Source organism: Chenopodium album, chromosome 1, assembly GCF_948465745.1.
Source record: "Chenopodium album chromosome 1, dcCheAlbu1.1, whole genome shotgun sequence".
Taxonomy (NCBI): Eukaryota; Viridiplantae; Streptophyta; class Magnoliopsida; order Caryophyllales; family Amaranthaceae; genus Chenopodium; species Chenopodium album.
The window spans coordinates 26,721,661-26,865,839 of NC_137834.1; the positions used below are offsets into that span (position 1 = coordinate 26,721,661).

The window sequence follows — 144,179 nt, forward strand, 5'->3', positions numbered from 1 at the left end:
TGGAAATCGCCAATTTGCCCGCCCGATCGGGCGAGCTTTGCCTGATATTTCTTTTTGTGGCACTCGATTTCTCTAAAATTCCGCCCGATCGGGTAAAAATTCCCTTGATTTTCTTCCTCACTTGCGCGCCCGATCGGGCGAAATAATGCTCCGATAAAATCAATATTTTGCGCCCGATCGGGCGAAAGAAACTTCAATTCTGACCCTTAGGTGCGCGCCCGATCGGGCCCGTACCCAATCTTGGAGCTTCTCTTCTTCGCTTTTTATTTCTCTTTAAACCTCCGTACTTTGTGATCTAAAACCTGTAAAAAACACTCATGAGAGGTAAAATTTCACTCTCCTCACCTCTCTAAGAAAAAGTAAAAATAAAAATGAAGAAAAATATTAGTCTAGAAAGCAAGAAATACGTGTTGCCTCCCGCAAAGCGCTGGTTTATCTAGGTCCCGCACAACCCTCTTACCACATTGAAACTCAAAGTGAATCGGTTTCTCTTAGGTGAAGTAATTCAACTGCACCAATCGTAGCCCCCTCATGATGTAGCTTGAGTCTTTGGCCATTAACCTTGAACTCGTTACCATGATCATCAAAAACCTCCACAGAACCGAATTTATTGGCCCTTTTTACAATAAAAGGACCCAACCACCTTGACCTTAACTTTCCTGGGAATAGTTTAAGTTGAGAGTTGAACATTAACACTTTATCACCCTCCTTGAATTCTCTCGGAAGGATCATCTTGTCGTGCCACCTCTTTGTCTTCTCCTTGTAGACTCGAGCACTATCATAGGCCGTCAACCTAAACTCATCGAGTTGGTTAAGTTGAAGTAACCTTTTTTCTCCCGCTAGTTTTGCATCTAAATTGAGCTCCTTAATAACCCAATATGCCTTATATTCCAATTTTACCGGGAGATGACATGCTTTACCGTACACGAGTCTATACGGAGTAGTACCTATACGGGTCTTGACTGCAGTTCTGTACGCCTAAAGGGTGTCATCCAACTTGTCGCTCCAATCTTTCCTTGACTTTGCAATTTTTTACAGATGTGGCTAATGGAAATGTTGGAATTAATTAGCCCTCCAGACAACATTGAGAAGTACACTCCGAATTGTTTCGTGAGGAGGAAGAAACGCTTCTCTAAGATGGGGCGCCACGAATGGAAGAAAGTTTTTGACTCCTGCAATTTTTCCATCAAGTGGGTCATCGCTTGGTGGAAAATAGAAAGGATGGTTGGCGTCAACAAGCAACCATTATACCGTCTTCCAAGCTTGTCCCGTATGACTTATTATTATCCCTGCAGTGTAAAAAGACAATACGACCTACTTCAGACTATTCCTTCCGGAGATCTTCGTCCTCCCTACGAGTTCCCAGTCTCCCAGGAAGTAGACAAATTTGATACATATTGGAGTGTTAGACCTCTATGAGAAGTGACAAGGGAAATAAACGCGTCGTCAATTGTCTATCCCTAGATAAAATACAATTTATACAACCCAAACAAACCTAATACGAGTATAAGGCAAGCATAGGGGTCGAACCACAGAGAACGGTAAACACCACCAAATGTTATTGAAAATTAAGCTAGTCCGGAATAGGAGATAAATAAATTAAAGTCTAAAGATGCTAAAACAAGAAATAAAACATTAAGGAACCAAGGGAAATGGGTAGGTGAAGTTGACGCTTGACCATACAATAACAAAGTAGCATATCAATGGTAAACTAAACATGCATGAATATCGAAGTAAAGGGTCCAATCTAGCCGCCTTCCGGGGTCAATTGGCTTCTCCTAACATAGCCTCTATGTTTCCACATTAGAACCATATACTAGGAGGTACTATTAAATAACAATCGATAGTAATGAATCTCAACTAAGTCAACTTCCGTTACTTGTTAGTAAAGACTCATCTTTGATCAACTAACAATGTGCACTTGCAAGAAAGACCAAAGAATATCAAGCATGCAAAGACTTTAATCACCATTAACATAACCCCAACATTAAAAGCATGAACAATTAGCAACTACACCATCCCCACACCCTTGGCTAGATGACTACTCACAAATCATATTGAAAACAATATCAATCATCAAATCAATAAGCATCAACATGATTAATAAGCAAAGAAGAAAAATGAAGGCAAATAAGCAAAATAAAAAACAAAGGTAAAGAGAAAGAGTAAAAGATTGCTCATTAATTGAAGATGAAGGTCTACAAAGGATTGAACAAGCTCCTTCTTCAAGATCCAAGTTCATCAATGAAGAAAACCACACTTTCTCTCTCTACCAATGAAGACTAATCCTAACCTAACCTAAAACTAATTAGAGAGAAGAATAGATAGTTTTTCAATGTCCCAAATTACCCCAAAAATGGGTATTTATACTAACTTAATAAAACTAGGAAAAAAATAGAAAAAGAAAATAAAATAAAATAAATTAAAAGGAAAACTAAAAAAACAGAAACTAAAATAAAAATAAAATAAAAGAAAGAAAATAAGAAAAGGGAAAAGAAAAAGAAATAAAAATAAAAATGAAAAACAAAATAAACCCACAAATCCCACAAAACACAACCAGCCTCCTCTTCGAAAATGGCTGCTTCAACTATCATCTTCACCATTCATCAAAATCCATCATCACCGCACATCATCATCGCAAATCAAAGATCAACAGCCATCACCAAGCTTCAATCGTTCGATCCTCATTAAAAATCATGTGCGAGGCTCGTGAAGCGGTTCGGTGGAACCATGGGTTGGTGCGGCCGAACTACGGGGTTGGTTCGGTCGAACCATGCGTATGTTCGACCACTCCTATTCGAATAACAAAACCCCCAAAGTCTCTGACTCGACGTTCGACCGAACACTCATAGGTTTGCTCGAACTTGATTAATTTGCAATTTGTTCTGATTTTTGGGTCGATTGGTTGCTTAATTGGTGGTTTGAGTAGTTGCGGGTCAGGTGTGGTGAAGGGCTGCCGCTGGTTGTGTTTTGTGTTTTGTTGTGGTCGTGTGAAGTGGAAAGAGCAGGGGGTAGTGGTGGCTGTGATTGGAGGAGCTGGGAAGTGCGTGGCTGGGTTGTGGTAGCTGGTGGTTGAAGGTGAGGGTGAGCAGTGGATAATTGGGTTGTTGTTGCGGATTGGTGGTGGTGCGGCTGTGGTTGCTATTGTTGGTGGTTGTGGGGTTGATTGTTGCGTGAGGGAGGCAGCAGGTGCTGTTGCGAGGTGAACTGGAGCAGGGGATAGTGGTAGTTGTTGTTGCGGCTGCGCGTGAAGGTGGTTGCTGGTGCTGGTGTGTGTGGTGTTTGCGGGATGGTTAGGCTGGAGATGTGCGTGTGATTGTCACGGTTGCTGTGTGGTGGTGTTGGTGGCAGGAGCTGGTGGTTGAAATTGATGGTGGGTTGCTTAGGCTGGTGCGTGGATGGTGTGAGGGTGGCAACAGGTTAGTGAATTGGCTGGTTTGGGCTGTGGTGGTGTAGTGTTTGCGGGGTTGCAGGCTGGTTTGGGCTGTGGTGGTGTTTGATTGGTGGCAGCAGGGGAGAAGCAGAGGAGGTTGGCTGATTTGTGTGAGGTTGATGTGGTGGAGGATAAGGGAGGTGGGGTGATGGATAAGCGGTGGGCAGCAGCCATCAAAGAAGAATTGCACACTTTCACTCGTCCCCGAACTTCGAACTCACTTGACATGAAACCCGGGACCCTAAACACAAAACCGAGGAGAAATCAAGACAAATAAAAAAAGAAATAAATAAATTAGGAATAAAATAAAGTAAAATAGAAAAAGAGAAATAACACTAAACTAATAAAAATTAAATAAAACTATACAAGTAAATAAAATCAAATAAATAACAAAATAAACTTAAAACTAATAAAAACTAAACAAAAACTATACAAGCAAAGAAAGTGAAATAAAATAGACTTAAAACCAATTAAAATAAATAAAAGTAAATTAGAATACTTTCAAGGGAAAAATAAAGAACGAAATATAACAAATCAAAAGCAAATAAAATACGAAAATAAACTAATTCTAATAAAAACTACGAAAAGAACTAAAACACGACAAAATTACCAAAATAAACAAGAAGTGTTATTAAGAGAAAACAAGAGAAAGAAAGGGAAAATAAGATAAAATAAACGCGAAAATGACTCTAAAAATACTTCCTAAGAGTGACATAAATGTCACTCATCAAGAAGTGATTACCTAAAAGGTTCCTCCTTCCTTGCCCAATGATGTGAAAAAGTGGCTGCTGAAGAAACCTTCAAAGGAATTGAAGAAAAATCAGGGTAAAATTGATGTGAAGAGTCGTCTAGGTGACAGGGTGATTCCTGCGAAGGAACGCTTAGGTGAAAGAGTTGAATTCAAAACACCTGCAATGCCTAGGAAGAAAAGTACTACGAAAGATAAGGGAAAAAGGAAAGTTGACACCATAGAGAAAAAAACTTGGGTAGAAAAGAAGCACGGAGTCCTAGCTGAAGGGGAAACTATCTACTTCAAGATTGAATGTAGGTCCTCTAAAGGATGCCTACTAGCTAAGGTTATGGATGAGGAGGAAGAAGCAGACAAAAATTGGAAAAGGTCTAGGAAAGAAAAGGAAGATTAGGAGCATTGCTTAATTTCCAATTATTAGACTTAGTTTATATTTTTTATTTGAAGTTAATTTATTTCAGATTTATTAAAATTCCATCAATAATGTAATTTTATTTTATTAATGAAATTTCAGCTTTTAATTAAACTATTTACTTTAAATTTATTTTATTAAAGCAATGAAAACCGAAAGAAATTAATTTTCCAGAAATTTTTCGAGTACGGAAGTCGAAAATTTCCGAAAAACACCGAAATATTCCAAGAATTTAAACTGTGAATTGGCGCCACATATCTGCGACTGGCGTCGGTCACGGCAGTTTGGCGTCAGGCGACGGTACCGTCGGCTGGCGCTGATGGTCCTCGTCTGGCGCCAGAATTTTTTCTGCGACGCCGATATTTCGCCAATCTTCTGTTGAATTTTTAATTAATTCTGGGATGCGAGATTTTTGAAAAATAAAGTGGCCGCACCCATAAAGGGTTGCCTACGTATCCTTTCTTAAGGAATCAGGCCAAACGTAGCTCTCTTGATTATCCTACTCAAGTAGTTACGGGTGGTATTTCTTAAGTTGGTCAAGATTTGTCATATTCGAGAACTCATTGCCATCCACATCAGTTAATTTTGCTGCACCTCCTGACAGGATTGTTTTGACAATGTAGGGTCCAGACCAATTAGGTCTAAATTTTCCTCTTGGATCTAGAACATTTTTCTTTAATGTTTTTAACACCAAGTCTCCTACTTTGATGTTTCTTGTCTTGACCTTCTTATTAAAATGCCTATCCATACGAGTTTGATAACACTGAGTGTGATGTAGAGCTTCTAGTCGTTTTTCATCGAGTAGAATTAATTCTTCATATCTTCCCCGAGTCCATTAAACTTCATCGAGTTTACTTTCTAACGCGATGCGTAGAGATGGAATGTCTAGTTCAACAGGTTGTATCGCATCCATTCCATATACCAAGGAAAATGGCGTATTTCCTGTTGATGTACGAATTGACGTGCGGTAACCCCACAATGCGAAGTGAAGTTTGTCAGGCTAATCCTTATAATTTTTCGTCATTTTCTCGATGATAGTCTTTAGATTTTTATTGGCTTCCTCGACTGCTCCATTTGCTTGAGGCCTACACGGGGTAGAATGATAATGTTGAATGCTATATTTTTGTAACAATTTTTCACATTCGGCTTGAAAGTGAGTTCCATTGTCACTTATCATTTCATGTGGGACTCTATATCGACAAATAATATTTCTCTCGATAAAGAGTGCTACATGTTTTGCAGTGAGTTTAGCGTATGATTGCGCTTCGACCCACTTTGTAAAGTAATCAATTGCTACTAAGATATATTCATGGCCTCCTGTTCCTGGGGGAGTGATCTTGTCGATGATGTCAATTCCCCATGTAGAGTATGGCCATGGCGACGTGTAGGTGTAGAGCAAGGATGGAGGAACATGTTGTAAATTGGCATAGATTTGGCACTTAGGGCATCTTTTTACGTATTGATGGCAATCCCTATTCATTGTAGTCCAATAATATCCTTCTCGCATTATCTTTTGGACTAACATTTTGCCATTTATATGAGTGCCACAGATTCCTTCGTGGACTATCCTCATTGCTCTTTGTGCATCCTTTTTTCCTACACATAAGAAAGCTTGACCTTTAGGTACCCTTTTATGTAGCTCGTTGTCTATGAGTACATATTGGGAAGCCAAGAGTCTTAATGCTCGTTTTGCTCTTTTGTCATCATGGGGAGGGTATTCTCCTTTGGTGACATAATTGAGTATATCTGTGTACCACGGTTCTTCTTCTTCTTCTTCTTCTTCTTCTTCTTCGTCTTGGACTACTTCGTCATCTTCTATAGCCTGGATGTATGCTGGTTTGTGCCTTTTCTCTATAGTTAGAGGCATTTGCTCGATTTCCGTGGGAATCCTAACCATTGAGGCTAGTCTTTCCAAGGCATCAACAAATTGATTTTCTTCCCTAGGTAGGTATGTGTACTCTACCATCTCTAACTGATCAGTAAGAGTTTCCAGATAGGTTTGGTAAGGAGCTAGACTTTCACTCCTTACTTTCCACCTTTTGGATATTTGATTGATGATTAATGAAGAGTCTTCGAATATCCTTAACTTTTTTACTCACAATGCCAAAGCTGTTTCGAGGCCTACCACGCACGCTTCATATTCAGCAGCATTGTTGGTATCGTCGAAATCAAGCTTTATGGAGATTGGAACATGCTCTTCTTTAGGTGATACTAGTAATACTCCAACGCCACATCCCTTTTGGTTTGAGGCTCCGTCGAAGTACAAGGTCCAAGTATCATCTTCAGTAACCATTAAGTCTTCATCTGGAAATTCATTGTCTTGTATTGGCGTCGAGTCTTCTATTGGAAAGTCTGCTAGAAAGTCTGACACCACATATCCTTTGATAGCTTTTTGCAGCATAAACCGTACATCAAACTAGGCTAAATTGACTATCCATCTCGATATGCGTCCATTGAGTGTAGATTTCTCAAAGAGATACTTGATTGGATCTAATCGGGAGACTACGAAGACAGTATGCACTAACATGTAATGTCTTAACTTGGTTGTGGCCCACACCAAGGCGAGGCACAACTTTTCGAGTGGTGTGTAACGTGCTTCATATTCGAGCATTTTCTTGCTTAGATAGTAGATTGCGTTTTCTTTGCCTTCTACTTCTTGTGCTAGCATAGCTCCCATTGTTTCTTTAGTAACCGTCAAATACAACCTAAGAGGTATTCTGGGAAGTACTGGTGCTAATACAGGAGGATTTGCGAGATAGGATTTGATCTTTTCAAAGGCTTTTTGACACTCGTCATCCCATATTACTGGTACATTTTTCTTAAGCTTTTTGAAGATCGGCTCACATATCGTCGTCAATTTCGATATGAACCTACTTATGTATTGCAACCGGCCAATAAATCCTCGAATCTGTTTCTCAGTTTTGGGCGGTGGCATTGACATGATTGCTTAAATCTTAGTTGGGTCTATCTCTATTCCTCTAGAGCTTATGACATAACCTAAAAGCTTGCCTGAGGTGACTCCAAAAGCACACTTGGATGGGTTCAACCTCATATTATATTTTCTTAGCCTTTCGAAAAATTTCTTTAAGGCTACTTGATGGCCTTGACGGTCTTTTGATTTCACAATCATGTCGTCGACGTATACTTCAACTTCTTTATGCATCATGTCATGGAGCAAGGCAGTTGCTGCACGTTCGTAAGTAGCACCTGCGTTTTTAAACCCGAATGGCATTACCGTGTAGCAGTAAGTGCCCCATGGTGTTATGAAGGTTGTTTTCTCCATGTCTTCTTCTGCCATAAGAATCTTATTGTAACCTGCGTATCCGTCCATGAACGAGAGAAGTGCGTGATTCGCCGTGTTATCTACCAGAATATCGATGTGTGGTAAAGGAAGTCGTCCTTTGGACTTGCCTTATTTAGATCTCGATAGTCGACACACATTCTTAATCTTCCATTCAGGGTATTTAGATACCTTGATGAAAGCTGTAGTTATTTGTTTTTGGACTTCTTCTTTTATTTTAAGAGCTACGTCGGGTTTTATTCGACGTAACTTTTGTTTTACAGGTTTCATTCCTGGAATTAGTGGTATAGTGTGTTGAGCTATTTCTCTATTAATGCCTGGCATATCTTTGTACGACCAAGCAAATACATTGATAAATTCTCTAAGTAAGTTAATTAAATCGGTTCTTTCTTGTTCGTTAAGTGTTAATCCGATTTTAACTTCTCTTTTATTGGTTGAATAATTTGAGATATCAACCGTCTCAGTTTCTTCAATTATTGGTGTTTTCTTTTCGAGTGTTTCCATTGCTTTAATAATTTCTTTGTCTTTTTCATTGTTAGTTAAGCAATGCTCGTCATCTTGGGTTAGAGAAGAACACAAGAAATAAGGAGAAGAAGAAATATTATTATACTCTGAGATCATTACATCGAAGATTGATATGTCCTCAGGGACTTGATCACTAACTATCCTAGGAAAAGAAATAGAGGGGGAAGGTGCTACTACTAAAGACCTAGATGACTTTATAGGGAGAGACTCCGACTCAGACTCTGACGACTCTTCAAACATTGGTCCTTGCCTTGTCGTGGTGGATATTTTTCTTTCACTTGGAGTAGTCACCTTGACGGTCTTGCGCCACCCTTGTAGTGTTCCTTCAGCTGGAGTAATTAGCTTCGAGGGATCGAAGCTTTCGCTTTGTAGGACTGTTTGAATGAGCGAGGAGTTATCCTCTTTGTAAGTTGGCTCATTCTTTCTCGCCCAAACAATAATCCCATGACGTTAAAGTCAAAGCATGGGGGTGCTTTCTCCTTATGGACAGGAGTTGGGATTTCATCTATGAAATAACAATCCAAGAAAATTTCAAATCCCGGTTGCCTTATGTCGTTTACGACAAATGGCTCGGGAAATTCATGGCATGGATAGTCCTCTCCTTCTTATATGAATTGACCATTAAGCGTGAGAGGGTACTGATCCATTGGGATTGCTTTCTTTTGAGTGCGAGCGTCTCTACGTGCCTTTGATTTTTCCTGGGCTTTCTTGAGATCTTTCCGAGTCGGTTCGAAACCAAGTCCGAAAGTGTCTAACTTAGGGAGGCCATGTGACTCTAGCGGTTTTGCTATTCCTTTCTTCTTTCCTAGGGTCATCCTAGGAAAATGTCCTTGTTTCTTCAGAATATCATTTACGATCATGTTAGAATGGGGGTCATGGAAAAGAGGGGTCCTTTCATCCTCCTGGATTAAGGAGACCTCTTCATTAAAGCACCATAAGTCTTCATCATCCTCGTCGTGATCCACGTTAATTATGGGATTTTCTATAGACTAGATTCTCATGGGTGAAGCATCGATGGTGATAGGAATTCCTCCAATTATAGCTTTTACTTGTTGGTGGAGAGATGAGGGGACGGCCTTTAGGCCATGAAGCCAAGGGCGCCCCAACAGCAAATTGAACGAAGCTTTAATGTCAACTACTTGGAAAGTAGTAGCATGTTCTATCGCTCCCGCCGTTACATTCATGGTAATTTTACCAAGAGCTTGACGACGAGTGTTGTCGTAGGCCCTTATTCCTTGTGTAGACGGAGTTAAATCTTCATCCCTTATGCCTAGCATCATTGCAGTTCTAAGTGGACAGACGTTGATGGCCGATCCATTGTCTACAAGAGTCAAAGGGACGTTCATTCTCTTACAGACCACCGTGAGGTTTAATGCCTTGTAATGTTTGTCACCTTCTGGAGGTAAATCCTTGTCAGAAAAAGTGATCAAATTGATTGGACTAGGAAGATCACTCGTGAGGAAGTTGGCCAACCTCTCAGGAGTGGTGTCAGAATCTATCCCTATTTTGTCCAAGGCATTCATTACAGCCAACCTATGTTCTCGAGATGTCGCCAAAAGTTTCCATACGTTCATCTCAACTTTTGTTTTCTTAAACTGCTTGACAATATCGTTGTCTTCAATGATAGGTATGGGAACTTGTGGTATGGTTGGCATGGGTTGTGTTGAAACGGGAGGTTGCATTCTCCCGGATCTTGTGAGGATGTCTATCGATGAGTCTTCTTCAGCCCAAAAGTCATCTACGGCGTATGACACATAAGGTGGAGATCATACTATGTCTTTTAAGTAGACGTCTTCTTCATCACTATCCCAAACTCCATTAATGGTTGCATCGTCTTCTTGTGGAACTTGGAATAGTTTCTTTTCTTCAATCATTTTTTGAATTAAATCCTTGAATTTAAAACAGTTTTCGATAGTATGACCCCCTGATTGATGATACTGACATTAATATCTATCTGTCCTTTTCAATGATTCGAATGGTCTCAGTTCGAGAGGTTTGATCTCTCCACTCTCGGAGAGCATTTCGAACATTTGTGCATATGGGATCCCAATTGGAGTGTTAATTCTATTACTCTTCTTGGGTTTTTCAGTGACTTGTAAAGGAAAATACTTTGCCTCATAAGTCGTTCTCATGGGTGTGAATTCTCCCCTGGATTCACCTTTCGGGAGTGGAACCTCGTCATATTTCTTTTGAAGTTCCTTTATAGCTATGAGAGTTTCACGTAGCAAATGCGATCCTTCCATCATAGGCAGTGTGAGTGATTGTATGTCTTCTTTACTTGCTTGTTCTGGAAGGTTATCCATGGCGTCGAAAAAGATCTCCTCCTCTTCTTCGATGGCATGAATTTCTTTGACAGGTTTAATGAGAGACGAGGGGTCAACCTCGTTTTCCTCATCAGAGATAGCCAAGGCATGAGCGAGAGGTGCATTATCGATACTTGGCTTCTTACTGGCAGGGGGCAATGGTAGCTTGTCGTTATCGATTAAGTCTTGGATAGCTTCCTTAAGTTTCCAACAGTTTTCGGTGAGATGGCCCCTACCTTGATGATACTTGCAATGTGCATTGGGGTTCCAATTAGCCGACCTCTTTTCGACTGGTGGGTCCCCAAATGGTCCAATAGGAGTTATAAGACCTTTTTCATTTAATCGATCGAATGCGGTGTCATAACTCATGCCAATAGGAGTAAAGTTTCTCCTAAATGGTTTCTTTTGTCCTTGGTTATTCATAGCAAGGACTTCACCTAGGTTAAAAGTGCTAACGTTGTTTGAGTGGGTGGTTTTGGAAGAAGAAGGATTGTCGTTATTCTTTCCTTTCCAGCCATTGTTGGAGTTATTGTTAGTAGCTTTTAACTTAGCCAAGTCGTCTTCAATATTGATCTCAATGTCGTAGACAGCCTTGAAGGTATGGAGATTGTTTTGATATTTGAGATGCTTGGAATATTTTTCTTGTGAAGATTTTTGATGAACAACCTTACAGATTCTTTTTGACTTGGCACCTCGATCATCTTAGCTGAGGTTTCTCTCCATTTATTAAAGAAAGAGGTGAAGCCTTCGTTCTCTTTCTGCTTGAGGATTTCAAGCTCCCTATGGTCGGTCTCAACTTGAATGTTGCATTTGTACCTATCAACGAAAGCGTTTGCTATGGATTCCCAGGTGGAGGTCTTTTCTTTTCGAGAGAAAAGAACCATTGTTGGCAAACGGTCTCGAGAGATAGTGAGAACAGAGAGGGGAACACCTTCTTATCGATACCCTTAATACTCATTATTGTTTCGAAGGCTCTTAAATGAAAATAAGGGTTATCAATTTCTTTGAATTTCGGGATGTCGTTGGCATTGAACTTCTTCGGAAGAATATCTTTGTCCACCGAGATTCCTTGTGAAGTAAGCCCTTGAAACTTGTAGTCGCTAGATAGCTTGCTTAGACTCTCTTGCATGAGGTCCATCTGTTGTTGTTTCACGGGATCATCGATCTTAAGTGTGAGGAGCTTCAGTGCCTCAGTCACGGTAACCAGTTGGTTCCTAAGCTCATTGACTTCTTCTTGTGTTGCCATTATTGTCCTAGCTTTCCTCTTACGAGCTATGGGTTTGTCGAAAAGTTGGACTTGTACGAAAAGGTTTTCTTTGATTAGCCGCCCTTCCTTTCTTGACCACGCATTGTAATTTAAACCAATTTGCGTTTTAATTACTTGACTCGAATCGACTTGAATTTATGGTTTTTAAAAGAGGAAAAAATTAAAAATGGGTGCATATTTTTTAGGCAAAAATAATGTGTATGTTTTTAGGGAACTAGGTATAGTTTTTAAATTGGAGGATTAATATCCGACTTAGTCCCCTAAAAAATGACGGAAAAAACGCGCATACAAGACTCTCTTAGACATGGTCAAAGTGTGTGTGTTGGTGTGTGCGTTGAGTGTAAGTGACATATTTGGACTTTTGTGTAAGACCATGGGACTTAGTGCCTAAACTCAATTAATGACTCAACCAAGTACTATTCACATCGAAAATTAACCAAATTAATTAGCAAACTGGTTAATTAGACACAAAGTGATGACTCGATCAATAATCCGAACTGTCGTCAAAACGACAGGACTGGCGCCTCTCTTTGCAGTGTAGCGCCAGATGACAGAGCTGTCGCCAGGCGCCACACTCCACAGAGTGGCGCTACAGTTCAGACTTTGGCGTCAATGCTGGAGCTTCAATCTGAGACTGTTTTCGGTGTTATTAATCAACAGGGGCATGCCTAAAGTCGTACTAGGTCAATTCTGATTAAAATATTAGACTTTATTTATTCAAATTAATTAATTAATTAATTAGGCAAAGTTCTTTAAGTCATTAATTTATCTAATCTCAACACAAGTCAAACAAACGGTTAAGAAAACATAGTATATGCACAACAAATAATGCACAATTAGTCAAGTAGGCACAATATGATGCAATGAGTTTGCAACCTAACCATGGCTCTAGTTCTCTAAAGTTCGGGATATGGTTTAGTCAATAGAGGGTTCATGGTTAATTGTCCGGATGCACCGCGCGGAAGCCTTACCGTGAAGGGTTGGCGCGAGTGGATGGGACACCGCGAGTTTAGAAAAACTCGCTTCCATGGTTTGGTGAATTCAACATTCTCGCATGTACCCTTTGTTGCTCAGAGCGTTCAATCAGGTAGATGGAGCATGAATTCCCAAAGGGTTATGTCCATATGTAGAATACATTTGGGTTTCAGAAAAGTGAGAAAAAACTCAATCAGGAAGTAGGATCGAGCAAACAATACGAAAAACTGGTCGAAATTAGAACGCATATTTCTGGCTCGGTATTGGAAGAATTTGGCGCCAGCAAACACAGATTGGCGCCAAGTTTTAGCTGTAGCGCCTGGCGACAGAATTTTCGTCTAGCGCTACAGTTAAAATTCTGGCGCTAATGCTCTGGTCCCTGACGCTAATTCCTACATGCCTCAATAGCTTTCTGTGCTCGATAAAATTTTCCAGTTTCGCGCAGTGTTATTTCGGTCCTAGTTGTGAAAGATATTTCTCAAATTTCCTGTGTAAAATCCTATGTTTTAACTCATTACGGATGGTCTTTCCAATGAGATATTTTTTAAGCATATGACAATAATGTTAATCAAAATTACGCACATGAAATACTTAGAATGTTTCGAGTCTCATCCACTCATTCTAAATCATTGCCGAATTAAATTCTGGAATTAAAATCGAAATCATCCCCAGCGGAGTCGCCAAAAACTGTAGGGAATATTTCAAGCGTTAATCCCCTAGCTTGAACCCCACTGTGATCATACACTAAAGTATGGTGGCGTCCAAAGGGAAAGAAGATAGAGCAAAAGAGTCGCCAACAAGTTTTAGGAACTTGTAAACCATTCACAGGGTGAAGGTTACACCCCTTAACGATCCAAGAGATCGTCAACTCCATAAGGTCTTGAACCAAATAGGGTTCAGGGATGAAGGTACAAATCCAACCTAAAAGAGATTGAACCTTCCCTAATAATAAGCCTTTACTTTATTCTTATCGTATTCATGTGCGCTTTCTGACTAACATGCAATCAATAGGATTACCCTAAACCTTTTTATCTATGCTGGTTGAATATTAATGCACAAATAAATCTATTATTGGCGATCACTTGAATTATAATCAAATTAACCCTAAACAAGATTATTAATTATCTTATTAAGCGTGATTACAAGTACCAATTCCCTTTAAACATGCATAAAAGGTGTGATCAAGCAATAAATAATATCAAGCAACATAATAAATCATCATAATTATCACAATAATTATAAAAATCATAAAATTATAATCATAACAATCATAATTAAAAAAATAATCATAATAATGTTAAAGCATAATAATAATAATAATAATAATAATAATAATAATAATAATAATAATAATAATAATAATAATAATAATAATAATAATAATAATAATAATAATAATAATAATAATAATAATAATAATAATAATAATAATAATAATAATAATAATAATAGCAAGGTCCTAAGCATGATACTAACAAGATTAATAACAAACCCTAACATGTCACTAAGCAATAAAAATCAAAGCTTTAACCCTAACATTATACTAACAATCATAAATATTAGGAAAGAAAATAGAAGGCATCATAACAATCATACTTGATATTAAATTTACCCTAGACATGATACTAGTAATCATAATAACAACCTAAACATATTTTCTACATCATAAAAACCATTAAAATACTTACTTTGATGCCTCGTACCTTTTTCAAATAACTAAATACAAACGTTAGTAACTTCAAGAAAAATAATAAACAAACAATTAAATTAAATAATTGAAATAGAGATTTGGGACCAAACCCTCATAAATTAAACCTTTCACGTCTAGGGCGAAGGCAACTTCGAATATGGCTAGGTGTATCTAGTGCTAATGAATGCGGAATTTTGTATTTGAGAGAAGGCTAGTTTAGAAAAGAGAGAGAGAGAGAAAGAGTAATCAAGAAAATCTTGATGAGAGTTGGTAGATTGTAGATGATTGTAGATTTCTAGGTGATTGTGGATGATCGTAGACTATAGATGATTGTGGATGATTCAAAACGGAGTTTTTATGACGTTATTTATAAAGAAAATCAGCCAAAAAGATAAAATATTAAAAACAGAGTTCTGACGCGTAAAATAGTAATTAGCGCCAAACACTGACCTTGGCGCCAGACGCCAAGGCTAGCGCCAGGCGCCAAGCGTAGCGTCAGGCGCTACAACATGCGTTTGGCGCTGACTTAGAAATTCACGCGTTTTCTTAAAATCAGATAGAAATTGCCGTACAGGAGGATAAAATCGTATTTTTCCTCAAAAATGTTCTTTGATTCTAATTAAAACTCTAAAAAGTCAACAAAAGTCAATTTATCAGTGCTAATTGAATTAGGAATGAAAAAAACCTTCTAGAAGAATCTAGAAGACTAAAACCATTCCTAATTGCATTAGGAATGATAAATCCATATTAGGCCCTCCCCTAGATCATTGGGCCGCATATGAGGCTCAAACCGGGCCCAGTTCAGTAATTTTGCCATACCTTTCTCAATATTCATCGGAATTGGGCTTATAATATATTATTGGAAAGCTCTTGTCAAGCCTTATCCAACTACACTATATTGGACCCATATCATGGACCAACCAAACTGGATTGATTGTTTTCTTAAAATAAGTTTTCAAAAACAGAGAGAAGAGAAAAGAAATTAAAACTATCCGCAACACTAAACTTTCAACACTTTCACTTCATTCGATTATGATTCAACGTGAAAGGTACTCATCACTGGGTTTGGTTTTGGGGAGACACGAAAGGGTGTATACAATTACTAATTGGTGTTTTCTTGTGTTTTCGTATTTTTGGTTGAGTTTTGTAGGAAATTGCACTTTTGGAGCCTTTTCCCGATATATTATGGAGCAACTACAAGCATTGGAGGAGCACGACCAGTTTCTATAGCCCAGGGCCGGTTAGAGCCATCGAACCGGTGATTAAGGGCTCAGTATATGTGATACCGAGACATTTGGACCAAGTATTCAAGACCCAAAGACGAAATCCAGATTGGCCCAAAGAGTTGGCGCCCAATCGTAGTCCAAATAGTGGCCCAAGAGAGCCACCCGGCCAAAGAAGCTGATGCCCGAAGGCGCGCCCGGCCGGGCGAGGGAAGCAAGGCTGGCGCCCGAACTCGCGCCCGGTCGCCCGTGAGATTCATACTTGAAGGGAAAAAGGCGGGCCCGATCGGGCGGCCCTTTGCCCGATCGGGCGCGTGTTTTTTTAGGGGATCTGGTTAGTTTTCAATTTGGATTTGTTTTAGGGAGGTTTAAGTACGATTTTTTGTACGTAATTTTATTTACTTTTTTTTTTTTACTCTTTCTTAATTATTTTCTTAGATTTTCTCTCTCTACTTAGCTTTTAGATTAGTTTTCTCTCTCATATACTTTGTTTTTAACTCTATTCTTAATTCCATATTTCTTTGGTAACAATTTCTCTTCTCTTAATCTTAGTTGTTTATTTTATTCCTTTGATCATGTCTTGTTTTATTGCCTTTATAAGTTTAGATTTAATTATGTGTGAGTAGTTTCATTTCTAGGGTTTGTGGGGATCCATAAATAATATGAAGGGGTAATTTATTGTTGTAGATTATCAATGCTAGATTAATTTTCTATTGATTGATTTAATGCTCTGTGACTAGATTTGCGCAGATCTTTTATGCATGAGTTTGACAATATTGATTCGAGATTCGACATATGAGAATTGATGTTTAGGTCTAGTTTCAATAGGCAGGTTGATTTATAAATGGTTAAGTCGAGATTCGAGAGATGAGATTTAATATCGGTAAATTAATTGTGTGATTGTAATACGTAGCGAAAGCCCTTTATGATCTGATTAATGTATGCATTGATGATTGATTATTATGTTTACCCTGGATTATTATTTATTGGTGAACCTATGCCCTAGATCCTTTTATTCATTGTTTCTCCTCCTACTTTTATTCTTTCCCACTTTTACTCTAAGTAGTTTAGTTTCCTTCGATTATTATATTTTGGTCACTTTATAATTTAGATTGCTTTAATTAATTAGGAATAGAAAGACTCGTTTCTCTGTGAATTCAACCCTACTTCCCTATCTACATTAGTTAGAGGATTTAATTAATTAGGACTGGGCGAATGCCGCCTGACCAGGCGCGAGATTTGACGTGTACGGACATATTTTTTTCGCACGACCGGGCGCAAGAGATAAATAATTTTTGGGCGTAAGATTGCCCGACCAGGCGCGAGAGTAGAAGAAAATCGGGCATTTAGATCGCCCGATCAGGCGAGTTCCGCCCAGCCGGGCGCGACTGCCCCGCGTTCTTTTTCCTCTTCTTTCTTACTTTTTTTCTCATTCTAATTCTCTTTCCTCCATACCTTTCTCTCTCTAAAACCTTAAAACCTCTACCTTCTCTCTAAGTTTTCTTCTCCATTTCTCACACAAATCCAAATATTTTTACATATTATTAATCCTCTCTTCATCATCTACAATTCTATTTATAAATTTTCGAATTCCATTCAAATTAATTTCCATTTTTACCATGGCTTGAAAGAGGGCTCGATCTATTTTCGGTAGGAGTTCTAGCTCAAGGGAGGAGTACAACCCGGATTTACAACTCCCCTACTGGCCAACGATCCGTATTGCTAGCCAGGAGCAAAAGGAGCGGCTAGAACACCTAGCCGGGCGTGAGGTAATTCCTTCACGGTGGTTACACCGCCCTACTTTAGAAACTTATGGTTTGTATGATTTTATTAAACGATTTTTTAATGACATAGGAATGAGAAAATTCGTTGATATGCATTATCATACATACCGTGAATTAACTTGTGAATTCTTGTCTTCTTTGAAAGTTGTAAATAGTAGAAATGGGCCGAATTTATATTTTAGGTTGAACAATAGAAATATTAGTTTAACATATGTGGAATTTTGTAAATTGTTTGAATTAAATTCTGAATTACCATACCAATGGCATGCTGAATATAAAATGGGTGACATTTATTATCCTGTTACTGGTTTGCCTACCCCCGACCCCCAACATGCTAGTACCAAACCTATTCATCACCCTATCCCAAAAATCTGGCAAAGATTTGCGAGTTTGTGTTTTCTAGGTAGGAACGCGCCCTATAACGCCCAAACCAACGAACTAGCTGTTATAGGACACTATGTGTATGGGTTTGGAAAACTGAACATGGGTAGGTACATCATCCACCATCTGAGCATACATGCCACAGCTAGTACCCAGTCTCGCACCCCCATTCGTATAGGAGGCCTAATCACTAGAATACCAGTGAAAAGGCCGGTTTTGTTGAGAGTGGACCCCACCAACTGACCAACTGTGGACCGGATACCTATATGACTGCTAGGTATTTTGAGGAGTTGGGGTAGGTACGACTGGACAGTGAGCAGACACCCCACTGGTGTATTAGGACTGGGACCGAGCAGCCTTTGCCTATCTTTTCCCTACCTAGTCCTGACTTGACCGTCTTTCCCCCCGGGCAAGCATCCTACACTTATGACCTTGTAGTTGCCAACGTTAGGGGACAAGCACCACCAGTACCACCACCAGTTCCACCACCCCAGCCTCAGCCCGAGGTAGCGTTTTCTCCACCTCGCATGTCTCACTCCGTCCCCCATGTTGACTCTGACCAGTTTGGGACCTTCAGAGTATAGGTCAGACTTAGGGCCGTATCGAGCACTCTCACACTGACCTTAGGAGGATGGTAGGCTCCATAGACCAGAGGTTAGGGTACCTGGAGAGGAACCAGGGTAAAGCTCTCTACCCTATGTACGATGATTATGCTCGTCGGGGCAACATTCTCGACGATGCTATTTACCCTGACTGGTTTCAGCCTCCACCCCAGGGATACGATAGGGATCCCACTGCCCATGGCATTTATACTGACTATTCTGCCTTCCATGGATATGGCCAGGACATTCCTTTCGGGGGACCGGCGGGGGGAGTTTTCAGCCTGAATGTTTTAGTGGTAGCTCTTCTGGTGTAGGTGGTGCAGGTGGCAGTGGAGGTGCAAGGTTCGGCTCCATGGATGAGGATGATCAGGACTAGCTATGTTGGGCTAGTTCCCGAGCCAATGAGGACATTGTCTGATTTTGGCTTGGGGGAGATTTTGGATTTGGTATCTTTCTTTTTCTCTTTTCTTTTATCTTGGTGTGTTTTCTTAGGTTAGATTTATTGCTTTCTAGGTTAGTTTTATTGCTTTCTTTTATATGAAAAAATACAAAAAAATTAAAAGATCCAAAAATACGTTCCAATGAATTATAAATCATGCTTCCCTGTGCCCCTTTCTTGAGAAAATTTGTTTTGATTCTTGGTATATGATGATAAATATTGTGGATTAGTTGATCATGGTTTAATATTTGATTTCCTTGAAACCTTAACATGAGTCAATTTTGCCAACTATTTGTGAATATAGTGCTTGACTAGTTGATTTGGTTAGGAATGTGTGATAGTTCCTGGTATGTCAATGAATTTGAGTATTGATTTGCAACTATAAGTAATGTTTGTATGACTCATATTATGCACATTGTGGAGGACGAAGGCATTTGTTCTTTTAGGTGGCCTTCAGATGATTGTAGATACATTTGTTCCCTTCTTGCTTCCCATGTTGTTGCCATGACTTTTTGTTGTATATTAGCCACATTATAAGCCTACTTTGCCCCATTGGTTACTAGTCCCAAGCTTGGCTTGGGGGAGCTATTAGTGAGTGAGGCGAGGGAGTTTGTAGTGTGCTTATTATTTGCACAATTTGGGTGGGTTTTGAGAAGGTGTTTTGTTTTAATCATGTTTATTTTTTTGATGAGTTTGAATGTTTAGTCTTCTTGAAAAAAATAAAGTATGATGTTATGAAAAAAAAGAGAGAAGTTCAAGAAAAAAAAAAGTGAAAAAATAAGTGAACTTCAATAGAAAAAAAATCAAAAGAAAAAAAGAAAGTGTTCAATGTTCAAATGTTCTAGTTGGAGGTTGATCAAAAGGAAGAAAAAGAAAAAAAAATTGAGCTTCTATGAAAAATAATTCAAATTTGGAAAATAAAGTTGTTTATTCACTCCATTTCATTATTATTATATCTTATGAGTAAAATTGTAAATGTTGGGATTGTTTATTATGATTGGAGTATACTTGGTGGATGTTAGAGTTGGTTATGTAGGAGATATTGATCATTATTTATTTTGATCATGGGTTTTGCGAGGATTTGCTCCCTTAAGGATAGCTTTTCTCTCACTTGTTCCCAAATGATTCCTACCCATTACCCTAGCCTTACATTACAAGCTTTAAAGACCTTCCAACCTTTGTGCATAGAGTTGTATGAATGTGAAAGTGTTGTTTATCAATGCAAGTTATGATTTGACATATTTCGAGTCGACTAGTAGGTTGAGTGTTCATTGCTTTAAACACACGAGGGTGTGAGTTGGGAGGGAATTATTTACACAAAAGGGGTTGGTTGGAGAGCGATCGAGTACATCTTTTACTAGCCACATAAATGAGAGTTGAGTGTGTGAGCACTAGTCTTGAATTCTATATGCTCTTGTGGTTTGCTCTATTTGACAATTGTTAGGGAGGAAAGGTAATTAGATGGATTTGATTGTTCGACTTTGAAGCATGTTTATTGGATTTACCTTGAATTGTTTGTGCTTGATTTTACTTTTTAGGGTGAAGCATATTTATTTATTCATTGATGAGATCTTTGCTTACGGATAAGCAAAGGTTTGGCTTGGGGGAGTTTGATGTCTCTATTTTATATAGTATTTTACCCCCGTCCCTTGGTCATAATGAGTAGTGTTTATGGCTCTCTAGAGCCACTTTTATTACTAATTAGTGTTTTCTAGTGTTTTTTTAGTTTTGGTTGAGTTTTGTAGGAAATTGCACTTTTGGAGCATTTTCTCGATATATTATGGAGCAACTACAAGCATTGGAGGAGCACGACCAGTTTCTATAGCCCAGGGCCGGTTAGAGCCATCGAACCGGTGATTAAGGGCTCAGTATATGTGATACCGGGGCATTTGGACCAAGTATTCAAGACCCGAAGAGGAAATCCAGAATGGCCCGAAGAATTGGAGCCCAATCGTAGTCCAAATAGTGGCCCAAGAGAGCCGCCCGGCCAAAGAAGCTGGTGCCCGGAGGCGCGCCCGGCCGGGCGAGGGAAGCAAGGCTGGCGCCCGAACTCGCGCCCGGCCGGGCGCGAGATTCATACTTGAAGGGAAAAAGGCGGGCCCGATCGGGCGGCCCTTTGCCCGATCGGGCGCGTGTTTTTTTAGGGGATCTGATTAGTTTTCAATTTGGATTTTTTTTAGGGAGGTTTAAGTACGATTTTTTGTACGTAATTTTATTTACTTTTTTTTTACTCTTTCTTAATTATTTTCTTAGATTTTCTCTCTCTACTTAGCTTTGTTTTCTCTCTCATATACTTTGTTCTTAACTCTATTCTTAATTCCATATTTTTTTGGTAACAATTTCTCTTCTCTTAATCTTAGTTGCTTATTTTATTCCTTTGATCATGTCTTGTTTTATTGCCTTGATTAGTTTAGATTTAATTATGTGTGAGTAGTTTTATTTCTAGGGTTTGTGGGGATCCATAAATAATATGAAGGGGTAATTTATTGTTGTAGATTATCAATGCTAGATTAATTTCCTATTGATTGATTTAATGCTTTATGACTAGATTTGCGCAGATCTTTTATGCATGAGTTTGACAATATTGATTCGAGATTCGACATATGAGAATTGATGTTTAGGTCTAGTTTCAATAGGCAGGTTAATTTATAAATGGTTAAGTCGAGATTCGAGAGATGAGATTTAATAATATAGGGAATAATTTCAAGCCTTAATCCCACTAGCTTGAACCCCACTGTGATCATACACTAAAGTACGGTGGCGTCCAAAAGGGAAGAAGATAGAGCAAAAGAGTCGCCAACAAGTTTTTTAGGAACTTGTAAACCGTTTAAGAGGTGAAGGTTACACCCCTTAACGATCCAAGAGATCGTCAACTCCATAAGGTCATGAACCAAATAAGGGTTCGGGGATGATGGTACAAATCCAACCTAAAAGAGATTGAACCTGCTCTAATAATAGGCCTCTACTTTATTCTACTCGTATTCATGTGCGCTTTCTGATTAACATGCAATCAATAGGATTAACCCTAAACCTGTTTAATCTATGTTGGTTGAATTTAATGCACAAATAAACTATTATTGGCGATCACTTGAATTATAATCATAATTAACCCTAAACAAGATTATTAATATCTTATTAAGCGTGATTACAAATACGAAATTCCCTTTAAACATGCATAAAAGGTGTGATCAAGCAATAAATAATAAATATCAAGCAACATAATAATAAATAATCAATATCATGAATAATAATCAATAATCATAATTAAAATAATCATATCAACATTAAAGCATAATAATAGCAAGATCCTAGGTATGATACTAACAAGATTAATAACAAACCCTAGCATGTCACTAAGCAATAAAAATCAAATCTTTAACCCTAACATGATACTAACAATCATAAATATTAGGAAGAACATAAAAGGCATCATAGCAATCATATTTAATATTAAAATTACCCTAGACATGATACTAGGAATATCATAATAACAATATAAACATGATTTCTACATCATAACATCAATAAATCAATTAAAGTACTTACTTTGATGCCTCGTACCTCTTTCTAATAACAAAATACACACGTTAGTAACTTCAAGGAAAATAATAATTAAACAATCAAATCAAATAATGGAAAGAGAGATTCGGGACCAAACCCTCAGAAATTAAAACCTTTCACGTCTAGGGCGAAGGCAACTTCGAATATGGCTAGGTGTTTCTAGATCTTGTGAATGCAGAATTTTGTATGTAAAAGCAAAGTTTAGAAAGAATTGAATGTTTTAAGAGAGATGAATGAATGTTAAAGAATTAATGATTGTTGATGATAACTTGCGAATGAGGACAATTCGTGAGAATTGGTGAATATTGATAAATGATTGATGTATGAATACGGAGTTTTTAATACGGTATTTATAGAGAAAATCAGCCAAAAAAGATAAATTAACAAAACAGAGTCTGACGCTCAGAAAACAGGGCTGGCGCTAACCCTGGCTAGCTGGCGCCAGGCACCAGCACTAGCGCCAGGCGCCAATGGCTAGCGCCAGGCCTGGTTCCAGGCGCCAAGGCCTGGGGTCAGACGCCAAGCTTAAATCTAACGCGTTTTTGAAAATCTGATAAGTTTACCGTACTAGAGGATAAAATAATATAATTTCTTCGAAAATGCTATTTGATTTTGATTAAAACTCTGAAAAGTCAACAAAAGTCAATTTATCAATGCTAATTGGATTAGGAATGAAAAGAACCTTCTAGAAGAATCCAGAAGACTAAAACCATTCCTAATTGCATTAGGAATGATACATCATATTAGGCCCTCCCCTAGATCATTGGGCCGCATATAAAGCTCAAACTGGGCCCAGTTTAGTAAATTAGCCATAACTTCCTCAATATTCATCGGAATTGGGCTTATAATATATCATTGGAAAGGTCTTTGCAAGCCCCATCCAACTACACTACTATTGGACCCATATCATGGACCAACCAAACTGGATTGGATGTTTTCTTAAAATAAAGTTTTCAAAAACAAAAAGAAGAGAAAAGAAATAAAAACTTTCCGCAACACTAGACCATTCCACACTTTCGCTTCATTCGATTATGATTTGACGCGAAAGGTACTCATCACTGGGTTTAGTTTTGGGGAGACACAAATGGGTGTCTAAAGAAGCCCCCACTTTGACTGAGTTTGGAGAAACGCAAGTTTCGAAAAACGAAAGTCAAAGTATCGATAGGGACGGAGAATGATTCAGAACGTTCTGCGATCCTAAATCAATCTTGTAACGCCGATACCTGCAAAACTAGCATTAGTTAAACAGATAAAGGAGTTAAGAAACGCGTATCTTGCACCGTCGAGCACACGTCTCTGAAAGTAACCGATTGTTGGCGCTTTATTGTATCCTTGTTGTTTTGATGACCTTCTGCAAGCTAGAGAATGCCATCCCGCTTGAAAACCGCTACGCCTGTAACTGTTTCCAAATTTGGAAGATTGCTTCGCCTGAAACGATCCTCCTCCGTAATGATAATATTCCACATCCTAGGGAATACCATCGAAGATTATTTCTCTTGAAACAATCCTCATCCGCATTGATAATACTCCACATCCTAGGGAATACCATCGAAGACAACTTCGCCCGAAATTACCTTCAGTTGTTTGTGACAACTCTCTACAATCTAGGGAATGCCACCTTGCTGCTTTGACGTTCTGAATAAAGAGCTTGTTTTTCCTGCTGTGATAGTCTTCGAAAAGATCACTGCTTTTTAATATTTGTTATGCCAGTACGTCGGCGCTTCTGCTGCTTGTGAACCAGTATGTCGGTGCTTTTGCTGTGATGACAATTCTCTTTTCTTTGGGAATATTTGCCAACATAACTCTTGTATGATGTATGACAATCCGATTTAGGGAAAGTTGTCAATGCTTCGTAACAATCCATTCTTGGAAATGTTTCCACGATGAAGCGACAATCCGTATCTCGGAAAATTTGCCAAAATCCAATTTTTGGGAAAAGTTGCCAATGCTTCGTAACAATCCTTCATAAGAACTTTGCTACGATCGACAATCCACATCTTGGAATATAACTCTTGAAAGCAATCCACCTTGGAAATTTGCCAACGCTATGCGACAATCCTTTTAGGATATTATTGCCACAATTGACAATCCGCGTCTTGGAACATTTGCAAAAAAGAGTAGACCGACAATCCACGTCGGGAAAATTTGCCACTTATTGAAATGAATGACAATCCACGTTGAGGAACCTTTGCCGAAATTTATGATGAATAGAGACCAACAACAATCCTTTGGGAAATTTTGCCATAGGGAACTGGGTGTATGACAATCCAATCTCAGAAAACTTGCCAACGAGCCGACGAATGTATGACAATCCGAACTTGGAAAAACTTGCCAAACAAAGGAGGAGCACGACAATCCACGCTTGGAAACTTTGCCAGAGATGACAATCCAATCTTGGAAATATCGTCGTTGAAGAAGATGCATGACAATCCAGTTTTGGAAATATTGTCAGTTGGGGATGACAATCCACGTTGAGGAAAACTTTGTCGTTTAATAAGAATGCGCGACAATCCATATTTGGAAATATTGTCGTTTGAGTGCTTGCTTTTGAACCGATGCTTTGGTGCTTGTAATGAGCCAATACTTAGGCGCTTAAGCTAAGTGAGACGATCTTTCATCAGGTCAATCACTTATTGCGATTGTAATCAAACTGACTACTTAATCATGTCAAATTGCTTATAGGGGCTAACTGGCGTACCAAGGAACCCGAAATCGCTGTATGAGGTCGAAATCACCTTTCTGAGAGGCCTCGAGCTCTATCGCTGCTGAGATATCTCTGGCGCCAAGAATTGACTCTGTCGCCGAATATTGTAATAGGGTCTTCCCTGTTCTGCTGCACCTTTGTTTATTCTTTACTATAGAACTTTGCCAATCTCTTTAGCCATCTTAGGGTTGACCTAAGGTTTTGCATTGCTTGACTCATCGACTTGAAACGACTCAAGTTATAAACTTAACTCGATATGATTGACTGACTCGAGGTTGACTCGACTCAATGTGAAATGACACATGTGTTAGACTCATGACCCGTGTGTGCATAGTGTTGACTGAATGTGACTCAAAAATTTTCCGTCATTTTTGTGGAGGGTACCGACTTTCTCCCGAAAAAGAAAGACGCGAAAAAAGAATCGAAGTTTTCGAATGCATGTTGAATGAGCTTAGTCAAATGTTGTTTGATACTATCTCTCAAGGTGCAAGGATTAATCCATCCTAGGCTATCTCAATGGTTGAATCAATGATGAAAGTATTTGGGAAGCTTAGGCACGGAGGCTAAGCACTTCGTACTTTGTGATGCAATGATGAGTGATGTTGATATGACAAGGCATGCTTCGATGTTGTGTTAAAATTTCATGACAAAGGGTTCCTAAGTGAAGTATTTGGTCATGTATCTGTGTAGTGTGTGATAGTGACACTAAAGCTAGGCCACATGAGCTAAGTGTGTGGAAAAATATTATTTTTAGAAGAGTCAAATGATGGTGACTCTTAGGCTAGGTAAGCTAATGATGTAGGGATTAAGCCCCCAAGTCTAGATCTAAGTGAATAGGGATGAGCATAGGAGATCCCTTGATATGATCATGGTGCAAGTGTGTGAATGTGAATATGAATGCATGTTTATTACGGCCGCACCTCGATGTGAGGTTGCCTACGTATCCGTTAGGAATCAGGCCGAACGTATCTCTAGCCGAACCTCGCACAAGTGTGTGTATACCTCAAAAAGGTCTTTTTAAGGGTTATAATGTGGTTAGGCTAAAGGTTATAGAAGAAGGGGATAAAGGCTCAAGACCCTAGATAAGCCCCCAAGGTGTGCAACCTTGCTTTTGAATGCTTGAGTTTCTACTCTTTTTTAGCTCTCTTTTATCTTTTTCTTTAGCATATATTTTATTTTTATAAGTGTGGGCAATCCCGATCATGCGGTCTATCACTCACTTGGCATTCATGTTTCTCAGGCACGGTACCGAGCACTCGATAAGAGACGTAATCTGAGACGTGTTCTTATCGAAGATATTTTCATATCAAAGACATTGGAACACTTGCCCTTTTGTACACTTTTATATATTTTTTTTGCTTTTTTTGCTATTTTAATCTTTTGAATCACTCAAGCTTTCTTTAGAATTGCAAAAGTTTCACACCATCCCATCCCAAGGATAGATAGATGTAGGTTGAAAAAAGAAAGGTCTATCGTTAGACGAGGCTCAAAGTGGTTTATGAGGAAAGGATTGCATATTTGAAAGGTGAAAGGGGATATGATGTGGCTACAAGGGTTACCTTAAATCATTGGTATACCTTGTGTTTAATTCGACATGAATTTTTTTTTTTTTTTTTTTTTTGAATGCAATGTGATGAAATGATCATATATAAGGAAATAAATGCTCACTTTATTAAAGGAAAAGAAATAATGATCCTACAAAATAAATCTAAGGAGAATAAAAAGGTGCCTATGCTAGACTTATTGGGGAAAGGAAAGAATGAAAAAGAAATAGAAAAAAGAAGTCACGAAATCTTGTCATTGAAGCTCGCCTCTTGTCTTGTGTCATTCGCTTCATCATCACCCAGTCTTCTCGCTAGCTAGAGGCAATGGGATCTTATTTGCCTCTATGAGATCTTGAATGAGGTTTTGAAACCTGTAGCATTCATCAGTAGTATGACCGTTTCCTCGATGGTACTTGCAATAGGTGTTTGGATTCCATCTCGAAGATCGATTTTCTGGTGTTGGATCCTCGGTAGGGCCAATAGGTTTGATTAATCCTCGATAGTAAAGACGGTCGAAAGCAGCATCGTAGGTCATTCCAATGGGTGTGAACTCTCGCCTGGGTTTCCTTTTAGATCCTTGATTGTCCATGGCTAAGACACCATAATGGTCGAAGGTACTAACATTATTACTAGAGTGGGCGTTTTCGGAAGAAGAAGGATTGTCGTTCTTCTTTCCTTTCCAGCCACCGTGGTTACTATTGTTAGTAGCTTTTTGCTTTGCGAGGTCGTCTTCGATCTCGATACCTATGTCATAGACGGCCTTGAAAGTATTCAAGTTGTGTTGATATTTTAAGTGCTTTAAATACTTTTCTTGGAGATTCTTGATAAACATCCTCACAGACTCCTTTTCGGTGGGTACCTCAATCATCTTGGCGGAAGTTTCTCTCCACTTATTAAAGAAAGAAGTAAAGCCTTCATTCTCTTTTTGTCTTAGCATCTCAAGTTGTCTATGGTCGGTTTCAACTTGGATATTGCACTTGTACCTATCAATGAAAGCGTTTACTATCGAATTCTAGGTAGAGGTTTTCTCTTTGTCAAGGGAGAAGAACCATTGTTGGCAAACGGTTTCGAGAGATAGTGGGAACAGAGAGGGGAAAACCTTCTTATCGATACCCTTAATACTCATTATGGTTTCGAATGCTCTTAAACTAAAATAAGGGTTATCAGTTGCTCTGAATTTTGGGATGTAGGGAATAATTTCAATGCTAGATTAATTTCCTATTGATTGATTTAATGCTCTGTGACTAGATTTGCGCAGATCTTTTATGCATGAGTTTGACAATATTGATTCGAGATTCGACATATGAGAATTGATGTTTAGGTCTAGTTTCAATAGGCAGGTTAATTTATAAATGGTTAAGTCGAGATTCGAGAGATGAGATTTAATACTGTAGGGAATAATTTCAAGCCTTAATCCCACTAGCTTGAACCCCACTGTGATCATACACTAAAGTACGGTGGCGTCCAAAAGGGAAGAAGATAGAGAAAAAGAGTCGCCAACAAGTTTTTTAGGAACTTGTAAACCGTTCACGAGGTGAAGGTTACACCCCTTAACTATCCAAGAGATCGTCAACTCCATAAGGTCATGAACCAAATAAGGGTTCGGGGATGATGGTACAAATCCAACCTAAAAGAGATTAAACTTGCCCTAATAATAGGCCTCTAATTTATTCTTCTCGTATTCATGTGCGCTTTCTGATTAACATGCAATCAATAGGATTAACCCTAAACCTGTTTAATCTATGTTAGTTGAATTTAATGCACAAATAAACTATTATTGGAGATCACTTGAATTATAATCATAATTAACCCTAAACAAGTTTATTAATATCTTATTAAGCGTGATTACAAATACAAAATTCCCTTTAAACATGCATAAAAGGTGTGATCAAGCAATAAATAATAAATATCAAGCAACATAATAATAAATAATCAATATCATGAATAATAATCAATAATCATAATTAAAATAATCATATCAACATTAAAGCATAATAATAGCAAGATCCTAGGCATGATACTAACAAGATTAATAACAAACTCTAGCATGTCACTAAGCAATAAAAATCAAATCTTTAACCCTAACATGATACTAACAATCATAAATATTAGGAAGAACATAAAAGGCATCATAGCAATCATATTTAATATTAAAATTACCCTAGACATGATACTAGGAATATCATAATAACAATATAAACATGATTTCTACATCATAACATCAATAAATCAATTAAAGTACTTACTTTGATGCCTCGTACCTCTTTCTAATAACAAAATACACACGTTAGTAACTTCAAGGAAAATAATAATTAAACAATCAAATCAAATAATGGAAAGAGAGCTTCGGGACCAAACCCTCAGAAATTAAAACCTTTCACGTCTAGGGCGAAGGCAACTTCGAATATAGCTAGGTGTTTCTAGATCTTGTGAATGCAGAATTTTGTATGTAAAAGCAAAGTTTAGAAAGAATTGAATGTTTTAAGAGAGATGAATAAATGCTAAAGAATTAATGATTGTTGATGATAACTTGCGAATGAGGAGAATTCGTGAGAATTGGTGAATATTGATAAATGATTGATGAATGAAAACGGAGTTTTTATTACGATATTTATAAAGAAAATCAGCCAAAAAAGATAAATTAACAAAACAGAGTCTGACGCTGAGAAAACAGGGCTGGCGCCAACCTTGGCTAGCTGGCGCCAATGGCTAGCGCCAGGCGCCAGGCCTGGTTCCAGGCGCCAAGGCCTGGGGTCAGACGCCAAGCTTAAATCTAACGCGTTTTTGAAAATCTGATAAGTTTACCGTACTGGAGGATAAAATAATATAATTTCTTCAAAAATGCTATTTGATTTTGATTAAAACTCTGAAAAGTCAATAAAATTTTACCGTACTGGAGGATAAAATAATATAATTTCTTCAAAAATGCTATTTGATTTTGATTAAAACTCTGAAAAGTCAACAAAAGTCAACTTATCAATGCTAATTGGATTAGGAATGAAAAGAACCTTCTAGAAGAATCCAGAAGACTAAAACCATTTCTAATTGCATTAGGAATGATACATCATATTAGGCCCTCCCCTAGATCATTGGGCCGCATATAAAGCTCAAACTGGGCCCAGTTTAGTAAATTAGCCATAACTTCCTCAATATTCATCGGAATTGGGCTTATAATATATCATTGGAAAGGTCTTTGCAAGCTCCATCCAACTACACTACTATTGGACCCATATCATGGACCAACCAAACTGGATTGGCTGTTTTCTTAAAATAAAGTTTTCAAAAACAGAAAGAAGAGAAAAGAAATAAAAATTTTCCGCAACACTAGACCTTTCCACACTTTCGCTTCATTCGATTATGATTCGACGCGAAAGGTACTCATCACTGGGTTTGGTTTTGGGGAGACACAAATGGGTCTCTACAAATACCGGTAAATTAATTGTGTGATTGTAATACGTAGCGAGAGCCCTTTATGATCTGATTAATGTATGCATTGATGATTGATTATTATGTTTACCTTGGAATATTATTTATTGGTGAACCTATGCCCTAGATCCTTTTATTCATTGTTTCTCCTCCTACTTTTATTCTTTCCCACTTTTACTCTTAGTAGTTTAGTTTCCTTCGATTATTATATTTTGGTTACTTTATAATTTAGATTGCTTTAATTAATTAGGAATAGAAAGACTCGTTTCTCTATGGATTCGACCCTACTTCCCTATCTACATTAGTTAGAGGATTTAGGAATTACTTTTGATTAGGGGATACGACTTTACCCTGTCAGACGGCTAGGTCCTCTTAGTAAGAGGAGCTACATTACAAGACTGGGAATGTCCCCCTACTTATAAAATAGGGAAGATGTCTTTGTTGTATACAAGGCCTCTCGTAGAGCGAGATTGTAAAAATGCATGGCCGTGCTCAGATGGATTTTAGAAATCATCTATTTATTGACTGTCGGACTCGGAATCGAGAAACACTTCTGGACATAATAAGGATGACGAAATAATCTTACCTTATAGTTCATGAAGAGACATTAAGCGACATAGGAAAAACGATGTACACTAAATGCGCACTTGTCCGGAAGGTCCGGACAAGTGCGAGATTAAAAGGAATGGTGTCCTTCGAACAAGTGTACTATTCCGTTAGTGGGTTCAGAATTATTAGAAAGCTAATAAATTAAGTAAGGTCAAGTGATCGGAATGCCTGGGTAGAGGCCGCTTCCGATCAGTAATATTAATACATAATTAATATTACAGCTTAATCTTGACTGAACCCTTTGGGTCACACCCAAGCAACTAACGAATCGAAGCGACTAATTAATTATGAATTAATTAATAAGTCAACCGAGTAATTAATATTTAGACGTCGGGGATATGAGCTTAGATCGTCGAAACCAAACAACGAAAGTCGAGTCGAAAAATAATAAAAGACGAGACATGAAAATAATAATAAATCAACAAAGACCAAAATACCCCTAGCATCGGAATGCCCCGAGCAAACCGAGTGCTAGAGGAATATAACCTAGCATGGTGGCTAGCATGCGCACCAAGCCGAGCCTAGGCTGGCTGGTGCGTGCTAGCACACCAAGGCTAGCATCGCAAGACTAGGCACAAGCCTAGTGCGTGCTAGCGCTGCTAAGGGGCTGCCTTGTGCGCGCATTGGCTAGCATCCATGCCGCAACAAGCAGCAGAAGCTAGCACGCAATGCGCGCCAGCCACAGTAGCTAGCAGCAGCATGGCTGGGCCATTGCGCGCATGTTAGCGCTGCTGGGCCTGCTGGGCAGCCACGGTAAGGCTGCCCGCCTTGGGTGCCTTAGTACCCAAGGGTGGGTGCCACGTGGCGCGAGGTGAGAGGAGTTTGAGGGGGTGTGTTGGCCGGTTTTGGGAGAAGAAGTTGGGAGCAAGTTTGGTCCCCCCCTTCTCCAAATGGTCCTCACCCAGCCTCTCTCATGAGCTTTCCACTTGTTGATTTATTATTAGTTTGATTATTAATTTTATTTTAGCTTTAAAATAAAATGGAAAAATCAAATTCTCCCTTATTGATGGGAGAGCTTTTCACTCTCTTTTTTCCTATAAATACCAAAGTTGGGGTATTGGGAAAATCACTTGAGTGAGAGTTGAAAAAGGCATCACCATTATGAAAACCTTTGAACTCATTAATCACTCAGGTTTTGGTCGGGCCTTGCTAACCCCAAGGCATTGGACCGTTTTCGGTGGTCGAGTTGTGGGTGGACTATCGTTGGAGGCCATCGTATTATCGAGGCTAGCTTTCGAAGTAAGAGCCCCTTCCATTTGGGCGAAGCACGCTCCAAAGGTAATTATCTTGTCTTGATGTTGTGATTAATTTATTTATGTTTATGGTTTTATTTATTGCGAGTGCGGTCTTGGTTTTGGGTTTGTTTCCGCGATGAGTCGGACTCACCAAACCCCAACATTTATACTTCGATGGAGCCTCACACCAAAAGGGATGTGGCGTTGGAGTATTATTAATATCACCTAAAGAAGAGCACGTTCCAATCTCTATAAAGCTAGATTTCGACATTACCAACAATGCTGCTGAATACGAAGCATGCGTGGTAGGCCTTGAAACAGCTTTGGCATTGGGAGTAAAGAAATTACGAATATTCGAAGACTCTTCATTAATCATCAATCAGATTTCTAAAAGATGGAAAGTAAGGAGTGAAAGTCTATCCCCTTACCAAACTTATCTGGAAACTCTCACCAATCAGTTGGAAAAGGTATAATACACTTATCTACCTAGAGAGGAAAACCAATTTGCTGATGCTTTGGCAAGACTAGCCTCAATGGTTAGGATTCCTATGGAAATCGAGCAAATGCCTCTAACTATAGAGAAAAGGCACAAACCGGCTTATATTCAAGCCATAGAAGATGTTGAAGTGCTCCAACATGAAGAAGAAGAACCGTGGTATACGGATATACTTAATTACGTTACCAAAGGAGAATAACCTCCTCATGCTGACAAAAGAGCAAAACGAGCATTAAGACTCTTGGCTTCCCAAAACGTACTCATAGACAACGAGTTACGTAAAAGGGTAACTAAGGGTCGATCTCTCTTATGTGTAGGGAAAAAGGATGCCCAAAGAGCTATGAGGATAGTCCACGAAGGTATTTGTGGAACTCATGTTAACGGCAAAATGCTAGTCCAAAAGATAATGCGAGAAGGGTACTATTGGACTACCATGAATAGGGATTGTCATCAATATGTAAAAAGATGCCCTAAATGCCAAATATATGATAATTTACAACATGTTCCTCCATCTCTACTTTATACCTACACTTCACCATGGCCATTCTCTACATGGGGAATTACCTACACTTCACCATGGCCATTCTCTACATGGGGAATTGATATCATTGGCAAAATTACCCCTCCTAGAACAGGAGGTCATGAATACATCCTAGTAGCAATTGATTACTTCACAAAGTGGATTGAAGCACAATCATATGCTAAACTCACTTCAAAACATGTAGCACTCTTTATCGAAAGAAATATCATTTTCGATACGGAGTCCCACATGAGATGATAAGTGACAATGGAAATCACTTTCAAGCTGAGTGTGAAGAGTTGTTACAAAAATATGGCATTCAACACCATCTTCTTCCCCCTATAGACCTCAAGAAAATGGATCAATTGAGAAAGCTAATAAAAAATCTAAAGACTATCATCGAAAAAATGATAGAAAATTACAAGGATTGGCCTGACAAACTCCATTTCTCACTTTAGGGTTATCGCACGTCAATTCGCACATCGACAGGAAATACACCATTCTCCTTAGTTTATGGAATGGATGTCGTACAACCTGTGGAGCTAGAGATACCATCTCTACACATTGCACTAGAAAGTAAACTCGATGAAGTCGAATGGACTAGAGCAAGATATGAAGAGCTAATTCTACTTGATGAAAAGCGACTAGAAGCTCTACATCATACCCAATGCTATCAAACCCGTATGGCTAGGAATTTTAATAAGAAAGTCAAGACGGGAAACATCAAAGTAGGAGACTTGGTGTCAAAGGCATTGAGGAAAAATGTTTTTGATCCAAGAGGAAAATTTAGGCCTAATTGGTCCGGACCCTATATTGTCAAAACAATCCTATCAGGAGGTGCGGCAAAACTAACTAGCATGGATGGCAATGAGTTCTCGAACATGAAAAACCTTGACCAACTTAAAAAGTACTACCCATAATTACTTGAGTAGGATACTCAAGAGAGCCACGTTTGGCCTGATTCCTTAGGAAAAGGATACGTAGGCAACCCTTTACAGGGTGCGACCACTTTGATTTTCGCAAACCTCGCATCCCAGAAATAAAAAAAAAATCAACAGAATATCAGCGTCACAAAAAGAAGTCTGTCGCCAGCCGACAGTCTGGCGACAGCCGCAAAACGCTGGTGTCGCTCTTCTGGGGTACCTGGGCAAATTTCGGTGTTTTTCGGAAAATTTTCGACTTCCGTACTCAAAAGAATTTCTGGAAAATAAATTTTTTTGTTTTCATTAAATTAATAAATTAAATTTAAAGAAGATGATTTAATTAAAAAGCTGAAATTTCATTAATAATATAAAATAAAATATTACATTATTGATGGAATTTAAATGAAAGCTTAATAAAACAAATTAACTTTGAATTTAAAACTAAGTCTAATAAATTGGAAGTCAAGCAATGCTTCAATCTTTCTTCTCTTTCTTTGCTCTTTTCCAATTTTTATCTGAATCCTCTTAATCGTCCATGACTTTAGCTAGTAGGCATTCTTTAAAGGACCTACATTCAATTGTAGAGTAAATGGTTTTTCCCTTAGCTAGGACTCCATGTTTCTTTTCTACCCAAACTTTCTTCTCTGAAGTGTCAGCTTTTCTTTTCCCTTTATCCTTTGTAGAGTCTTTCTTCTTAGGCATCACAGTTGTTTTGAATTCAATCTTTTCACCCAAGCGTTCCTTAACAGGAATCACTTTGTCACCTAGACGATTCTTCACATTGGTTTTACTTGGATTTTTCTTCATGTCCTTTGAAGGCTTCTTAAGAAGCCTTCTCTTCACATCATTGGGCAAAGAAGGAGGAACCTTTTGGGTAATCACTTCCCATAAAGGTCTAGCGCTCCAATATGTGTCAAATTTCTCTACTTCTTGCAAAACAGGGAATTTATAGGGACGACGAAGATCCCTAGAAGGAATTGTTTGAAGTAGGTCGTACTGTCTTTTTACCCTGCAGGGATAATAAAAAGTCATCTTGGTTAAGCTTGGAAAACGGCAGAAAGGTTGCTTGTTGACACCAACCATCTTCTCTATTTTCTACCAATGGATGACCCACTTGATAGCAAAGTTGCAAGAGGCAAAGACTTTATTCCACTCATGGCGCCCCATCTTAGAGAAGCGTTTCTTTCGCCTCACAAAGCAATTTAAAGTATATTTTTCAATATTGTCAGGAGGACTAATTAATTCTAGTCTCTCCATTAGCCATATCTGCAAAAATTTCAATGCAAATAAATTAATATTACAATACAAAAATATGTTTTTGATTTCTGTAATTAAAAATATTATTTTTCTACCTGTAATAAAACTGGAGAGCCCCCGAAAAGGTTCTTTTGGATTTCTCTTCAATTCATCAAGACTAAGCATGGTCTCTCCAACAATTAATGGCATTGGATTTCTTCCATATTCAATCTGCTCCAAAACAGTTAATATAATTGCTTGACCTTCATTAGTTTTACCACTAGTGAGAAGACATTGGTTAAGCATGCATAAGAGAAAAGCCCTTATTCTATAAACATGAAAAGATTCAGGATAAGGTCTATCAAAGTAATGGCGTGCAAATTCTTTTAAATTAACTACACTACCATCTACAATATTTGTTAGATCTTCGTCTCTTAAATTAAAGAAGCGCTCAAAATCTTTATGATAATATTAATTTATTTTAGGGATTACCGCATGATCTAATGAAGGGAAGCCTAAAATGGGACCAAATTCTTCCGGTAAAGGGCTAGTTTCATCACACCCTAGCCTAAAACAATGAGTATCTGTGTCCCAATATTCTAAGGCGATATGAATAAAATCTATATCAAGATCTACCCCCTTAACATTATAAATACCTCCCCTGTGAAAAAAGTCAAGTTCTTTTCTCTCTTTAGCAGTTAAAGACCGACACCATTCATGAGTGAAATTGCTAAAACTCTTAGTAACTAAAGACATGATTATTTGTTGAGAAACTAAGATTATGATTAATCTGTTGAAATTATACAGAAATTCGGCAGATTAGGGGGCTATTTATGCACAAAATAGATGTAGTTTTACTCCGGAAAGGACTCGGAATCAGCGCACTACAGCGCCAATCGACAACCCTGTCGCCTGACGACAGCAGCAGCGCTCGGCGACAGCACAAAACGCGTGGCGACACATGACGCTGCAGCGTTTTATCAACGTGCTATACAAACCGCGTTTTTCTGGCTATGATTTAAATTCTTACAATGACTTTACGAATACCCCTTTTCTACAAAAACCCATACATATTAATTTCATATATTTTCCTTACAATTTTTCTTTTTTGGATTTATTTAGACTTAATTTAATTTTAGGTTTGTTTCAAATCCAATTTATTTTTCATTTTTTCCTTTAAGGGGCGAAAGTCGGATACCCTCCATCAATAATAAAAATGACTGAATTTTTTGCGCAAAAGTAATCACAATTTTATCACAATTCTTTGCACACACACATATGCACATAAAAATAAAAAGTAATACAGTCATAATTAATAATAGTCTGTATATACAAATATGTCTAATAAATGAGTCAATCAGGAAAAGTCCTATACAAGTCAAAATAAATAAAACACATGTACAACTACGGCGCTGGAGGACGCAGATGATGAGGAATGTTCATCATATCAAAGAACTGCACAAAACGAGGATTATGCTCCCCACCAGCTCTAGTCTCTCCAAGAGGAGGGAAACTCAACTCAGGACCTGTCCACCCAAGGTCGCCCTGATGATGAATCAGCTGAGGCTGAGGTTGCGGAGGCTGCTGCGACAATGAGCCGACCTCGTATGTCCCACCATCTCTAGAGCCGAAGTCGCCTCTCCTTGGCATGTTGGCCCAGCATGCACACTCTCATATGAAGAGCCCGAGCCCTCCACCGCCTCGGTCCGGGCAGCATCAGATCGGCCACCTCGATCACCAGAAGTAGTGCGGCAACGCCTCGAGCTAGACCTCGTCGGCTCTCTGCGAACTTCAGGTCTCGTCCGGGTACGGGAAGGAATGGGCTGTCCCTGCAAGGAGACACCAAGTCAGAAGCAATGAAAATAGCAATATAAACAATGCAGAAATAAAGAGAAAACGCTACCCTCTTGAACAACGTCGTCACGACGACAGGAAGCCACGTTCCTCATCCGCACGAGCTGGCTTCGAAAGGCGTCTATGCACCTCGCTATCGCTGTAACCACCTCGCGCGAGAACTATTAAAGAAATAAAATCAGTAATACAAGACAGATATGAACAAATAGCGAGTAAATAACTCACCCGAGTCTGGTGGGAAGGAACAGATCGCTCCACAAAGCGCTGATCCTCGGGAGCCGGAGGAATCAACTCCTCGATAGGCCCGTATGTCCCTTGATAATGGATGGACATACGAGGAGGCACGAACTCAGTAGGCTCGGTCTGGCAAAAAGTAAACCAAAGTGAATAAAATATCGCTTGGGGGCTACTTAGCGAAAAAGATAAAAGATAAAAATCATACCGCCGCCTCCGCTGACAGAATAGGGGTCGGAGCTAACAACGGCAGCAACTCCTCCTTGTAGCACCGCCCTGGGATAGCATGAGATCGCCAAGGGGTACCAGTAGGCGACCTCTCCGACATGCTGAGCAGCCTCAAGTCATTGAACATGTGATGTGGCGGAGGAGTAGGGACGACAAAAATCTCCGAGGAGTGATGAATAACAACTCTCTCTCCTAGGTACGCCGCCGCCTCATATGTCCCTACGAAGTAGCGACGCTCAGCAGTGTATTGCGCAGCCAGCCCAGGGATAACCAAACCGCCCCATAGCTGGTATAGCACCTCAGGCTCCTGCAAAAAATTCCTATGAGATAAAGATCTACCAAAAATCAATACAAAGATGTTAACTATGTAAAATATCATACCGAAAGGATCAGCTCTCGAACATGGACGGTAGTCGCCCGGCTATAGCGGCCTCCCCAGCAGGCACCAACAGGAAACTCGCGTAGAGACAGCCTCGCCAGCGCGAGTGAAGGAAAGTACTCGTAGAACAAGATCTACAAAAGATAAAAGATATCAGCAAGTCCTAACAAGAACTTAGAGCTAACTTTGTAAGAGACGAAGTAGACCTCTACTACTCTCCAAAAGCCGGAAAGAGCGATGTCTCCCGTGTAAGACCGGTGTCAACAGGAGTCTCGCAATGTGCGCAGAAAGTCAGCATAGGCCAAGTTGGCCTAGTCATAAGTACCGATCAGGTGAAGATCGCGGACAGAAGGCAGGTAGTAAAGCAGCACTCTACTACCCTTGTTAGGGAAAACGTCCCTGACAACAAAATAAGCGCAAAGATGGGCACCCGCTGCTCTCGGGTGGTCGCATAATCCTCAAAAGCTACCGCCAAAGTAGGCCGGCGAATGCACGTGGAGCTGAATCGTGATGCCTCCACCTCAGCACGGGCCCGAAAAGAAATCGGACCCAGCAGCTCATCAACCTCAAGAGAGTAGACGCTGATGCTGCTGTCAAACGGTAGTGCAGTCGAACTAAACTCCAGTCCCGAGATGAGACTGAAGTCGGGTGGGGTGACCATCATCTCACCCCAAGGGAAGTGAAAAGTGTTGGTGGTGTCCCAGAAGAACTCCACCAGAGCATGAACTATGCGGTGACCCTCGTCAAAAGAGCTCATGGCCTGCGTGACCCGAAACAGGGCAGTCAGCCCACAAGACTCCCAAAGAAGTCGCAACCCCTCATCGACACTGAAGTACGTCCTGTACAGCTTACCCAGGGTGTCGTTGCCCGAGTCGTGGCAACGTGTCCTACCAACAGTAATCCCGCGACGCACCCTCTCAGAAATGTGGTGGTCAGGGGCAAAGTACAATGTCCGCTCATCCCACTCGGGGAAAGGACCAAGAGAAGTGGACGAGTTAGCGTCCTCCTCAACGGGCTCATGCTCCCGTCGCGTGTCTCGGGACCGTGAACCCGAACCTCGCTGTCTATCCATACTGCATTGTGTAAAATTGATAAAATTAAGTTTCTATAGTATCTAAAGTTCGCCTAGCCGCATGATACTATGTTCCCAAAAATAAAGAGTACGTAGTACTAAAACATAGCACAATTTCAATTCAGGCATATATTACATTTTCAAGCATCCAAACAATTTCTTGAAATACTATGATAATTATTGTGACAAATTGGACAAGAATTACTAGCAAAAACATCAAGAACAAGCCACATTGTTTTCCCGACCTTAAGAGGTTCAACAATGGTGAATTGTTCGTTTCTTCACCAAATTAAGTCAAACAAATCTCAAAATACTCCCAAGGAAATATACAAACATAATCAAGCAATTTCATGGCATAAAATTTGACAAACAAAGCAAATTAAGCAATACAAATTTCGAATTTTTAAGAAATTCGTGAGCAAACATATGCAAAATTCATCAAAATTCGAGTGAGTTTGGAAAAAACTTACATAGATCAGGAAACTAGATGAATAAAGCTTTTATTTGCAACAAATTTGAGCGAATTTGGTTGAGAAACGAGCAAGAACAAGCCATTCGAACTCTCGCGGCAAATTTTGAAGAAAGAAAAGCAGTAGCAGCAAAATGAGGAAGAAAAGGGATTTATACGGAAATCCCGATTTTGGCGCCGAACGACAGCGATTCTGGCGCCAAACGACAGCCAATCGTGGCGTCAGAGGCGACAGAGCTCAAAGCCTCTTAGAACGGTTATTTCGACCTCATGCAGCAATCTTAGGGCTCCTTGGTGCGCCAGTTAGCCCCTATAAGAAATTTGACATGATTTAGTAATCGGTTCGGTTACAATCACATTAAGTGATCGACCTGATAAATGATCGTCTCACTTAGCTTAAAGAGCCTAAGCATTGGCTCATCGCAAAGACACCGACATAATGGTTATAAACAGCAAAGGCACCGACATACTGGTTCACAATTCAGAAGCACCGACATACTGGTTCAAAATCAGCAAAGCGCCGACGCACTAGCATAGAAAAAGCAAAGGATCGACAGGTGTTGGTCTTCGGTGATACTCTTTAGGGTATTGTCGCAACAAATGAGGATAGTTTCAGGCGAAGCAATCTTCGATCGTGTTCCCTGGCTTGCGGAAGAAGGTCACAAAGCGCTAGAAGGTCGTTTCAGGCAAAGCAATCTTTGATGGGGTTCTCTAGCTTGTGGAAGTCTATCACAACAGAAATTGGAGGCAGTTACAGACGTAGCAGTCTTCAGGCGGTATTCTCTAGCTTGCGGAAGATCGTCAAAACAAACTGCAGGATGGCGTTACCCAGCTTGTGGAAGGTTGTCACAACAACAGCAAATGCAACATAAATCAGTTATCTCTAGAGACGTGTGCTCGACGTTGCAATATACGCGTTTCTTAACTCTTTTATCTGTTTAACAAACGCTAGTTTGCAGGTATCGACGTTACAAGAGTGATTAAGGATCGCAGAACATTCTGAATCATTCTCCGTCCCTATCGCTACTTTGACTTTTGTTTCCGAAACTTGCGTTTCTCCAAACCCATTTGTGTCTCCCCAAAACCAAACCCAGTGATGAGTACCTTTCACGTCGAATGAAGTGAAAGTGTGGAAAGTCTAGTGTTGCGGTTAGTTTTTATTTCTTCTCTTTCTCTCTATATTTGAAAACCTATTTTATGAAAACAGCCAATCCATTTTGGTTTGGTCCTTAGCAAGGGTCCAAAAATAGTGTAGTTGGGTTCGGTTCGAAAAGAGCTTTCCAAAGATATATTATAAGCCCAATTCCAATGAATAATGAGGAAGTTATAGCCAAATTACTAAACTGGGCCCGGTTTGATCTTTATATGCGGCCCAATGATCAAGAGGAGGGCCTATTATTAATTTATCATTCCTAATGCGATTAGGATTGATTATAGTTTTCTAGAATCTTCTAGAAGGTTCTTTTGAATCCTAATTTGATTAGCATTGATAAACTTACTTTTAAGAGTTTTAATTAGAATAAAAGAAGTGTTTTTAAGGAAATTACAGTTTTACCCTCTCGTCTGCTTAAATTTTATCAAAATAAGAAAACGCGTGGAAAACTGTTTGCAGCGCCGTACGACAAGTCTGTCGCCTGGCAACAGACCTGGCGTCAGGCGACACGCGCAGCGTCTAGCGATAGGCGCGTGTTTGGCGACAGCGTCGTGTTTTATTCTTTTCGAAACTCTGATTCGTTTTTTATCATATCTGGCTGATTTTCTCTATAAATAGCCTCCTAAAACCTTTGTTTTCAATCACCAACTCTCATCAATAAATTCTTCATTACTCTCTTTCTCTTTTCTAACCTAGCTTTCCTCATACAAAATTCCGCATTCACAAGATCTAGACACACCTAGCCAAGTTCGAAGTTGCCTTCGCCCTAGACGTGAAAGGTTTAATTTCTGAGGGTTTGGTCCAAAATCTCTCTTTCAATTATTTAATTTAATTGTTTGTTTTATTATTTTCCTTGAAGTTACTAACGTGTGTATTTTGTTATTAGAAAGAAGTACGAGGCATCCAAGTAAGTGCTTTAATTATTTGCATTAATATTATGATATAGAAATCATGCTTAGGATGTTTAAGTGATTCCTAGTATCATGTTTAGGGAAAAGGTTATAATATCAAATATGCTTATTATGATTTTTATGATGCTTCCTATTTTCTTTCCTAACATTCATGTTAGTATCATGTTAGGGCTAGAGCTTTGATTTTTATTGTTTAGTGACATGCTAGGGTTTGTTATTAATCTTGTTAGTATCATGCCTAGGATCTTGCTATTATTATGCTCTAACATGGACATGATTATGATAATTATGATTATTATTATTATCATTATCATTATGTTGCTTGATTATATTTATTGTTATTTCTTGATCACAACTTTTATTGCATGTTTAAAGAGAATTGGTACTTGTAATCACGCTTAATAAGATAATTAATAATCTTGTTTAGGGTTAATATGATTATAATTCAAGTGATCACCAATAATAGTTTTATTTGTGCATTAAATTCAACCAACATAGATAAACAGGTTTAGGGTAAACCTAATGATTGCATGTTAGTCAGAAAGCGCACATGAATGCGATCAGAATAAAGTAGAGGCCTATTATTAGGGCAGGTTTGATCTCTTTTAGATTGGATTTGTACCTTCATCCCCGAACTTCCAGTCATGGTTCCAGACCTATTGGAGTTAACGATCTCCTAGATCGTTAAGGGGTGTAACCTTCATCCTGTGAACGGTTTAAAAGTTCCTAAAACTTGTTAGCGACTCTTTTGCTCTAGCTTCCTTCCCTTTGGACTCCACCATGCTTAAGTGTATGATCACAGTGGGGTTCAAGTTTGGGGTAATGCTTGAAATATTCCCTACAATGTGTCATGTACAGCCGTAACATTGTCATCATAGCTCAGATTATGATCATCAAAATCCTCATGAACCCCATCCTCCGTATTTCCCAAATTGACATCAATATTTACATTATCCAGACTACTAAAAGGGAACATATCTTCGACAAATTTCACACCGTACCACGAGAGACAAAAAATTCCTTTGTTTCAAGATCAAATAGCTTCCATCCCTTTTTCCCGAATGGACACCCCACAAAAACACATTTACAACTCCTACTAGCAAACTTATCCCCCCTCGTCTTTTGATTGTGTGCAAAACACAAACAACCAAAAATACGAATAGCACCAAAAGAAGGAGGTTTATTGAAAAGAATTTCGAAAGGGGATTTGTTTTGTAGAATAGGGGTAGGAGTACGATTAATCAAATGAGCCGCGGCTAAAACACACTTACCCCAAAAATAAATAGAAAGATTTATTTGCTTGGAATCTCAAGGACCTACTAACATTAAGAATGTGTTTGTGTTTTCTCTCTACCCTCTCGTTTTGTTGAGGAGTCCCAACACAAGAGGTTTGAAAGAGAATACCAGTTGCAACAAAATAATCGTTCAAACAATTAAATTCAGTCCCATTATCACTCTGCACAATTTTAATTGTTTGATTAAATTGTCTATCAACCATACTAACAAAAGTCGTAAACATCCGAAAAACCTCAGTTTTATCAAGCGGCAAATAGATCCAAACCGCATGGGAATAATCATCAACAATAGTCAAGAAATAACGAGCCCCACACGAGGAAACATGACGATATGGACCCCATAAATCACATTGTATTTTTTTCAAAAATTCTAGAAGCTTTATTGTCACTCAAAGGAAATTTGTCTCTAGAATGTTGAGCACGAAAAAATACTTCACAATCTTTGCTAAACTAGTGTTTTTTTTGCTAATATGAGGAAGCAACTTAACTACCTTCTCAGAAGGATGACCCATTCTTCTATGCCAAAGATCCATATCCGAAGTTGCTCCAACCACCGACACACGGTGCACCCCATCCAGTGTGCTAAGATAATAGAGTCTTTCTCGCCTAAGACCCGTGCCAATCAGCTCCTTCATTGGATCCTGTATAGTACACATATGCGAGTTAAATTGTACAACAACTTTCAATTGATCACTGAGTTGAGAGACGGAAATTAGATTGCAATTCCAATTCGGGACAAAAAGAACTCCAGATATAGTAAATTTATCAGACAAACAAATAGAGCCAGCCAAAGTTGTGAGTACACTGTCACCATTGGGCAAACCAGCAGGGCATTCAATGTTGTAAGAGTCAAATAGCCAAGATTTGTTTCCGGTGACATGATGAGTTGCACCGGTATCAAAAATCCAACAAGTGTTGTCAAATTTACCATTGAGACGGATTTCCGAAATTATTGTATTACCCAAAAAACCGGTCATGGCTGTGTAGAAAAAAAAAATTAATCTGCTCTTGATACCATGCTAAATTAGAGAGAAAATAGAAGAGAATGACTTGATTATTATTGATGGCCTCAACCCTAATATATAAAATACAAGCTAACCCTAATTTGATAGGATTAGGAAACTACCAAAAATATATCTTAAAGATATTCTTGGCATAAAATATGAAACCAAATATATCCTAAAATATTCCCAAAATATATCCCGCAATATGTTTTCATTTTTAATTGAAATCCCAATTCCCAACTATACGTTATTTTAAAAAAAATAATAAATAAAATAAAATTATAGATTTTATATTTTAGGAAAGATTTGTGGAATTCTTATCATATTATTTTAGCAAAAAAAAAAAGATTTGTGCGATTATTATCTTATTATTTTGGAAAAGATATTTTTGAAATCTTGGGCATATAAATTAGTACCTACAATTTTTGTATATTGGTGATTAGCTTTTATTCACCTTGTTGTTTTATGGTTATTAGCTATAGTTCTTCCTTATCATCAAATCCTGCCATGTTCATCTTTAGAATTATTTAAGAGCAAATATAATACGAGTACATATAATTTATAAAAAAATTGGCAAAAACGGATCCCATAACTATAATTAAAGCAAATTCATTTGTTAAGTGGATTGCTAAACACCGCCAACAAAATGATCACCAGCGCCTACATTTGGTGTGAATGGACAATCGTACCATTACTACTTCACCATCCCTTCATCCTCCCGGCAACCCACAACCCCTTACAACCGGTGATCACAACCCCTTTTGACTGACAACCCACCACACCCTCCTCTATGACAACCCACTACCTTCCCTGGACGACGTGAAGGTGGTGGTTTTTTTTTTATTTTAGGCAACCGTGGTAACCGGAGCCTAAAACCGGTTACCATGGATGGTAACCTGAGCCCAAAATCGGTTTAATAAATTCCTGTTATGAAAACTTGAAGTTTCATTTGATATGAAAGAAATAATGTGCTAACACTCTCTCATGTTAAATATATGAAATAAATTGAATGGCAAGACATAACATTAAGATTGAGCTATATTTGGATTGTGATTTTTAATATTTTGTATTAAAAGAAAAGTTCAAGAGATAATACATTAGTTTTTCTGAATAACTGGTGGCCAGAAGTTCACTAGAATAATTTATATGTTGACAAATATTAGGTGACCAAAAGCTCACACGTACAAGTTATATGTGGAAATTTTAAGTAACTAGTATCATATTATCAATGTTTCTAGTGATCCCGGAGATCACCACCTAGTGAAATTACAAGAAAGTTTATATTTGTATAACAATTATCTTGATTGGGGCTATATATTGTATGTCAGCACATAAGGAATAGAATAAGAAATTAGTAACTGCACAATTTATTGCCCCCTATTAATATTGATCTCTGGAAGAGAACAAAGTTTCATTATTCTCCAGAAGAGATAGTACTTTGTTGAATATATATGATTATCGAAACTTGATGCACTTGAAATTATATTCTAAGTTGGTGAAGAATTGCCCCAATATTTGAGATATTTTACCAACTTAGGGGGGAGAATCGAAGAAAGTTGGCAAAATTATAAAACTATAATTAGTTGATCCCTCTAATGATACTTTGTAAAGTTATATGCCAACTTTTGTATCAACATATGTCGCACATTTATGATCTGATTGTATATCGTTATGACCCATCGAGAGGATAAAGAGATATATTTTGATTATAGTGATAATGATATTATGTGCATACATTAAGATAGATTTTGCCAATTTTCCTTTAAATCACTACGAGTATAGTATGTATGATCGGTTCCAATACAAATATGCGATATATGGCAAGATAGTGCAGTTGATACTTTTAAAGTATGATAATAGTATATTAATATCATAGTGTGAGAAATACCCTTGATAGGTGGTATAGATATCTGAATTAATATAATAGATGGCCTATTATGTAAGAAATGTTATAATGGTACCAACAATGAGAAATGTATTCAGATATCATTATAAAATAGCATGCAAAATGTACATTAAAGTAATTTTATGATACCGGTACACAATGAAACCGATGAATAATATGCATATGCATGATAGAATGGACTATTGAATAAGGGATCTAAAACATATGTCCATTATGATGTAATAATCATCAAAAGTTTATCATGGACCAGAAGTCCAATGAAATATGGATTTTTAAATCCACACTATACAGTGTCCTGCATTAATTTGAGTCTTATACCCATGTACATGCATGAGTCATAGGTTAATGGTTTGCTTATTGCATGTTTAGGAAGTTTTTAGATGCACTACTCGTATATTTTGTTCAATATCTTACCATGATTCTTATATCCATATTTCATGCACTAGCTAGTTTCAATATAATAATTGTGGTATGTGTGAATGTCTGTTCAATGTATAGTAAGGCATATATACAACATTGATGGGAACTTACAAAGAAATATTTATATTACAATGGGCTTACACTAGTGATGAAATTATTGATGACGTCGTTTTAATAATAGCTTGTTATGATTCATGTAAGAAGAGTTCCTGAAGAAATCATTTATGACGTATTTAAATACTCAGCCCTACATATTTTATATCTTAGCTTGAATGTTGCAATTATTATCAAACTCATGAAAAGTCAATATGACTACATACATCATCGATATCTCAATGTGAGGTTCAACCAGTCTATGTATTCATTGGTGAACTCTCATATAAAACATGAAATGTCTATTAAAGAATAAAGTTGAGATCCCATTGAGTGAGAATAATAATATTCTTATGGTCTAGAAGAGACATGAGCAAAATATGTAATTTTTTTTAATTTCTTAATTCATATGATACAGGAAAATGAAATATATATGATATCAAGTGTTGCCATGAAATTATGTTTGGATAATGTAATCAATTATTGATAATCATTTTGTAGTATATATGACCTCCTGAAGAAGGCATACATCTAATATAATTGTTATGATAATTCGAAACAAAACTATCGAATGAAATAGTGGTAAACACTTGTATTATTTCCACAAGTATGAAGAAATGAAGACGGCTCAATAAGTCTATTTGAAGATTTAAAGATTCAACACTACCACAAAAACAAGAATAAGTAACACACAATACACAACGGTCAAGTCGCATAGGCGATCTCTAAAATTATATAGAGCGCCTATCTAAGATAAGCGCCTTGTATGTTTAACCTATAGAGCGCCTGTCAAAGGTAACCGCTCTTTTTTATACATACAAAATTTTACAGTAGACAATATAGAGCGCATCTCTTAGTTAGGCGTTCTATAAGTATTATAAAATATATAAAAGGATCTAGGGCATAGGTTCACCAATAAATAATATTCCAGAGTAGAATATAATAATCATTCATCAATGCATATATTAATCAGATTATAAAGGGCTTTCGCTGCGTATTATAATCACACAATCAATTTACCGGTATTAAATCTCATCTTTCGAATCTCGACTTAACCATTTATAAATTAAGCTGCCTATTGAAACTAGACCTAAACATCAATTCTCATCTGTCGAATCTCGAATCAATATTGTCAAACTCATGCATAAAAGATCAGGCCTAATCTAGTTACAGAGCATTAAATCAACCAATAGGAAATTAATCTAGCATTGACAATCAACAACAATAAATTACCCCTTCATATTATTTATGGATCCCCATAAACCCTAGAAATAGAACTACTCACACATAATAAAAACTAAACTAATCAAAGCAATAAAACAAGACATGATCGAAAGAATAAAGTAAAAAACTAAGATTAAGAGAAGAGAAATCGTTAACAAATAAATCTGGAATTAAGAATAAAGTTGAGAGCAAAATTATAAGAGAAAGAGTTAATCTAAAAGCTAAGTTGAGAGAGAAATTCTAAGAAATAATTAAGAGAGAGTAAAAGAAGGTAAAGAAGAGTAAGAAGATCCTCAAATCGTTTTACGGATAAGTATTTATACTCCGTACGAATCCTAAACTAAAACAAACTTAAACGTCGAATAATTAGCTCCTAACAATAACACGCACCCGATCGGGCGAGGCACCGCCCGATCGGGCGCGCCTTTTTGCTCCTCAGATACGTTTCTCACGTCGGGCCGGGCGCGTCACCGGGCGCCGACCTTTGCTTCTCTCGCCTGGCCGGGCGCCAGCCTTTTTGGCCGGGCGGCTCTCTTGGGCCACTATCTGGACTATGATTGGGCTCCAATTCTTCGGGCCAATCTGGGTTTCCTCTTCAGGTCTTGAATACTCGGTCCAAATGCCCCGGTATCACATATATCGAGCCCTTAATCACCGGTTCGATGGCTCTAACCGGCCCTGGGCTATAAAAACTGGTCGTGCTTCTCCAGTACTCGTAATTGGTCCATAATATCTTGGGAAAATACTCCAAAAGTGCAAATCCCTGCAAAAGTCAACCAAATCTATGAAAACACTAGAAAACACCAATTAGTAATAAAAGTGGCTCTAAAGAACCAAAAACACTACTAATTATGACCAAGGGACGGGGGTAAAATACTATATAAAATAGACACATCACCAACATTAACAAAAACATTATTCAATTTCGGCGTTGGACGCCCAAGGTTTTGAATTTCGAGTAAAAGTCAATGAATGTTCGTTTTATCTCGATAATGTTTTATATGGTATTGCACATTCTGAAAATGGTCTTTATGCGCTTTCTTTAGAAAAACAAGTTTATAATGTGAATAATACTACCAAAAGAGCTAAGACCATGGAGTCAAATCAGACTTACTTGTGGCATTGTCGTCTTGACCACATTAACATCAAACACATCAAGAAGCTTCTATAAGAAGGCATTCTTGACTCTTTCGATTTAGAATCTTTTTCAGAATTTCAAAGGCTGTTTATTAGGCAAGATGATAAAGAAGCCATTCTCCAAGTTGGGAGAAAGAGCAGGTGACTTATTGGGTCTAATACATACCGATGTATATGGACCAATGAGCTCTGCCACGAGAAATGGACATCGATATTTCATCACCTTCACAGACGACTATAGTAGATATGGCTATGTCTACCTCATGTCGCATAAATCTGAATTGTTTGAAAAGTTCAGAGAATTTCAGAGTGAACTTGAAAATCAGCTTGGCAAGAAAATCAAAGCCCTTCGATCGGATCGAGGTGGTGAATACTTGAGCCAAGAATTCAATGACCATATGAAAGATCATGGCATACTTTCAGAACTGACACCTCCCGGAACTCCATAATGGAACCGAGTATCCGAACGGAGAAATCAAACCTTGTTAGACATGGTACGATCAATTATGGGTCTTAGTGATCTTCCTTTCTCTTTCCGGGGACACACACTTTTAGTTGCGGCACTAACACTGAACCGTGCTCCATTAAAAGTTGTAGAAAAGACTCCATACGAGTTATGGACGAAGAAACCTCCTAGGTTGTCTTCTAAAGATATGGGGATGCGAAGCATATGTCAAGAAATTGATTTTTTACAAACTTCATCCCAAATCTGATAAGGTTTACTTTGTGGGCTACCCAAAAGAAACCAAAGAGTATTATTTCTATAAAAACTTGGAGAACAAAGTGTTTGTTGCTCGCGATGGTGTCTTTTTGGAGAAGGAACACCTTTCCAAAATGACAAGTGGGAGGAAAATCGAACTCGAAAAAGTTCGTGAGGATGAGCAACAAAATCAGAATGACAGTTAAAGTGATCAAACAACATCTTTTGACGAATTAATTCAAGGAATCTAAATTATAAAGTAACAAAAATTTTATAATCAAAGGTAACTAAACTACGAAGATTAAGAGTAAGGAGAAAACAATGAATAAAAGGCTTAGGGCATAGGTTCACCAATAAATAACATTCCAGGGTAAAACATAATAATCAATCATCAATGCATAATTAATCAGATCATAAAGGGCTTTCGCTACGTATTACAATCACAGAACTAATCTACCGGTATTAAATCTCATCTCTCGAATCTCGACTTAACCATTTATAAATTAACCTGCCTATTGAAACTAGACCTAAACATCAATTCTCATCTCTCGAATCTCGAATCAATATTGTCAAACTCATGCATAAAAGATCAGGCCTAATCTAGTCACATAGCATTAAATCAATCAATAGGAAATTAATCTAGCATTGATAATTAACAACAATAAATTACCCCTTCATATAATTTATGGATCCCCACAAACCCTAGAAAAGAAACTACTCACACATAATTAAATCTAAACTAATCAAAGCAATAAAATAAGACATGATGAAAGAATTAAAGTAAATAACTGAGATTAAAGTAGAAGAAATCGTTACCAACGTAATTTGGAATTAAGAGTAGAGTTAAGAACAAAGTATTAGAGAGAGAAACTAATCTAAAAGCTAAGTAGAGAGAGAAAATCTAAGAAAGAATTAAGAAAGAGTAAAAGAGAATACTAAACTCGCTTAACGGAGAAGTATTTATATTAAGCAATAATCCTAAACTAAAACGAACTTAAACGACGATTAAACCGCCTAATAATAACACGCGCCCGATCAGGCGAGGCACTCTTGGGCCACTCTTTGGACTTCGATTGGGCTCCAATTCTTCGAGCCTGTAGGCGTCGTTTGAAGTGCGCCTACGTTAAATCATGTTGTGAATATGATTTGCACTCATAGGAAGTGGGAATTGACATATACGATTAGGGACAAGGAAAGTAGGGAGCCGCCAACAAGTTTTTAAGGTACTTGTAAACTGTTCACGGATCATAAAAGGCAACCACGAATAAAGGGACAACGATAGGCAATAACGATTGACCCGTGAAGGTTACACCCCATTCATAATCCATGAGATTACTAACTCCATATGGTTCGGAACCACGAAAGGAGGATCGGGGATGATGGTACTGTAGACACCTAAAAATGTCTCCCCAAAACCAAACCCGATGATGAACAACCTTTCGCCGCCATTATTGGTTGGGTTGAGTATTTAATCTCTTGGAGTGCTTAAATCCATATTTCCATTTCATAAACCAACCCAACTTCTATCCCATTTCCCGAAATCATAATTTATTTTCCTCTTTTTGCGCCTTTAAATCCAAAATAATTCATTTCGTGTCCTTTAAAATCATTCATTTCGTATCCTTTTTATAAAAACGTTTAATCCCGTTTATTTTGGCCCATAATCTGGGTCCAATGATTGAATAATTGGATGGGGCTTGAAAAGTGTTTTCCAACGATATATTATAAGCCCAAATCCGAGTTATAACGAATAAGTTATGGCCAAAATATTAATTAAACTGAGCCCAAACCGAACCTAAGTCCACCTTACCTACGACCCAATGATCATGAGGAGGGTCCAAATTATTTAATCCCATTCCTAAACCAATTAGTATTAATTGGAAGCTTCTATAAGTTTCTAAAATATCTTAATTATCTTTTTTGAATACTTGGTCCAAATGCCCCGGTATCACATATATCGAGCCCTTAATCACCGGTTCGATGGCTCTAACCGACCCTGGGCTATAGAAATTGGTCGTGCTTCTCCAATTCTTGTAGTTGCTCTATAATATCTCGGGAAAATGCTCCAAAAGTGCAAATCCCTACAAAAGTCAACCAAATCTATGAAAACACTAGAAAACACCAATTAGTAATAAAAGTGGCTCTAAAGAGCCAAAAACACTACTAATTATGACCAAGGGACAAGGGTAAAATACTATATAAAATAGACATATCACATACCGGCCCTGTCAATGATGGAAGAGACATACTGTTTCTGAGACAAGAAGAGACCATCACACTAGTAGAAAAAATTAAAAAGGCATCCCCTAATTGCCACCGGTTCAGTCCAAACCGGTGGCTCAAACGGGCTAAAAAATGCACGGCTTAATGAACCAGGACATATGGCACCGGTTCACTTCAAACCGGTGCCATTAAATAAAAAAAAAAAAAAAAAAAAAAAAAAAAAAAAAAAAAAACTCGTCCCATTTAAACCCCTCCAACCCTAACGTCTTCTCTCAGCGTCTTTCTCTCTCCTCTCATCCTCTTTCTCTCTCCTCTCCTCCTCTCTCTTCTTTCTCCCTTCTCAATCTCCTTCTCCTCCTTCTATTTCTATTTCTCTTTCTCGATCTCCTTCTTCTCCTTCTATTTCTCTTTTTCTATCTCTTTCTCCCTCACCACCACGAAGACCACATGCAACACCAATTTTAATCGATTTTCTGGGTTTTTGAAGACCATATGCAACATCGATTTTAATCGATTTTCTGGGTTTCTGTTTTTAATCGATTTGTTAATCGATTTTCTGGGTTTTTGTTTTAATCGATTTTCTGGGTTTTTGTTTTAATTGATTTTTTAATCGATATTTTTATTTTAATCGATTTTAATTCTTTTTTTTAATTTATTTTCTGGGTTATTGTTTTGATCGAATTTTTAATCGTTTTTTTTATTTTAATCGATTTTAATTTTAATCAAATTTTTAGTCGGTTTTTTTTTATTTTAATCAAATTTTTAATCAATTTCGATTTTGATTTTTTTTTTTCAGATTTCAATTTTTTTTTCGATTTCAATTTTTTTCGTTTTCTGGGTTTTTCGAATACTGGGTTTTTTTCGATTTTAATTTTTTTCGATTTTTAATTTTTGTTCTGGGTTTTTTCGATTTCAAATTTTTTCGTTTTCTGGGTTTATTCGAATACTGGGTTTTTTTCGATTTCAGATTTTTTTTTCTGGGTTTTTCGATTTCAATTTTTTTTCGTTTTCTTGGTTTATTCGAATACTGGGTTTTTTTCGATTTCAAGTTTTTTTTCTGGGTTTTTACGATTTCAATTTTTTTTCTGGGTTTGAATTGTTGGGATTAAATTTCTTGGTTTTTTTTTCAAAGCTTAATTAGATTAATCGATTTTTTTTGTTTTAATTGGTGAAGCTATGTTATTTAGATTTGAAATCGAAGAAGCAAGATACAAGAATATTGATTTAGATGTGAATGGGTTTTTTTTTTTCTTTTTTGATTTATATTGTAATTTTTTTTTAATTTATATTGTAATTTTTTTTTTTGTATTTATATGTTGTAATCGAACTATTTTATTGATCTATATTGTAATGTTTTTTTTACTATATATTGTAAATTTTCGATGATATTGATTGATATTCGCTTTATGTTTTGATGTTGTTATTTATTTTAGTCTATTTAAATTTTAAGTAGAAAAAACAATATATATATATATATATATATATATATATATATATATATATATATATATATATATATATATATATATATATATTTGTTGGGCACTTTTAAGTGAGTCTAAAGACGTCAAAAGATGCTGTAAGAATGATATCATCAACATATAACAGAATATAAGCAGTATTAGATCCCTGTCTGTAGATAAAAAGAGAATTATAAGCAGTATTAGATCCCTGTCTGTAGATAAAAAGAGAATTATCAGATTTACTGTTAATAAATCCAATAGAGGTAACAAAATCTGCAAACCGCTGATACCAGGCACGAGGAGCCTGTTTGAGACCATATAGGGATTTCCGAAGAAGACACACATGATCAGGGTGACTTTTGTCACGAAAACCCATAGGCTGATGCATATAGACTGTCTCGTTGAGATGACCATGGAGAAAAGCATTCTTGACATCCAACTGATGAATTGGCCAAGAGTGAGAAATAGCAATGCTAAGGACAGTACGAATAGTAGCCGGTTTGACAACCGGACTAAAAGTCTCATCACAATCAATACCCTGTTGCTGAGTCTTTCCATCACCTACAAAACGAGCCTTATACCGTTCAAAAGAACCATCAGAATTTCGTTTATGACGAAATATCCACATAGATCGAATAACATTCACATTAGGAGGCCGAGGTATCAAATCCCATTAGTAATGCTGGCTTTTGCACGGGTGGTCATTTGGTTTTTGTTTTGGATCCAAAGAAATTATGGTTATGGGAGTAACTTAGACACTTTCATTTGGGAGAAGGTAGAAGAGCACACACGACTACACGAGGGGAGAGCCTCGAGATTTGTATAGGCGTATGTCTTCCTGCTTTTGATAGGAAGCTCCCATTGTTGGATTCTTTGTTCTCTAACACCACTTTGAAGTCTTTTTAGAGGATAATAAAAGCTAAAATAAACTCCTAATGGGAGAAAGGTAGGAGAGCACGTACATGTGGGAGAGCCTCGTATATCTTCCTGCTTTATAAAGCTCCCATCGTTGAATTCTTTGTTCTCTAACACCACTTTGAAGTCTTTTTTTTTATAAGAGAAAAAACAAACTCCTAATGGGACATGGTAATTGGCTTACCCTGTTACCCACCCTCCCCTTGGTAAATCATAATTCTCGTGTCAATTTTTAGCAATAATGTAAATGTTTGCGCCAACGAAACAAGGTAAATCATTTCCATGGAATTTCACAAGGAAAGTAACCCATAAGAAAAGGAAAAAAAAAAAGTTTCAATAGGAATTTAATTCCTATGTGAATCAAACCAGTAAAGGCATGAAGATTAACTATTATGGCCTGCAAGAGGAGGCATAAAAGCTGTCTATAAAGCAGTGAAAATTTAAGGGGTTGGAATACACTTGCTGTTCTTATGAACGCAGACTTCCTCAAGTGACTACAAAATTGGTAATCAGCTGTTTCAATTATATTGCTGATCATACAACGATCATGATGACACATTGAGCATGGAGATATTCAAATCACTAATACGCAATTCTACCACGAAATCTAGAAGGAACTTTGGGGTATGTATTTAATTGAAACAATCATATATCAAAACTCAATAAGAACCATTATTCTTGGTCATCCATGTATTGAAGCATCAGTATTGCCAATATCATACCGATCTGTTAGCCATGTCAAGGGAAAACATCATGCAAAGCTATATCTTATTCCAGCTCCAGCCGCTTCTTCATGGCCTCATAAACCAGATAAGTAATACTTGCAGACGGAATCACTTTTAAAAGGTTGGGAAACAATCCTTTGTAAAATCCTCTTAATCTTTCCTTCTGAAAAGTGGTCCAAAAAACCTCAGACATCCCAGCTTTTGACTGGCTAGCTTGCATTCTGTAAACAGGAATCATATTAGGATTTATTAGAACTTCTATTTGGATCCGAAAGACTGGTAACTAGGCATCAAATGGGATCAAATAAAGGGCAACATGTCATTGTTACAAAATTTAGAAGTAAAACAAAATGAACATCCATAAATTAAGATGATAATCATCCTAGGGAAAAAAAAAAGGGTCAAGGGGGTGAGGTGTGGCAGCTAAATCCTCCTCGCCTTCACTTCCTTTTTATGCCCCCAACCATTCTAATAGCATTAGAAGATTTATAACATTATAATGTATATCCAAACCAGGAGATAATACATTCTAATAACATTATAACATGTGTTTCCAAACTAACAAATAATAACCATTTCATATATTGAAAAGGTTTGGGCGTTCGGCAATAGAAATCAGTTACTTACCTTGTCCTGACAACTTGCAATGGATAGACACAAGTTGCTCCCACAGCACCTGATATAGTTCCACAACCCAATTGCACAAGAGGTCCAGGTTCTACAGAGATTATAAAAGGTTCAATTTGAAGTATGAACTAACAAAATAAGTAAATACTTTAAGCAACTAACTATTCTACGAGCTAAAACACCGCAGATTTAGATTTAACAGCTTACCACTATCTTTGAGAATGTGTATTTTAGCCAAATCCTTCAGTGTTTCATAAGCAGCAAGATCAATGCCAGCATAAGGAACAATTCCCAGGAGAGAAGGGACAAGGCCCTTGTAGAAAGCTCGTAACCCTTCTTTCACCCATATATCTTTTGCTAATGTACCTATTCTAGGAACTTTTCCATCCAGACATTCAAATGTCTGCAACCGCGTCTTTACAAGATCAATTGGATAAATTGTGGTCTGTGCAACAGCGCCGGCTAGACCACCAGCAACAAGGCGGCCCATACCACCAATATCGGCCTTTTCTCCTCCTCTAGCATCCATTATGACTCCTTTAAGCAATTCATATGTGTAAAATCTGATAGCGCTTTCAGGTGCCACTTTCACAACATTTAATCCATTACCTCGAAAAAATGCAGGAATTTTCCCTTCTTTCCATATTTTCCTTACTTCTGGCATAATACGAGCATCCTTTGTCTGAACTTGTAAAACTACTTTCAAACGATCCAGAGGAGCAGTAGCGGTACGGGACGCAGCACCTGCAATACCTCCTGCAATTAAATATCTGCCAGCATGAACATGCTTGCTGACTCCTTCTGGTATAACAGTTTGTTCGCCAATATCAACAAGGCAGACTCTTTCCCAGTAATGATAGATATTTGCTATTGTTACTTCATGAGGATAAAGTAGAAGGAAGTCTCGCCATTCTTCAAAGGTTATAACACCATCATTATCCTTATCCACACGTTCAACAAACAGAGCAAGTTCCTCATCATTGATCTCGATCCCTACATAAGAAAGACTGCTGTGGCTTATAGGATGAACAGCAAGCAAACACAATTTAAAATGCAAGGAATAAAATGAACAAACAATAAACCAAAGAAGCAGCAAACACCATAAACATAAAAGGAAGTTAAATCTAGGAGCTTCAAAATGTTAACTCTATCAGCTTATACTAGGTGTACAGAAATGACATTACACGAGGAATCCTCTTCAAGATGATATGTACTCTATGACTACTCTTATGACTCAAACTATCACAAGTAGGTTGAATATTCTCCCATGCTATACTATCTTTAATTTACAGATATTGGATTATACTTCCAATAAATAAGTGATTATCTTTGGTCAACTCAATGCAAAAAGATGGGAAAAGCTTATAAAACAGCACAAACTCCTGGCAGAAAATGCACTTCACTGTAATTGTAATTCAATACCTGTTTACAGCTAAGATTTTAAAGAGGAACAAAAAAACATAAGCAGATGATGAGAATAACATACCACTCTGACCTGAAGGTTAAAAGAAAGCTAGAAAATGAGCAGTGAAAAGCTGTCCCCCACTCTTACTCCATGTACTTAATTTAAAAACACAAAATCACGAGTACATGAGATTTCCAGTCAAACCGTAATCAAAAGTTTTGTTAATTTGAATGGATATAATGATTTATACTCCATATGTAAATTTCAATGAAAACACCAGATGCCATATGAGATCTCTACATCTATCAGTTTCTCACATAATATGGCAACCCATACTTCTTCCCGCAAAAACTCGGAATTTGCTTTAGTGCAAAGTCTGCAGATCTCAAGCATCCTAACACCAAGTTTGGATAGAGAGAAATGGAAGGAAAGGAAGAGAAGAGAAAAGGAGGGTATTATCATCCCTTATTTGGATAACATATGGAAGGAAGAAAAGGGAGGGAATTGGATTCCTTTTCCTTTTTCTTTAATAAACCAAATCCTTCCAATATTGAAAAGAAAATAGAAGCTCACACTCTCCCTCCCCTTTGTTTCCTTACCCTTCTTTATACTTCCATCCCCTGGCTTTCCTTTCATAATTGCTATCCAAACATAGAGCAATAGAAACAGGGGGGACAGAGGGGGGGGGGGGGGGGGGGGAGAGAGAGAGAGAGAGAGAGATAAATCATAAACCAAGCTGTGCCATGACCAAGGCAACGGCTACCATTACTGGCTAGTATTGTGATCAGCTACACATGTATTCTCAAAAAGTAAGCTATAAATAGAAGAGGTAATAGTGATTCATCGTCATACTAATGAGCTAAATCTATGGTATACTTTTTTTTTTTTTTTAAAGGAAACCAAATGAACCAATCCAGTCCAAGTTGCATGCTTTGCTATAGCAGCACCAATCCAAAATAGCATTGATCCCATACAAAACCGGAGGTACATTTGATTTCTACATCTCCCCCAAAAAATAAAAAAATAAACAAACAAAATAAAATAAAAGATTTCTCTGCAAATAATGGTATCATCTTAGCAATCAGCACTATTCTCATGTAGCAGATTCCTCAAGATCTTTGAATGCAAGTGAAACCAGTTGAACCAAATTACGCTGCAAGAAATGGTTCTACATTATTGTTCCTTTCCATAAAGGCATACTCACGGGCTGGTGCAAATTGAATATTTTAAGATATGTTGCCTTAAGTAATCTTCTTAGTGTTGGTCATTAGACACCGCAACATTGACATGAGATCTAAATCCAACAATTTAATTCACGGTTGAACACCATCATTAACCACTTATTGATGGATAAATAATATAAATAAAGGGAAAAGAGGAGAAACAGAAAGATTTTAACAAACGAACAAGTTAGCCTATGTACCGGAAAATAAGGATGTTTGTTTACCTACATGCCCCTATTTATATGATGTGATTGCATCTAAGCTTTTCCTTGAGTGATTGAATTATTCAACTCTTGTGAATAGTGTTTGGACAATTATACCCTCTAAAATGTTAATTTATTTATTTGCTCTTATTAATGTTAATTGCCTCTTTCTATTTAGAATTCTAAAGAATAGTGTGCGGACATTAATACCCCCGAAAATATTTGTTTGCAGATTTTTCCATCATTAATGAGACCAACAACTTAAAGGGCTTTCTAAACATGGCTAGCTATGGCGCAGATGCGCGCGTTAGCCACCCTAGTCTTTTAAAAAGTTTGAAATAACTCTTTTGAATAGTGTCTAGACATTTTAAAAAGTTTGAAATAACTCTTTTGAATAGTGTCTAGACATTGTACCCTCTAAAATGTTTATTTACTTATTTTCCCTCATTAATGTTAATTGTTTTTTTTTTTTTAAATTATTACAATTAATGTGCGGACATTTAAACCGTTAAAAATATTTGTTTACATATTTCCCTCAATACTACTTTTTAAAACTAAAGTTGTGACATAAGCCAAATCGAAAAAGCTCCCCAAACATGACTAGCTATGGCGCACGCTTCGCGTACTCGAAATTATGGTAACTTGATCTACAGTAGATATGGACACATGGTAATATGGACACATGGTAGGTAATATGGACACATGGTAATATGGACATTGGACAATGGACAATGGTAGAGTTGGCATTGATTTTGTAACAAGAGATGAACAGAGGATCTGTGAAGTTATCACAGGCATATACCTACCTGCGTGACTAAGAAGCATGGTTATCTGTTAAGATAGCAGCAAGAGTGCTAGAGCAGCGAAGAAAATGACATTGGAAAATGGGTAGAAGAACATTGTGGTGATGTGCACGTAATTGTGCAAGACAATTATGCAGGGAGATAACAAGAGGAGTGGTTCTCTCTAGCTCATTGTCGAAGACTCTTTAGGTCATTTGCAGAATTGCAGTCCTTTGATTAAGTTTCGTTGCCCTATTATTTCCATGAATGATATTGCACTGCTCACTGTCATGTAACGTACATTGTTACCTAATTCACCACCTCATTACTCCTCCCCCCCCCCCCCCAATTAAAATCCTCCCCCCCCCCCCCCCCCCCAATTAAAATAAAAATAAAAAATAAAAATAAAAAAATAATAAAATAAAAAAAAAAAAAAACCAATGAAAGCGAATTATACTAGCGATTTGATAATTTTTGGCCTAATTTAACAAATAAGGTATCAAATCCCAATTCCATACCAGATCTCATACTAGGAGCTCAATCATAACGTTCTTTATTTCTTTTCGTAACATTCAAAGTAACTACTTCAGCTTTATCCTTTTAAATTTCATATGATTCTTTTTTCTTTCTCATCAAACATGAGGCATCTGTTTTGAGGTTAAATTGGAAATGTAATTATGGGAGTAATTGTTGGAGACAAACATATACAGCATATATACAAATATGAATACTTATATCATGTGCACAATTTTTTAGAGACACAGGCACATGGAATTTCAGATGCTATCAGCCGATCATATGTACCCATATCTAAAACTCGTAACATAAACGACTCTTCCCATCCACAATACAAGTCACTTGTGACTTTTCAAAAAACCCAAGGACTACCCTTACTCTCTTCAGTTATCAAATAATGTAAGCTACTCAGTTAAGTAAAGTGCATAAGTTGCTGTGCCTTAATGAAGGAAATTAGTAGCATACCCACTATGCCAGATCAGGTTATTAATGCTCATGTACACTTAACTGCTATCGGATAAAATAGTGTACGCTTCAACTTTCAGCAGTTCAACACCAGATATAATTATTGAAGCATGATACTAACCATGGACATCTTGCATTTTTTACAGAGATCTCTCAAGAGTTCAAAATGAATCAACCACACTAAAAAAAAAATTCTAAAAACAAGTTGAACCTACAAACAATAACTCTGCAAATCGGCAATAAATTTTAAAGTAATATTTCTCATTACTATTTTTAAGTTAACCATTGTCAAACACTTCAGAAATCTAATTCTATGCATGGAAACTCTATGAAGCTAATTCAAATAGTACATAAACCACCCTACACACAAAAACTATGAAGGTGATCCATAAATGATTAATCTTCGTCACAAGAACTCCCCAACTACGAAATGAATTTCTTAAAAATCAATGTCATAAATTTTTAAGTAATCCATTACATTTGAGAAGTTGTAAGTATGGAACAATTCCATGAAGCTATTTAATAGTCAGTTTATTAGATTGTTGAATTTATCAATTGATGATAGACTTGATATTGACAAGGAATAAAAAATTCATTTAAAAAAGAATATGCTACACTTTTCAAGAGTTGGCTAAAATAAGAGAATTTCTTCCATCGCAGTTACATCAAATATACAAAACTCAAACCTAACACATCAACTTTCAGCCCAGACCTCATGCATAACCTTGTACCGACATTATAACAATCACTAATTAAAATACCAACTAACAGGAAAAATCTATGAAATACATACATACTAATTAATAGCAAAAATGACAAATAGCCAAGCCAAACGGAATCGTAAGGCCAATATACTATACATTAAAACGGAGAAAACATATTGTATACCAAGATGATGCCAGATAAGTGAAACATAAGAATCGTAACAAGTTTACAAATAGTCTTTTGATTGTCTTCTGTTTGAAGCACAATGCCCATTTCGAATTATGCACAATAATATCACCAATCATACATGATAAAAGCACCACAAATTAAACATATACAATGAGATAAACATGTTAGTTTACCTGCTTTGAGAAGTGCATCATAGAGCTCTTCCGGCAAGATACACCCATTATGTTCCACATCAATAGTCTGAAAAATCCGATACAATTCGAGCTCTTTATCATCCATATACCTCCGAAACTCATCATAATCAACCCGCCCATCTTTATTTGCATCACAAACATGCAAAAGATCCCTAGCATACTTATAATCCGACGGAATCTGCAGCGCAGACAACCCAGTCTCAATCTGAACATTATCCAAAAACCCGGTACTCGATTTATCAAAAAAACTGAACAAACTACGAATCCTGAGCTCCCTTTCATCCTTAGTTTCTTGAAGAGCCAACAATACATGATCCATCGAAACCGGCCCCGGTTTCTTCACAGGATTACAACCCTCACATCTCTTCACATCGTTATCTTTCTTAATCTTCCCTTCCATATTCAGAGAAATTCCCTTATTTCGTTTTTCTTGTTGATCACAAATTAATAATACTGTAACACATCTAACATAACAAAACAAAAACCCAATTTATTTATAGCAATAAAACCCGTCAAACAATTTCCCAGTTCAATGTCACTCCAAATTCAAACTTCCCAAAGAATAAGGATCAAAAAAACCTAATTCCTCCAAAATTTGACTCTTTCAATTTAAAGGGTCAAATGGAGTTAACTTTATTGAATAATAATAAATAATAATAATGACAACAAACACCTACCAATTTTCGTAATCATCAAAAATCATGACCTAAATTTAACCGCTCAATCAAATTCAAAACAACAACAATCCGAAATCGATTCAACAGTAAACCGACTCGAATTCCAGTTAGAAATCGTCTAAATTCCGACTTTTGAAACCCTTACCAAAACACGAAAATAGACAATAAATTGAACGACCCAAGTCGAAATCCAATGTTTGGAAAAAAGGAAAATGAAGGGGTGAATTGAAGGTGAGGAGAAATGGCGGGAGGGAGGTGGGATCTCGACGAGGTCGCCGGAAACAATGGAGGAGGTCAGGTCATAGACGGCGGGGGAAGGGAGGAATTGACGGTGAAGAGAGAGAAAGGAGCATTGAAGAGGAGAGAGAAAAAAAGGGAGAATGTGGAAATTGTGATGCTGATTGATCGGAGACTGTGTAAGGTGTATGTATGACGCACAAAGATGGGGGAGAAACAAGGAAACATATGCGTTCAGATTTTTTAATTTCGATTATTTATTTATTAAAAGTATTGTTGAGTGTATATAGGCACATGCCGCACATAACATTTACGTAGGACTTTACTAAGCATGTATGTAAGAGGACGTTTTGAAGTTTTCAGTTACCGTGGTACATTTCATGTTTAGTGGTACATTTATAAGAGTGAGGGATAGCTCAAGTGGTTAGAGCTTCTCTCCCGATTTCAGAAAATTCTGAGATCGATTCTCACCCCGCCTTTGTGGCTCTCTAAACACCAAAAAAAAAAAAAAAGTGGTACATTTATGTGTACTATAATCCATGTACTCCGTATAATGTACCATTAATTATAAATTGCTTTAATGTGGTGGGTACAATACCCACATCCATACCTGCCCCACCGGGTACAAGATATGATCCATCCCCGCTCCATCACGCACTTGGATATTCATACCCACTTCATAACCGCCCTAAAATTGTCTGAAACGCATTGCCATGATGCTCTATTGTATCACATTAATGACAATTATATCAAATTAGATTAAGAAAATTGGGACTTTCATTATTCAAGCTTATTGGTTCTTAGAGGGTATCAAGTTTCATAAATTCTAAACTATTCTAAAAAAAAATGGTGCGGGTATAAGATGAGCACGAGGCGGAGCGGATATGGAGCGGGTCTACTCTAAAAACCATACCCGCCCCATCACCCATAGCGGGTACACATTTAATACCCATCCCCGACCCATCACCCGCCAAACCTCCCTCCATCCCCGCCCCACTTGGGCGGAGATGTGGCGGGTCTCACATTTAACCCGACCTACTGCCATCCCTGTGTGCCTATTGTTATTCATTATAGTTGTCGTTTCACAAAAAAAAAAAAAAAAAAAAAAAAAAAAAAAAAAAAAAACACTTGGCTTTTTAAATTTTTACATTAATATTTTTGGTTGCTTGAGAAAAAGGAAAAGGGACGGAGGAAAATAAGATTGTGGAATGTATGAGATGTTGCTGGGGTGGCATATTCTGATATTCTCGATCTTTTTTTTTTTTTGACGGGTTTCTCGATCTTAATGATGTTATCTTGTAGCTTCAAGGTGAGGGATCAAGAGTATTGCTTCTAGTTATTGGAAAATATATATATATATATATATATATATATATATATATATATATATATATATATATATATATATATATATATATATATTGTTTTTTATTTTCTAGAGTTAAAGTTTTGTTTCACTTCACTAGATAATGTGACAATTAAATTCGAACCCAACCCAATCAGAAGATAAAAAAACGATTTGAATATGTTAGAGATATGAGATATCAAGATCTTTTATTGTCTCTTTCAAAAATCCGATCACAAATATATTTTCCGATATCTCATATCTCTAACAGAATCCGTTTAAAAATAATTCGAATCCGAATAGAAGGCAGATCGGATTTAGACCCCTGCGCAAAGTCCGATCAAATCCGATCCGAGTCTGAGTATGAGGATATGCTTTATAACTTGCATTGGGACAATTGCTTGCTCGTTTGTAGCAAATTTTTTTCTAGTTTTTTACGCACCAATATGATATTAAAAAGACCTTATATATATATATATATATATATATATATATATATATATATATATATATATATATATATATATATATATATATATATATATATATATATATATATATATATATATATATATATATATATATAGACACACACACACACATGGGAATAAACGCGTCGTCAATTGTCTATCCATAGATCAAATACAATTTATACAACCTAAACAAACCTAATACGAGTATAAGGCAAGCATAGGGGTCGAACCACAGAGAACGGATAAACACCACCAAATGTTATCGACAATTAAGCTAGTCCGGAATAGGAGATAAATAAACTAAAGTCTAAAGATGCTAAAACAAGAAATAAAACATTAAGGGAAATGGTTTAGGTATAACATTCACTTGAACATAAACAAAGGCATAGAAATTGAATTAATTATGAACCAAACATGCATGAATATCGAAGTAAAAGATCCAATCTAGCCGCCTTCCGGGGTCAATTAGCTTCTCCTAACATAGCCTCTATGTTTCCACATTAGAACCATATACTAGGAGGTACTATTAAATAACAATCGATAGTAATGAACCTTAACTAAGTCAACTTCCGTTTCTTGTTAGCAAGGATTCACCTTTAATCAACCAACAATGTGCACTTGCAAGAAGATCAAAGAATATCAAGCATACAAAGACTTTAATCACAAATAAATCAATTCTAAACCCTAGAACATGCTCAAGATCCAACTACACCACAACCATCCCCTTAATGGGAAAATTACTCACTAATCATGCTAATAACAAGATTAATTAACAAATAATCAAGAATAAACATGATCAACAAGCAATACCAACAACTAAAATATAATCAAAATAAAGTAAATAAAAATAGAGGAGAGAGAGTTAAAGATTCTCTTTTATTGAATGTGAAAATCTACAAGCAAGATAGTCAATCTTCCTCTTCAATATCCAAGCTCAACAATGGTGAAACCCTTACTTTCTCTCTCTAAACTATCATAATCCTACCCTAAACCTAGAGAGAGAAGCTCTCCTAAAACTAATTAGAGAGTAGAATAGATGGTTCTTTAATAATAATCCCCTAATTACCCCAAAAATGGGTATATATACTAAGCTAGGAAAAATAGAAAAATAAAAGAAAAGAAAATAAAATAATTAAAAAGGAAAAGTAAAATAAGAACTAAATACAAAAATAAAAGAAAGAAATAAGAAAAAGGGAAAAGAAAAGAAAGAAATTAAAAATAAAAGAAAAAGAAAATAAACCCCCCCCCCCCAAAAAAAAAAAAAAATCCCACCAAAACAATCAGACTCTTTTTTCAAGCTTTCTTCTTCGAGGTTGGCTGCTCAAAAATGGGGGAATGATCCCATGTTTTGCATCTCACCAAATCAAACTAACAACCATCATCATCAAATCACTACCGCTCATCATCATTGAAAATCGGCATCAAGCAAACACCACCGTTCGATCCTCATTAAAAGCCATGTGCATAGCTCGTGAAATGGTTCGGTCGAACCATGGGTAGGTTCGACCGAACTACGGGGTTGTTCGGTCGAACCATGGGTATGTTCGACCACACCTATTCAATTTAGACAACTTCAAAAGTTTCAGACTGTTTTGGCACTTCGACCGAACTCCTATGCGGTTTGCCCGAACCCGATTAATTTGCGATTGCTCTGATTTTTGCCGTTGCTTATGCGAATTGGTGGTTTCATGACTGATTGTTGTAGGTGGACGGTGGTTGGTGAAGGTTGTAGGTGGAGCTGGTGGTTGTTACGGGGGTGATTGGTGGTGTAGTGCAGGCTGCTATTAATTGCGGGTTGGGTGGTGTTGTGAGGGATGTTGCGGGGTGTTGGTGGTTCAGGTGGTTTGGGTGGCTGCGTGGTGGTTGATTGCGCTGAGAGCTGGAGTGGGTTTTGGTGGACGGTGGTGTTGGTGTTGTTGTTGTAGGTTGCGCGGTGTTGTGAGGGTGAGTGAGCAGGGGAAAGGCTGGGTTGTTGTTGCGGCTGCGCGTGAAGGTGGTGGTGCGGCTGCTGTGAGTTGCGGTGGTGTTGGTGCGCTGCTGCAATTGGTGGAGGAAAATAGGAGGGTGCGGTTGTGGTGGCTGGTGAGTGGTGATTTTGGCGGTAGGTTGCTGCCACGGGAGTTGGTTGTAGGTGAATGAAATTGAGTGGCTGATGGTGGCTGTTTTGGTTGGTGAAAGGAGGCAGCAGTGGTGGTCGTTGGTGGAGGATGATAGGAGGTGGCTGCGGTGGTGTTGGCGGCTTATGCAGTCGGCAATTAACTTTTGACATGAATTCGGAAATCGAACTCACTTGACTTAAAACCCGAACACCTACACACAAAACCGAGGAAAGGGACAAAGAATAAAATAAATAAAACTAAGTAATAAAATAAAACTAAAAAAACTAAAATAGGAAATGAGATAATTAAAACTAAAACTAACAAAATTAAATAAAACACAAACAAATAAAAAATATGAAAAACACTCCAAACTAATTAAAATAAATAAAAGTAAAATAGAAATAAGAGAAATAAAACTAAAATTAAAAAAAAAACATAAAACTATACAAGTAAATAAAATAGACTTAAAACTAATTAAAACTATGAAAGTAACAAAGGAAAGGAACGAAATAAAATAAATCGAAAGCAAATAAAATACGAAAATAAACTACAACCTGATTAAATAAAGAAATTAAATTAAAACATACTAAAACTAAGAAATAAACTAGAAACTTTATTAAAAAGAAAATAAGAGAATAAAAGGGAAAATAAACACGAAAATGACTCTAAAACTACTCCCTAAGAGTAACATAAATGTCACTCATCAACACACACTACCTCCGCTTCATATTACTCGCAACATATTACATTTTTGACTGCTTCACATTACTTGCAACAAGTATTTTTCTTTCCTATTTTAGTAAGTTTTTGCTAGTGAATTGATACTTTTACCCTTACTTTTTTTAAAACAAAACATTAGTAATCCTAATATAATATTGTGTACAATAACAACTATTAATTAATTAAATCATTCCCACCAATTTTAACACATTCTTTTTAAATTTACCCCACTTCCCAACCACCTTCATTGAATCAACATTCGATTTAAGTTGAAGGTGGTTGAAGGCAGGGGCGGATTCAAGGGGGGGCTGGGGTAGGCCATGGCCCCCCCTATGATTTAGTTAAAAATTAATTAAGTATAAATCAATAGCTTACACATTGTGGTTCAGTTGGTTTACCATGTGGAAATTGAAGGGATTGATTCCCATGAGACCAGAGTTCGATTCTTACAACACCCTTTTTTTTTTCAAGACTAAACTTCTTATCTGCTAGTGAGCTAAGTGGCTTGCTTCATATTGGCATCCTGATACCACAGTAGTATACCCCCTTAAAAAACAAAGTCCCCTTAGCATGTATAGTAGTATACTCGTATTATACAATTTTATTTTTTATTTTTGTAAAGTTTTTAAAATATAATTTAGTACTGTATTTTTTAAAAATGTAACAGTAATTATGATGAGATATTTTTCATAAGGTTAATTATAGCTTAGTATTTAAAAATTTTATAAGTTGTGCAATGCGATATTAAAAATTATTTCTAGATAATATATATAACTACTTTTTATATTTGATCTTGGCCCCCTTAATGTAATATTTCTGGTTACGCCACTGGTTGAAGGAATTGAATTGGGGTTCTTGAATTCTCCAGAAACAAAACCCCCATTCAAACCCTAACTCTTCATTTTCTCAATCAGTTTATCTCTCTCTCTCTCTCATCAAACGCTCCCTTTCACTCTCTTCTTACTTAGGGTTTCCTACTTCTCTCTCTTCAAAACTCTTCAATTCTCTATTCTCTCTCTTCATTCATCCAAAAAAAAAAATGGCTGGTTTAGATGAAGAGAACCCCGATCTTTTGTGCTATGAGTCCCTTGCTGCCGTCACAAAACGATCCGCCCCTGTTCCTTCCTTCACGAGGAACAATCCTCATCGGGGATATGGAGTTAAGAGACTTCTTCGTCGCAAACCTGCTCCTTCTAAAAGGAAGATCAGGGGTGCGAAACTTGCTGAGTATATATGAAACACCCCCAAATTTCCCTCTATGTAATTACTATATTTATACGTATACAAATACCGTAGAAATAGCCTTGGGTGTATTACCGCCACGTGAAAACGTAAGGCTTAATTAATTACTCAAATTGCAGCGGAAAAATAACTAACTTTTATTAATAATAATATGAGTAACCATAATAGCTGTTTCAAAATAATCTAATAAAAACTCCACACATATATAAAATTAACTACTAACTATGTGATCCCAATCCCGACTCTAGTATGCGCACGAACAACTCCACACCTAAAATCAAGACTGCTTACCAAAAATGATAAACAGGGCGAACCAAAACAAAAAGAAAAACAGATTAACAAAAACGCTAAGTACGTATAAGTGCAAGACATGTAAATACTTTTATTAGTCAAACATGCTTTCGAAATAACCATTTAACTTGTCACAAGTCACATTCAAAATTAGACTTTCTAAAATTAAACCTTCCAAGGGTAGTAATGTTCATCAATAAAAGCTTTCCAAACCAATAGATTTCCAATTTATAAACTTCCAATTTTTAAAATATAATTCCAAACCAAATTTCCTCACCTAAGTGTGCACACCCCCAAGCAAGTTATACTATACTCGAGGAAAGAACAGATCATACAAAGCTCATGGTCTTACTTAACCAGTCCCGGGTAGAGGGACAATTAAAATATCAAATACTCAGGCTCATAATGAGCTGCAAATTAATTGAATCAAGTGATTTATAAATCAACAACTTTTATTAAATTGATCAACACTTTTAGACATCAAACCTTTAAATCATAAAATCATATATTTTAACTCGTCATGAAAATCGTTAACTTAAATATTCATACGTAACATTTATTCAAACAAACATTTACTAAAACACGTGTTGTATCAAGGACCTAGCCACCTATACGTACCTTGATCACGAGAACAATTAAGGTACAATCACTAAACTTGACCACGATCGAGGGACTCCTCCTACACAATTAAAATAACCTTAATTAATATAAGGTTAACAAAAAAAACACAAAACTCTAAATAGTACTCTACTAGTGCATGAATTACCAAAACCTTTAACCTTATTAAATCAAAACTTTAATAATTTTATAGTATAAAAAATTAGCTAGTATATTTCAAATCATTACATTAATTAGTATTGAAATAGCACTTATAAAATTAACAATGATGATACTCATAATGATCTTTAAAAAAAAAAAAAAAAGAGGCAAGTTTTGGTTCTTTTTGTTGCTTGCGGCAGAAGGAGGGTGAATGAAACAAAGTGATACTACACCTTAGGGCTGATAAGTGGTTTATTTGACCACTTATTGTGTCAATTTAGACCCAATTTTGCATTCATTTCCCCTCTTTCTAACCCGTTTTTGAATGAAAATGTTTTGTCTCGGCTTTCCCCCTCTTGGTTTGTGTTTGTCCATGTTTTGCAGGTCTATGGACTCAATTTGGCAAGCATTCGGTGCATGGTTTGTGTTCAAGGGAAGGAAAATTGAGAATGGAGAGGGCACTCCAGCTGGAGCGGGCGCTCCAAACCTTCTGCCAAGTTTCTGCCAAACTTAATGTCAAGTGCACCCTGTGAGGAGCGGGCGCTCCTGGCCGTGGAGCGGGCGCTCCTCCTCAAACTTTCAAAATTGTATGTATTCTGAAGACAGCTGGAGCGGGCGCGCAACATTCTGGAGCGGGCGTTCCTGGCTGTGGAGCGAGCGCTCCTTCGCTGGGAATCCGTTTTCTTTTGACGGATTTCCCTATGTGTTTCGGGGAGTATAAATACTTCCCCCTTAGTTCATTTGTAGGAGAGACAGATATAGCCTAGTTTTTAGAGACTCCTCTTAGTTTGAAACATTCCTTTTAGTTAATTTAGCTTAATTTTCATCAATTCAATCATTGTAATAGTTGGTTTCAAGTTTAATTTGTTTCTCAAGATTGGCACTTTGTATTCAACAATTTCAAGCCTCAATTAGTAACTTCCTTCTACTTTTCTCCATTTAATTTCTGATTTTATTTGTTGTTGCATGATATTTAAATCTTCTTAGTTCTTGATAATTTGTTATTGGATGATAGTTATTTCAATTGTTAATCATTTTTCCCCAATTATTGAAGAAGTTAGAACCCTAATACTTGTTTGCATGTTGATAAATATGAGTTGTGAGTAGTGTACTTGCTAGGGGTTGGGTGAAGCTCAACCTTTTGGGTTAATTATGCAAATGTGGGAGAAGCATTGATGTTTGTATTGCAATTAAATTGATTATATGAGATTGCTTGTTAGTTCTTCAATGATAGGATTAGCTACCCTTGATTTAGGAGCTTGATAGCATGATATGCTTAGTTTGACATGGAAATGTGAATGAAGCATGACATTACTTATTGCAATTTGATTATGTATCTTCTATTGCTAAACTAATGAGGAATCTAAGTTTAGTAGTGTAAGTTGTTTCCTAATTGCACGAGGTTGATCTTACATATAGTCCTTGCTATATCTTCTCCATTTCACTCCATGTTTGTCTATTTGCCTTGGTCGAGTAGATCCCATTCCCTAGTGTCCATAATCCATTGATTTAGAACCATAGTTTGCTTGTCTTCTTGACGAACCCCAATTCACCATTGACTTTGAATTAGCTTAAGTGTTAAGATCTTTGGCAACCATATCCCGTTCCTTGTGGACCGAACTCTTACTTGTCATTATGCTTGGTTTGTAAGGTGTTTGTTAATAAATGTGTTTGATTGAGTGTGGAATGTGCGACCGTTCTAACGCCCATCAAAATGGCGCCGTTGCCGAGGAACGGTGTTGTTGATTGCTAATTGATTACTTGAGTCTAGTTCACCATAAAACAAAAAAAAAAATCAAAAAGATTGTTTCTTTTTGGCTACACTTGTAGCCTTGTTACTAATTGCGTTTGTTGAGAGTGTATGCGCAGAACTCATAACAGGATCTTGGTACCTTACGATCCCGAGATTGAGCAAACTTATAGAAGGAGAAAGAGAGCCGGTTCTAGGCCGTTTACTACTCCCCCAACTAGAGAGACCAATTTCGAGGAGGATCGAGATCAAATGGGTGACGCGGAACCACCACCTCAAAGACCTTTAAAGGAGTTGGGAACTCCGGGAGCTTATAGAGCTTCAAGCGGCATTGCTCCACCCGTTACTCAAGCCAATGACTTCGAGATTCGGCCCGCAATGATTAATTTGATTGAAATGAGGCAATATAGTGGAGCAAAACATGAGAGCCCTCTTGCACACTTGAACGAGTTCGAAAAATATTGCAACACGATCAAGGTAAATGGGGTAACTCAAGAGTTTGTGAGACTAAAGCTATTTCCTTTTTCTTTGATAGGAAGGGCTCTTGAATGGCTTGAGAAGGAGGTGAGGCCTAACTCCTTGAGAACTTGGGACGAGGTCACCACGGCTTTCTTAGGAAGATTCTATTCTCAAAAGAAGACGGCCGAGGCAAGGGCTTTGATCCAAGGTTTCCGTCAAAAAGCTAGTGAAACCATATATGAAGCATGGGAACGATACAAGGAATATCAAAGGGAGTGCCCTCATCATGGAATTCCGTCATATCAAGTGCTTCAGATTTTCTATGGGGGCTTGAGCCCACAAGGAAAGACTAGCTTGGATGCGGGAGCGGGTTGCCCGATTGTGAACAAGACGGAGGAGCAAGTCATAGAGATAATTGAGGATGTGGTGAGGCACCACATGGATTGGCAAGAAGGAGAGAGAGAGTCTCTAAACAAGGGGGGAAATGCGGTTTACTCCGTTGATCACCTTAATGCCATTAACAATTTGACTTCCCAAATAGCCAACCTTGGAAAGGAGATGACGTCCATTAAGGCAAAACTAGATACCTCTAGTTCAACACAAGAGCATCCCTCCCAATCTAAGGGGAGAGGTATGAATTCTAACTCTTCTCCCTCTACTTCTAATAACATGCCTCATGGATGTTTGTTTTGTGAAAATTGTGGGTCATATGACCATGATACCTCTTCTTGTAATTATGATTCCCAACCCCAACCCCAATACGAAGATGGTAATGAAAATGAACAAGTCAATGCCTTGTATTATGATAATAGACATAGGAATGACAATCAAAGATACTTACCACCAAATAGAAGAGAACAAGGGGGGAATTCCTATAACCAAAGAGGAAATTATTACGATTACCATAACCAAAATCAATGGGGAAATAGGAACCAAAGGGACCAAAATCCCCAAGGTAACTACAACCAACAAGGTGGTTATGGTAACCATAATCATAATAATCAAGGAAACTATGGGAATCAAGGGCAATTTCATCAAAGGGGAAACTCTAATAATCGGAACAATTGGAACAACAATAATAATAGAGGTTCTTCTAATCAAAATGCGTCCAATTCGAATGTTAGAGGTAATAGGGCTTCCCAAGACAACTACTATGCACAAGCACCACATAGTAGGTCTAGCTTGGAGGAAATGATGGAAAATCAAACTAAAATGTTCAATACTTTCATGGCCTCTAGTGAAAAGAAATTTAGTGAAGTGATGATCCATAATAAAATGCTAGAGATACAAATTTCTCAATTGGCCAATGCTTTGAAGGAAGGGACTAGCACTTCTAAACTACCACCCCAAGGACTAGATCCTAAGAGGCCCGTAAATGTTATATCCAATGATACAAGGAACGAAATTCGATACGAAACGCGGGACGGAAACGGAAACGGGAAACGCTACATTGAGTGAATCGGGAACGTTGGGTGTATATATATATATATATATATATATATATATATATATATATATATATATATATATATATATATATATATATATATATATAATCTGAAAAAAAAAACTAAAAATTAATTTGAAATTAAAACATTGATTTTCATTTCATCCAAAAAACATTCATATTTCATATGCATCAAGCCATCAAACATGAGTACATGATCAAAAGTTCAAAACTTAAAACAAATAACAAACCCAAGCAAAAAAGGTTCAATAACTTCTATTACAATAAACAATCCAACACATATCATCAAAGCAAAATTAGCCCCAAACTTTAGAAGTTATCAATCTGCATATCGCTGCCTTTTACAAGAAAATGTCACTGGTGTTGCTCATCTAAGTCATCTCTCCACCTCATTTCCTCAAGTCCAAGTGTTGAACTTTCTAGAATTGAAGTCTCTGGATTAATGTCCCATTTTATAAAAGGACCTTCTTTTTAGTAGCTTGTAAAACGAGAAATTAGCCTAATATTGCAGTGAATAAAAACCAACTTGTCAGCTCTAACAGAATTTAGCCGGTTTTGTTTGGCACTGTGAATAAATGAGTATGTGCTCCACACCCTCTCTGCAGAAGAACTACTAATGGGCTGTGACAAAACTTTAATGGCAATTTCAGCTAATTCGGGTGCCTCCGATCCATAAGTGGACCACCAAGAAATAGGAGACATTGTTACAGCATCAATTTTGGCAGCAAGTGACCCAAAAATACCTTCCTTAGCTTGGAATTTAGCCAACTGTTCACGGAGTAGTCTTTTTTCTTCTTCACTCTCCCCTATTTTATCAAATGCCTTTAAAACACCATCTACAACTTCTCTGTCAAAATTTGGTGCTCTCCTAGCCTCCCCTCCCGGAGCCGGAGTTTCCAAGTACTTTGCATCATAAAAAAAGGGTTTAGTGCAAATCCTAAGCAATGCATGGGAATGTTCATTTTTTCCCATCTTGATAACAAGATCTCACTCATTTTGTCATTGTCATCTTTATGCTTGTTTTCTTTCATTACATCTCCTATCTCCCCAATCATACAATCCATCTTTTCATAAACCTCACCCATCTTTTGCCCTTCACCATCAGCAAATTTAATCATCAAATAAATTGGCTTTGTGATTGCCAAAATATTATCAACTTCCTCCCAAAAACCTTCATCACTAATAGTGGCAGCAACTTCTTTCCCTAACGCTCTTGTTTTTTCATCCCCCGAAGTAATCCAATCTTTCCAAGCCCGCATGACTATAGTAGTTGCTAATGATTCTCTACATTGTGATAGTCTTTTCAACAACAAATAATGAGAAGCAAACCTAGTTTTTGCTACTTTCAGTAATTCCAGTCCAGATTGTGATTTAAAAATGGCATGAGCATGAGTATGATTTAAAAAATACTTCACAATATTTTTCCCTTTAACATAAGTTTCACTAACCCATGGAAAAGCAGTAGCAATGTCTTTAAAAATAAGATTGAGTGTATGCACCACACAAGGGGACCAAAAAATGTGCGTATGTACCTTCTCGATTTCTTTTCCAGCAGCTTTGCAATTGGATGCATTGTCAGTGATAACTTGCAAGACATTTGACGGCCCAACTTCTTCAATTGCAGTAAGTAGATAGTCAGCTATGGCCTTTCTTGTTTTTTCCACCCCCGTGAAGTCGTCCGCGTATAGAAACATAGAACCACGACTATTGGATGCAACCACGTTAATTAGTGGTTCACGCTTCACATTTGTCCATCCATCTGAAATGATTGAAGTTCCTTGTGTAGCCCAAGTGTCTTTAATTGGAGCTAATTCCTTCTCCACATCCCGCTTGACTTCATCAAGTAAGGATGTTCTAGCTCTATCAGCCGATAGAGGCTTGTAGTCCTTGGGAGCATGAGTCAAGGCTTTTGTCATATAAGAAAATTCTGGACTTCTTAGTACATTGAATGGAATTCCATTAGCACAAAGAAAACGAACTATTGCTTTGCCAACCTCATTACGTTCAACCATACCAAACGCATCTTCTATGGGAGTTTTATTAGTTCCCGGAACTTTATTTTTTATAGTAGATTTAGATAATGATGGGGAGATACCTGTCAACTCAGCTTCCTCAACTTTCTTTCTTATGCTTTGAAGTAGTACTCTATTTGATAGCATCACAGTACATCGACCAATCTCTGGTTTTTTCCCAACTTGAGCACCAAAAAAATGTTGATGTACTCTTGTGTATGAGCTTCTGTATGTTTTCTTGCAATGGTTGCAAGACCACCTTTTCGTTCCTCCAGCATTTTTCCCTTTCTCTCCCTGAATTGGTGTAATTTCAGCTAATAGAGGTTTTTGCTTAATCTCGAAAGAAACTCATTGATTTGGTTGATCTTCTGTATCTAACACTTCTTCCCCTTGAGGAATTTCAGTTTCCAAATCATTGTACTCTTCAGGTGAAGGTTGATTTTGTGGTTGATTTCTTTGTGAAGTTTCAATGGAAACTCTTTGTTTGGATCTATTTTTGCCAAATGCCATTTTTTGTACCTAATTTTTTTGATAATAATGATTGGTTGGAACCGTAGGAATGGAGATGTGTTTTGTATACTAAAGTAGACATTGAATTTATAGAATTGTAGAATTTGGGAAGATGGAGTTTGGATGTCGTTTGAACTTCAAGCTCTACAATAAATGAAAAGAATGCTTTGGCCTTTGGGAAAGAAGATCAGAATGAATTCATTAATTGAATGCGCCTCTTCCTATTTCTTCTTATTTCCTTTTTGTTTTTTTCCCCCTAGTATTATAGGTGCATTCACATTTTTTGATATTTTTATCAAAAAATGGACAATCCAATTTATGTGTCGTATGATCATGTTTGCAACCGATCTACTATCTCCGGTACATATTATGTATGATCGTATAAATTATAATCAAACCGCGAATTGGAACGAGCAAACCAATTACGTACAATATATAATGTATATAATCTAATCCTTTTTTTATCGATCATTCTTACTATGATCCTATTACGTACAATAATATAAGGTATCATAGTGTAGGATCATATCCTAGTTGATCGATTAGTCATAGTATGATATAACCTTTATGTGATCCAATTTATCTAATCCTTTTTTATCGATCATTCTTACCATGATCCTATTACGTACAAATATATAAGGTATCATAGTGTAGGATCATATCCTAGTTGATCAATTGGTCATAGTATGATATAACCTATATGTGATCCAATTTATCTAATTCTTTTTTATCGATCATTCTTACCATGATCCTATTACGTACAATTATATAAGGTATCATAGTGTAGGATCATATCCTAGTTGATCAATTAGTCATAGTATGATATAACCTATATATGATCCAATTTATCTAATCCTTTTTAATCGATCATTCTTACCATGATCCTATCACGTACAATTATATAAGGTAACATAGTGTAGGATCATATCCTAGTTGATCGATTAGTCATAGTATGATATAACCTATATGTGATCCAATTTATCTAATCTTTTTTTATCGATCATTCTTACCATGATCCTATTACGTACAACTATTTAATGTATCATAGTGTAGGATCATATCCTAGTTAAGTTGATCAATTAGTCATATTATGATATAACGTATATATCATCCAATCCCTTTTTGATTGATCATTCGTACCATGATCGTATTACGTACAATTTATAAAATGTATCATAGTATATACGATCTAATCCTTTTTGATAGATCTATAGCATGATCCTATTATTATTCAGATTATGGTCATTAAACGTAAACGCAATCATAATATGTACACTCTAATTTACGTGTTATATTATGAATTTTTTTTTTGACAGGTCAATCATAGTCGGGGTTAAGTGGAATTCTTGTCTCTTAGCCCTCTATAATACGATCATGTTATTTTTTATCGTTTATTCAAATTACTATGTATACGTTATCATTAAATTAAATTAGTATTCTTTTTTATCCATTATTCGTAGTTTATATAATTATATTTTGTAATTATTATATTATTTGTTAGACTAATTACTTGGTAACTCATAATCTTATATAAACTTAGCATCTTTGGTGCCAAAGTCCCGTAAAAAATAGTTAAAACATTAATCACTTGCAAGTTGTCCTTTTCAGTTTTCAAGACTTCAAGTTCCCAATAAGCTAGTGTAATGAGTACGAGACTTAGAGACTAATGACATTAGCTTAGTAAAGTTTAGCACTAAAAAAATGACATAGTAAAAACTCAGTAAACTAAAAAAAGGTGTAAATAATAACTTTATATGAATATATATTCCTATTTCCTATATTGAGGGTCCCAATATAGTAAGAAGTTCAAAAAGAAGTTTTGTCTCATGCGTAATGCCCATAGTATAAAAATGCGGTCTCGGTCGCGATCGCGGGAACGGTTGCGGTATCACGGTAACGGTATTGATGCGTTGATCGCGGACCGGATCGCGGTTGTAGCGGTATAATTTTATTTAAAATTTATTAATCCAAAAACATTATAATTTAGGATTTTTCATTTATTTTTATATAGGATTTGAACTAAATTATTAAGAGTATACTTTATGACCTTTAAACCAATACCCTAAGTCTGTATTACTCCTAAGATTGTTTGTTTTTTGTTTACCCATTGACAACAATTTAAAAACAAATACCAAACATAAAATGCCACCTGTCATATAAGTGACCATTGGCCCACTATTGACCCACCAGTACCCACCATCTATATTACTCTATAATAAAATAAAATAAATAAATAAAGCCTACCAAACCCAATTCAACTTACACGTGATTACCTATTTACTTTACTTTGCCACTATTTACTTTCTCTCTCTTCCTTTGGTTCTGATCTAAGAAACTCATCGGTTTTAATGGAGTTTCTCCATTTTTTTCCTCTTTTCCCTTTCTTTTTGTCTACAAAGTGAGTATATCTTCTGGAAATTAACCAAATTTTGAGTCAATAACGTTCGATGCGGGTGAGATTCATTTCGTATCGGCTATATCGGCCAAAATCTCGGCCTTTTGAAATTCTCCTTGCTAAAACGCTAAATATCGGATTGGTAAGATCAAAATCCGTTACAAATCCGCCGGTTCGCGATGTAACGGCCGCATTTTTATACCATGGTAATGCCCCCTCAAATTTTTCTTTTTCACTTTATCATCTTCAACAGTTGTATCATCTTCAACCTCGCGAACTCGCCATTATCAAACACTGTAAACCTTCAATTTTTGCCGCTATTGACTCAGAAATTCGACCTTGCTGAAGAAGAAAAAGGGAACGCTTCGACTACGAACTGAGTCGCGAACCCTAGCGATTTGGGTCGCGTTCGTTCCGCGATTCGGTACGAACGACTCAGATCGCGATTTGCCTCAACGTCCCGCGTTCCCTGTATCACTGGTTATATCAACAAGGAGTGGTAAAGTGTTGGAAGAAAGTGTTCCTAAAAAAAGCAATGAGAGAATGAACATGAGTGAGCCTCCCCTTAAAAGTGATTTTGAACAAGAGAGAGAGCAAAACCATGAGAATGAAAAAGAGAAAGAATGTGAGAAAGAAAAAGAATTTGAGAAAGAGAAAGATTTTGAAAAAGAGAGTGAAGAGATAAGAGAAAAAGAGAGAGAAACAAAACAATTGCAAAAGCTACCATATCCTCACAAATTTGTTAGAAACAAATTAGATGTGCAATTTGGAAAATTTCTTGAAACATTGAAACAAATTCACCTTTCAATTCCTTTTACCGATGCTATCAAGCAAATGCCTAACTATGCTAGGTTTTTGAAAGATATTTTGAGTGGAAGGAGAAAGTGTGAATTGGTTGAAACGGTGAGTCTCACCGAGAATTGTAGTGCAATTATCATGAACAAGATGCCACCCAAATTGAAAGACCCCGGTAACTTTTCTATCCCATGTGCAATATACAAGATGCAAATTGATAATGCTTTGTGTGACCTAGGGGCTAGTATTAGCCTAATGCCATACTCGGTATACCAAATACTTGGGATAAGGGAACTTCTACCCACCAACATCACCCTACAATTGGCCGATCGCTCTATTAAATTGCCAAAGGGTAAGGTAGAGGATGTTCCTCTAAGGGCGGGGAAGTTTGTAATCCTGGTGGATTTTGTTGTGTTAGAGATGGATGAAGATGTTAACATTCCAATAATTCTAGGAAGACCTTTTCTTGCTACTTCGGGTGCTTTAATAGATGTTAAAAGTGCTAATATTTCACTAAAAGTAGGAGATGAGGTGATAGAATTTGATTTGAATGAGAGCATGAAATATCCAAGCTCTAGTCTTGATAATTGTATGATGATTGATACTATTGATTCTATTGTGACTTCTATGCATGAGCACTTGCTCACTACTAACGATGCCCTTGAGAATGTCCTTTTGAATAAGGAAAAGATAGGTGAGCAAGGCAAGGAGATGACATTGTATGAAGAAATGCTTGAAGGAAGTACGGAAGAAAGCATTGAGCAAGTATGCATGGGAATCACAAGAAATGATGCTTTGGAAATAGCCACCTCAAGAGAAGGTAAGGGTGTTCCAATGGTAGAGTTAAAACCTCTACCATCACACCTAAGATATGAGTTTTTGGGTCCTAATTCAACTTTTCCGGTAATAGTGAATTCTTCTTTGAACGAGTGCCAAACTCAAATGTTATGTGGTATTTTAAGAAACCGCCAAGGTGCTTTGGGCTATACCATTGATAACCTCAAAGGTATTAGTCCCGCTTTATGTATGCACCACATAACACTTGAGGAGGGTGCTAAGCCTTCCATTGAGAGGCAAAGGAAACTCAATCCTCAAATGGGGGAGGTGGTGAAGAAAGAAATCACCAAACTCCTTGATGCCGACATCATCTTCCCCATTTCGAGTTCTAGATGGGTTTCCCCCGTTCATGTGGTCCCTAAAAAGGGAGGAATGACCGTAGTTGAAAATGAGAATGGTGATCTCATTTCAACTAGAACGGTGACCGGTTGGAGGATGTGCATAGATTATAGACGTCTAAATGCATCCACTAATAAGGATCATTTTCCTCTTCCTTTTATCGACCAAATGCTTGAAAGACTAACAAAGCACAAGTATTATTGCTTTCTTGATGGTTATTCGGGTTTCTTTCAAATCCCCATAAACCTGGATGATCAAGAGAAGACAACTTTTACTTGTCCATATGGTACTTGTAGGGAATAAATTCAAGCCTTAATCCCACTTAGCTTGAACCCCACTGTGATCATACACTAAAGTACGGTGGCGTCCAAAAGGGAAGAAGATAGAGCAAAAGAGTCGCCAACAAGATTTTAGGAACTTGTAAACCGTTCACGAGGTGAAGGTTACAGCCCTTAACGATCCAAGAGATCGTCAACTCCATAAGGTCTAGAACCAAATAAGGGTTCGGGGATGGAGGTACAAATCCAACCTAAAAGAGATTAAACCTGCCCTAATAATAGGCCTCTACTTTATTCTAATCGTATTCATGTGCGCTTTCTAATTAACATGCAATCAATAGAATTAACCCTAAACCTGTTTAATCTATGTTGGTTGAATTTTAATGCACAAATGAATCTATTATTGGCGATCCCTTGAAATTATAATCAAATTAACCCTAACAAGATTATTAATTATCTTATTAAGCGTGATTACAAGTACCAATTCCCTTTAAACATGCAATAAAGGCGTGATCAAGCAATAACAATAAAATATCAAGCAACATATAATAATCAATAATAATGAATCATAAAAATAATAATCATAATAATAATCATCATAAATAAAATCATCATCAAAATAATAATAATAGTAATATTCATAATCATTATAACAATTATAATCATAATCATGTTCATGTTAACATTAAAGCATAATAATAATAGCAAGATCCTAGGCATGATACTAACAAGATTAATAACAAACCCTAGCATGTCACTAAGCAATAAAAATCAAATCTTTAACCCTAACATGATACTAACAATCATAAATATTAGGAAGAATATAGGAAGCATCGTAACAATCATATTTAATATTAAAGTTACCCTAGACATGATACTAGGAATATCATAATAACAATGTAAACATGATTTCTACATCATAATATCAATAAAAACCATTTAAGCACTTACTTTGATGCTTCGTACCTCTTTCTAATAACAAAATACACACGTTAGTAACTTCAAGGAAAATAATAAAACAAAACAATTAAATAAAATAATTGAAATAGAGATTTGGGACCAAACACTCAGAAATTAAAACCTTTCACGTCTAGGGCGAAGGCAACTTCGAATATGGCTAGGTGTATCTAAGTCTTGCGAATGAGGAATTTTGTATTTGAAAACAAAGTTTAGAAAAAGAGAAAGAGATGAAATAATCAAGAAAAATTGATGAGAATTGGTGAATGATTAAGAGAGAATTAGAGAATTAATGATTGCGAATGAAAACTGATTGTAGGTGAATGTAGATGATTCAAAACAGAGTTTTTAATACGATATTTATAAAGAAAATCAGCCAAAAAGATAAATTAAACAAAACAAAGTCTGACGCATAAAAAAACAGAGCTGGCGCCAACCCTGGCTAGCTGGCGCCAGGCACCAACACTAGCGCCAGGCGCCAGGCGCCAAGCCTGGTTCCAAGCGCCAAGGCCTGGGGTTAGGCGCCAAGCTTATTTCCAACGCGTTTTCAAAAATCAGATAAGTTTACGGTACTGGAGGATAAAATCATATAATTTCCTCGAAAATGCTATTTGATTTTGATTAAAACTCTGAAAAGTCAACAAAAGTCAATTTATCAATGCTAATTGAATTAGGAATGAAAAGAACTTTCTAGAAGAATCTAGAAGACTAAAACCATTCCTAATTGCATTAGGAATGATAAATCATATTAGGCCCTCCCCTAGATCATTGGGCCGTATATAAGGCTCAAACCGGGCCCAGTTTAGTAAATTGGCCATAACTTCCTCAATATTCATCGGAATTGGGCTTATAATATATCGTTGGAAAGGTCTTTGAAAGCCCCATCCAACTACACTACTATTGGACCTATATCATGGACCAAACAAACTGGATTGGCTGTTTTCTTAAAATAAGTTTTCAAAAACAGAGAGAAGAGAAAAGAATTAAAACTATCCGCAACACTAGACTTTCCACACTTTCACTTCATTCGATTATGATTTAACGTGAAAGGTACTCATCACTGGGTTTGGTTTTGGGGAGACACAAATGGGTGTCTACAGTACTTTTGCATATAGGATAATGCCGTTTGGACTTTGCAATGCACCGGCAACCTTTCAAAGGTGCATGATGAGTATATTTGAAGACATGCTTGCAGCCGAAATGGAAGTGTTCATGGATGATTTCTCGGTTGGGGGCCTTTCATTTGAAGATTGTTTGTCCAATTTGGGCAAATGCTTAGCAAGATGTGAGAAGGTCAACTTGGTCCTAAATTGGGAAAAATGTCACTTCATGGTTGAAGAGGAAATCGTCCTTGGTCACAAGATATCAAGCAAGGGGATTTAGGTCGACAAGGCCAAAGTTGAAGTGATTGAAAAATTGCCACCTCCAATTAATGCGAGAGGAGTAAGATCCTTTTTAGGGCATGCCGGGTTCTATAGGAGATTTATCAAGGATTTCTCACAAATTGCTAGACCCCTAAATGCCCTTCTTCAAAAGGATGGCATCTTTATTTTTGATGAAAAGTGTCTTCAAGCTTTCAACAAATTAAAGGAGGCTTTGATCTCTACTCCAATCATGCAAGGGCCAAGATGGGATTTGCCGTTTGAACTTATATGCGATGCTAGTGATGTTGCAATTGGAGGGGTGTTGGGATAAATAATTGAGAAGAAACTTCACATCATTTACTACATGTCCAAGACCTTGAATGAAGCTCAACGGAACTACATCACAACGAAGAAGGAGTTTCTTGCCGTGGTGCATGCTTTTGAGAAGTTTTGGAACTACCTAATTGGTTCCAAAACTATTGTTTATACCTATCATGAGGCTATTAGGTACCTTGTGGCAAAGAAAGAGTCCAAACCTCGCCTTCTTCGATGGGTCTTGTCTCTCCAACAATTTCATGTTGAAATCCGGGATAAGAAAGGGGCCAAAAATGTGGTTGCGGACCATCTTTCCCGATTAGAGAATGTGAAAGCTAGTGATTATGAAATTCCCATTTGTGATGAATTGAGAGATGATGTGCTCTATATCTTGAATGAGAAAGAGCTTCCATGGTTCGCCGACTTGGTGAACTATTTGGCTTGTGGAGAATTCCCTCCTAATTTCTCAAAAAACCAAAGGAAGAAGCTAAAAAGGGAAGCAAGACACTATGTGTGGGATGACCCCATTCTCTACAAGAGAGGAGTAGATGGTTTGCTCCGTAGGTGTGTTCCGGATGAAGAAGTGCAAAATGTGCTCAAGATGTGTCATTCCGATCCTTGTGGAGGGCATATAGGAGCAAACAAAACAGCATTGAAGGTTTTGCATAGCGGGTTGTGGTAGCCTCACATCTTTAAGGATTCTTGGGGGTTTGTGAAGACTTGTGACCGGTGTCAACGAACCGGCAATATATCCAAGCGAAACGAGATGCCTCAACAACCGACTCTTGAGCTAGAGGTATTTGATGTGTGGGGTGTTGATTTCATGGGGCCATTCCCTACTTCTTATGGAAATCAATACATCCTTGTGGCGGTCGATTACGTGTCAAAATGGGTTGAAGCCATTGCCTCCCCAACTAATGACCACAAGGTAGTCATGAAGATGTTCAAGACAGTCATATTTCCAAGATTCGGAATTCCTAGAGCAGTGGTAAGTGACAACGGTTTACATTTCGTTCATAGTGCTTTTCAAAAGATGATAAGAAAGCACGGGGTTCACCAAAGGTTCGGCCTTACCTATCATCCACAAACTAGTGGGCAAGCGGAAGTGTCCAACCGTTAAATTAAATTAATCCTTGAGAAGACGGTTGCAAGGAATAGGAAGGATTGGTCGGAAAAGCTTGATGACGCTCTATGGGCATATAGAACGGCATACAAAACCCCAATAGGCACAACTCCATATCGTCTTGTGTATGGAAAATCTTGTCATCTACCGGTGGAGCTTGAACACCGAACTCAATGGGAAATCAAGAAGATTAACTTCGACTTGGCTAGCGTGGGAGAGCAAAGATGGCTTGATTTGCATGAGCTTGAAGAGCTAAGATTGGAAGCCTATGAGTGTGCTAGCAACTATAAGAATCGCACTTAGGATTGCCACGACCGGAACATTGAAAAGAAATCATTTCTAAAAGGCGATAAGGTACTCCTCTACAACTCTAGGATGAAATTGTTTCCCGGGAAACTTTTATCAAGGTGGAGTGGACCTTTTGTTGTTAAGGAAGTGTTTTCTCATGGAGCCGTGGAAGTTTGGGATATGGACGGCAAGAGATCTTTCAAGGTGAATGGGCATCGCCTCAAGCTTTACTACGAGGGTGCTCATGTAGGTGTTTTAGAATCAACTCAATGTAATCTTACCTCCTTAGTGTGGAGGTCGTCAAGCTATTAACGTTAAAGAAGCGCTTCCGGGAGGCAACCCGAGTAAAAAAAAAAAGAAAAAAAAAAGAGAGGGGAGTGAGAAATAAAATGATGAATGAGAGAGGAAAAGAATAAGAGTGTTGGGAATATCTGATTTTGGCTAATATTGTTTAATTATGTCCTCATGGTTTTAATGTAGAAAAATGAAGCAAAAAAAAAAGAAGCAAGGAAGAATTTAATCAAGGCCATAAGCAGTGAGGAGCGGGCGCTCCTCAGACTTGCACGCCCGCTCCTCACAGGGGGCGTCATTTTCAGCCAAAACAGAAGGAAAACAGAAGATTGAAGAAGAGTTAGGAGCGGGCGCTCCTACGATATGCACGACCGCTCCAGCACCAGGAGCGGGCGCTCCAAAATTTGCACGCCCGCTCCTCACAGAGTCACCCCATTTGAAGAAAAACAGAAGGTTTTCCAAAGATTTGGAGCGGGCGCTCCAAAGAACTGCACGCCCGCTCCAGAGCAAGAAGCGGGCGCTCCAAATTTTGCACGCCCGCTCCTCACAGGGTGTCCCAAATTAAAAAAAAGGTTCTCCAAAGAATTGAAGCGGGCGCTCCAATGAACTGCACGCCCGCTCCAAAGCCAGGAGCGGGCGCTCCAAATTTTGCACGAATTCAGAAAAAACAGAAGGGTGAAGAAGAGTTCGGAGCGGGCGCTCCAAAAAATTGCACGCCCGCTCCTCACAGGAAAATCCGAAAAAAAAAACAAAAAAAAAAAGGATTTGAAATCCCAGGTCTAGAGCGGGCGCTCCTCTTCCCTGCACGCCCGCTCCAGCCGATCCGGGTAAAAAAAAATGGGGAATCTTTCACCTACTTTTAATCTCCTTCACCCATTTTTCCCATTCACTCTTACATTCATACTCTCTCTCCTCATTCCCATCTACTTCTCACTCTAAAAACCCTCACTTTCTCCAACTTCTCTCTTCATTTTCATCATCAAATCTCAACTTTCTTCAATCAAAATTCACAAATTCTTAATCTACATCAAATTCTCTCTCCAAAAACCACAATTTTACACAAATTTGGGCAAAATTTTTGAAGACCCACAAGTGGGAATTGAAGAATATCAAGGGGAAAGGGGCCAAGATTGCTAGAAAAGGAGGAAATTTGGGTAAATTGGAGGATTTTAGAGTATTTTCATACTCTAAGTGGTAAAATCTTCTTCCCTACTTCACTTTCCCTCTTAAACCTAAGGGTTTTTCTTCAATCTTTCTCTCAATTTGTTTATTTCATGATAGTTGTGTAATTAGTTGCATGATTAGGTGATTTAAACAAATTTTCTTGTCTTTGATAATTAAATTGCGGATTTTTGTGGATAATTGTGGATAGAGAATTGTAGGTAATTTCTTGCTTAAAGTTTTAATGGCTTGTGCATGAAAAATTGGTTATACTTTGTGAAATTGTGAATTGGTGTGTTGAAATTGTTGAGTTGAGATTGTTGGTTGGTTGTGTTAGATTATTATTGAATTGTGAGCAGGTACATTGGATTTATTCGGGGGTTTGAAGTTTCGGAGATTGTTTGTGTAGTGTTGAGTGTGTGTTGGTGGTGTTCTAGTAAGCTTTCTAGTCCAAATTCAAAATGGTTCTTCGTTTATTTGGAGGTGCGGGAGGGAAGAAGAGGAAGACTACTTCCGGCATCCAAATAAATGAGAATCGTTCCACCAAAAGCCCTAACGAAACAATAGATCAAACCATTCCTCCCCCTTTGATAAAAATACCCGAAAAATCCAAAGGTTACCATAAAAAGCTATCCTCACGAAAAATGCTTCCAACACGATTCTATGACCAAGAGTCGTGCCAAATTCTAGGAATAGACGACGGAATTCGTCAAGTGGATGCAAATTTCGGATGGTTAGAATTCCTTAAAAAAAGGGAGGAAACATTCGAATCACTCACTCTAGAATTTCTATCCACCCTAACCGTGATAAAGACTAGTGGAGAAGGAGAGCTGATTGAGTGCGAGATTGAGTTTAACATGTTCAATAGACCTCAAGTCATAAGCTTAACTCGCCTCAATCAGATATTCGGGTGGCCCGTTAGCAACCAAATAACCAAACCCGATAGTTACAAGCTCACCAGTTACGACGAGTGTAACTGGTGGAACACTATCGCGGGGTACCCCACATTCACATCCCGTTCTAGTCACGCTAGCCATATCATCCACCCCGTACTCCGTATATTCATGAGAATTATGGGGTATGCTTGCTTCACAAAGCAAGATCTCGGGAAGCTAACAAAATAGGAGATTAAATGCCTCTTTATAGCTTCCCGATTTGAGGGAGATCTTGAGGGGAACGTGAATATGGGGTACATATTCATAAAGCGGTGCTACGATATCAAGATGAGCACGGAGTTGACGGGTGAGATTAAGTGTGGTGGGATGATCACAATCATCGCCAAGTCATTGGGTTTCACCGGTTATGCTCTTAACCTTGCCGGTTTTGCCACAATGAATATGATTGTGGAAATCCGGGGAAATGTGACCACCTACTCTTGGTTGGTCAAAGGGAAACACCGTTGCATTCTCCCTAATGCGGCGGTTATGAACACCGTGGGAACCACTTGGCAAGTGCCAAATGAGCCACTCCCCGGCTATGTTCCCAACCTTGATCAACCATCTCAACCCCGCCGCCATAGCATTTCTACCATTCCTAATTTCATGGGCGGTCAATCCTCCTCCTCATCTTCCTCCTTCAACCTCGAGTCGGCCTTCCACCACCTTAACCTTTCTAACCAAAGAATTCTCCAAGAAAATGAATATCAAAGCTATGTCTCCCAAATGTCCTACCAAAACCTCGTTGAAAGGGAAGACTTTCTCCCTTATGTCAACTATCCTCACCGACCCGTTCAAGAAGGGCCGGTTGCGGGTTGGAACAACAACCAACCCACCTACTCTTATTGGCAAGGACCTCGTAGCTCCATTTCGGAGCTACAATCCTTCCCTCCCTACGATTATACACAACCCGGGGGTTGTGATTTTAGGGGGGACCCTTCTTATTACGACGTCCCCGAGACATGTGGTAATATGACTCCGGAGGAGATCGATAACCACCCTCAAAGGGGATACTTTGGGTTTCCACCCGGGTATAATGGTGGTTGGGGCACTAGTGATGCACCGGATTACGGTCATTATCGTAGCAGCCCCAACTATGATCTACCTCCTTATGTGGATCAACCTTCTTACTCCGGCGATGTAGATCCTAACTAAAATTTCATGCCATCGCCGAGTAGGGAGGAGTGATCGGGAGTAAGCCTAGGCTTTTGTCTTTACCGTTCCCTTCTTCTCTTTCCCGTCTTTTGTGACACCGAGGGCGGTGTCGAGTCCTAGCTTGGGGGGAAGACTTGTCCTCTTCGTGTCTATCTTTTGTGGGAACGGTATTCAAAAGTCTAGCTTGGGGGGAAGTCTAGGGGTTTATGTGCCTAAGAGTAGGTTTTAGTTGTGGTAGGATATGTGCTTCCTTGTGATGCTTTATGTGCTATGTATGGAGAAGTTTGAGTTTGTATGCGGAATGTTTGGCATGAAAGGCTTAGTTTAGCCTTTGGGACTTGTTGTAGGATTCATATGGTATTATGTTCTAGTTTGCACGCCTATTTTAGGTTGGTTGTTTCCCTTTTCACGTTTTTATGGCATGCCTAGGCTAGAACAATTGCATATTGATGTTTTTGTCTCACTTCTCCTTATGTGTGTGCTATATGGAGCATCTTATGTATGGCTTTGATATGGTTATGTTTTGGTTGGTTTGCTTGTTGGTTGGTATCATGGGTTGATTGGCATTGTCCTTGGTCTTTCTTGATGATGATTTTTGATGATGATTTGTGTGGATTTATGATGATGGTTTTCCCTAATATCCAAATTTCTTTTTCTTATCCTCTAACCCCTCTAACATCCAAATTCCCTAATATCCAAAACCCTAATATCCAAATTCTTTAATTAGTTTTCCTTTCCCCCATTTTCAGCTTTCTAAGAAAAAAAAGAGAGAAAAAAAAAAATTAATCTTCTAAAAAAAAAAGAGTTTGTTTGCCTTTGATCGGTTTGCAATGATGATACTGGATTGTATGTGCTGGATGTTTGTTTTCTTTTCGTAATAAAATTTCGAGCATGGTTTAGATGCCCTTGGTTGAACATAGAATTGGCTAGTTTAGGCTAGTGTGAGGATAACTTTCCCGAATGTACGAAACTTAAAGTCTAGGTTTGTGGTAAGATGGAGCCGCCTATCTCAAAGGAATTTGATCCCCGAAAGGTAGTATTTGATCCCACATTGTTCCAAAAAAAAAAGCGAGGTTATATTATTTTTCAAGCCTACTACATTTTGCATGAGTGGCAAGGAATCCTCTTTGATTTGGTACCTAGATCGAGAACTTGAGTCTCAACTCCCAAGACCGTGGCCTAAACTACTCTTAGTATTGATAAAAGGTTTCATGTATTGTTTATTCACAAAAGGGTTAAGGCATTTTATTTTTCCTTATTTCTATTTTTACTATTTCCATAATTTAATTTCTAGTTCGTTATAATTAGTAGTTAGTGATGTAAATCTCCAAAAAAAAAAAAAAAAATGAATGAAGAATAAAAAGAAAAGGGAGATAATGCGAAGAAGGAATGTATTGTCACCTCCCTAGAAACCAAATAAGCTTGGGGGTGTGCTCTTAAAATTCATAGTTGCAACTTGGGTCAAGGTTAGAAGCCTCTTGGGGTTTGCTATTAATGATACATTTTAGTTGGCTCAAATTGCGAAACACTTCTAGTTTTATATATATGCCTGAACTTCGTGTCGTAGTCCTTGAGTCTTGTAATGATTAGGAGAGTAGTAGAAGCCTTTGTCAGTGGAGGGAGTTGATTCTCAAGCATATGGAGAGGGTACTCTTTCATTGAGATGTCGAGTGTTTGAAACCCGCTTTATCTATGGTTTTCCGGCTCCTTCGAGGAGTCACGAGACACTACCATTAGGGGGGATTTGAACTTTTTGATAGGGACGCGGTAAGATATATTGAATAGGCTTGAGTTGAGTATTTTCGAGAAGGTTAGCTAGGCCTTGGCTAGTCATGATCGTGGTTGACCTTAGGCATATACCTCATGCTCGAGTTTTTATTGCTTAAGGATTCTTGTATCTATGCATGTGCTTTTCTTTGAGCAAATTGATCTTTGGGTTTGTTTTTTAGCAATGTGAATTGCTTGAGGACAAGCATTTGGCTAGCTTGGGGGGATTTGATAAGTGGTTTATTTGACCACTTATTGTGTCAATTTAGACCCGATTTTGCATTCATTTCCCCTCTTTCTAACCCGTTTTTGAATGAAAATGTTTTGTCTCGGCTTTCCCCCTCTTGGTTTGTGTTTGTCCATGTTTTGCAGGTCTATGGACTCAATTTGGCAAGCATTCGGTGCATGGTTTGTGTTCAAGGCAAGGAAAATTGAGAATGGAGAGGGCGCTCCAGCTGGAGCGGGCGTGCACCCCACAGGAGCGGGCGCTCCAAACCTTCTGCCAAGTTTATGCCAAACTTAATGTCAAGTGCACCCTGTGAGGAGCGGGCGCTCCTGGCCGTGGAGCGGGCGCTCCTGGCCGTGGAGCGGGCGCTCCTGGTCGTGGAGCGGGCGCTCCTCCTCAAACTTTCAAAATTGTATGTATTCTGAAGATAGCTGGAGCGGGCGCGCAACATTCTGGAGCGGGCGCTCCCGGCCGTGGAGTAGTCTACTTGCTAGGGGTTGGGTGAAGCTCAACCTTTTGGGTTAATTATGCAAATGTGGGAGAAGCATTGATGTTTGTATTGCAATTAAATTGATTATATGAGATTGCTTGTTAGTTCTTCAATGATAGGATTAGCTACCCTTGATTTAGGAGCTTGATAGCATGATATGCTTAGTTTGACATGGAAATGTGAATGAAGCATGGCATTACTTATTGCAATTTGATTATGTATCTTCGATTTCTAAACTAATGAGGAATCTAAGTTTAGTAGTGTGAGTTGTTTCCTAATTGCACGAGGTTGATCTTACATATAGTCCTTGCTATATCTTCTCCATTTCACTCCCCGTTTGTCTATTTGCCTTGGTCGAGTGGATCCCATTCCCTAGTGTCCTTAATCCATTGATTTAGAACCATAGTTTGTTTTTCTTCTTGACGAACCCCAATTCACCATTGACTTCGAATTAGCTTAAGTGTTAAGATCTTTGGCAACCATATCCCGTTCCTTGTGGACCGAACTCTTACTTATCATTATGCTTGGTTTGTAAGGTGTTTGTTAATAAATGTGTTTGATTGAGTGTGGAATGTGCGACTGTTCTAACGCCCATCAAGGGCCTGTTCACATTTACTTAATTTCAGTTCAGTTCAGTTCAGTTTCAATCAGTTCAGTTCAGTTCAACTCATAATTTCCCTCTCTCATAAAATATTCATTTCAGCTCAATTCAGTTCAGTTCAGTTCAGTTCCAATCAGTTCAGTTCAGTTCAGTTCAGCTCCAATCAGTTCAGTTCAGTTCAGCTTAATTCAGTAAATGTGAACAGGCCCTTAATGTAGTACGGAAATAAGTATTAGGCGGCAGCAATAGTTGCGGTTGTGGTGTTGATTTTGAGCATGAAAGAAAGAAGGAGAGGGTCGTGAGTTTAAGAAATAGAGATGAGAGTTTTCTGATTTTTGGTGTGTGGAATTTGTGAAGGGTTGAGGGTCTATTTATAGTATTGAGAGTGTAGAAAGGATAGAGCTTAAGGTATGATATGATTACTAGAAAATATGATAAGTTCTAAGGGTTGTTAAGGTACTTGAATCAAATTAAGTCCAGATTAATAGTTGGGTTAAAAGATAAGAAAATTTAAATGAATATACATATGGTTAGGGGAAGGAAGATAGGAACAAAATGAGATGATGAAGAAGGGAATTAGTTAAATATCATCATTAACAAAGTAAAGTGATATACATCATTCAAACCATCAGCTTCAATATAATTCACGTTTCCAAAAATATTATGCTATTGGGTATAATTGTGGTTTTTTATGCTGTGGTTTGTTCTAATGGTTTGTCAAATATTATGCTGTGTATAGAGAAGCTGAGTTGACATGTTATGTTGGGTTATTAATGATGTTTGGTGCTTTATTTTTGTTGGTGTGATGAGTTGCTCTTCTAGCATGACTGAGTCCCTAGTTGTGTACTCCATTTGAATTTGATGGTCATGTTGAGTCCCAAATACAGCCCCCAATGCAATGAGTCCCCATGAATTACAATGCATGCTTGTTTTTATGTTCCATATGATGAAGAGACTCAACTGATTGCTTGTTGATATATGTGGATGCTCTAGTGACTTCATTTTGAAGTTGCTGTTGAGGAACCCTTAATCTAATAAGCACTGAATTGATAACAACCCTATCTGATGGAAGACTTACCAAATTTTTTTTTGTCTTTTCTAGTTTCAACAACTTTTTTCTTGTTTACAAAAAATGAGTACCATATACACTACTCTAGTACATGACTGCCCATGAATATGGACGTTCTATTTACCAAAAGTACACATAACCAAAACAGAAACTTAAAAAAAAAAGTTTTAGGAGTACTTGGTTATGTGTGGCAGTCTATGTGTCCCAAAATGATCATGTTTGTAGTCCTAACCTTTTCATTAATCTGCATCCACTTCCATGTTTGTCTCTTGTTGCTGATTGCTTGTTGGTTGTACTTCAATTGTATTCAAATACTGCACAACTGCGTTTAGCATTTGTAACACCCCAATAATTCTCTCTTTAAACCTGTGAGTACCCTAAACAAAATCTAAGAGAATTACTGGCGTGCTACCGCCACGTGTTCAAACGTTAAAGCTATATCAGAAATTAGCAGCGTAAAAACTAAAACAATTATAAATAAATTTCAAAACCAACGAATAAAACCAAAATAAGTGTTACAAGTTGGAACCATTAACACCCTTATTCAAAATCCAAACTAGAAGAAGTAGCATAAAAATAAAACCGGGTTTCAATAAATCCAAACTCATGAAAAGAAATAAACTGCGAACAAAACCAACTCTCTACTCAAAATCCCACAACCCTGATGCGGATGCTGCATGTGTAAGAACCTGTGATTAATCTGCTCCCCAATATTACAAGTGTAAATATTGGATCGTCACAGGGTCATTGAAAGGCGAAGGCCATGACCAAAGAAAGACACACAAAAGCACGCAATCAGCAAAGCTGAGTACATACAAGCTACAAAAGATAATAAGAAATTCCTAGCATGCTACTAATAACCAATCATCAAATATAATTTAATTATAGACTTTAACACATGACTCAATTGTTTACATTACTAAGACTTCACTAATTAATAATAGATAAATCATTTTATTTTATTCATTGGATTAAGCAATAGACAAGGTTGTCCAACCCATGCTCCATTTGGAACTACAATAAAAGAAAAACCCCATGCCTCCTTTCGGAAACATCAATAAACATCCAACGACCACGGGCGCGACTCCGTGACCGTAGTTAGTATGAGATCTCATCTAACTCCTATTTTTAAAAAGTATTTGAAATAAGAGACTCGTAAATCAGACGGCCTCGAGAAAAGTGCACGGCTAATACCCAGTGGCGGAGGGAGGGGGGGTACAAGGGGGGACAGATGTCCCCTACTTCAATAAAAAAAATTAGTTAAAACTAATTATGTGTAGCATAAAAAATAAGAAAAAGGGTTTGGTTCAATGGTTTTAGGGCTTACTAGTAGTCTCCATGGTCATGGGTTCAATCCCTTTGACCAACATTTTTTTCTTCTTATTTTTATTTTAAAGTTTTCCTCTTTTCTTGCATGCTTCTTTACTTCACACATTCAATTAGAAGTAATACATAGTACTACTTGGCATCATGTTCTAACTTTTAAATTACCATAGTAATTTACATAATTTATATATATATATATATAAATGCATACATTACAACCCCAAATTATTGTTTATAGTAGGAATTCCGGGTAAAGGTGTTTGGTTTTATTATATATCTCGATATAAATTAAATTGTCACGGGTTTAAAAACTTTGAACCTATGGATCCGCTATTGACCAAATTTGAATAAGAAATTGTTTATTTGTTAGGATTATCGTGAATTAGAAATCACATTTATGAATTATTCGATAATTTTGATTGTATATCACATTAAAAAAAAAATGAATATTTGAAGGTGAAGTTGTAATTGTAAATATGCTTTTTTTTAGATTTTTGGACTGTATAACTAAGAAATTTGGATTTTCAGGTTGTAAAACTTATAGGTATTAAGCATAGTCCCTACAATTTCTTGTATGTTTAAAAGGTTTGTCCATTTATAGAATGTACGCCACCTTTAGTCCGTCCCCCTAGGTGAAAAATCCTGGCTCCGCCACTGCTAATACCCTGTGTACCCCATCCCCTTATTGTCATTACTCCAGATGTGCACAAATCTAGAGTTTTATTGCTCATCCATCTTGCACTTTACGTGATTTACAAGTTTAGACTTGGTGATGACTCATATGCAAACAATACATCCAAATCTAATATCAATCGATCAAGCAAAGCAAGTTTCCAATTTCAATTCTTGATTTATTTGTGACAGGCAACCTTTGTTATTTATTCCTTTAACTACCTCAGTGTATAAACACCTTGAGTGCATAAGGCACCTCAAAACCTTAACTTTGTCTCATAAGACTTAAAATCTTCCTATACTCATTCTATCTCCATGATCATGAACGAGTAATAAATGAATTGAATCATTTCACCAAATCACATACCTTTGCCTCTAAGTGCACCTTGCATAATTAGAGCATAAACAATACTTGCAATATAGGATAGTGCACATCATACGGAAATCACAATGTATATATAACCAAACAATTTAGCCCAGTCATCCCTGTACATGATACTAAGTTCTCGATCCGTCCTTAAACATACACCTAAAAGTAAGGTTTCGTAACTCATACATACCTTGAATAAACGAATTGGTATGCCACTTTACTATCTAGAAATCACCTTCAATAAATTCCTCTCCTAAACCAAACAATAACATCTCAATCAGTACCCAATCAATCAAATTTACAGCAATACTAACTTACTTTATTTAAAACCTTCAAAATTCAAATCAAACAACACTTTAAAACCTTCCCTTTAGTTAAAACTAAAGGCTTATATATAGTTCTTTAAATTTCCTTCATAAAAACCTTAAAAATACATCTTTATATATGAAGTTACAACATGCTTAAGCTACTAACCAAATCTGAAAATTTAGTTTATACGCATCCTTTGCAAATTAAACAACCCATATTTGTAATAATGGAATAATAGCTTAAAATATATGTAGAAACATCAAAGCCTATTATTTTTTTTTATACCAAAACAATAAATTTCAGATTACAAAAACTTGGAAAATTAATTTAAACCTTAAACTTGAAACACTAATAGTCTATTAACATAAATTAATCATAACGGTCATATAGTGTATAGAAAGCTCTAAGAAACATGATTTAGAATGCTTTAAATTCCCAAATCTATATTTTTAATAATATGAAAATTAGTTTTAATCACTAAAAATATAATTTTAACATAATATAAACACGATATACTTAAGAAACTTGACTAACACGTTTCAATCCCTAAAATCATGAAAAATCAAGGTTTTAGACTCAAAATTCTTAATTAAAGAAATATGAAAATTAGTTCTATACTTTAAAGATCATAAAAGTTATAGATTTTCAATCTTTTACAATCCAAACTCATAATCAAACTATGATAACCAAAAATCATGAAATAAATCATATAAAGATTGAATCTTTGAAATTAAAACAAGAACTTATAAAAAAAAAGAGAAAGAAAGAAGAGGAAAGAGATTAAGAGGGGGGGTGCAAAACTGGCGGCTTGGCTGGGCGGTGTGGTCGCCGGAGGCAGCAGGGCGGCGCCGGCGGTGGGCTGGTGGCGCAGCAGCAACGTGCAACATTTTTTTTAATTTTTTTTTGTGTGAGAGCCGTGAATAGCAGAGAAGGAGGAAAAGGAAGTCAAATAATTTTACGTGAAAAGGAGAAAAGGTGTGGGGGTTTATGGGGGTTTTATTTGGGCCTTGGGTTTTCTAATTAGATTAGGAGTAAAACTTGAGGTTTTGGGCTATTAAGTTAAAATTGTTTTTAAATTAGTCAAAAACATATTAGTTTACTTAAATCTTTTCACAAAAATAATTTATTCAATGAAATTAACATAAAAATATTTGTATGAATAATAAATAAATATATTATAATTAAGTTGAAAATATGGGGATTACAGCATTCCCCTGTCTAACAGATCTGGGAGTAACCCAAGATTGTCCAAGTGTCTCTTCTTCATGTGTGGAGGGACAAAGTTGTTCCCACCCATCTTTTCCAGTATTTTTTGCACGCATGATTGTAAAGTTATCCATGTGTACTTGTTGACAGTGGGATCAAAAGCATCTCAGGCTTCTTCAACTTTCTCTATTAACTCATCAAGGTTCTTTGGAAATGATTGATATTGAATAGGCTGAATCACCCCGAATAGACCTAAGTCATAGACATTTAAATCTAGACTCTGAGCTGGTTAATACACAAACTGGATGTTGAACCCTTGTGTTTGGCATGCTGCAATAAATTCTGCATCGTTAGGCACTTGATGTGGCCTTGCATTGTCCCACTGTATTGTCACATTCTTTGGTAATTGGGGGCGGGCACTTTTCATGTAATGCTGGTATGACACGATTAAGTAACATCTCCCTTATATCATCTCTGTTCACTGATTGTATTGCCTTTGTTTCAAGTGTGCCTTTGTCTTTGTTTTTGCTCTTCTTCTTTGCCACTTCATATTTCACAAAAGGGAAGAACCCATATTTTCCATCATGCAACATGTTCTTGTGTTCATCATATGGTGTCTTGCCTACAATACCCATGAACATTGCCTTGAGTTTAAACTTCTTAGATTGTTGTGCTCTGTATGAGTTCTCTTCATTTGGCAACAAGGAAAATGTTCTGGTTTCAGGATTCAAAAAGAACCATTTCTCATCTATGTGAATGCTATATTGCATGTCAATGAATGTAGGGTCCCCCAGTGATGGAACAGGATTCACCCAGCTAAGTACCCACTTAAGTCTAGCTATTTTGTGATTGTCTGAAAGTGTAGGGTGATTTGTTGTTGTGTGTGTCCTTAGTCTACCCTTTTTCCTTAATCTATGTATGGTAGAAGATGAGACATGTAGGGCAGCAGCATAGCTCCTTTCAGTGGTCCTCTTATAAAGAGGCACTGAAGTTAACCACTCATCAGTGTATTGTTTAGGTTTAGGCCCAACTTTTCCTAGTTTTTTGGTCCTAACATCAATGACATTACCATCAAACAAGTGTTGTTTAATTACCTGAAACCATTTTGTTGTTGTTGATTTGTGTACATTGTGTTTTCCGGCAAAGTTGGATAAAAACCCTTTTGGCAAAGAGTCCCCTTCCATATTCAGCAAGATATCATCAACAAGCTGTCTTTTTTCATCTATTGTCATTTCTCTTCTAGCCCTCCCCCCTTCCAGTTGTTCATCTTCATGTGCTTCTGGTTTATCTACATCATCAGCATTTGCATCATAACCATTGTCTTCATCTGAACTATTAATTGCCTTGTTGATTTTGCAATTTTGATTCTTAATAGAATTGCTGATGCTGTCCCTAGTTATTGAATTTTGCATGGTGTTGTTCCTCTACATAAAGATGATGCATTTGGAAAAAATAATCATAAAAAATATCATCCATGAGTCCCTTATTTTTTTTTTCAGATTAGGTGAAGGTGATGAAGTGGCGGATGTTGGTTTTTGTGGCGGTCTTCAATGGAGCCTGATTTCAGTACATATGATGATGTTGATGGAACTAACACAACTTTTTGGAAATTAGGTTTATAACTAATTGTAGTGAAATGTAATTCGTAGGTCTGCCTGTATTTTGTTAACAATGGTGGTGTTGGTATTTCTTAAAATTTCTGAAACTTTATCCCCCCTCCCACTAAACCCATTGGCAGTGAACAATGGAATGAAAAAATGGGTTATTGGGGTGGGAGACCTCTATATATAGAGGTCTTTTTGTTTGAATTTAATGGAAAATTTGAAACTTGGGGAATGTTTGAATTTTCGTGAAAAATGAAGGAGGGAAAAAAATTGGAGCTAAAAAATTTGGGTCCCTAAAAATGAAATCAGAAAAAAGGGGTGGGAAATAAGATTCCCCCACATGCACTCTCTCTCTCTTAAATAAGGGACCACATGTATTTCCCTCCTTTTTATCTCTCCTAATACTTTACCCCTTCCCTAATTAATCACACTTTCAATCTTTTGCCTCGGCCTCCGCAAACATGTACTTTGTTGCGAGTAATGTGAAGCGGAGGTAGTATATATATATATATATATATATATATATATATATATATATATATATATATATATATATATATATATATTACCAAAATAAATAAATAAATAAAAATAAATAAATAAATATTCGGATCAATCGAAGGTCCGAATAGACGAACTGGAATCGGACCAAAAATTATGAGTCGGATCGGATTCCAGGGACCGTTTACTAAGAGAATCGGATTCAGATTTAGCCACATCCGATCTGTTGTCATTCTTACACTTCACATTGTTATTATTGAACAAGAATTTTTTTTTTTCTTTTTACTGATTTAGTATTATATTTCTCTTTAAAATTACTGATTTTTATTGAAGTAAAATGATTTTTACTAAATACGAAGTATTAATTTTGTAAGGTGAAGTAACCCGGGCCTAATTTATGCTTCAAATTTAATTTTAACCCAAACTAGACAATATTGTTTAGATCTATTGACTAATTTTACGTGATATGAAATTATTTTGTAAATTTTTTACTCTCTCTATGCCAGAATAATTAGCACATTTGACCTTTTACCCCTATTCTTTTATTAACTTTGACCATAATTATTCAATAAAGAACTAAAACTAAATTTTATCATGGAAAATGTTATTAGATAGGTGTTTATATAATGTCTTATAATATTAGCTTTTAAATTATTATTTTTTACTAATAATTAAGGTTATAATGACATTGACATGTGTCAAGTTTGACCATATACGTGTCAACTATTGTATAACGAGGGTCGTACAATATTTTTTGTACTCCCTCCATTTCCATTTTTTGGCATTTCTTTTTATTTGTTGTTTCAAAACTAACATTTAATGGACACATTTATCACTGGTTATACACTACCAAATTATATTTTCCCTTTTTAACTCTAAATTTTCGTCAACCCTTCCTCCCCCTCCCACGTGCAATGTCTGGTTCATTGAATTATCCCTTTGCTAATTTGTGTCTCATTTTTTCAAAGGCCATTTGTTACTCTTCTTGTTATACATTCTTGCCATTTGTTATCTTCCTCCTCCTCCTCTCTCTCTGGTTTAATTATCATGTATCCTTCTTCACTAAATGAACCTTAAATCGTCTATTGTCCTCTTATCTATTTGTAAAATTTGCTGAATCTTTCTTCACGATTTCAAGTATATGTCATAATTAAAATATTTTATTGTCAATATAAGCATCCTTTTCAATGACTAAAATCTAGCGGGTAGCATTCGTTTGTCAAATTTCGGTTACCTTATTAAACAATACGTATGGATTTCAATGTATTTCAGTATTTCAATCTCTACTTTTACCGAACACTCATAGTATCCATCAACTGTTACTTTAACATTTAATCTCTCCCCATTACTAATTGACAACCACTTGCTACTCAAACATCTACGTACTCAATACTCAAGCGCTAAAAGTAATTTTCTATCGCTAGTTTTGCCGAACATGTCCCATGTGGGAAATTAAACACGAAAGAAGACAAAACGTAAAATAAAAGGAATAGTTTTATTAGAAAATGGAGAAGATACATATGATTTGTTGTGATGTGGGAGACCATTATCTTAAAAGATTATTTCACCAAGTCATGAGTGTGGACTCCCAATAACGACCACCCTTTAGCAAGATTAGCACAATATCGATAGATTGTGGGAACTCACAAAGAACCTGTTGAAGTAACAATTATGTGTAAAATCAAAAGAAAAAGATGGGTAAAACATATAACATTTGTGAGGTGGGTAGCCCGTCGTTGGGGATCCTGACATGGTAAAGTCGTATCCCCAAATCAAAAGTAATTACCTAAGTCCTCTAACTAAAGTAGATAGGGAAGCATAGTGACGGAGCCAGGAATATACAACCAGGGGGACGACAACTAAACGTCGCATCATTTGACAAAAATATATTAAAAAAAAAAAATTAAACACAACGATAGGTTTATAGTTAAAATTTTACAAATAAAAAAATGACAACTTATAATTAGTCCTACAATTCAAAAAAAAAAAAAAGATGAAAAAAGTACATAAAGTTTATTATTAAATTATAATTGCATCCTTCGAGTCTTCATATTTTGAAAACGATAAATGATTTTTTCATCAGGAACTTGTAAGAACACTTGCTTCTCAATAAAAGTGACCAAACAATCATTCATAAATTGGTCACCCATGCTATTTCGCAACTTACTTTTGACATATGTCATTGCGGAGAATACTCTTTCAACACTTGCCGTAGCAACGGGGAGAATCAACATCAACTTGATAAGAAAATATACAAGAGGATATGTCTTATCCTTCTTGGTATTAACAAGAATCATGGTAAGAGAGTTAAGATCACGCAAATTTTGAAATCTCTCATCATTGTGCATATTTTCCATGAATATATCAAGTTGACCTTCAAGTGTCATCAAATCAAAACTTGAAAATTCTTCGGGATAAAAAGAGGCAAGTTTGAGTACCTTTTCTTTGTCAAACTATGAGAAGTTATCTTTAGGACTTAAGCAAGCCATACAAGTAAGTAACTCCATGCTTCTCTAACTGAATCGATTATCAAGCTCTTGAAGATGCAAATCAATTACCCCCAAAAATATTTCAACTCGAAAATGATGTAGATTTGTTGCTTTTTCGACAAAGCGTCGTGATCTTCCTTGAGGAACATAAAGAGCATCCATAGTGGGAACATCAATGCCATGTTTAGTGCAAAATAAAGTAACCTTGTCTAAGAGAGTCTCCCACCCTTGTTCCCTCATTTTTTGCAACACACTTTTTGTGAAAGTAACTAGTTCCATGGCATTTACAATATCTTGCTCCTTTCTTTGAAAATCAATACACAAATCATTAGTGTAACTAAAAATAGTCAACATCAAGTAAGCAACAAAAATAAAATCAAATGACTCTAATTGTCCTAAAACAATTTGAGCTTTAAACTTATCTTCCGATGCACCATGTTTCCCAATGTGAACAAGTACCTTAACAATTGTAGAAAACAAGCGGATGACATTTACAAGACACTTGTAATGGGATCCCCTACGAGTATCTCCGGGCCTCTTCAAACCAAGCTCTTGATTCAAACCCGATCCACTCAAAATTTCCCCCACTTCCAATGCTTGAGCAACTTCTTGAGCTTGACTATTACGAATCATTTCTCTTCTCTTGCAAGAAACTCCAACAACATTCAACAAGTTTGCAATTATTTCAAAAAGCCAACCATAACTATCATTCCTTTTAGTAACGGCAACTAGTGTTAGTTGAAGTTGATGAGCAAAACAATGTATATAGTAGGCTCTTGGAGTATCATTCATAATCAAAGTCTTAAGGCCATTTATTTCACCCTTCATATTACTAGCCCCATCATACCATTGCCCTCTTATCATAGATGGGCTCAATGAATATTCCACAAGTAGTGACATAATTGCATCTTTAAGAGATAAAGCGGTAGTATCACCAACATGAACAATGCCTAAAAATCTCTCCATTACCTTTCCACTATTTCTATCAACAAAGCGCAAAACAAGAGCTAGTTGCTCTTTTTGGGACACGTCACTTGACTCATCGGCCAATATAGCAAAGTAATCATCACCAAGCTCTTCATTTATGCACTTAGTCGTCTCTTTTGCACAACAATTAATAATGTCTTTTTGGATCGGGGGAGAAGTCATTTGACAATTTCCGGGTGCATTTTCAAGAGTATGATCACCTACTTCCTTAACCTTTTCTCTAACCATTTCAATAGCTCAATGAAATTACCCCTATTATGAGACTCATCACTTTCATCATGGCCACGAAATGCCAAACCTTGTCCCAAAAGAAACCTTAAACAAGTTAAAGATGCATTCAAACAAATATAATATTCATTTTTAATTACCTCACTTGCCTTTTCAAAAATATTCACAATTGATTTATTTTTCCCATCTTTTAAATTCACATACTTCTCATACGCAAGATTATGAGCACTCTTAATTCCACCAACATGCTTCTCAAATCGTTCCGGTTTATTCCATTTCCTAAACCCTCCATCAAGAAATGCATCACCTCCCATATTATTTTCAACTTCACCTTTGAACAAATAACATACAAAACAAAATGCGGCATCTTTTTCAATGCTATACTCAAGCCAATCCCATTTGTTGAACCAATTCACACTAAAACGACGCAAACCTCCTACTTGTCTTTGAGGGAAGTTGTGAGTTTTTGGTTGACAAGGTTTTTTTAGAATATAAGCTCTCCTTACCGCATTTCTTTGATTTGGGGGATAATCCATTATGTTCATTCTTTTTCCCGGATCATGGGGAAGTAGTTCAACATCATATATCAATTCTTCCTCCTCCAGTGGTACATTACTAGTACTTGTACCACCACCATTTTCTACAACATTTTCTTGAGTTTCGGGGGAGGTAAATGAAGTGGGTTCATTTCCTTGAGATTTCATTCTTTTAAACATAAATTGTCAAAGATCGGGTTGTTTTGACATGGCCTAATTTAATCAATAAGAATGTAAACAATGAATCAATAATAATTCAATTACCATCGTATATTCATAATTTCATATCATACAATCCAAATAACCAAACAATTAAACACAAATAACAAGTTATAAAGTGAACTATTTGACAACCCTAACTAAACATTGGAATTCAAACAATTAACCATTAGAAAATTAGGATTTAAACAATTAACACTTTAAAAAAATTGGCACTTATACAATTAAAAAAATAATAAGATTTAGGGTTTAGAGGGTTAATTTATAATTAGAAGTTACTTACTTTGAATTTGGGGAAAAATCAAAGACAAATTAATTGTTGATGTGCCGTCGCAATCAGCGTCGCCGGCGTCAGACACTCAGACGTGGTCTCGTCACTTCATCAGTCAGTGACGTCACTCGTGTCTCGTGCCTCGAGCCTCATGGTCCACTGGTCCGTAGAGTACAATTTTGGTCTAGAGGAATTGTAAAAGTCTTAATATTTTTTTTAACTTTTTATGTTTGTCTTTTAGTATTTTTTATTCTTTATATTTTTTGTCTTATATGTGATGTGACTTAACTTCCTTACTTTTGCTCTCTTTTTGTTTGTGGATCAGTACAACTTGTACCTTGTGCGTGATTTGCAAGGCTTTTTTTCTTTTCTTTTTTTTTTTAATAATTAAAAACTGATTTTTTTTTTCAAAGTGGGGGGACAGTTGTCCCCCCTTGTACCCCTCTCCCTCCGCCACTGGGGAAGTAGGGTCGAACTCCACAGGGAAACAAGTCTTTCTACTCCTAATTAATTATTGTAATCTAAATTATCTAAGTAACCAATATTTATAATTGAATAATAAACTAAACTACGGAGATTAAAAATAAGGAGAAAATAATATATAAAAGGATCTAGGGCATAGCTTCACCAATAAATAATATTCCAGGGTAGAATATAATAATCATTTATCAATGCATATATTAATCAGATTATAAAGGGCTTTCGCTACGTATTATAATCACACAATTAATTTACCGGTATTAAATCTCATCTTTCGAATCTCGACCTAACCATTTATAAATTAACCTGCCTATTGAAACTAGACCTAAACATCAATTCTCATCTGTCGAATCTCGAATCAATATTGTCAAACTCATGCATAAAAGATCAGGCCTAATCTAGTCACAGAGCATTAAATCAATCAATAGGAAATTAATCTAGCATTGATAATTAACAACAATAAATCACCCTTTCATATTATTTATGGATCCCCACAAACCCTAGAAACAAAACTACTCACACATAATAAAAACTAAACAAATCAAAGTAATAAAGCAGGACGTAATTAAAGGAATAAAATAAACAACTAAGATTAAGAGAAGAGAAATAGTTACCAAACGAATCTAGAATTAAGAATGGATTAAGAACAAAGGTTTAAGAGAGAGAGAATCTAAGAAAACAATTAAGAGAGTAAAGAAAGAGTAAAGAGAGTAAAGAGAGAGAGAGAGAGAGAGCCCCTAAAATCGTATTACGGAGGAGTATTTATACTCCGTACAAATCCAAAACTAAAACAAACTTAAACGGCAAAATTAACTCCTAATATTTACACGCGCCCGATCGGGTGAGGCACCGCCCGATCAAGCGCGCCTTTTTGCTCTTCAGGTAAACTCTCGCGCCCGGCCGGGCGTGTCACCGGGCGCCGACCTTAGCTTCTCCCGCCCGGCCAGACGCGCCTCCGGGAGCCTGCCTCTTTGGCCGGGCGGCTCTCTTGGGCCATTAATTAGACTACGATTGGGCTCCAATTCTTCGGGCCAATCTGGGTTTCCTCCTCGGGTCTTGATTACTCGATCCAAATGCCCCGGTATCACCGATACCGAGCCCTTAATTACCGGTTCAATGGCTCTAACCTGTCCTGGGCTATAAAGTCTGGTCGTGCTTCTCCAATGTTCGTGATTGCTCTAAAATATCTTGGGAAAATACTCCAAAAGTGTAAATCCCTGCAAAAGTCGTCAACCAAATCTACGAAAACACTAGAAAACACCAATTAGTAATAAAAATGGCTCTAAAGAGCCAAAAACACTACTAATTATGACCAAGGGACAGGGGTAAAATACTATATAAAATAGACACATCAAACTCCCCCAAGCCAAACCTTTGCTTGTCCCTAAGAAAAGATCTCATCAATGAATCAATAAATATGCTTCACCCCAAAAAGTAAAAATCAAGCACAAACGATTCAGGGTAAATCAAATAAACATGCTTCAAAATCGACCAATCAAATCCATCCAATTACCTTTCCTCCCTAACAATTGTCAAACAGAGAAAACCACAAGAGCATATAGAATTCAAGACTAGTGCTCACACACTCAACTCTCATTTTTGTGGCGAGTAAAAGATGTACTCGATCGGTCTCCATCCAACCCCTTTATGTGAACAATGCCCTCCCAACTCACACTCTCGCGTGTATAAAACAATGAACACTCAACCTACTAGTCGACTCAAAATATGTCAAATCATAACTTGCATTGATAAACAACACTTTCACATTCATACAATTCTATGCACAAAGGTCGGAAGGTCTTTAAAGCTTGTAATGTAAGGCTAGGGTAAAGGGTAGGAATCAATTAGGAACAAGTGAGAGAAAAGCTATGCTTAAGGGAGAAAATCCTAATAAAGCCCATGATCAAAATAAATAATGATCAACATCTCCTACATAACCAACTCTAACATCAATCACCAAATATACTCCAAACAATATAAACAATCCCAACTCTTACAATTTCACTCATAAAATATAATAATGAAGAAGTGGAGTGAAAAAACAAACTTTATTTCCAAACTTGAATTTTTCATTGAAGCTCTTATTTTTTTTTTTCTTTTGAATCAACCTCCAACTAGAACATTTGAACATTGAACATTTTTTTTTCTTTTTTTTTTTATTGAAGTTCACTTATTTTTTCACTTTTTTTTTCTTGAACTTCTCTTTTTTTTTCATAACACCATGCTTTATTTTTTTTCAAGAAAATATAACTCTCAAACTCATAAAAAATAAACATGATAAAAAACAAAACAACTTCTCAAAAACCCACCCAGATTGTGCAAATAATAAGCACACTACAAACTCCCTCACCTCACTCACGAATAGCTCCCCCAAGCCAAGCTTGGGACTAGTAACCAATGGGGCAAAATAGGCTTGTAATGTGGCTAATAAACAATAAAAAGTCAAGGCAACAACATGGGTAGCAAGAAGGGAACAAATGTAACTACAATCATCTGGAGGCTACCTAAAAGAATGAACGCCTTCGTCTCCTCAATGTGCATAATAATGAATCATATAAATATTACTAATAGTTGCAAACCAATACTAAAATTCATTGACATACCAGGAACTAACACACATTCCTAATCAAATCAACTAGTCAAGCACTATATTCACAAGTAGTTGGACAAAATTGACGCATGTTAAGGTTCCAAGGCAATCAAACATCAAATCATGATCAACTAATCCACAATGCCTATCATCATATACCAAGAATCAAAACAATTTTCTCAAGTAAGGGGCACATGGAAGCATAATTTACAATTCATTGGAACGTATTTTTGGATTTTTTTATTTTTCCATTTTTTTTGTATTTTTCATATATAAGAAAGCAATAAAAATAACCTAGAAAGCAATAAATCTAAACTAAGAAAACACACCAAAAATAAAAGAAAAGAGAAAAAGAAAGATACCAAATCCAAAATCTCCCCCAAGCCAGAATCAGACAATGTCCTCATTGGCTCGGAAACTAGCCCAGCATAGCTAGTCCTGATCATCCTCATCCATCGAGCCAAAACCTGCACCTCCACTGCCACCTGCACCACCTGCACCAGAAGAGCTACCACCAAAATAATCAGCATGAAAACTCCCCCCCCCCCCCCCCGTCGGTCCCCCGAAAGGAATGTCCTGACCGTACCCATGGAAGGCAGAATATTCAGTGTAAATACCATGGGCAGTGGGATCCCTATCGTATCCCTGGGGTGGAGGCTGAAACCAGTCAGGGTGAATAGCGTCGTCGGGAATGTTGCCCCGATGAGCATAATCATCGTACATAGGGTAGAGAGCTCTACCCTGGTTCCTCTCTAGGTACCCTAACCGCTGGTCTATGGAGCCTACCATCCTCCTAAGGTCAGTATGGGAATGCTCGATACGTCTTAAGTCCTGACCTATACTCTGAAGGTCCCAAACTGGGTCAGAGTCAACATGAGGGATGGAGTGAGACATGCGAGGTGGAGAAAACGCCACCTCGGGCTGAGGCTGAGGCTAGGGTGGTGGAACTGGTGGTGATGGTGCTTCCCCCCTGGCGTTGGCAACTAAAACATCATATGTGTAAGATGGTTGCCCTGGGGGAAAGGCGGTCAAGTCAGGACTGGGTAGGGGAAAGATGGGCAAAGGTTGCTTGCTCCCAGTCCTAATACACCAAAAGGGTGTCTGCTCGCTATCCGGTCGTACCCACCCCAACTCCTCAAAATACCTAGCAGTCATATAGGTATCTGGTCCATAGTTGGTCAGTTGGTGGGGTCCATCCACTATAATACCGACCTTTTTCACTACTATTCGAGTGATAAGGCCTCCTAAACGGATGGGGGTGCGAGATGTGGTACTGGTCGTGGCATGCCTGCTCAGATGGTGAATAATATACCTACCTATGTTCAATTTCCCGAACCCATACACATAGTGTCCTATGACAGCTAGTTCGTTAGTTTGGGCGTTATGGGGCTCGTTCCAACCTAAAAAACACAAACCCGCAAATCTTTGCCAGATTTTTGGGACAAGGTGATAAATAGGTTTGGTACTAGCATGTTGGGGGTCAGGAGTAGGCAAACCAGTCAAAGCATGAAATATGTCACCCATTTTATAGTCCGCATGCCATTGGTGAGGTAATTCAGAATTTAATTCAAATAATTTACAAAATTCTACATAAGTTAAACTAATATTCCTATTGTTCAACCTAAAAATTTAATTCGGCCCATTTCTACTACTTACAACTTGTAAAGAAGACAAAAATTCACAAGTTAGCTCTCGGAATGTAGGATAGTGCATATCAACAAATTTTCTCATGTCAATGTCATTTAAAAACCGTTTTACAAAATCATACAAACCAAATGATTCTAAAGTAGGGCGGTGTAACCACCGAGAAGGAATTACCTCGCGCCCGATTAAGTGTTCTAGCCGCTCCTTTTGCTCTCGGCTAGCAATACGGATCGTCGGCCAATACGGGAGTTGCAAATCCGGGTCGTATTCCTCCCTCGAACTGGAGCTCCTACCGAAAATAGACCGAGCCCTCTTTGAAGCCATGATAGAAATGGGTATGAAAATATATTTGAATTAAATCTGAAAATTTTTATATGGAAATGTAGAGGATGAAGAGGGGATTACAAATATGTAAAAAATTTTGAATTCGGGTGAGGGATAAAGGAGAAAACTTAGAGAGAAGTTAGAGGAAATTTGAGTTTTAGAGAGAGAAAGTTATGAAGGTAAGAGGAAATGAAGGGCGAAAGAAGAAAAGAAAGAAGAAGAAGGGGCGGACGACCCTCGCGCCCGGTCGGGCGGTCTGTCGCCCGGTCGGGCGATCTAATTGCTCGATTTTATTCAACTCTCGCGCCCGGTCGGGCGAGGCTTGCCCGATCGGGCGATCTGAACGACCCGATTTTATGTGTTCTCACGCCCGGTCGGGCGCCCTTCGCCCGATCGGGCGATCTGATGATATATTTTCGTGCCCTTCTCGCGTCCGGTCGGGCGAGGTTTGCCCGATCGGGCGGACGAATAAGTCCGTAAACGACGAGTTTCGCGCCCGGTCGGGCGCCCATCGCCCGGTCGGGCGAAATCACTCGATTATTGAACCTTGCTCTCGCGCCCGGTCGGGCGAGCTTCTCCCGGTCGGGCCCGAGGCTAATTATCAAAATACTTATTTTCTTCTTTTCTTCAAAATTTGGCTGACTCTTTTCCTTCAAACCTGTATAAGCACTCATAAAACTCATTAAATTCCCTCATCTCTCCTCATAAGAAAAAGGAAAGAAAAGCTAGTCTAAAAAGCATTAAAAATACGGGTTGCCTCCCGCAAAGCGCTGGTTTATCTAGGTCCCGCACGACCTTCTTACCAAGTATCAAGGATTAGGACCCTTGGCCTAACGCTTAATCGGGCGATTTCTCACCCGGTCTAGCGGTGTTCAGGCTGCGACGCAGCTTCCTGACATGCCCTGTGGGACGCCAATTCACCTTATCTGGTGGATCCTCCTTGACTTGGACTGGGAGGTCTTCAATGCTACGCACTAAAGTTCCTTCTTTGATCGAGGGTTGCTTCAAATTGGCATTGAATTTAACACTTGCAACTCGATCTGGCGAAACACTTACCGTAGGCTCAAATTGCACAACGTGCTTCGTTGATTCCACTTTTTCGTCCTCGAAACCAAGACCAACAGTGTAGAGTGCTCTTTCTATTGCATCAAATTCCTTCTGCCTTTTGTCTATCTCATCTGAAAGGGATGCAACACAAGATACCGCCTCCAAGGGATCTTTTTCAAGAGCTTGGGGCTTGTTAGAATAATTCTCAACCACATTAACACTAAAGCATTTCTCCTCAGTCATGGAGCTTTTAGGGGTATTATTAAGATTAAAAATAACTTTATCATCCCCTACTGATAGTGTTAACTTACCACTTCTCACATCTATGATTGCTCCTGCAGTGTTAAGGAATGGTCTAGCCAAAATAATTGGGATTTGCATATCCTCAGCCTATCAAGAACAACAAAATGCACAGGTATATAAAATTTACCTACTCTAACGGGGACATCCTCTAAAACACCTAAAGGGTATTTGAAAGAACGGTCGGCCATTTGTAGAGTAATATTAGTAGCTTTTAATTTACCCATATTCAGTTTGGAACACACGGATAATGGCATAACACTAACGCTAGCACCCAAATCACATAATGCATTATCAATCATTAGATTGCCTATATGACAAGGGATAGAAAAACTACCCGGATCTTTTAATTTAGGTGGAGACTTATTTTGAAGTACGGCACTACACTCTGCAGTGAAAGCTACTGTCTCTACCTCACTAATAGATCTTTTCCTTGTCAATATTTCTTTCATAAATTTTGCATACGAAGGAATTTGTGTGATTAATTCAGTGAAGGGAATTGTTACCTTCAAATCTTTCACCATCTCCAGGAACTTACCAAACTGCTTATCCAAGTTTGTCTTCAATTGACGATTGGGGAATGGAAGTTTGATAATTGGCTTTGGAGCATTGTTGCTCTTATCTGGAGTAGCCACCTTCTCTGGAGTCGTGCCCTGCAATGTAGAACTAGACATGTTAGTAGTATCCTTTAGCCCTGCAGGGCTATTAGCTACATTGTAAGGTTCAATGGAATCAAGATTAGCATTATTTAATAAAACTGGTTCATCAACTCTGGGCATAGGGGGCCCTTCATAGTTTGAACCACTCCTTAGGGTAATTGCATAGGCTTGATCCGTAGGCCTGGCCGGCTGCCGGCTGAGCTCCCTGCTGGCGGGCTTGTAGAGTAGCGGAAAGTTGCGCAATCTGATTATCTACAATTTTGTTATGCGCTAGAATTGAATCAATCGTCGCATCTCTACTCTCCATGTGCTTCTACATATTAACCAACATTGCTTTAATTTCCACCAAAGAAGGGTCGGACGATGAGGAGGTTTGTTGTGGTTGGTTATTCTGGCCAGCATTGGGATGATAATATTTCTGTTGTTGTTGTTGTTGTGGCGCCTGTGGTTCTTGTGGTGGTGGATTTTGAACATTAGTACTCCGGTAGGAAAGGTACGGATGATTTCGATACCCAAGATTGTAGGTGTTGGAGTATGGGTTATTCTGCCTATAAGCTTGAAAGGCATTAACTTGCTCCACGGAACTCCTGCAATCTTGTTCCCAATGACCTATAATACCAAAATTTTCACAAAAAGCCTCATTAGAATTATTATTAATTGCAGAAACATTAGCTACATTAGCAGTGCTCAGATTATCTAATTTTTGGCATATAGAGGTCAGCTGAGCTTGCAAAAAGGATACAGAGTCAACACTATGTTTCCCCTTGTTAGCAAATCCTCTAGGATTCCCATATTGGGAATTATGTACCGCCATATCTTCAATAACCTGACCTGCATCATCAACATTAAGATTCATAAATCTCCCACTAGCTGCAGAATCTAAAATTATTCTAGAAGAATTTCCAATGCCATTGTAAAAGGCTTGGATTAACTGCCATTGTGCTAAATTATGGTGAGGGAATTCTCTTTGTAGGTCCTTGAACCTCTCCCAAGCCTCATATAAGGATTCATCGGCTTCTTGGGCAAAGTTCTGAATCGCACTCCGTAGTACGGCTGTTCTCTCTACAGGATAATACTTGTTATAAAAATTCAAAACCAAAGTTTCCCAGTCAGTTATACCAAGTGCAGTTCTATTTAAGCCATTAAACCACAATTTAGCTTTTCCAGCTAAAGAGAAGGGAAAGAGAATCTCCCTGATTTGGTCTTGAGTGACCCCGGCTTGCCTGATGCTATTGCAGTATTGACAATAGTCGGCAATGTGAAGATTTGGGTCTTCACCCTTAGCTCCACTGAATTGCTTCTACTCTATCATCGTTATAAATTGAGGTTTAATTTCAAATTGAACCCCATCAAGAGCCGGAGTGGGGGTAAGATGTGGAAAGTCGGTAAGCTTTGGTTGTGAGTAATCACTAAGCTTCTTTAGAACCGCCATCTCTGATTCTGTGTCTGATGATACCTCTGAATCGCTAGAACCAGTTGGAGGATCGCTGTAATACCCCGTATTTTTATACGTATTTTATTTAATATACATACAATTTATACGTATTTTATTTAATATATATATTTTTTAAGGGTATTTAAATAACTCTAGCATTTTAATTATGATGTTTTAATTATTTATCCCATGTAAATTCGGAATATTTTACAAAAAGGAAAGGTCGTTTAATTAATTAATTAATAGAAGTTGGGGTTTTATTTTAAGAAATTATGATTTTTAACAAGTTTTAGTAGGGAATGGATTAGGAAAAACTAAAGGAGGAAAGTTTAGGGTAAAAGGGGAGATAGAGAAGGGGTATAAATATCCCTCTTATGAGGCAATTCAACGTTGCCCAGAGTGGAGAAAACCCAAGGTAAACTTCTCTCCCTTTTCTCTTTATTTTTCTCTTTCTTTTTTATCTCTTTCTCTCTCCTTCCCTTCCCCTCTTGCCGCGCACAGCCACCACCGGCAGCCACCACCACCACCGGTGGGCCGCCGGCCACCAGCACCAGCCGGCAGCAGCGGCGACCACCGGCAGTGGCGCCGGCCCCCTGCTGTCGGCAGCCCTGTTTTTCCGAAAAAAAAAAAAAAGGTTTTCTTTTTAAAAATCAAATCTTTATTACCTTAAACTAATCTATGCTATAGTCTAATTATAAATTATGAGGGTTTAAATTTGATGTTTGGTTATTATAATTGTGTTAATTAATTTTCAGATTTGGTTTTTAATTAAAAAGCCCCAATTTTTGAAACCCTAGGTTCTTGATTCATGATTTATTGAAAGATTATGATGTATAATAGGGTAGGCCTTTGTTTTAAGTGTTTTAAAACCAAATTACAGCAAGTTTTAATTATAATAAAGTGCTGGAATTTTATGTAGAACACTTGATATTAGGTTTCTTGAAGGAATTTTAATTACCCATTAATTGGGACTTAATTTATGGTGTTTTAAATATAATTTCAGCTTATTCTAATTAAATTATGAAGGGTTTTAAAATAGTATATATTGCTGGAAATTTGTTTAGAGTGGATATTAATACTCTATTATGGATTTAATGTGTAGGAGACTTTGAAGTAAGCGATTTCTACTAGTCGTGGCAGTTTTAATAACGTACTCAAGGTACGTTCGCGTACTTAGCATATTTTGATGATGTAGAATCATGCTAGGTTGGATTTCAATCAATTACAAGTAGTATCATGCTAAGGTTTATGTATGGAATTGTGAATTTATGGTGTTTGTGATTGAATTGTGAAGCATGAATTATTTGTGATGGTTATGGATCGGAAAATTATATTTTGGGCATGTTGTGTTTGAACCACGTTTTTATTTATGGCATGTTAGAAGGCATGATTAATTAAACTACATGTTTAATTATGTTTGGAATATTGAAAAGGAATTTTATTATGGTTTAAATAATTTTTATTGATGCTTTAAGCATGAGGAAGGAGCTATATAAGTGTCTATGTACACAAGGAATAAATAGTATGTTGGTGCCTTTGTGCACTTAAGATGTTTTTAACACCGAGGGATAGGATTTTTGGCGCATTATGCGTTTAAGGTGTCTTTGACACTGAGGTAGAATTAAAAAGGGTTCAACAATAAATAATATGTGGCCACTAATTATTCAAGAATTAAATCGGTATGTTTGTTTGATTGTATAATTATTGTTGATTGACTTACTATGCTTTGAGAGTCATCACCAAGTCTAATAATCTGTAAATAACGTAAAGTGATAGAGATTACGCACCAAAACTCTTGGAACGTATATACCTTGAGTATGAACAATGGGGGGAGTTATGGGGTTTTATATTTAACCATAACTTCTAATGGAGTACAGGACGCTGTATATTCCTTTTTTATTATTTATTATTATGCGCAGGAATTCCGCCACCTTTGTGTGGTTTTGTCGCTGGCACGGTTAGCTCCCGTGCCAGTTAACCTCAAATTTATTTGGGGGAGGTTAGGAGGTGGAAACCCGTTCGATGCGTAATCAATGCAAAATGAATTAATTAGTGTCTAGTCATTGTGTTATGTTGATTGGTGTGTTGGTAAACAGGTGCGATGAGGTAAGTGTGTGTGATAGGTGAAAGCATGTTAGTGTGGCTAATTTACGCTTATGTACTCAGCTTTGCTGATTGTGTGTGTTTGTGTTTTTGGCCATGTCTTTATCTTGGCCCTATGATGACCCATTTTTAATGGAGAGTAGTGGAAACAAGTAGAGATAAACTTTTCAGGTATTGAAGCATGATCATGATGGGGCATGAGTGAAGAGTGAATCCTACTAGTTTTCATTAGATTACAATGTGTTTTATGCTTTATTTACTTATGATGTATTATGTATGGACTAACATAAAGGTTTGATTTGGGAACGGTTTTGAATAAGGGCCTTTAATGGTTCCAAGTTGTAGTTTGATTTTATTTGACTTGTTCGTTTGGTTTTAAACTTTATTTTCGTTTGGTTTTAAACTTTATCTTCGTTTGGTTGACTTTGTGTTGACTTGTTTAATCGGTTTTTAATTTTGAGTCTTCCGTTGTGTATCTTTGATAATTGCCTTAGCCATTTTCACAGTGGCGGTAATGTCTTAGTTATTCCTAAATCGTATTTTTAAAAGAGTAGAATGGGTATTTAAAGGAAAGGAATTTCTAGGGTGTTACAATCGCGGTGGTTATTATTATTATCACCAGAATCCGCCAGGATTTGCTTGTAGAGATTTTTCTGTCTATGGAAGGAACGCTCGATCTCAGGATCGAATGGGATGTACCCTGATCTGGAACACCTGGGCATAAACAAAAAACTAAAAGCAAATATGAGATTTGCCTCAAAGAACTAACGTTCTCTGAGACAAAAAGAAAATAACCTAGACTACAAAAATAATTAGAAATAAAAATAAAACCGTTTCCCCAGCAACGACGCCAAATTTTGACAGGGTAAAGTCTTATCCCCAAATCAAAACTAATTACCTAAGTCCTCTAACTAAAGTAGATAGGGAAGTAGGGTCGAACTCCACAGGGAAACAAGTCTTTCTACTCCTAATTAATTATTATAATCTAAATTATCTAAGTAACCAATATTTATAATTGAATAATAAACTAAACTACGGAGATTAAGAATAAGGAGAAAATAATATATAAAAGGATCTAGGGCATAGGTTCACCAATAAATAATATTCCATGGTAGAATATAATAATCATTCATCAATGCATATATTAATCAGATTATAAAGGGTTTTCGCTACGTATTATAATCACACAATTAATTTACCGGTATTAAATCTCATCTTTCGAATCTCGACCTAACCATTTATAAATTAACCTGCCTATTGAAACTAGACCTAAACATCAATTCTCCTCTGTCGAATTTCGAATCAATATTGTCAAACTCATGCATAAAAGATCAGGCCTAATCTAGTCACAGAGCATTAAATCAATCAATAGGAAATTAATCTAGCATTGATAATTAACAACAATAAATCACCCTTTCATATTATTTATGGATCCCCACAAACCCTAGAAACAAAACTACTCACACATAATAAAAAACTAAACAAATCAAAGCAATAAAGCAAGACATAATTACAGGAATAAAATAAACAACTAAGATTAAGAGAAGAGAAATAATTACCAAACGAATCTGGAATTAAGAATGGATTAAGAACAAAGGTTTAAGAGAGAGAGAATCTAAGAAAACAATTAAGAGAGTAAAGAAAGAGTAAAGAGAGTAAAAAGAGAGAGAGAATCTAAGAAAACAATTAAGAGAGTAAAGAGAGTAAAAAGAGAGAGAGAAAGAAAGAGAGAGAGAGAGAGAGAGAGAGAGAGAGAGAGAGAGAGCCCCTAAAATCGTATTACGGAGGAGTATTTATACTCCGTACAAATCCTAAACTAAAACAAACTTAAACGGCAAAATTAACTCCTAATATTTACACGCGCCAGATCGGGCGAGGCACCGCCCAATCGGGCGCGCCTTTTTGCTCTTCAGGTAAACTCTCGCGCCCGGCCGGGCGCGTCATCGGGCGTCGACCTTAGCTTCTCCCGCCCGGTCGGGCGCGCCTCCGGGCGTCAGCCTCTTTGGCCGGGCGGCTCTCTTGGGCCATTAATTGGACTACGATTGGTCCAATTCTTCGGGCCAATCTGGGTTTCCTCTTCGGGTCTTGATTACTCGGTCCAAATGCCCCGGTATCACCTATACCGAGCCCTTAATCACCGGTTTAATGGCTTTAACCGGTCCTGGGCTATAAAGTCTGGTCGTGCTTCTCCAATGTTCATGATTGCTCTAAAATATCTTGGGAAAATACTCCAAAAGTGTAAATGACAAGGTAAAGTCGTATCCGCAAATCAAAAGTAATTCCTAAATCCTCTAACTAATGTAGATAGGGAAGTACGGTCAAATCCACAGAGAAACGAGTCTTTCTACTCCTAATTAATTAATATAATCTAGATTATGAAGTAACCAATATTTATATTTGAATAATAAACTAAACTACAGAGATTAAGAATAAGGAGAAAATAATATATAAAAGGATCTAGGGCATAGGTTCACCAATAAATAATATTCCAGGGTAGAATATAATAATCATTCATCAATGCATATATTAATAAGATTATAAAGGGCTTTCGCTACGTATTATAATCACACAATTAATTTACCGGTATTAAATCTCATCTTTCGAATCTCAACTTAACCATTTATAAATTAACCTGCCTATTGAAACTAGACCTAAACATCAATTCTCATCTGTCGAATCTCGAATCAATATTGTCAAACTCATGCATAAAAGATCAGGACTAATCTAGTCACAGAGCATTAAATCAATTAATAGAAAATTAATCTAGCATTGATAATTAACAACAATAAATTACCCTTTCATATTATTCATGGATCCCCATAAACCCTAGAAAGAAAACTACTCACACATAATAGAAACTAAACTAATCAAAGCAATAAAGTAAGACATGATTAAAGGAATAAAATAAACAACTAAGATTAAGAGAAGAGAAATCGTTACCAAAATAAATCTGGAATTAAGAGTAGATTAAGAACAAAGGTTTAAGAGAAAGAAAATCTAAGAGAACAATTAAGAGAGTAAAGAAAGAGTAAGAGAGAGAGAGAGAGAGAGAGAGAGAGAGATAGATAGATAGATAGATAGATAGATAGATAGATAGATAGATAGATAGATAGATAGATAGATAGATAGATAGATAGATAGATAGATAGATAGATAGATAGATAGATAGATAGAGAGAGAGAGAGAGAGAGAGATAAAGAGAGAGATTCTAAATTCGTATTACGGAGGAGTATTTATACTCCGTAGAAATCCTAAACTTAAACGAATTAAAACGACGCTAATCGTCTCCTAATAATTACACGCGCCCGATCGGGCGCGCCTTTTTGCTCTTCAGGTAGACTCTCGCGCCTGGTCGGGCGCGTCACCGGGCGCCGACCTTAGCTTCTCCCGCCCGGCCGGGCACGCCTCCGGGCGCCAGCCTTTTTGGTCGGGCGGCTCTCTTGGGCCACTATTTGGACTACGATTGGGCTTCAATTCTTCGGGCCAATCTGAGTTTCCTCTCTGGGTCTTGAATACTCGGTCTAAATGCCCCGGTATCACCTATACCGAGCCCTTAATCACCGGTTCGATGACTCTAACCGGTCCTGGGCTATAAAGTCTGGTCGTGCTTCTCCAATGTTCGTGATTGCTCCAAAATATCTCGGGAAAATACTCCAAAAGTGTAAATCCCTGCAAAAGTCAACCAAATCTACGAAAACACTAGAAAACACCAATTAGTAATAAAAGTGGCTCTAAAGAGCCAAAAAACACTACTAATTATGACCAAGGGACGGGGGTAAAATACTATATAAAATAGACACATCAGTAAATTCCTGCAAAAGTCAACCAAATCTACGAAAACACTAGAAAACACCAATTAGTAATAAAAGTGGCTCTAAAGAGCCAAAAACACTACTAATTATGACCAAGGGATGGGGGTAAAATACTATATAAAATAGACACATCAGATCCCATTTCCTCTATGCCTATGGCCTTTAAAAGCCTAGGACTTTACACCTTTTAGGGTATTTTAGGATTTGAATTTCTGATTGTTTGGGGACATTGAATTAGAATTGATTATATCATTACGCTTGTAGGCTTCGTTCGAAGTGCGCCTACGTTAAACATGTGTGAATATTCTTGGCACTCATAGGAAGTGGGAATTGACATAATACGATTAGGGACAAGGAAACTAGGGAGCCGCCAACAAGTTTTTAAGGAACTTGTAAACCGTTTAGGGGATCGTTAAAGGCAACCACGATTAAGGGACAACGAAAGGCAACAGTAATTGATCCGTGAAGGTTACACCCCATTCATAATCCATGAGATTACTAACTCCATATGGTTCGGAACCACGGAAGGAGGATTGTGGATGATAGTACGAAGTGAGTTATGGAGTCAAATTCGCCCGTATTGGCCTCTACTCGATTCTTATAGTGAAAAGTGATTTCTGCGATCTCAAAAGCATACAAACAAAATATTCAATTCGCTCCAAACTATTATTATGCTAAATTGGTTTAATATTAATGCAACATATAATTCTAAAATATTGTGATCACTTAATTAAATAACAAGATTAAAAAGGAACCTAAACCAGTTGTCCAAATTATCTTACTAGTCGTGATTTTCAATTACATATTCCCTTTAAACATGCAATATGGTGATCATAAATAACAATAGAATAAACATTAATATTGGAAGCGTTTTAACCATAATAACGTTAGTCAAATTAAATAATAATAAACCTAATCATGATACTAGCAATATTAAAATAAAATAAGTAATTAAAGTTATTAATTACTCACATTTCGTGCGCTCCTTTAAATTGCTACATCATGAATAAATTATTAGTAACTTCAATAAAAAAATATAAATCAAATGGAAATTAAATTAAATTAAAAGTAGAGTTGATTTGGTCCAAACCCTTAGTTAGTTATATCCTTCACGCCTTGGTTTAAGGACGGAACTTCGGGTCAAGTATGGACTCCTTGGAGTGCTTAGGGGAAGTATTATGAAAGAATAGGGTGGCTAGGGTTAATGCTAACGCAAGAGAGAAAGAGAGAAGAGAATGATTTTTGGTGTAGAGGGAGAGAGAATGAGTTTTGGTGCCCCGAAAGTGCAGAAATCAGGTTTGTATTTGTAAAGGAAATGAACAGAGGGATGCACGGAACCCTAGAAGAGATAAGAGCTGCAAAAAAACCCTAATTGGGCACCGTAACACGGTGTTGGGTACCGTGGCATGGTACAGTCCACCGTGGCACGGTGAAGCACACCGTGTCGCGGTGTATAATTTGTCTAAAATGCATCCAGATTCATAAACGCGTGAGAAAAAACGCAAAATGGACACGGGAAAGCACTGTGTCATGGTATATGTACCTTGACATGGAGAAGAATACCGTTTCTCAGTACCAGGCACCGTGACACGTCAGCTTATGCTACGACGCTGCAATTTAGTTGTTGTGCGGTAATTCCAGTTTTTTACGCAATTTTAAAACTATGATTACTTTTGATCCATAACTCGGAATAAGGCATATAATATATCATGGGAAAGATTATCAAGTCTAATTCCCAACTTAATTAGAATTAGGTCAAAATCATTTGTAGATTTTAATATATGGTCGTTTTAGTGAACGGGTGTCGGTTTTAGGCCGAGTTTAGTATTTTGCTCATATCATCTTTGTTTTAAATCGAAATTGGGCTTATGATATATCGTTAGAAATCTTATTAAAAATCATATCCTACAAAATAATAATTGGATCAAAATTATAGGGCCCCAAAAGTTTCTCTCGGTTTTATGATGTGGACACGAAAAGTGGAAAGTAAGTTATGGCTTAGGGAAATGGGCTAGGAATTGGGTTAGTTTATGAAATGTATTGGGATTGAATATGGATTTAAGAATTTCAAAGGTTAAATGCCGACCAATAATGGCAGTGAAAGGTTGTTCATCATCGATTTTGGTTTTGGGGAGACATTTTTAGGTGTCTACAACGCTTTTTTTTTTATAAGAAACCAATAGAGAGTCGCCAATGAGTTTTAGGAAAACTAATAAATCTTGTTCATGCCTTTCTCTCAAGTATAATTCATGGGATATTTTAGACGAATCATAAGTTTATCCATGCCCAAATTGGTCTACTAATACCAAAAATGAGTTTGGGAGCAAGGGTACTAAGATAACGTTCCTTTTTTAAAGGAATCATAATCTCAGCCCTAGTGCGGCCTCTACTAGCTCTTCCTTTTTCACATTTTCATCATCAAACAATATACAGAGTATGCAACGTGATACCTAAAACTAAGTTAGTTGATTTTATTTACACGCGTCAATCACATTATGACAAATTAGGGGTGAAGAGAGAATGAATGACTTGTTTAGCTTGATTATTATTCATCAATAGGTTGAGTATTTTAAACAAAACCTAAGCTCATAATATAGGAAACAATCTTCCTAAAAGATATACTAGCACAACCATATATCCTAAAGATATATTCTCTAAATAATATCTTGACATAAATAAACCTAAATATATTATTCTCTTAATGATATATACGGAAAATATATCACAAATATATTTCCCGATATCTCATATTTCTAACACATAAATATTACATCACAATGAATGTCGTTATTCTTATTTAATTCCAATTCGTGAAAGAGAAATAATAAACAAGATTCGTCTTGACTTAGGTGATAAAATAATCAATTAATTAATCCCATTTTAGTCATATTTACATAAATAATACTATGTTGAATTGATTAAATAAATATTTGTTTAACGTGATCAAGAAATACTAATTAATCGTTATATGTGATTTAAGACAAGAAAAGTAGCACGATTTATCTACGCGCTCGGGAATTACCACTTTTCCTTGCTAGTCTTCGTTTAAAATGCAAATGGAGATGACAATCAATTTGCCGACGCGCTAGCAAAATTAGCCTTAATGATCAACATTCTACATCAATTAAATATGATGCCATTATGCGTTGATAGAAGAGAAGAACCGGCTAATTGTAACGCAATAGAGGAAATAAATGACATTGAAGGAGACCAACGAGCTTTACGAACACTTGCGGCCCAATATGGTCTAATAAATGGTCAATTATGCAAAAAAAGGACCAAATGGTCAAAGCTTACTATGTATAGGCCAACCGAAGCCACACGCCTTATGGAAAATACTCACAAAGGTGTTTGTGGACCTCACATGAATGGAAAAATGCTAACAATAATATCAAGCAACATAATAGATTAATACAAATCATCATCATAATAATCGTAATCTCATCAAAGCATAATATTATTAGCAAGATCCTAGGCCTGATACTAACAAGATTAATAACAAATTCTAGCATGTCACTAAACAATAAAAGTCAAAGCTTTATCCCTAACATGATAACATGATAGAAGAAGATAGGAAGCAACCTAAGCATGATACTAGAAAGCAATAATTAACATCCTAACATGATACTAGGAATTAAAATAATCTAAGCATGCTTTCTAAAGATATGGAGCAATAAAATAACTTACTTGGTTACCTCGTATCTCTTTCACGTCTAGGGCGAAGGCAACTTCGAACTTGGCTAGGTGTGTCTAAGACTTGTGAATGCGGTATTTTATTTGAAAAAGGAATGATTAGAAAGAGGGAGAAAGAATAAGCTTCTAGCTTTTTAGAGAGAGAAGATAATAGAAGAGATGATTGTTGGTAATTTGTGAATGAATAAAAATAGGGAAATACGACCCTTTTTATAAGAAAAATAGCCCGGAATGATAGGACTAGTGTCCTTCAAACAAGTGTATTATTTCGATAGAGGGTTCGGAATTATTAGAAAGCTAATTATTCAGTGAGGTCAAGTGAACGAAATGCCTAGGTGGAGGCCGCTTCCGATCAGTAATATTAATGTATAATTAATATTACATCGTAATCTTGAATGAACCCTTCGGGTCACACCCAAGAAACTAACGAACCAACATGACGAATTAATTCAGAAGGAATTAATGAGTCACTCGAGTAATTAATATTTAAACGTTGGAAATTCGAGCTTGGAGCGTGAATTCGAGCGTCGGAAGTCGAGTTGAATTAATAAAGGACGAGAAGGTAAAATTACTAATAAATCAAGAATTTGCCAAAATACCCCTAGAATGTAACACCCCCAAATTACTCTCTAATAACAATGATACAAAACCTGATTAAAAGAGTAGTTTAGGAGCATTACCACCACGTGATTACGTAAGGATTTTCAAAATACAAATATTTGCAGCGGAAAAATAAATACTTAACTTTTATTAAATAATAATAGTTATCAAAACTGAACCACACGAGAACTCTTCATGAAAATCATTAACCAATAAATCTAGACTAAGTGATTATCACCCTTTGTTCCCAATGCAACATTTAGATCATGTTGACTCATCATCGTCACCTATCTACTTATCATAAGTGATAAGTAGGGCCAAGCCAAAAACAAAAGAGAAATACGCGTTAGCAAAAATGCTAAGTACATAACAATGCTAGATACGTAAATCATCAATTTATTTAATTAAACACGCTTTCGTAAGATTTCGCATTTTGTAAATAATCGATCATTAGTCAAACCTTTCATAAATAGAAACTCAATATTTAGAAACATTCCAAAATAAACAACTTTATAAAAGTAGATTCCAATAGAAATGGAAGATCAACATTTTCGTAAACCATTTTCCTAACCTAAGTGTGCACACCCCTCAAGCTAGTAACTCATTTACATAGTCTATACTCAAGGAAAGACTATATCATAAAAAGCCCATAGTCTTATCATTTATCTCCGCATAGTGCACTACTGGAATCCGGGCAAATAGCGACAATTTTTCTACGACAGCTAGCAAAACTATCGTAATTTTTAAATTTTACGACGGTTTTTGTTTTTGTCGCAATATTACGACAGTTTTCTAATCTGTCGTTGATTTACGACGGTTTTTGGCCAATAAACTGTCGTAATAGACATTAAAAATAATTGTAACTTTTTATAATATTTGCGACAGCTTTAAACTGTCGTAGATTCCGACGTTTTTGAAACCGTCGTAATCTGCGACAGTTTAAAGCTGTCGCAGAGTTGTTTTTTTCAAAAAAAAAAACATACGGTATATAAATACCCCACAATCCCACACCAAACCCTAATAATGTATTGTCCGCCGATTTGTTACTCCTCTCCCTATCAGTTTCTCTCTCCTCTTTCATTCCTTTTCTCTTCTCTCTTTCTCATATCATCTCCCCTCTTCTCCTCCTCTCTTTCCTCTCTTTTTCTTCCTCATCTCTTTTTCCTTTCTCCTCTATATTTCTCATCCTCCATTCTTTTCTTTCTCGTACTCCTCCTTCTTTATACTTAATGTTGAGGGGTTTTTTAGTTAAATTCATATTTTTAAAGTTCAATATCGTGATAATGAGGTTTTTTAGCCAAATTGGACCATAAAAATTCCAGATCTGGAGTTTTTATGGTCGAATTTGACCCTTAAAACCCAAAGTAGAGGAAAGTTTCGAAGGTATGTTAATTATTTTCGTTCATCTTCATTTGATTTTTGTTTAATTTGTTAGATCTTGTTATTTTGTCATTTATTTTCGTTTGATTTTTTGTTGTATTTTTGTTTGAATTTTGTACCGTTTTTGATAACTTCTGTTATTTCATTAACTTGTTTGTTTTATTTATTCTTGGTTTTTGATTATTTGATGTATATTTGTATTGCTTTTTTGATGTTTGTTATTTTTGTGTATTTGTTTTATATTTTCATTTATCTTTGGTTATTATGTTGGGTTTTTTTCTTTGATTTTTTGTTTGTTGGGGTTTAATTTTTAGATCTTAATGTTTATTTTTTTGGGGTGCAAGGTTAGGGGGTTGTCGGTGGTTAGTGTAAGGGGGAAGTGTTGGATTTTAGATTTTTTGGTTTAATTTCAAATCTAGGGTTGTTTGTGGGTTTATGAGTTTTCTGGGCTTAATTTGGTGGTTTTGGGTGGCGGTGGAAAGTGTGTGGTGGCGTTAGGTGGTTTGTGGTGGAGGTTGGTCGTGGTTATGGGTTATGCGGCTGGGCTATTGTGGGTGAGGGTTAAAGGAGGGATGTGGCTGGGTTGAGGGGTTTCGTTTTTTTTATTTTTTTTATTTTTGCGACGGCTTTTAGTTGTCGCTAAAGTTGGTGTTTGCGACAGTTTTAATGGATGTCGTAGTTTGCGACGGTTTTTAGCTATCGCAGATTAATTATTACGACAAAAAATAAAACTGTCGCTGAAATTAGTAAAACCGTCGTAAAAAAGGTTTACGACAGTCAAACTGTCGCAAAAATAAAATTTTGCAACAATTGTGATTGCGACAAACGGTTTACGACAGTTGACTGTCGCAACTATTTTTTGCGACGGTTTTAACTATTTTTACGACAAATTTTAGCTTTCGCAAAATAGCTTATTTCTTGTAGTGGTGGGAGTCAAGAAAATCCAATAAACACCTTTGATAAATCAATCTTCCAATTCCCATGTATGGGATAATTAAAATAATAACATCTCCTTTTTAAACAATTGAGTAAACCAAGTAAGTTTACAACCAAGCTTATAAAGCATTTAAATATTTAAGATCAAACAATCGTTTTTATTGAAACAACTTTATAGAATTTAGATTATAAACATTTATAAATCATTGTTCAACATTCAAACATAATTCATCATTTAAAACATAAAACACGTTTATGAATAAAATCACATAGTTAAATTAAAGATCTAGCCACGAAAACGTACCTTGATCTTTGCACACAAGTACGGAACTCCTAATTACGAACTTGAAACTCTCCCTATAATAACCAATAACTCTTCAACAATAAACCCAAAGACATAATACAAACTCTAAACTAGTTGTGCATGAACAACTTAAATATTACTTTTTATAAAATTAATACTTTTATAAACTAATCTTTAGCAATTCATTATTAATAATAATAATAATAATAATAATAATAATAATAATAATATAAGTAAGAAGTAGTAGTGGTGCATATGTACTATGTAGTAGCATATTATTAATAGTTGTACTTTAAACTAAAATAATATTAAGTAAAGCTAATCATACTTAATTCAAAACAAGTAGCCCAAAGTAGAAGTTTACAAGTAGAAAAAGAAAGCCCACTTACTTCTAAGTATTTTTGGTGGGTTTTAAATCAAGTAAAGAACAAATTAAAAGACCAAACTTATCATTATTTTATTTTTTAGTTTTGGTTTGATTTGTACAGGAAGTACGAGGGAGATATTATGGTTGGGTGGTGTGGCTAGCTGGGCAGCAGGTGGCGGCGGCGGTGCGCCGGCAAGGTGGAGGTGGTGCGGTTGGTGGCGCGCGGCCAGGGGGTGGTGGTGGTGGTGGTGCGGAGGAGAGAGAAAAGGGTGAGAAAAAAATGGGTTTTGGGATATTTTAATTGTTGAAATTTTATGGGTGTAATTGCAAATGAATTTGTAATGAAATTGTTCAAAATCCTTGCTCTATTTATAGGGAAAACTAGGGATTAAAATAAGATTAAAGATTGAAACTTTAATTTGCAATTGGTTAATTTGGGTGGTGCATCTAATGGTTGAGAAGAACTTGATAATGGTGATGGAGTGGATGTGTAAGAAAATATTTTTACCATTAGATTAATAGACTAGGGGAGGTAACAATTGGGGAGGTAAATCGAAAGAATCTTCCATAGTTATGGTGTATGAACATCGTTACGTTGATGTTGTTGATTGGGGAAGATGGAGTGGGTTTCTATTTTATTTTTCCTTTAATTTAGTGGCTACAAAAATCTGATTTGGGTTGTGTGTAAAATGGAATTCAAAGTATTCTTATGGGCTAGTGAAAAATGATAGTAAGTCATTGGCCCAATAACTATGGTCATGGTTTAGAAAAGGGTTTAGACTCATAGAAATTTTTATCACTTTAAAATCTTAAAATAATAACTTTATAAATAAAGTTTAGCAAAATATAATTTGCTTAATAAATCACTTTGAAATCACAAAAGTTTAGAAACTATTTATAAATAAATAACTCAAAATATCTTAGGGAACACACCTTAAAATAAAGTGTATAATATAATTTGAAAAAATAAAGGTGAAAATTGTTTCGGGGGTTTTTGTCCCTCGGGAGAGTTACAACACTAAAACTGGATTCAACTGAGGATGCATGTACCTGCAAAGCAAACGGACCGCCGGATGGTCGGTGGTCCGCCTCCGAAGATTAAGTCAGTAAACGTTCGGAGATAAAACGTGCGGAAGTAAAGTTATCTGCTTGGATTCCAAGCTCAGGTAAAGTGCTGTGTGTTCCTTGAAAACGACAGCTCTGTGGTAAGTGACGTATTGTCTCGTATTGCGTGTCAAAAATTCTCTCTTGTGTCATAAATGACATAATGTCCCTATTTATAGGGTCCTTTTGAAAAGTGTGCCTTCCTAGGATCTGGTGACCTAGTAATTAGGTCACGCCGTTTTGCGGCGCCTCGGGATTTGGGCCTTAGAAGGCCGCCATCCCAGGGCCAATGCCTGAGTGACACGTGTCACTGTGCCCAAAGGATTTTGAAGCACTTTTTGTGTGACACGTGTCGCCATCTGAATGGTCCCTGCTGGACCTTCAGTCCACGTAGGACGGAGAAGAGTCCACCCTCCACGTGTCATCATTCTATAGGTCCAAATGGGACCTTTACGGAGGACACGTGGCACTTTCTGATTGGGCCACCTAGCCGGGTATAAAATACCCAAATCATTTGCCCCTCACAGGGGCCACGTGCATTGCACGTGACTCCTGTGACAGGTGTCAGTATCTGAGTGGTCAGATTCGAAAATTTACTGGAGGGAAAAAATTAGGGTTTTACCCCCCTATAAATAGTAAGGTTTGACCCTCCCCCCCCCCTCTTGGATTCACACCTTGGCGAATCTCTGGAGAATCTTGGACTTTTTGACTTAAAGAATCTCAAAATTCCCTAAGCGTTTTTCAAGCATCCGACACTCGGCTACCAGTTCGACTGTTCTTTAGTCAACCAGGCGTCTTTCTCCCTTCTTCTAAAGGTAACGCCTGTATTTTCTTTTTACTCTTCATTTTTTCTTTGTTTTCGAAAAAATGGCTCCCCAATTGCATGCGGCACAGCGTATGATAGTGATCAGTCGGTCACCGGGGACGGCTGAATCTAGAACTAGCAGTGCCGAATGCTTGGCCAAAGACCCTGCTTTGCGAACTTCTCCGAATCCGACCGTTTCCATGTCTGTGCAGGACACTATGGCCAGAATCAAAAGAACAGCAAGGCAGTGTAGCTCCGATGGAGTGTTCTACCATTCGGATGGGTCGACTGTTTTTTCAGACGGCTCAATAAGAGTGCCTCGAAGTGAGCTGTCGGAACACCCTGACAGCCCTTCCTATCTTCCTCCTACCCCCACTTATTACCATTCGCCCACATCTAGTGGAACTCCCAGTGATGGAATCCTGGGGGAGGCGGATGAAGAATATCAACCCGGGCCTTCTGGACAGGCGCCGGAAGAGAGTCTAGGGGAGGACCCCGCTGGCACCAGTCGGCGGTCCCCTAGCTCTGATGAGAGCTCTGATGACGAGTCGGCCTCGTCATCTTCTTCAGAGAATGCCTCCGTAACTTCAGAGGAGGCTAGATCAAACATAGATTCTGCCAGAGAGTCCCTGGCAGTGGATAGGGGGAAAGCTGGGCCGAGCCGAGTGCTTCCAGGCGCTTGGAGAGAGCCCCCTACTATCAGCATGTTCCACCAGGCAGGCGGAGCGCCATGGCGTCCGGCCTTGCCAATTTTAGGCGCAAGGTCGTCCTAGGCTATGGCTACACTTTGTCGGTCCCTAACGAGGGCGACACCATAACCTGGCCGAGCCTGGCCAGCTATCAAGACAAAGCATTCGGCTGCTATGAAGCGGCCTTCCAAGCTGGCCTCCGCTTCCCTCTCCATCCGGCCGTGGAGAAGATCTTGGACGGATACCAACTAGGTATCTGGCAACTTGTACCCAACTCCTGGATCAATATTCTGGGGTACGTTGCCGCCTGTGAGATGCTGCAGGTGGAGGCGAGCTTTGAAGCGTTCGCCCACATGCACTATCTGAGCAGGGCGCCTGCCAGGGGCGGTGAAGGCTGGTACACCTTGACCACTTGCAAGGGGTACATGATGGCTGTTGGCAAAGAGAACAAGTGGAAAGACTGGAGGACTAAGTTTTACATAGTCAAGTCTGCCGACATCCGCCTGAACCAAAAGTATAACAGGTGGAATAAGGATCCACCTCTCCTAGCAGGCAGGAGCGCATTGCCGCCTATTCCCAGGCGGGTAAAGGAGGAGATCATGGACGCGGGGTTGTTTACCGTGTCCGTGTGGACGAATGATGAGGGGGACAAGGAGGTCACCCCTCAATGCTATCTCCCTTTGTACAAGTGGTTTGAAGAAGGGACATTCTTAGCCGCCTGTGGGCTAAGTTCTGAGATGCCGAGAGGTAGTCGGCCGTCTATTTTTTATGCAATTTACTTCTGCTTTTCAGTACTTGTTTAATGATGCTAATCACTTGTTCATTTTTGCAGACAAAGCAATGGAAAAGCTCTCGGCCACAAGGAAGCCGGCTGTATCTGCTGCTCGATACAGGTCGAATGTCTTAAACAGGGCAGAAGTAACCACTCACACCAAAGTGGACGAGCAGAAAACTGGCGGCACCTCCAAGGTAGAAAATTGTTATACTTTCATTTCTGACCAATATTAAATTTGCCCGAATGATTTCTAACTTGCGTTTATCTTGTGTTGATGTAGGGTGCGCCTTCCAAATCTCCTTCAAAACCATCCGACCCTAAAATCCAAAAGACTAGGGCGGGTGATGTGAGCGCATCCGGCAAGGGCGGCCGGAAGCACATTGCTCATAGGCCCAAGAAGGGCCCAGACGCCTCTTCTCTCGAAGCTGAAAAGGAGATCAGCAAACTGGATGCCCAGAGGGCATCGAAGGGTGGCTTTAAGCAACCCACCACTGCTGTTGGCTCAGCGGGAGAGAAGAGGAGCCTGGGGAGAGAGGAGGAACATAAGGACGACGGTAAAATCCATTCGCCCCTATTGTTCTTCCATTTAGATGTACTTGAGTTATTTTTCTAACTTTCTCTCCTTCTCAGTTCCTGTGCAGAGGCCGACTGTAGTCCAGATGGCCAAGTCCATGCTGAGGGCGGTTGATCCTGACGACAAGGCGTCTGTCAGAGGAGTCGGCACCCTTGACTTGGATGGCATCTTGGGGAACCTCTGCGAGGTATGAGTCTTAGCTCAAAAATTTTTTTATTAAGCATTATTTCTTTTTCCGCCTGGTTTTAACCATTCGGCTCTTTTGCAGGCCATGCTGCGCGTCCAAGGGCTCAGGCAACCCCTCAAGGAGAAATCCAAAGAGGTAACAGTCGCTAAAGCTCGGGCCGAGTCCGCCTTGGATCGAGCTCAATTTGATATTGCTCAGAATGAGTATCTGACGCTTGATATGATGTATTCGCAGGCGGAAGCCAATATGCAGGTGAAGAAGGACCTGGACTCGGCCCGCCTGCGCATCACTTCCCTTAAGAAAGAGATTACAACTCTTAAGGAGAAGCTCGAGCCTCTTCAAGATGCCAAAGAAGAGGCCGAGAGAGCCAAGCAGAAGGTGGGCCGCCTGGAGCAGCGCCTCAGCAACCAGGAGCATCAGCTGAAGTCCAAGTTTGAGTCCGTGGCTGATCAAGAGAGAGAGGCTCTTGTTAAGCAAATGATGAGCGATTATGAAGCCATCATGCGGGACACTTGGGCGGCTGTACAGCCGGACTCGGACTATCAGATTTGGAAATCCAAATTTGACGAAGCCAGCAAAGCATTCGACGCTCGCCTTATTGAAGAGGCTGAGAATGCTGAGGCCGAGGAAAGTTCTGGGTCCGACTCTTCTGGGGAGTCGTCCTCTGGTGGCGAGGAGGAGGATCAGGCGGAGGAGCAAGAGAAAAAGGATGAAGAGCAGCCGAAGGACGACCGGCCGGCTGCCACTGAAGAGGCTCTCCCCTGATCACTTAAGCTTTTATGCTTTTCTGCTGCCGAATGGCCATGTACTTTTCTTTTCCGGCCTGTGTGCCGAGTATTTGTATCTTTACCGACCGAGGGGTCGGGTAATTTAACAATCTTTTTGGCTTTGCCAGATAACAATCTTAACCAATCGTCAGGTGACGATTGGTCTTTTTAATTTGAATCATTCGGCCATTTGGCTGAAGTTATCCATATTGTTGTCCTTTGCATTTTGAATTTTTCATTCCATGTTTTTGGCCAAGTATTATAACCTGTATACCATGCGAATGTTCTTGCCCCTGGACGGATGTCGAGTGGTTTCGGTTTATTGGATTGATTGGCTTAGAAATTTTTGATACTTGGAAGAGTATGCATGGTTTCTAAGTCAATCAATCACTATGGTGATTGCCCCAAACCACGCGGCAGACGTCCATCCAGCATTGGCAAACATAAAGTGTTCATTCGGCCATTGGCTCGAACTAACTCAAATTTCCAACTTAGCTAATTTGCTAAGGGTAGACCTCCGCCTGTTCTGCCCCATAAGCAAAAACAAGCGCCTCCGGCCATAGGCCTCTTTGAGATAAAATGCTAAGTTTGTAACTTAACCAATTTCCTTTTAAAAATAATTGTCCGCCTGTCTTGCCCCATAGGCAAGGATCAGGCGTCATCCGGCCAATAGCCTCAATAAGTGTTAAGTAGTTAACTTAACTTGTATATTAATCAAATATTCCGCCTGTTTTGCCCCTGAGCAATAACAGGCGCATCCGTCTTTATGCCTCGCTTAGCCTCTACTTATGAAACAGTGACCATTTCTGAACTGCGCTAGATAGAAAATTCAGGTCTTTTAGATTTCATTTTCGATTAAAACAAACGACTGCGAATGCTGCCTTAGCATTCGGTAGGGCCGCTTGATATATTCGTAGAGCAATGTGCCACCCAAATGGGAGATGCTTCTCCTCGACAAATTCGCCCAAATGGACGTCGCCGGTTATCTGACTCATGTTGGAGCAGACGGTCATACTCATGTTGGAGCAGACTGTGACCATTCGGTCTCTTTTTGTTTATTAACATCCGGCCATGGGCCTCATCATGATTTTATCTGGCCTTAAGCCTCTTAAATGATTAAGTAAATATTCGTCAAGTGTTGGTGTAAACTTGATGAATTTCGTAGGAACGACTGTTCTACAACAATCGGTTCCTTCAGAAGGATTGTAATGTCTGCTGTTGAGACAAACGCTCTACAAACGTATTGGCCGTCTGTATTGTATACAGGCGACACTAAGAGCTTAAATAAAAAGACAAGTTGGGAAATAAAGGCATATTCTCATTAACAATACGTGAGATTTACAAAACTGAGGTTTTTACATGCGTACTTAGAAGTAGTACTTTTTCAAGTCGTCTACATTCCAAGTTCTGGGCAGCTGCCTGCCGTCTGGGTTTTCCAGGCGATAGGTGCCGTCTCTTACTTCCTCATAGATTTGGTAGGGGCCTTCCTAATTTGGGGTTAGCTTTCCCTGTTCGTTCGTCCTACCGACTGCCTCCATTTTCCGTAGCACAAAGTCCCCCACTTTGAGAGGACGCTTGTGTACTCTTTTGTTGTATGCCCGAGTCATTCTCAGACGGTATATCTCATGACGCAAGGCAGCATTGCCCCTGCGCTCTGGAAGTGAGTCCAATGCTAGGCGCATGGCCTCCCAATTCGCCTCTTCATCATACAACATGATTCGAAGGGTCGGCTCATAGTGCTCAATGGGCAGAACAGCTTCTGCACCATACACCATTAGGAATGGGGTTTCTCCCGTTGCCCCTTTAGCAGTCGTTCTGATGGACCAAAGGACGTGTGGTAATTCATCCGCCCAAAGGCCACCAGCCCGCTCAATTTTCTTTTTAATCCCGTCTGAGATTAACTTGTTGAAGGCTTCGACCTGGCCGTTTGCTTGCGGCCGGCCGACTGATGCGAAGAAGCTTGAGACCCCCTGGTCTCTCAGCCAAGTCTTGAGTTGAGGCGTCTCAAATTGAGGACCATTGTCAAAAACCATAGACATGGGCACCCCGAAACGAGTGATTATGTTCCTCCAGATAAAGGAAATGACATCTTTAGTCTTGATGTTTTTGACTGCCTCAGCCTCTACCCACTTGGTAAAGTAATCCACAGCCACCAATATATAGCGCTTGCCGCCTGGTGCAGTTGTATATGGCCCCAGAATGTCCATGCCCCATTTGGCAAAGGGTATTGGGATGTGGATGGCCGTCAAGTCTGTAGCCGGACGATGGATGAGCTTGCCAAACTTCTGGCACTTGTCACATTTTTTCACCATTTCCATGGCATCCGACTTCAGAGTTGGCCAAAAGTAAAGCCGCCTGGCCTTGGCCGCGAGGGATCTGCCGCCTATATGGGAGGCGCAGACTCCCGAATGCAACTCTTCGAGAACTTCCTTCCCCTTTTCAGGGGTAACACACTTCAACAGGGGTTTCAAAACGCCAGCCCTGTAGAGCTCTCCTTGTCGCAACTCGAAGTTAGCTGCTCGTTTTTTTAGAACAGCCGCCTCCCGTGGTGAGTCAGGGAGCGTGCCGTCTGCAAGATAGGTCCGGATGCTGTCCATCCAGGTTGAGCTTCGGTAAAGAATTCCAATGGGGTCTTCCTCAGATATACTTCTTTTTTCCATGACCTCCCAGAAGACTGACCGAGGCATTTCACAGGAGGCGGATGATGCCAACTTGGACAGAGCATCCGCCTGATTGTTTGAAGACTTGGGCACTTGAGTTAGATGAAATTCTTCAAGTGTCCCAACTTCACTCTTGACCGCCTGCAAATATTTTATCATGGCCGGATGAGTGGCCTCGTACGTTCCATTAACTTGGAGTACGACCAGTTGAGAATCAGAGCAGGCGGATATCTTCTTCGCCCCTGCCGCCTTGCAATACCGGATGCCGGCCAGCAGGGCCTCATACTCGGCCTCATTATTAGAGACCTGAAACTTGAACCGTAGTGCGTATTCGTACTTATCTCCTTCAGGAGATTGACAGATAATCCCCGCACCACAGCCATTCACAGTGGAGCTCCCATCCACATACATTTTCCAGACCTGGTCCGTATTGTCCGGAACAACCGGCCTTGTCATTTCGACAATAAAGTCAGCGAATGCTTGTCCCTTTATTGCCTTCCTTGATTCATAAGTGATTTCTAATCCTTGCATTTCAATCGCCCATTTGAGCATTCGTCCAGAAGACCCCAAGGTTGTGAGTGGCCGTTTGATCGGTTGGTCAGTATAGACCTCTACCGCATGCGCCAAGAAGTAAGGTTTAAGCTTCTTGATGGCCATGTAAAGGGCAAGGCCGAATTTCTCAACCATGGGGTACCGAAGCTCCGCATTTCTCAAAACATGGCTTATGAAATACACCGGGAGCTGGATGCCGTCTCTTTCAGCTAAGAGGACAGCACTGAGGGCATGATCAGAGACGGCTAAGTACATGAAGAGCTTCTCTTTAGGCAAAGGGCTGACAAGCCTCGGCAAAGAGTGCAGATGAGTTTTTAGCCTTTGAAAGGCCGCCTCTGCATCATCCCCCCATTCAAAGTTTGTCTTCTTTTTTATTGCCTGGAAAAAGTAGAGACATTTGTCGCCTGAACGGCTGAGGAATCTCCCCAGGGCCGCCAAACAACCTGTTAGTTTTTGCACTTCCTTCACAGTACGGGGCGACTGCATGTCGATTACCGCCTGTATTTTCTCAAGGTTGGCCTCTATTCCTCTTTGGTCAATCAAAAATCCGAGAAACTTCCCAGACTCAACACCAAAGACACACTTTTTCGGGTTAAGCATGACCTTGTGCCGCCTGAGTGTGGCGAATGTTTCTCGGAGATCAGCAAGGTGATCCGCCTACTGTTTGGATTTGACTATCATATCATCAATGTACGCCTCTACATTCCTTCCGATTTGATTAATGAAGACCGTATTAATCATTCGTTGGAAGGTAGCAGGCGCATTCTTCAAACCAAACGACATCACCGTATAGCAGAACAACCCCTGATCAGTGACGAATGCCGTCTTTTCTTGATCTTTTTTCCACAGGGGGATCTGATGGAAACCTGAATAGGCGTCCATGAAACTCATCAGGGCATGTCCGGCTGTTGAGTCGACCAGACTGTCGATCTTAGGCAGTGGATAGTTATCCTTTGGACATGCCTTGTTGAGGTCTGTGTAATCAACACACATCCGCCAAGTTCCATTCGGCTTTTTTACTAACACAACGTTAGCTACCCACTCAGGGAAGTTACACGGCCGAATGAACTTGGCATCTAATAGCTTTTTTACTTCGGCAGCTGCCGCCTGACTTCTTTCTTCGCCGTGGTTTCTTTTCTTTTGCCGGATGGGCTTCTTTTTAGGATCCACGGCGAGTTTGTGGACAGCGAGATCCGGGCTGATGCCTGGCATCTCCTCCACTTCAAAGGCAAAGATGTCTTTGAATTCCTTGAGCAGCTGGTGAAGGTTTTCACCCAACTTTGCAAAGGCAATCGTCCCCACCTTAACAGTCCGCTCTGGACGGCTATCATCCAGAGGGATATCAATGTGCTCTCTAGTAGGCTGGGGACGAAGATCATCCGACCTTTCCCCGGTCAGTGATTGCTATTGCTTTTCTTTTTTACCACCACCAGCTGATCAGTCTTTCTTTTCTTTCCGGCTGGTGGGGCCGACTGTTCTTCCTCGACATCGTCGAGGTCAATCATTTGCTTGCCCCGGCCGGATGCTGCGGCCGCAGGCTTGACGTCCGAGAGATAACACTCTTGAGTCGTCTTTTGGTCCCCATTAAGGGAACCAACTGTTCCATCATCCTTCTCATACTTGAGTAGCATGAGAGCAGGGATGATGACGGCCTTACACTCATTAAGAGTGGGTCGGCCAAAGATGAGGTTGTAAGCCGTGAGCTCTTCAACCACTAGGAAACGGATGGTCATGTGCCGACCGTCTCCCCTGCTTCCCAGGCGGACAGGTAGGTCAATTCGTCCGACTGGGTGCACAAGTCCTCCTCCAAACCCAACTAAGGTGTGGTTGACCTCCATCATGCTATCCGGTTTGTACTTGAGATTGGACAAGCATTTGAGGCTGATGAGGTCAGAGGAACTTCCTGTGTCAATCAGAATTCGGCCAACCAGCTGGTTGGCGACTTTACACTCAATGACAACAGGGTCATCATGCGGCCGACGGACTTTGCCTCTGTCCTGTTCGGTGATAACAACTTTAGGGAAGGTGGATGTGCTAGCTGTATCCCCCTCCTCAACAGAATTGACCTTCTTTCTTAGATGGACCTTGGTACCCCGAATGGTCGGGCCACCACCGGCAAATCCGCCTGCTATGGTATACACCGGTTCTTCATCAGTTTCGGCACTCACAGCAGGCTGGGGAGTCTTTTTCTTGGACTGCCCCGGATTTGCTTTTGAAGTCACTTTGGACTTCACATAGGACTTAAGTTGTCCTTTGTCGGCCAGACGGTCGAGCTCCCGCTTGAGACTAAAGCAGTCGTTCGTGTCATGGCCAACATCCTCATGGAAATGGCAATGCTTGTTCTTGTTCCGATTTTCAGCGGAACCTTTCATAGCAGTCGGCTTTTCAAGAGTTAGCCGATCCTTAATTTCCAAAAGGATGGAGCAGCAGTCCTTGTGGAATTCGTACCTTGGGACGTACGGTTTCCACTCTTTTTTCTTCTTCTGGTCCGGTTGATCAGAGTTATCAATGGCCCAGACTTGCTTTTTCTTTTTGCTCTCTTCTGGCTTAGGAGCCGGCTGAGCAGACCGAGTCTCTTTCTGCCGGTCGGACTTCTTATGGTCCGAGTGCTTATTGGAGGAGCAGAGTTCGGTCGCCTGTATGTAGGCTTCCGCCTCTCGCAAGGCTCCTTGTAGGGTAAAGATTTGTTTGCGGACGAGTTCGTACTTAAAAGTAGACCCGTCCTTCAGACCTTTAAAGAACTCTGTGAAGGCGACCTCATCAGACAGCCCATGAATCTGGATTCGGACCAGATTGAACCGCCTGACGTAGGATCGCAAACCTTCTCTATCTCCCTGCTGTACATTGCCCAAGTCAAGACTTGTCTTTTTGGCAGGGATGTTCATAGAGAAGTTTGATGCAAACAAGAACGCAAGCGTCTTGAAGCTATTTATGCAGCCAGCCGGCAGGTTGCCAAACCACTGCTGGGCTATGCCCTTCAGGGTGGCTGGAAAGCAACGACACCATGTGGCATCATCCAACCCCTGTAAATACATGAGGTGGGTATATGCCAACAGGTGGTCCTCTGGGTTGGAGGTCCCGTCATAGGCTCCAACCAGAACGTTTTTAACTTTAGCCGGCTGCACGGCTTCAGTTATTTCTCTGGAGAAAGCAGAGGGTTGATCTCCAAGGTGCTGCAGTCTAAGCTGCCAGTCCATCGGCTGATAGCCGTATGCCGCCTGTCCCCCGTAGAGGGTAGGCTGCATGTAAGGTACTACTGGCGCCTGGTACAGTGGCGGTGCCATGTACTGGGCGGATTGAATCACATGAGGCCCAGACTGAACCCTTTGGCTGCTTGCTGGGGTCTCATGTACAGACTGGGAACACCTCACAGAGGTATTCCGAAAGCTATCATGATAAGTCGACGTTGAAGCCGACTCTGATAGCTGAGTTCTCTTCTCCTCGATGTATTGCCGAGCGTCGGAGAACGTCTTCTTGCTGCCATCCGGCTGTACATGCCGGATGGGCTTTCTTGTGCTCGTTTCTGGGAAACGGAGCCGAGTGAGATCAAATTAGGGCCGGGCCTTCTCCTTAGGGGCAGGATGAGGAGTCGGCTGACGGTCCCTGACCGACTTCTGTTTGCCAGCTTGGGCTGGCTTCTTGGCCGACTACTCCTTTCTAGGGGCAGGCGACTTCTTAGAGGCGAGCTGCTTGATTTCACCCCTGAGGCTGCTCAGGAGTGACATTAGCTCATCCCGAGTGACGGGAGTTGATCCTGCCGCCTGGGAAGGATCAACCGGCCGCCTCGAGGGCTTCTTTGGCTGACCAGCAGTTTTGCTTGGTCCTGCCTGAACATGGGGACGCTCTCGCCGTTCCTTACTGCGGATGCGTTTAGAGATGAGGGATCCATTTGGATCCACATAGGTTTCGACATCAGCGTCGTCACCTGAGTCATGGTTCGTTTGGACCAGTACATCATTTGGAGGCTGAATGGCCTCCGGATTTGGTACAGGTTCTTGTGAAGCCATTTCAGAGGTACTCTTCCCACAGACGGCGCCAAATGTTTCGGGGGTTTTTGTCCCTCGGGAGAGTTACAACACTGAAACTGGATTCAACTGAGGATGCCTGTACCTGCAAAGCAAACGGACCGCCGGATGGTCGGTGGTCCGCCTCCGAAGATTAAGTCAGTAAACGTTCGGAGATAAAACGTGCGGAAGTAAAGTTATCTGCTTGGATTCCAAGCTCAGGTAAAGTGTTGTGTGTTCCTTGAAAACGACAGCTCTGTGGTAAGTGACGTATTGTCTCGTATTGCGTGTCAAAAATTCTCTCTCTTGTCATAAATGACATAATGTCCCTATTTATAGGGTCCTTTTGAAAAGTGTGCCTTCCTAGGATCTGGTGACCTAGTAATTAGGTCACGCCGTTTTGCGGCGCCTCGGGATTTGGGCCTTAGAAGGCCGCCATCCCAGGGCCAATGCCTGAGTGACACGTGTCACTGTGCCCAAAGGATTTTGAAGCACTTTTTGTGTGACACGCGTCGCCACCTGAATGGTCCCTGCTGGACCTTCAGTCCACGTAGGACGGAGAAGAGTCCACCCTCCACGTGTCATCATTCTATAGGTCCAAATGGGACCTTTACGGAGGACATGTGGCACTTTCTGATTGGGCCACTTGGCCGAGTATAAAATACCCAAATCAAAAATCTTTTAAGAAAATAACTTTTCTATAAGGGAAATTAATTAAACCCTAATTAAAACATATTTAAATCTAATAAATATGATTAAAATTAATTAAATAAGCTTAAAAATATGGGGTATTACATAGGATCGGAATGCCCCGAGAAAATTGATGCCTAGGGGCATTTGGTAAAAGTCGGGGTGGCTATCAAATGCACCAAGCCGAGCCTAGGCTGGCTGGTGCGTGCTAGCCATGGCAGCCGGCCAAGGACAACAGCCGTAACCAAGGCCAGAAGCTAGCTGGGCAGAGGCTACAGCCGCAAGCCGCACCTTGGCCGCAGCTGCTGGGCCTTTGGCAGCAGCCCAAACCGGCTGCCTTGGTGCTACTTGGGGTGCCACTTGCAGCCGGGCATTGGTCATTCAAGGAAATAGGTGGCCGGCCAAATGGAGCTTCTTAGGGATCAAGTTTGGTCTCCTCCCCTCCTTGTGGTCCTCACCTAACTCTTCTCCTAAATGTGTCACTTGTTGATTTATTAGTTACTTGATAATTAATTTTATTTTTGATTTAAAAATAAAAGGAATAATCAATTCTCCCACATTGATGGAAGATAGAGCAAATCTCACTCATGCTTTTCCCTATAAATACCCAAGTTGGGGTATTGGGAAAATCACTTGAGTAAGGTGTTAGAAAAGGCATCTCCATTGAGAAAACCTTTAAACACATATAATTACTCGGGTTTAGGTCGGGCTTAGCTAACCACTAAGCACTGGACCATTGTCGGGGTCGAGTTGCGGGTGGACTTCCGTTGGAGGTCTTCGTGCAAGCGAGACTAAAAGCTTTTCGAAGTAAGAGCTCTTGTAGTGAGCGAAGCACGCGTCAAAGGTATTAATCTTTCCTTAATTCTTGTTGTTTAAGTTAATTATGCTTTGTGATTATATTAATTGTGAGTGTGGTCTTGGCTCGGGTTTTCTTCCGCAGTGAGTTGGACTCATCGAAACCCAACAGCGGTATCGGAGCCTTGCTCATTTATTTTTATAATAACAATTTTCAAGGTGTTTTTATGGCTTAATTTTTCTGGTTTTATGTTGCTAATTAGATTAGTAGCTCAATTTTATTATTTTTAAGCCCGTAATAGAGTTGACTTCAGCTCTAAACCAAGATTTTCGCCCAAAAATTGTGAATTTTGGGTGGAAAAGGTGTTTTGGAAATGGTTTTCCCTTTTAGAACCGTGTTTTTGGCCAAAATCCGACCAAAAATGCTTTTTTCGAGGGATTTTTCGCTTTGACAAAAAAAATTTAAGTCTTTCTAACCTTGAATCTTAATGGCATATTTATGGTGGTTATGTATTTGGTTCTTTCCTTAAGTTTTTTGCAATTTTAAACCTCTTTAAGCATGGTTACTTGGTAGTAATTGGTGTTTGAAAGATTGGTTTATATTTTCACATAATTGCAAATCCATTGCATTAAGTGTGAAAAATTTGTTCTTTGAGGTTTCTAAGTACTAAATATTTAATCTTTAATTGTTTTAAGTTATTGAAACTTTGAGTTACTAAATTCCATGAATTTTTGGTTGAACTTTTCATTTAATCATGTATTAATTTGATTGGAATCATAAAGTTTGAATCTTGTGATAGGAATTTCATTTATCTTCATATTGGAAGATATAATTTTTCAAGGATTCTCAAGTTAAAGTTGGAATCTTTATTTGAATATTTGTGTTCATAATTCCAAATCCCCTTTATTTTGTCAAAATCTCATGATTAATTTAAATTAATTAAATTAATAGTGAGTTATTATCTTATTCATTTTGTTGCACCAAGTTAAACCAGTTTTATTAAAGAATGGTTCTTGGAAATAATTTTGGTTATGTGCACCTTGATGAATTTTAATTTAAGTTGGACTTGTATTAATTTTTCATTTTGGCTCATATTATTAATTCTAAAATTAATTTAGAGTTAATTATTTAGTCACGCAAAATTGGGGCTGAAAACCCGGGGTATTGCATGAAAATCGAGGGCAAAATGTCCCTTGTCGAGCCGGGCAGCATAGCAGCCTGCATGTGGCTGCCAAGGGCTACCTCGATGTAGGTGCAGCTAGTGCGTGGCTACTGCCACATCGCACCAGTTGGAGTAGCATGGCGCGGCAGCAGCGCCGGCCATGTGGGTTGCTGTGCACAAGCTCGGCTGCCGTGGTTGAGCCTTGTGGCACGATGCACACAACAACAAGCTTGTGTGGCCTTCGTGGCTTGTGACGCAAGCACGCCCGTAGGGAGTGCTACGCGTATGCGGTATTCAAGCTATGGGTGTGACGCTTGGCACGAGTCACGGCTGTGCGCATAACCCCTCACTTAGCACTTGTGCCTCGGTTTTAAGGCTATGTTAATTTACAATTTTGTCGTTTTAATTATTTTGGTTTTTATTATTTTAATTAAAGTTTGAGGCTAGGCCTCGGTTTTGAGCGGCATTAGCAAAATTTAATTTTGGCAAAATTTTGGGTTTATCGACTTAATTAATTGGATTATTTAATATGGATGCGGAATTTAGTGGGAGCTTCAATTTTAACTGCCCTAAATTACATAATCGATTAAACAACTTTGACTAGTTTTAATTAGGCATGTTAATTGGATTAACGACCTAAAATAGTTACTAGTTTATGCGTGTTTTATGCATTGTTACTTGTTTATCGTTGTAAAATGCATGGGCCATTCACAAATAGTGAATGGATGAATGGAATGTATATTCTCTTACAGGTTTTATAAAATGGCAACTAGTGGGGCCCGATTAGGATAGAAAATACGGACTGCGATCCGTGATGTATTTTTGTAAACCTAAATATGGTCTGCGAACCGTTGAGTATTTTTGTACCTTAATATTTAGATTAGTCCTAATCGTAGATACTAGTATTTTCATAATAAGATGGAGGTTCTTGGAAGGCGAAGCCATGAAGTTGTAAAAGCCATCCCTTGAAGACTTGAAGGCTCAAGGGGTCATGATAGTTGCAAAATGCATCTTTATTTATGTTTTCGATATATATTTATGATTAATTATATGTGAATTATATGTTAGATGCATGTTTAAGATTTCGAATGTTGGGATGATTAATTAAGTTCACTTAAATCAACCAACATAGAAATTCTAGGTCCCTAAAATATTGAGTAAAACTTGTCATTCCAAAACAACACTTATCGATGGGCTACGCCAAAGCGAGGCATCACTATTACTCCCTAGGATACGAAGGCATACCGGGTATGCAAGTTGGTTTTGGTTATACTCAACGATATGAGTGATGAAGTCCTAACGTGTCGTGGCAAAGTGGATAAGTTGTTGAGAGAGCTTTAGATGCGATGATTGACGATGGGTGGAACTAGGTCGTTGAAACTAATTCTCCCTTGATCAAAAAAAATTTATAAACACTTAACAAACCTATATACTAGTATAGAGGCAAGTCAAGGGTCGAACCCAAAGGAACAGTAATGTTCAAGCGCTCTCAATTATACGCCTAAGCTAGGTCGAAGTCTAGGGATAAAAGGTAACACTAACCAACTAAGAAAATGAAGAATCAAACAAATAAACACTAGGAACGGGATCAACAAGCAACCATGACAATTGTAGCAACTCGGAAATACATGCAAGTCAATAGTTGTGAAGACTAATAGCAAGCTCAATCAAAAGAGTAAACAAGCTATCTCCTAAAGGTCAAACTAGCGCCAACTACGAGAGACTCTAACTAGGAGCATCACTAATCAAGCTCAATCGACAAATGTAAGCTACAAATCAATGGTCCATATCAATGTAGACTCACAATGCAATCTAGCATAATTCGCAAGGCCTAATCGAATTACACACATGCAAACTTCCATTAATCACTTTAATCTCAACAATTAATCAACATAATTCCCAAATTAAGCACAATCAATTAATCATACAAGTTTCACCCAATTCCTAGCAAACAACTACACTAACATCATCTAGTCACAAACAACTAAAGAAATCAAGAATCAACAATATATGAAGAACAATTACACTAATCAACAATCAAACATCAAAATCAATTCAAACAAACTTGAATATTAAACAAAACAATAAAATGAGATAGAGTTAAGAATGATCATTGATAATAGAGAAGATCTTCAACACAATTGTCACCATTGAATCTTCAATCTCTCAATCACCATTGAAATTCCTCACTTTCTCTCTCTAAAATCTACTCCTAAACTAACCCTAAAACTAGAGAGAGAAGCTCTCAACTAAGCTAAGAAAAATGAATTCTAATCTAATTCTAATTGTCTCTCTCTAACCCAAAAATGGGTATTTATAATTACAAAGATAAAAGAAAATAAAAGAGAAAAGAAAACAAAAGAAAAGTAAAAGAAAAGGAAATGAAAACAAAATAAATAATAAAAGAAAAAGAAAGTAAAAAGGAAAACTAAAAATAAAATGGAAATAAAAGAAAGTTTCGGTTTTGGCTGCTTCATAAGAGTGGGATTTTATCTCCTGTTTCGCACATCACCCCAAATCATCATCATCATGATTCGATCAACGGCCGAGAGTTAAGTTCCCTGTCACGCACCTCTTTCAAACCCACAAACGCGCGGCCGCGATGAATGCGAGCGCGGCCGCGATAATTGAGGTTCGGATTGAAGCGCTTACTTGCGTGAGGTGTTGAATGAGGGTGGCTGCAGCAACGGTGGTGAAAGAGGAGTTGCGATTGTTGGTTAATTGTTGTTGGTGTTGCATGGTGGATGCGAGAAAGAAGATGAGTGGACAGTGCTGCTGGTTGCGGGTAGCAGGGGAGCTGACTTGTGGCTGGTGGTTGCGGCAGTTGGAGGTGCATGAGTGGTGGAGATTGGAGGTAAGTGATGGTGGCTGGCTGGTGTTAAGTGCGGTTGTGGAGTTGTTGCTACTGTTAGTGTTTGCGTGGTGGTGGTTGGTGTATTGGTTGTTGCTGCTATTTGGTTGTTGCGGGATGGAAGGAGTTAATTGCGGCTGCCAGAAAACAGGGGAAAGGTGGTGCGAATGGTGGTGGTGTGAAATTGGTGGCAGGTTGGGTGTTTAGGGGGAGCAGGGGAAGTGTTGTTGTTGTTGTTCGTGAATTGGGGAAGCTAGGGAAATTGCTTGAGGTTGAGTAGCCGGTGGGTGCGAGCATCACCCTCACAACACGCTCTTGATGAACACAAAAGTAGGCAGTCCCTAAACACTATGATTGTGGGTTCAACACTACCCGGCTTGAGAACACGGCTATGCAAGCGCAAGGAGTTGAATTTGGAATATCCACCTACAAAATACAAATGAAACCAAGGATAAAATGAAGTAAAATAAACTCAAAATTAACAAAGAAACTAAGAGAAATAAAATGAAAATGAAAAGAATATAAGAAAGAAAACATTATAAAATGAAAAGAAAATAAGGAAAGAAAATGAAATGAAAATGAAAATGAAAATAAAATGAAATGAAAACTAAAATAAAATGAAAACTAAATCTATAAAAATCTAAAATAAAGGAAAAGCAACTAAAATAACGAAAATAGAACAAATAAAGGAGAAAAAAACCATCAAAATGCACAAAAGCCATAAAATAAGAGAGGGGAGGTAAAATAGAGAGAAAAAACATAAAACTAAACATTTATTGAGAAAGAAAGCTATGAAAAGAAAGTAAAAACGACTTAAATGCTCATCAAATGGGTGCCATAAATGACACCCATCAATGATTTATCCAACCAAGAGTGGCTTGGAGCCATTAGCAAAGATTTATTGAGACATATAAAACCATTTCAGGCCCAATTTTAGTATTTTGGCCATAACTTCCTCATTATTCATCGGAATTGGGCTTATAATATATCGTTGGAAAGCTCTTTTCGAGCCCAATCCAACTACACCATTATTGGACCCTTTATTATGGACCAAACTAAATTGGACTGGACATTTTCATAAAAAGTGTACATTTTTTAAAATAGAAAGAAAGATATTTTTTTATTAAAACAACCGCATCACAAGACTTTTCACGATAATCAAATGAAGTAAAAGATATTCATCACCAGGTTTGGTTTTTTGGGAGACACAATTAGGTGTCTACAATGTTACTGTTGACTTTCAAGCTATTTTTCAGTCTTTAGAGCTCGTATTGAATGTTACATCGGAATTGGGTGTGATTAGGGTTTTGGAGATTCTGCCACAGCAAATAGCGCACGCAAGTGAGTGGGTTGCGTTGCACAAGGCAACACGGCTTCTAGTCTTGCGAGGTTGTATGGTAAGATTTGATTCAATATATTCCTAAAATTATGAATCTTTCGCAAGCGCATCTCTGAGGTAGCGCTAGATGCCGCACACAACCTTGAAAGGAATGATGTCCTTCGAACAAGTGAACTATTCCGTTAGTGGGTTCAGAATTATTAGAAAGCTAATATATTCAGTAAGGTCAAGTGATCGGAATGCCTGGGTGGAGGCCGCTTCCGATCAGCAATATTAATGCATATTACAGCTTAATGTTGACTGAACCCTTCGGGTCACACCCAAGCAACTAACGAACCGAAGCGACTAATTAATTATGAATTAATTAATAAGTCAACCGAGTAATTAATATTTAGACGTCGGGAATTCGAGCTTAGAGCGTCGAAACCGAACGTCGGAAGTCAAGTCGAAAAATAGTAAAAGACGAGACATGAAAATAATAATAAATCAACAAAGACCAAAATACCCCTAGCATCGAGATGCCCCGAGCAAACCGAGTGCTAGGGGAATATGACCTAGCATGGTGGCTAGCATGTGCACCAAGCCGAGCCTAGGCTGGCTGGTGCGTGCTAGCGCACCAATGCTAGCATTGCAAGGCTAGCTGCGCCAACCGCAGTACTGCTGGGCCAAGGCGCAAGGCCAACAGCAGCTCTCAGCAAGCAGCCCGCATCTTTGGTGCGTGGCTCGCTGGCTGAGAGCGCGAGCAGCCCGCACAAGTTGCTGGGCTTGCTGGCTGGCAGCACTAGCAGCCCGCACGCTTGTGCTGGGCCTGCTGAGCAGCCGCGCCTAGGCAGCCCACCTTGGGTGCCTTGGTGCCCAAGTGTGGGTGCCATGTGGCGCGATTTTAGAGGAGGTTGGAAGGGTGTGTTGGCCGGTTTTTGGAGAGGGAGTGGGGAGCAAGTTTGGTCCCCCCCCCCCTCCAAATGGTCCTCACCTAACCTCTCACATGAGATTGCCACTTGTTGATTTATTACTAGTTTGATTATTAATTTTATTTTAGCTTTAAAATAAAATGGAAAAATCAAATTCTCCCACATTGATGGGAGAGCTTTTACTCTCTTATTTTCCCTATAAATACCCAAGTTGGGGTATTGGGAAAATCACTTGAGTGAGAGTTGAAAAAGGCATCACCATTGTGAAAACCTTTGAACTCATTAATCCCTCGAGTTTTTGGTCGTGCCTTGCTAACTCCAAGGCATTAGACCATTTTCGGTGGTCGGGTTGCGGGTGGACTTTCGTTGGAAGCTCTCGTGTTAGCGGGGCTAAAGCTTTCAAGTAAGAGCCCATTCCGTTTGGGCAAAGCACGCTCCAAAG

The 144,179-nt window shown here is 38.2% G+C and overlaps 4 protein-coding genes and 2 non-coding genes across 6 annotated transcripts; 1 reads left to right on the forward strand and 5 right to left on the reverse strand.

The window, feature by feature from the left end:
• Positions 1-54,283: 54,283 nt before the first annotated feature.
• On the reverse strand, positions 54,284-62,211 carry LOC145577208 (calcium-dependent mitochondrial ATP-magnesium/phosphate carrier protein 2-like). Its single transcript, XM_081634785.1, has 4 exons — positions 61,031-62,211; positions 55,577-56,362; positions 55,370-55,460; positions 54,284-54,963 (listed from the first exon to the last, which is right to left on the reverse strand). The coding sequence occupies exons 1-4, from the start codon at positions 61,449-61,451 to the stop codon at positions 54,786-54,788; spliced, it is 1,476 nt and encodes a 491-aa protein (XP_081490911.1). The 5' UTR covers positions 61,452-62,211; the 3' UTR covers positions 54,284-54,785.
• A 9,079-nt stretch (positions 62,212-71,290) lies between these two features.
• LOC145564284 (small nucleolar RNA R71) lies at positions 71,291-71,396 on the reverse strand. The gene has a single exon (XR_014094789.1). It is a non-coding gene; the product is annotated as a small nucleolar RNA R71 (small nucleolar RNA).
• Positions 71,397-73,042: 1,646 nt separating this feature from the next.
• On the reverse strand, positions 73,043-75,093 carry LOC145630318 (uncharacterized). The gene is made up of 3 exons (XM_081682572.1): positions 74,965-75,093; positions 73,606-74,877; positions 73,043-73,474 (listed from the first exon to the last, which is right to left on the reverse strand). The coding sequence occupies exons 1-3, from the start codon at positions 75,091-75,093 to the stop codon at positions 73,043-73,045; spliced, it is 1,833 nt and encodes a 610-aa protein (XP_081538698.1).
• Positions 75,094-95,712: 20,619 nt separating this feature from the next.
• LOC145630328 (uncharacterized) lies at positions 95,713-96,774 on the reverse strand. The gene has a single exon (XM_081682581.1). The coding sequence runs from the start codon at positions 96,772-96,774 to the stop codon at positions 95,713-95,715; it is 1,062 nt and encodes a 353-aa protein (XP_081538707.1).
• A 2,717-nt stretch (positions 96,775-99,491) lies between these two features.
• On the reverse strand, positions 99,492-101,875 carry LOC145630337 (uncharacterized). Its single transcript, XM_081682595.1, has 3 exons — positions 101,376-101,875; positions 100,026-101,163; positions 99,492-99,920 (listed from the first exon to the last, which is right to left on the reverse strand). The coding sequence occupies exons 1-3, from the start codon at positions 101,873-101,875 to the stop codon at positions 99,492-99,494; spliced, it is 2,067 nt and encodes a 688-aa protein (XP_081538721.1).
• An 8,310-nt stretch (positions 101,876-110,185) lies between these two features.
• On the forward strand, positions 110,186-110,292 carry LOC145565272 (small nucleolar RNA R71). The gene has a single exon (XR_014095001.1). It is a non-coding gene; the product is annotated as a small nucleolar RNA R71 (small nucleolar RNA).
• The last annotated feature ends 33,887 nt before the right edge of the window (positions 110,293-144,179 follow it).

Bases quoted from the DNA above. Each gene is read 5' to 3' on its own strand.
- LOC145630337 (XM_081682595.1), bottom strand. From the start codon at position 101,875: ATGAAATCTCAAGGAAATGAACCCACTTCATTTACCTCCCCCGAAACT. The intron at 101,164-101,375 runs GTATGTGAATTT...TGAAATGGTTAG, and splicing joins CATAATCTTGCGTATGAGAA to AGAAAAGGTTAAGGAAGTAG. The intron at 99,921-100,025 runs GTAATTGATTTG...AACTTCTCATAG, and splicing joins GAGTTGAAATATTTTTGGGG to TTTGACAAAGAAAAGGTACT.
- LOC145630318 (XM_081682572.1), bottom strand. From the start codon at position 75,093: ATGGCATTTGGCAAAAATAGATCCAAACAAAGAGTTTCCATTGAAACT. The intron at 74,878-74,964 runs GTGTTAGATACA...ACACCAATTCAG, and splicing joins AAATTCCTCAAGGGGAAGAA to GGAGAGAAAGGGAAAAATGC. The intron at 73,475-73,605 runs GTAATGAAAGAA...TATGATGCAAAG, and splicing joins TGATTGGGGAGATAGGAGAT to TACTTGGAAACTCCGGCTCC.
- LOC145577208 (XM_081634785.1), bottom strand. From the start codon at position 61,451: ATGGAAGGGAAGATTAAGAAAGATAACGATGTGAAGAGATGTGAGGGT. The intron at 55,461-55,576 runs GTAAGCTGTTAA...TAATCTCTGTAG, and splicing joins ACACATTCTCAAAGATAGTG to AACCTGGACCTCTTGTGCAA. The intron at 54,964-55,369 runs GTAAGTAACTGA...TCCTGTTTACAG, and splicing joins TTGCAAGTTGTCAGGACAAG to AATGCAAGCTAGCCAGTCAA.
- LOC145630328 (XM_081682581.1), bottom strand. From the start codon at position 96,774: ATGCAAAATTCAATAACTAGGGACAGCATCAGCAATTCTATTAAGAAT.